At 41.4% G+C, this 110,523-nt stretch overlaps 7 protein-coding genes across 8 annotated transcripts; 1 reads left to right on the top strand and 6 right to left on the bottom strand.

Annotated features, from left to right (window-relative positions):
- Positions 1-6,466: 6,466 nt before the first annotated feature.
- On the top strand, positions 6,467-9,127 carry LOC129410056 (cystatin-A-like). The gene is made up of 3 exons (XM_055157172.1): positions 6,467-6,711; positions 8,142-8,242; positions 8,909-9,127. The coding sequence occupies exons 1-3, from the start codon at positions 6,637-6,639 to the stop codon at positions 9,000-9,002; spliced, it is 270 nt and encodes an 89-aa protein (XP_055013147.1). The 5' UTR covers positions 6,467-6,636; the 3' UTR covers positions 9,003-9,127.
- A 10,519-nt stretch (positions 9,128-19,646) lies between these two features.
- On the bottom strand, positions 19,647-23,201 carry LOC129410140 (cystatin-A1-like; the record flags this gene model as incomplete). The annotated part of the gene is made up of 3 exons (XM_055157584.1): positions 19,647-20,543; positions 21,396-21,497; positions 23,151-23,201. Coding segments are annotated over 3 exons (291 nt in total), but the record flags the coding sequence as incomplete, so codon positions are not given.
- A 10,025-nt stretch (positions 23,202-33,226) lies between these two features.
- Positions 33,227-54,420, bottom strand: LOC110159253 (uncharacterized). 2 transcript variants are annotated; one of them, XM_055157153.1, is made up of 13 exons: positions 54,202-54,420; positions 53,833-53,934; positions 52,104-52,322; positions 51,722-51,823; positions 47,730-48,194; positions 47,357-47,458; positions 45,447-45,665; positions 45,064-45,165; positions 41,111-41,497; positions 40,727-40,828; positions 39,573-39,749; positions 38,074-38,175; positions 33,227-36,744 (listed from the first exon to the last, which is right to left on the bottom strand). In XM_055157153.1, exons 1-13 carry the CDS (start codon positions 54,292-54,294, stop codon positions 36,640-36,642), a joined length of 2,277 nt encoding a protein of 758 aa, XP_055013128.1. In that variant the 5' UTR covers positions 54,295-54,420; the 3' UTR covers positions 33,227-36,639. The 2 variants fall into 2 exon arrangements, with proteins under 2 accessions (XP_055013128.1, XP_055013129.1); XM_055157154.1 differs by lacking the exons at positions 40,727-40,828; positions 41,111-41,497.
- On the bottom strand, positions 54,368-64,876 carry LOC129410139 (uncharacterized). Its single transcript, XM_055157583.1, has 11 exons — positions 64,866-64,876; positions 64,658-64,694; positions 61,210-61,434; positions 59,982-60,083; positions 58,790-58,853; positions 58,610-58,752; positions 58,246-58,347; positions 56,017-56,199; positions 54,796-54,897; positions 54,451-54,483; positions 54,368-54,418 (listed from the first exon to the last, which is right to left on the bottom strand). Exons 1-11 carry the CDS (start codon positions 64,874-64,876, stop codon positions 54,368-54,370), a joined length of 1,053 nt encoding a protein of 350 aa, XP_055013558.1.
- Positions 64,735-67,058, bottom strand: LOC129410138 (uncharacterized; the record flags this gene model as incomplete). Its single annotated transcript, XM_055157581.1, has 3 exons — positions 64,735-65,304; positions 65,659-65,760; positions 66,885-67,058. Coding segments are annotated over 3 exons (636 nt in total), but the record flags the coding sequence as incomplete, so codon positions are not given.
- On the bottom strand, positions 67,057-79,286 carry LOC129410137 (uncharacterized). The gene is made up of 9 exons (XM_055157580.1): positions 79,074-79,286; positions 76,419-76,517; positions 73,951-74,199; positions 71,494-71,595; positions 70,420-70,644; positions 69,895-69,996; positions 69,236-69,496; positions 68,851-68,952; positions 67,057-67,110 (listed from the first exon to the last, which is right to left on the bottom strand). The coding sequence occupies exons 1-9, from the start codon at positions 79,161-79,163 to the stop codon at positions 67,057-67,059; spliced, it is 1,284 nt and encodes a 427-aa protein (XP_055013555.1). The 5' UTR covers positions 79,164-79,286.
- Positions 79,287-88,487: 9,201 nt separating this feature from the next.
- On the bottom strand, positions 88,488-99,192 carry LOC129410136 (uncharacterized). The gene is made up of 11 exons (XM_055157579.1): positions 99,127-99,192; positions 98,765-98,866; positions 96,129-96,308; positions 95,473-95,574; positions 94,810-95,073; positions 94,433-94,534; positions 93,098-93,322; positions 92,636-92,737; positions 91,056-91,343; positions 88,568-88,574; positions 88,488-88,498 (listed from the first exon to the last, which is right to left on the bottom strand). Exons 1-11 carry the CDS (start codon positions 99,175-99,177, stop codon positions 88,488-88,490), a joined length of 1,434 nt encoding a protein of 477 aa, XP_055013554.1. The 5' UTR covers positions 99,178-99,192.
- Positions 99,193-110,523: the final 11,331 nt, after the last annotated feature.

Below are 110,523 nucleotides of genomic sequence, written 5' to 3'. Positions count from 1 at the left end.
ATGTGGAATACAGGAAGTGCTCCATTGTGTTTTTAAACTCCAGACACCTTGACTAGAATCATTTGGATACATTCAGCCCTGGAATGTAACTCTACTGAACTAAAGGTAAAAGGAGCTGATAACATGAAAATTACCATTTCATGACATCACAAGGTGAAACAGAGCATTTTGAGCTTTGGGGATGCAGACAGGCTGGACACTCAAACATGTGTGAATGAAACAATCCAAAAAGTCCACATCTGTTTATCAGGAGGTAACATTTTAACATGGTTTAAGGTCACAAGAGTTAATTTAGCGTAACACAGGACTTTTAAATCAAGAATATGAACATTAATAACAGACCAATCAGGTGTGTCATCACCATAGAATATTGAAGAATATTGATGTAACACTTATTACAAGAAGTAGATAAGAACAAATGAGACAAAACCACAGGAGATTAGTGAAGTGTGCACCATAACTGTTTATATGAAACATATGACATCATTGATTTGGTATCAGATTATAAACTTATATAGAATCAAGTTGGTGCATTATTTAGGGTTAGGTGGGACTTTTGTCTTAATGATCTCCCAAACTTTAGTGAGGACTGCTCCACTGTTGCCGTCAAGGCTTCAAAAACACTTCCACCTCCAGATATTTGTCCCCCCCAGTGAAGACCTAAAGAAACAGAAGATTGAAGGAGGATCAGAGAGTGTCACCATTATTCAACCCCAAAGACGTGACTCTTGTCATTTGAGAGGACTTTAAATCAGGAGATTAACCTGACAAGTTTGTGGAGCCAAATAACAAACAAATAATTTCAATTTATGGATCATAATTTGAGTCATATAGAGCTGTTAAGAGATTATGTCACTTCAGGGTCCAATCAGAAACTTCACAGCTGATTTCTAGCTTTGTTTTTGTTCCTTATTCATGGAACAAGAGAAAATGTTTTCACATTTTTAAACGGTCAAAGTGTCTAAAAGTTTGCTTTGTAAGATTTAGTCTAGCCCCTCTCTGAGCCCGCGCTGGCTCCACTCTAGCAGCTCTTGCTCTGATTGGTCAGAACTGGTCACACGGTGCATGTTTCTGACATCACACAGGTGGGAGGAGCTAGTCCGTGTTGAGGAAATAATGCAGAAAAAATATATATATTTTTGGGGGATTTGGCTCATCTTCCAATTCTTATTATACTTTCATGTTATAACCATAGATCTGTGCTTATAACATTTTGGCTTTAAACAACTGAAATGTGTTTTTAACGTGACACGTGCTGTCGCTTAAAAAAGAGAGGAAATTGTAAACATCATTGTTTTCAAACCAACTGATGAACCAGGAAGTGACATGACACTGAACAACTCTATAGGAGCTTAAAGTCTAATCATGACTTTGTTTGCTGGGGTAGTACCTGTGCTAATTACACATGAGGGTGATAGTTCTAATCTTTAGGAATTCTTATTGTCAAAACATCATCTGAATATTGTCTTTGGGTTCATAAAAAATAAAACTATTATAGGAACTGACCTCGATAAAGCTGGTTCCATTTACAACTTCTATCGTGTCTGATAAGGCTCTGAAAGTCTCATATTTCTCTCCTGTGAGCTTCTCCACTTCACTCTTCACCTGAACAACAACACAAGATTCACTCATAATACAGAAGGTCATTTTTTATGACACTTTGCTTGTCTCCATGGATAAGTTAGTTTGCCTGAAAATGTTCCACAGTATTGCATTAAACATCTATATGACACATTTTCTCTTTTATAATAATATTTCCTCATGAAAACATCCTCAGAGTTGTGTTTTCTTTTTTTTTTTTTTACACATGTTTAACAACAAATAAGACATATTTGTGTGAATTCTTCTCTCAAACAGAAAACTCTGTTCCACCTTGTGATGCCTCTGATAATACAGGAAGTGCTCCACTGTGTTTTCCACAACTTCACTAGAATCATTTGGATGATTTCAGTCGTGGAATTGTCGATCTCTAACTGAACTAAAAGTAAAAGGACTGTTCACTTGAAAACTACTACTTCATGACATCACAAGGTGGAACAGAGCATTTTGAGCTTTGGAGATGTAGACGATGAGGTAACATTATAACATGTGTAAAAACTCAAGAATCCATTTTCTGTAATACAGGAACCTTTTTATAGGCCCCTCTCCACAGATCTGACCTGGTGCTTTTCTGTTTAGAAGAGTTCAATTCTTGCCTCACTACAGACACATTGTATAAGCAACTCTTGAGGTCAAAATAATTCCACTGTGTACTGTCTGCATCCCATTATAAAGTGTTTTATTATCAGAGAATCAGGAAGTGTGCTGTTATATTGCTAGTCCTTGAGGTATTATTTATAATCACTTATAAAGTCATCATGGTGAATCATTAGGATGTTCAGAATGCATCAGGTCAGTGAGGAGTAACTTTGGACAGTTGGTAAAGTGTTTGTCCACTGTTCTGAACATTGGGAGTTTGAATCCTGCTCTCAGGAAGCTGCCGTTGTGTCCTTGGGCAAGACACTTAACCCACCTTGCCCACAGTGTCTATGTACACTGGTGTATGAATGGGTGAGTGGTTCCTTGTTGTAAAGCACTTTGAGAGCTTTGAAGGAGGAAAAGTGATGTATTATAAAAAAATATATAGTTCTGTTTTGGATTTGAAGACAATCAGGTACAGCGCCCTTTACTGTGAATGTTCCACAGTATGACATTACATGTATTTTTCTCCATGGAGGTGAGCGGGTCACGCCCAAGACCAAAGGTGTTTCTCAAAGCTTCGTGCCTAGTTTTGGTCGTGGGTTCTTTCTAATCCAAGCACACGACTCATGAAACACACTTCAGAGTGAACCAACAGCAACAGCAAAAAATAAAATAAAAAAAATCTCCTTGTGTGGACAACAAAAAATAATATATAATTGCAACTAAATATATTCATAATTTGAATATAATGTGAAGTAAATAAACGTACACAATATGATGTATTCTTAGTAAATACTAACCAAACAGAGGACATGACATTAGAACACAACTTGGATGAGCTGGATGCCCTGCCACACCCAGAATAGACCAAGGCAAGGCTTTGAGAAACACAAGTTACAAGCCACATCTGTGGAGAGGTGATCCCACTCAAGATAAGAATACATGTTTTTCATAAAAAAAAAAAAAAAAAAAAAAAAAAAAAAAAAACATTGCTCAGCAGAAAAGTTCCAGAGTGTAGCTTTAAGTGTGTGATACTTACAGAGTCACAGATGGTCTGCATCTCTGCGTCTGCAGGTTGGGGACCTTCGATGCCTCCACACTTTTTGTCAGACTCCATGTCTCTGATTTGTTCGCAGTATCAGGACTGTAGCTGCGTTCTGTCTGCACGCTGTTTTAAGGTGGTGGTGATCGATCAGTGGGGGCGTATCGACAGTGCACACCTTTTATCTGTAAGTCAGGTATCACATTTCAAGACTATTATAAAATGTCAAACTCTTGCCTAAACTTGCTCCAAAACTCTCAAATAATGTCGTATTGGTAAAGTTTCAAAGGTGTGGTTTGGAATTGGAAACCTCATTACTTTTCAAACTGTCACACTTGTTTTGTTTTGAGCATCAGCTGTTTGTTTACTGATAATGAACTTGTCACATGTCACCACTTGAGTGGCTTTCTACATTCCACATCTTCCATCCACTGGTCCATAATCTAATCAACAGGGAGTAGGGCCTATTGCATTCACTATGATGAGCACATGGGCGAGAGGACGTGGTGCAGCTTCGTCCTCTCGGTCGCCTCCAACATGAACAGCAGTATCCCAGTAACTCATGCCCAAGACCTGGGCCATATTTATCACTGCTAAAATGAAGGGAGGTCAGGGAGCGACCCCGACGAGAAGGTGCAGACCCGTCATTCACCAATGACCCCGCGGTGACGTGGAGAAGGTCGAAGGTCAAAAAACATATCATATGCTTTTCCCATGTGAACAGATATATTGTTTTTACTCAAATTATTAGCAGAATTAGAAAGGCAAGATGTCCCAGCGTGTACTGGCAGTCGTCTACCTGCTCTGCTAAATTTGTTGTTTGTTGTGGCATTAGTCTGTATTTTGTGCCAAGATATTGTAGGAAAGCTAAGTGTGGAATTGTATCAGGTGTGTGTGTTTCTAATGGTTTAACCATAGACTGTATATATGGACGTTCTATGGTGGACATAGCTAACGCTCTAGCCACCGTGTGTCAAATAGGAAGTTCTCCAGGAGGCTCTTCTGGCTCCTTCTGACTCTGGCTCCAACTGACTTACATTAGGATCTTGTGGCTCCTCTCTCTGTACCTGCTGCTGTGAGCCTTGTCAAATAAATCCTATTCATAACATAGAGCCTGACTCCAGATTCACTCTAGCAGTCTGAAGTAAAGAGGGACTTGATAATAACTTAAAAAACTTAAAAAAAAAAAAAAAACCACTGAAACCAGGAAATTCCTTTGTGTGGTTTATTTAGCAAAACAGGCAAAACTAGGCATTTAGTGTGTTTGTGATGAGGAAACTACATTAGAAAAGATCAGAAAATAGTGTACTGGGCCTTTAAATACAACTTTGTGTGGATTCTTTCGAAAATATCGGCCTGTGCAGGAGATTTAAGGCGAGTTGTGTTGTCATTTTGAACACATTATTCAAATGTTATACTATTATATTGTTTCAGAGCAAATTTATGTTTAACAAAATGTAAAATAATGAACAAAGTACCAAAAACTTATATTTTGTCTACCTCTCATTTTATATTTTAGCCTATAAAAATGTGGACAGTAGAAACACGTTATCTGCTGGTCATCCCGAAGTGCTCCTCTGTGTTTTTAAAGTCCATTCCTCTTCACCACACTTAATCATCTCATATTTCAACTTCAGCTTCAACTAATTCTTTTAAATTTATAGTTTGGCTGACATTAAACTGTGAAACACCCACGACAAAAAATGGTGGGAAAGAAAAATTAACATCAAATTACGCAGAATAATGAGTGATACTTATCTAGAAATCTGTTCTGACTTGAGTTTCCTTGGAATCATTTGTGAAAATATGTCAGCAATTTAGGAAAATCAGGTCAACATTAGGACAAAGGAAAACATAAGAAAACAAGAATAAAACTACAAATTAAAGCTTCGAATGGCCCTCGCCCAGCGCACGCATCTGTAAACCCCTACCACAAGTGTAAACCTCTAGCCCAAACTCTAACACTAGGCCTAACCTAATTTGAATGGTGGAGCGCAAAGACGCAGCGGCTTACAGCTCTCTGTATCTCTGCACCTTTTTTCTGTTGTTTTCTGTATGTTTTCGCGTCTTGCACGAAAAATGGACTTTAGTATTCACTACAACCGTATGGACTTACTGGACATCGGTTTCCAATAGAAGATGATCATCTGTAGTGACTTTCATCACCTTCACAACATATGGGACGAGACAGTGAGACCAGCGGGATCTCCGTGGATTGTGATTGGGTCTGGCAAGTGACGTAGACAGCGACACGAGAGGAAGCAGAAACGGGGCTGCAGGGCTAACTTGTTGTCTAAGCTAAAGAAACAACCCCTAAAACCTCCTCTGCCAAGCCTCTATCTGTCAAACACCAGACCCATGGTACACAAAACAGATGATGTGGAATTACAGCTGGCTGGTAACTGCTACATTTGAGACAGCTGCACTCTTATCATCACAGAAACACGGTTTCATGTACAAATCCCCGACGCTTTGGTGCAGCTAGCAGGACACACCCTACACAGATGAGACAGGAACAGAGACTGTTCAGAGACTGAGAAAAACAAGAGGAGGGGGGCTCTGAAGGTTGGAGTAACTTGGAGTAACAACAGCACTGTATTGGACAGACACTGTTCTCCTGACCTACAGTTCATGTCGGTGAGATGCAGACTCTTCTTTCTGCCTAGAAAACTAGCAGCTGTTATTATTACTGCAGTCTATATTTCACCGGACGCTAATGTTAAAACAGCTCTCTCTGTTCTACTAAACACCATTAACAATCATCAGCATGCCTATCCAAACGGTGTTCACATCATTGCAGGGGATGTTCATAATGCAAATCTCAAAACTGTTTTGCCAAAATTCCACCAACATGTTAAATGCCCAACAAGAGGGGAGAACTCTCTGGACCAGGTATATTCTAACATCAAGTGTGCATACAGAGCCATACCCCTCCCCGCCTGGGCCAGTCAGACCATCTCTCCCTGTTCCTCACCGCTGCATACACACCCTTCAGCCAACAAAAAAAACAGAAACCTGGCCAGACAACGCATTCTCCCGACTGCAGGTCTGCTTTGAACAAACACAGTAGGTCCTTGTAGAAAGCCACTCCTAAAGTGGTGACATGTGACAAGTTCATTATCAGTAAACAAACAGCTAATGCTCAAAACAAAACAAGTGTGACAGTTTGAAAAGTTATGAGGTTTCCAATTCCAAACCACACCTTTGAAACTTTACCAATATGACATTATTTGAGAGTTTGGCAAGTTTTGGCAAGAGTTTGACATTTTATAATAGTCTTGAAATGTGATACCTGACTTACAGATAAAAGGTGTGCACTGTCGATACGCCCCCACTGATCGATCACCACCACCTTAAAACAGCGTGCAGACAGAACGCAGCTACAGTCCTGATACTGCGAACAAATCAGAGACATGGAGTCTGACCAAACTGGAGAAATCGGAGATCCCCAACCTGCAGACGCAGAGATGCAGACCATCTGTGACTCTGTAAGTATCACACACTTAAAGCTACACTCTGGAACTTTTCTGGTGAGCAATGCTTGTTTATGTTTTTTTTTATTTTTTTTTTTTTTTTTAATGAAAAACATGTATTCTTATCTTGAGTGGGATCACCTCTCCACAGATGTGGCTTGTAACTTGTGTTTCTCAAAGCCTTGCCTTGGTCTATTCTGGGTGTGGCAGGGCATCCAGCTCATCCAAGTTGTGTTCTAATGTCATGTCCTCTGTTTGGTTAGTATTTTACTAAGAATACATCATATTGTGTACGTTTATTTACTTCACATTATATTTAAATTATATATATATTTTTAGTTGCATTTATTTCATTTTTTTGCTGTTGCTGTTGGTTCACTCTGAAGTGTGTTTCATGAGTCGTGTGCCTGATTGTCTTCAAATCCAAAACAGAACTATATTGTTTAATAATACATCACTTTTCCTCCTTCAAAGCTCTCATAGATCTTTACATCAAAGAACCACTCACACATTCATACACCAGTGTACATAGACACAGAGGGCAAGGTAGGTTAAGTGTCTTGCCCAAGGACACAACGACAGCTTCCTGAGAGCAGGATTCAAACTCCCAATGTTCAGAACAGTGGACAAACACTTTACCAACTGGTCCAAAGTTACTCCTCACTGACCTGATGCATTCTGAACATCCTAATGATTCACCATGATGACTTTATAAGCCTTATAAATAATGCCTGAAGGACTAGGCAAATAAACAGCACACTTCCTGATTCTCTGACAATAAAACACTTTATAATGGGATGCAGACAGTACACAGTGGAATTATTTTGACCTCAAGAGCTGCTTATACAATGTGTCTGTAGTGAGGCAAGAATTGAACTCTTCTAAACAGAAAAGCACCAGGTCAGATCTGTGGAGAGGGGCCTATAAAAAGGTCCTGTATTACAGAAAATGGATTCTTGAGTTTTTACACATGTTATAATGTTACCTCATCGTCTACATCTCCAAAGCTCAAAATGCTCTGTTCCACCTTGTGATGTCATGAAGTAGTAGTTTTCAAGTGAACAGCTCCTTTTACTTTTAGTTCAGTAGAGATCGACAATTCCACGACTGAAATCATCCAAATGATTCTAGTGAAGTTGTGGAAAACACAGTGGAGCACTTCCTGTATTATCAGAGGCATCACAAGGTGGAACAGAGTTTTCTGTTTGAGAAAAATTCACACAAATATGATTTGTGTTAAACATGTGTAAAAAAAAAAAAAAAGAAAACACAACTCTGAGGATGTTTTCATGAGGAAATATTATTATAACAGAGAAAATGTGTCATATAGATGTTTAATGCAATACTGTGGAACATTTCAGGTAAACTAACTTATCCATGGAGACAAGTAAGTGTCATAAAAAATGACCTTCTGTATTATGAGTGAATCTTGTGCTGTTGTTCAGGTGAAGAGTGAAGTGGAGAAGCTCACAGGAGAGAATTATAAGATTTTCAGAGCCTTATCCTACAAGAAACAAGTTGTACTGGATATAACTACTTCATCGAGGTCAGTTCCTACAATTGTTTTATTTTTTATTAACCCAAAGACAATATTCAGATGATGTTTTGACAATAAGAATCCTAAAGATTAGAACTATCACCCTCATGTGTAATTAGCACAGGTACTACCCCAGCAAACAAAGTCATGATTAGACTTTAAGCTCCTATAGAGTTGTTCAGTGTCATGTCACTTCCTGGTTCATCAGTTGGTTGAAAACAATGATGTGTGATGTCAGAAACATGCACCGTGTGACCAGTTCTGACCAATCAGAGTGAGAGCTGCTAGAGTGGAGCCAGTGTGGGCTCAGAGAGGGGCTAGACTAAATCTTACAAAGCAAACTTTTAGGCACTTTGGCCATTTAAAAATGTGAAAACATTTTTGATGACTAAGAAACAAAAACAAAGCTTGAAATCAGCTGTGAAGTTTCTTGGAAGTGACATCATCTCTTAACAGCTCTATATGACTCTATGGGAGATTCACTGACATTAGAATAAATATTCCAAATTATGATCCACAAATGTTGAACTTTGTCATTATTTGTTTGGACGTGGCTCCACAAACTTGTCATGTTAATCTCCTGATTTAAAGTCCTCTCAAATGACAAGAGTCACGTCTTTGGGGTTGAATAATGGTGACACTCTCTGATCCTCCTTCAATCTTCTGTTTCTTTAGGTCTTCATTGGGAACGGCAAATATCTGGAGGTGGATGTGTTTGTGGGGCTGCCTCACATCAGCACTGGACCAGTCGTCACCAAAGTCTGGCTGATCCTTAAGAAAAAAGTCCCACTTAACCCTAAATAATGCACCAACTTGATTCTATATAAGTTTATAATCTGATACCAAATCAATGATGTCATATGTTTCATATAAACAGTTATGGTGCACACTTCACTAATCTCCTGTGGTTTTGTCTCATTTGTTCTTATCTACTTCTTGTAATAAGTGTTACATCAATATTCTTCAATATTCTATGGTGATGACACACCTGATTGGTCTGTTATTAATGTTCATATCTTGATTTAAAAGTCCTGTGTTACGCTAAATTAACTCTTGTGATCTTAAACCATGTTAAAATGTTACCTCCTGATAAACAGATGTGGACTTTTTGGATTGTTTCATTCACACATGTTTGAGTGTCCAGCCTGTCTGCATCCCCAAAGCTCAAAATGCTCTGTTTCACCTTGTGATGTCATGAAATGGTAGTTTTCATGTTTATCAGCTCCTTTTACCTTTAGTTCAGTAGAGATTGACAGTTCCAGGGCTGAATGTATCCAAATGATTCTAGTCAAGGTGTCTGGAGTTTAAAAACACAATGGAGCACTTCCTGTATTCCACATGACATCACAGGGTGGAACAGAGTGTTTTCTGTCACAGGTTCAGACAGAAGTGAGAAGAAGCAGTCCAAAAAAAATAAAAAGAAGTATTTAGAGCAGAAGTCACACAGTAAGCCAGCACCCACAGTCAGACCAAGGACAGACAACAGAACGAGAAGAGCTCCCCCTTACCCCTTAGCCCCTCCTCCTGGCCTAATCAATTCACTTTACTTGGAGTTTTTAAGGTTTAACACTGTACTCATGAACATAAAGCAAACTGTAAACCACCATAATAAAAAATACTTAAATAACCTCCCATATGTTTATATCAGTGGTCCAGGTCCTGCGAAGTCCTTCTCTGCTGGCCTAAACAAATATCTGAATCACAGACTGATGTTAATTATATTATTATTAAATAATTCCAAATGATCTGTCTTCTTCCTTTCATTGCTTTGCTGCTTCCCACACATGTATTTTCATATTAAAGACCAATCACATTTCAGCCGTCACTTGTTGCCAGGCAGAGTCAAAGTCAAAGACGTCAGAGCCCTTCATAATCTGTTCTGCAGGAACTTGAACACAAAATAAATGTCCATGAAACTGTTGCTTCAGCCAATCAGATTTGGAGTTGGTGTCACCAGGGCCTTAAGCAGTCAACGTTCAGACCCGTGATTGGACAAACAGAGACTGAACCAGCCAAAACAGTAAACTGCATCTGTAGCAGCTCCACCGATCCAAATGATCTATGTCTGTTATTAATGAGCCAGGACTTGAAACAGGACTAAACTGAAACAGGACTAAACCAGGACTAAACCAGGACTAAACCAGGACTAAACCAGCACTACACCAGAACTAAACCAGGACTACACCAGGACTACACCAGGTCTATACCAGGACTAAATCAGGACTAATCTTTGACTTGAGAGAGACAGAGAACCCCGGGCCCGACCAGGAAGTGCTCCAGTTTGGCCCCTGAACCAGAGAGCAGCGTGGAGACAGCAGAAGGTAAGGAGCATGTGGTGTGTGTGGTGAGTGTGCACCCTGAAAAGCACCAGTGGGAAACAGTTTGAGGGGTTACAGGACCACAGGGACACATAAGAAGTCCTGCGGGGAAACGATCTACCAGAGAAGTGGCGGTTCTAGGATTTTTCTGAAACAGGGGCCATTAAGGGGCCACATGTTACATTCAGGGGCCAAGTACAGGGAACAACCAACACACAAATGATTCATTCAGTACAGTGCAAATACAAGCAGAGACAGTTAAAAAAAAAAAAAAAAAAAAAACACCTTTTTTCACTGGCTTTTAACAAGTGACATGTACATTTGTTGTTGTTGAATATCTTATTGTTGTCTGTTTTTTAGTAATTGTATTGTGTTTGTATTGTGTGTTGTGTTGTACTGTGATTGTCCTTGTCTCTTCTGTGTTTGTGTACAGCACGTTGACCAGCTGTAAAGTTTTTAAAGTGCTTTATAAAAAGTTGGTATGGTATGGTAACAGGGACAAACAAACAAACAAACAAACAAACAGGGCCTTTATCCCTGTTTATTCACATTTAATTTCATTTTACATCTGTTTATCGTAGGGTGACCAAATGTCCGTTTTTCCCCAGACATGTCCATTTTTTGTGTCCTGTCCTGGGCGTCCGAGTTTTTTTTTAAAGTGACGGAAATATCCGGGTTTTCAGTACTGTTCATTGGGTCCATTAAACTGAGCCGTTCTCGTAGCGTCTGTGACTCAGAAGGAGCGAGCAGACACAAACAGTCGGTCAGTCTGCAACATGCCGAAGCACAAATGCACATTTAACGATGACTTGTATAAGAAATTCCCTGTTTTCCGGCCCGGTCGGGACAAGTGGGAGGCCATGTGCACAGGTTGCGAGGTGAGAGTAGCTCAATGTCGAGGCCCCACCCCCCACCCCCAGTAAGGTGTCCGGGTTTTCATAAACGGGAATATGGTCACTCTAGTTTATCCATATTCAAGTAAACAGCTCAATATTACTGTCCCGGGTTTGTTTTATTTAGTCTTTGTTTAGTTAAGTTAATCACAATACACAACAGTTACTTTAAAATATATTTGATTTGGTTCTATCTATTCATTTGGTTATCATCACTTACCAGTTACTCCACATGGTCTGGAGACAAAAGAGGGAGCGTGCCCTTGGTCCGCCATATTTGTAGTCTCTAGTGGGGGGTTTTGGGCCAGACCATGTGGAGGGGAGAATCTGTTTCAGTTCTTTTCTGTTGTATGGATTTAGTTTGATTGATTTTCATATTTCAGTGTTTATAGTTTATTTTGAGCACGGTTATTTAAAGGGGACTTAGGCCCTTGTAAGAAATGAAGTAGTACATGTTAGAGATGTGGCCAGGCTACTGGAACACGGAGGAAATGGGCGAGATGCGAGAACAAGGCTCTGTTGGAATGCTACTTCTACAGTAACCTGAGTCAGAGGGGTTACTTGAACAAGATGTGAGAGAAATGTTTTTTACGATACCCACAGTCCAAGCTAACGGCCAAACAACTAGTAGCTCAGTGTTCCAACATCCACAAACTGCAACTGCTATCACAACTCAAGATTGATGAGGTACAACACAAATGCTACTGCAAGAGGGAGCCAGGACGGTCAGAAGGGAGTTAACACCAACTCCCCAACCAGAGATTGGGTACGGAGCCCCAATAAGTATCACGCTGAGCGAGGCAGCGACTGACCTGAAAGATAAGATCATGGCCCGAATGAACACAAGGCAACCCTGATGCCAGTTACAGAGGCTAAGTGAAGTACCATCTGAAAGTCTCCTAGAAGATGTGAATGCAGCACTGAGAGCGATCCCTACCACAACAATCACTGAAAACAAATGAGCAGACATACACTTCAGCAGCAGTGATCCTAGAGGTGCTGGGCTACAACAGCAACCATGGGAGCCATGAGATACAATACCCACCATGGAAAAGACGGTTAGAGGCTAAAATGAAGGAGACACAGAGAGAAGTGAGCCAACTGTCAGAGGCCCAGAAAGGTGCAATGAAAAAGCAAGTACCCAAGAGGTATAGCCAAATCCCCATACCTGGAGCACTCAAAACTGCCAAACAAAGGCTCCAAGCCTTGGCCAACCATCTAAAGAGGTACACACGAGATAACGAGGCCAGACAAAACAACCGCCAAAAGTGTACGCTCAGTGACAGGGTAATAACACACAGAGCAGACCCACCAAGGCTGGAGACTGAGAGGTACTGGAAAGGCATATGGGAGAGGGAGGCATCACATAACACTGATGCACAGTGGCAGGTGGATCAGAGAGAAGACCACAGCAACCTCCCTGAACAGAATCCAGTCACCATCACAGTGTCAGACATCCAGGGAAGAGTCTCAGGTATGAAGTGTGTGTGTGTGTGTGTGTGTGTGCATAATATCATCAGTAAGATCATCAGTCTCTGTTTGAGGCTAAACGTCAATGAAATTGGAAACTCTGGGTCTCAGTTCATGTATATTTACACACTGAATACTTTAATGCAGTGTAATGGGGGTGTAATGAAACAATATACTATCGAAAGCAGACAGTGTCGGCGGCAAGGTGAGGCATTTGAGGGCCGTGCCCGCCCTAGCGTCCACTGGTGCCCCACCCTCCAGCACAGGCCGTTATTATTGCTATTTTAAAATGATTTTGATTGACGCATTTCGGGCTGAGGGCACAAACTTTAGCGTCCAGACCAATGATATCACAGTCTCTGTTTATTTAGTGTAGTGTGATTGGACAACTGTTCTGTCACTCACATCACGTCAACCTGCTGCGTCAACTCGTAACAGCTTCATGATTAGCGGCAGCTGCTACTTTAGCATAAACCTCCACACAGGACCCGGGGCTGTCGCTACCACTGCTAGTGCTAATATGAACTGGTGTAACATTCAGATTTAAGTAGCAAGCGGGATTAAGTTTTAGTTTTACAACCAGCTCGTGCATTTGGCTCCCGGACCTCGCGTCACGGATCTGACTGGGCCAGGATTTGGACCAGTTTCATTTCTTCATATTGGACAATAGACTTTTGGAGACAGAACCAGTGGGACAGTGGATCGAGGAAACACTTTGCTTCAGTCTCTGGAGAAGGTAAGATGCTTGTTTTCATTAGTTTGGGGCAAATCTGAACATGGAGCCTCACAGGTAAATAGTGTTAATAGTTAAATGAGCTGGTTGGTGTGATGGACCTGCTCTGGTTGTTCTGTCGTGTGCTGTAGGAGCGGCTTCTGTGTTCATGTTGTGACCAGAGCCTCTTATCTTATTGTAGTTTTATTGACATTGTTGGTCTGGGTGTGAGCGGCGTGTTACGTTGTGTTGTTGCGTAAAGTTTTCGCGTGGCTGTTCATTGTGCTCTGATATAGTTCAGCCACTAGTAACCAAAATATTCATAATATATATTTATAATTTTGACCTTGGTGCCCCCCCAAATAATACCACAATGTTTTAATTTTTAATTTTTTTATATCTCACATCAGGAGAAGTGTGTGGACGGCGAGCCCTCGCATACCACGCCCACTACAGCCCTGGTGCTGCCCGATGTACAGGGTGTTTTTGACGAGAGGCTGTTGTTTAATGTTTACAACCAGTGGCAGGACTTATTGCAGCTACCCCTCAACCCCTATTGCAGCTAATAATAATAATATTCATAATAATGATAATAATAACAACAACACATAATTAGCCTTATACTGTTAAAGAAAAACGTGTTTGAGAGTTGATTTCTGCTGTGTATGACTCCACCACGTTAAAATATTTCTCAAATGGCAGTGCCCCCCCGATGGTGACCCACGCCCCTCCAGTAGACGTGCTCTGACGCCGACTCTGTGTGTGTGTGTGTGTGTGTGTGTAATATCATCAGTAAGAAATCTCTGTTTGAGGCTAAACTTCAATGAAATTAGAAAAACATTGGGTCTCAGTTCTTGTATATTTACACACTGAATACTGCACATTATTTCACTGTTGTAATGAATATATTGATTTTCAGATGGTGTAATGCAACAATATACTATTGAAAGCAGACAACATGCAAAGAAACAACAAAATGATGAAGACTGGACAGCTGGTCAGAGTTCTTCAACGAAGAAACCTCCACCTCAGCATCTCTGCAAAACTACAGCCTGCATGGTTACAAAAGGACAGTAAATGATAAGTTCATACTTTTGTCTTCTAAGGCTGATCCACTGAGTGCATTTACTGCGATCCATGATATGAAAAACAAACTTCACACACAAACATTTGATGGTGCTGGTTAGCAAGATGTTGTTGAATCAGTTCCTGATGAATTGTCTTTGGATTGTGGCTACCATAAAAGCTGCCAACGCATGTTTTTCCAAAATGCTAACCATGCTTTTAGCAAGTGGTTGGTTCAGTTCTCGGCCCCCTCCTCTTCATAATGTACATCAGGGGACTCCAACCTGTAGCTCAGGAGCTACATGACAGTACTAAAATTACTCTGTAGTATGATAACAACATTTGATGACAATAATACTAATACTCTTTCACAGAAAAGTCATGAATGTGGAAATGAAGTTGATAAATGAAGATAATACTTACATGTAGTATGTTTCTGTGTAAAAATGAGCTCCTGGGTGGTGAGACTGCTGCCATCAGACGTGTAAGTGCCACAGTAAATGTAAACTGACACTCACAGTTGATAAGAATCAAACGTTTTTAGGTCTAACCCTTGAGATTCCTTAGGAAATGTCTGTAGTCATTTTGACCCCACTTATGGAAGAGTGGGGTAGTGATACAAAAGCTACAGTTCCTTAAAAAGTATGAAAAATAAAAAAAAATTAAAATGCTATGTCCTCAGGTCACAAACGTGTTTTATGAGGAATACCCAGAATATGAAAATAAAAATACTTTTAATTTCCAAGATACTGAAGAATAACAACCCTTGGGCTCATTTTTGACCCCACTTATGCATCTAAGGGTTAAACTGGTTAGCAGTAGTTTTCTGTGTGGACTCCAAATAGCCTCTGCAGAATTCTACAGTAGAAATGATCAGAAATACTTTCACAACCTTATTCATCATGACTTTGAACTGAAATGAAATCTTGACACAGGATTTCCAAGTATGTTTATAGGGGTGTGTTCTGTAGAAATGAACCTGGGGCACTTCCTGTGAAAGAATCTGTTTGTGGAGACATGAACACTCTAGAAATCCAGATCTACTAGACTAAAGACAAATGAGAGGAAATGGACGATATGTTTGAAAATATCATAAAACACAAAGCAGGACAATAGACAAACAAAACGATGAAGAGTGTAGGTCCTGAACCTTTTCAAACCAGGAGTGAGGAAGATGTTTTAGTCCTGCACACTTCGTCCTTTCTGCCACTGTGATACTGCACGTTGATACGAGTGTATATACAGATGGACATAGTAAACCTGCAAGTCATCGTGTTCCAAAAGGGAGGTGAGCATGGACATACTGCAGCTCCATCGACTCCAATTCACTCTCTGTTGAAAACCCGTCGCCTCTCTCTCTCTCTAACTGTTGTCAGGTTTGCCATTCTAACCTTCTGATGTTTGTATTAACCTGCGCTACATGATCCTGGTGTTTTATTTAGCTTTTCTTGTCCTCAAAGAGTCCATATTATGCTGTTGCCACAAACAGACCTGGAGTTGTGTTTTGTTTCATTCACATGTTTATGCAGGTTTAGACTGTTCTCCTCTGTGACGTCATCCCCGACCGGAGGGTCTTTCTCCTTCTTCTCCGTCTTCTCCTTAGAGTGTGCACAGTGCTCCCCCGCCAGGCTCCAGGGGCGGTTCTAGGGGAGGGGCCACATGGGTCCTGGCCCCACCTCTAATCTGATTGGCCCCTGAAGTGCCCCTGTTACCATACCAGACCAACTTTAGTTATAAAGCACTTTAAAAAACTTTACAGCTGGTCAAAGTGCTGCACACAAACACAGAATAAACAAGGACAACACAAAACACAAACACAAACACAATACAACTGCTAAAAACATAGAAAACAACAAGCTACTCAACAACAACAAATGTACATGTCACTTGTTAAAAGCCAGTGAAAAAAGGTGTTTTTAGGAGTGATTTAAAAACAGGTACAGACTCGGCCTGTTGAATCTCTAATGGAGACTGGTTCCAGAACCGAGGAGCAGCAACAGGAAACACACAGGCCTCATGAAGCTCAAGTTTAGTCTTTGGGACAGTGAGCTGGAGCTGGTCTGCTGACCTGAGAGTGCGAGACGAGGCATAAGGGAGGATCAGGTCTGTGAGGTAGGAGGACGCTGGGCCGTGCAAACACTTAAAAGTAAATCAAAGAATTCTAAAATTGACTCTAAAGCTACGTTCAACTGCAGCCTGAAGTGACTCAAATCCAATTTTTTGGCCCCTATGTGACCTGTATCTGATCTTTTAATGACAGATCAGATTTTTTCAAATGTGACCCAGGACACTTGGATATGTGCTCCTAAAACTGAAACATATCTGATCTTTTGACATGTGACTTCAGTCTGAACAGTCAAAGTGCATTCATCCACCTACACGTTATCAACAAGTGACAAATGTACACAAACCTTCTTCTCCTCATATGAAAATTGTTAATGAAGTGAAGCACATCACCACTCACCACTCTTGGCTCCATCTCCACATCCACACGTTCCTTTCAACGAACTGTCCCACAAAACACCACGACCAAAAACCTCGTCCTTCTCCTTCTCAATCTCCTCCTTAAAACAAGTAAGTTGTTCATGTTCTGGCTCTGGTACGAGAGGAACTTTAACAATCTCCAGGTGCTCAATGCTCACATCCATGTTTGGACAACTTCTGTAAACACAGAGACGCTCGCTGTGGTTGACGTCATCGTGTCCAGTGCACATGTGGGACACTTTCGGGCCGTTTAATGTTCACACTGGAGATACAAGTCACATTTAATTGAAAATGTGAACGACCTCGCAAAAACATCGGATTTCACAAAAACAATCTGAATTGAGCGTTAGAGGGATAGTTTGGGTTTTTTTGACATAATTCTCTATGTCATCCCGTCAGCAGTGTCGTGCATCCACACTGACTTACCCCCGACAGCGTCCGGTGAGCCGAGATCCTGGCCGGTTTTGGTGCTGACGAAAGTAGTCTGACAAGTTGACTGGGGACTGTATAATAAAGCACTTTTCTTCTCAAAACAATCTGTGTTCAAAAGAGTGATACATTTGCATCACAAAACATTCGTCCTCAAAAAAGTCAGACCTCATAATCGCTTGACACTATTTTCTCTCCTTTTGTATCACTGCACACTGCCGCCAGGTGACAGCCGGTTACTTTCTTCAGTTGTTTGGCAGTGTTTATGTGCTCAGACCGCCGCAATGTGAGAGAGCTAACGTGAGAGCTAGAGCCATAAATATATAAGCTTGTATAATCTATTTAAGAATTTATCTAGCAAATGGTGTGAACTTGTGATTACACATTTCACTGTTTTTCTGTCACGGACATTGCTCTGAGGCGACATTGGCTTCTTGCCTTAGGCTTCAGTGTAGAAACCAAAGAAAAAAAAGCTTCATGTGTGCAGTGCGCAATTCAACGGCGAAGATATGTTCCTTCATGCCCAGGACAAAGGAAGTAATCTGTTTAGAAGAGCACTGCTGTACCTGCACCCAGGTAAGAACAAAGAGAATGTTTACAAGAGCTGTGTTTACAAGAGAACAGAGTCAAGAATCAGCTGTAACTCTGTGTGCAGTAAATCACTCAGTGTCATATCACCAGTGAAGCTTCTACAAAACATAACTTTATAAGTCGACTGTTATTACTATTGTAAATGTCTCGTACACTATTGGCAGCAGCTACGTGGACGTGTGGATGATTCATGTTTCTATTAGTCGTCCATGCTTCAGTCACAGTGTCGGCTCTATGTTCACTGTATACGAGTTTATAAATGACGTGATGGTGATTGTCGCTCACTCGGTCTCTCACGGCTCCAGCTTCGAACTTGTACCACTTCTCTGTCTCTCTTCTCTCTCTGCTCGTTCTAACTCCATCTGGTGAATTTCAGCATCAGTATATTCGGGTTCATAAAGATCTCCCCTTGACTTTGTGCTAAAGGCAAAGTCTTCATAGTCTGTGTCATAATCAGACATGTTCTTGTCGCCAACTTTCCGAGCAGTAAACAAAGTGAACCAGCAGTGATACGAACGGAGAGAAAATAGTGCCAAGCGATTATGAGGTCTGACTTTTTTGAGGACAATGGTTTTGTGATGCAAACATATCACTCTTTTGATCACATATTGTTTTGAGAAGAAAAACGCTTTATTTTCATGTCCCCAGCCAACTTGTCAGACTACTTTCATCAGCACCGAAAACGGGCAGTATCTCGGCTCACCGGACGCTGTCGGGGGTAAGTCAGTGTGGACGCACAACACTGCTGACGGGGATGACATACAGATTCATGTCAAAAAAACTTGAACTATCCCTTTAAGCCCTGCTGTCTGAACGTAGCCTAAAAGACGGAGAGAGGCTAAAATAGGTGAGATGCTCTCGTGTTTATAGGTTCTAGTTAAAAGTTGAGCTGCTGAGTTTTGGACCCGACTTTTAACTGTTCTGTCAATCAACTGACGAGAAGAACCGAAGAATTCAATGATCAGTGATGTAATTCCACCCCCAAACTCTTGGCGGCAGTCGACCTATTGTCAATACAACTTAATGGGAGAAGAAACAGACTTGTAGAGGGTGTTTTTTTACTGTCTCTGCTTGTATTTGCACTGTACTGAATGAATCATTTGTGTGTTGGTTGTTCCCTGTACTTGGCCCCTGAATGTAACATGTGGCCCCTTAATGGCCCCTGTTTCAGAAAAATCCTAGAACCGCCACTTCTCTGGTAGATCATTTCCCTGCAGGACTTCTTATGTGTCCTGTGGTCCTGTAACCCCTCAAACTGTTTCCCACTGGTGCTTTTCAGGGTGCACACTCACCACACACACCACATGCTCCTTACCTTCTGCTGTCTCCATGCTGCTCTCTGGTTCAGGGGCCAAACCGGAGCACTTCCTGATCGTGCCATAAATACTTCTTGGCATTTGTGTGTTTATTCTGTTTTCTTAAGTTCATCATTAATAAATGATAGACACATGGGAGGTTATTACAGTATTTTTATTATGGTGGTTTACAGTTTGCTTTATGTTCATGAGTACAGTGTTAAACCTGAAAAACCCAGAGTGAAGTGAACTGATTAGATCAGGGGGAGGGGCTAAGGGGTAAGGGGGAGCTCCTTCTGTTGTCTGTCCTTGACCTTTTTTTTTTCTGGACTGCTTCTTCTCACTTCTGTCTGAACCTGTGACAGAAAACACTCTGTTCCACCCTGTGATGTCATGTGGAATACAGGAAGTGCTCCATTGTGTTTTTAAACTCCAGACACCTTGACTAGAATCATTTGGATACATTCAGCCCTGGAACTGTCAATCTCTACTGAACTAAAGGTAAAAGGAGCTGATAACATGAAAACTACCACTTCATGACATCACAAGGTGAAACAGAGCATTTTGAGCTTTGGGGATGCAGACAGGCTGGACACTCAAACATGTGTGAATGAAACAATCCAAAAAGTCCACATCTGTTTATCAGGAGGTAACATTTTAACATGGTTTAAGGTCACAAGAGTTAATTTAGTGTAACACAGGACTTTTAAATCAAGATATGAACATTAATAACAGACCAATCAGGTGTGTCATCACCATAGAATATTGAAGAATATTGATGTAACACTTATTACAAGAAGTAGATAAGAACAAATGAGACAAAACCACAGGAGATTAGTGAAGTGTGCACCATAACTGTTTATATGAAACATATGACATCATTGATTTGGTATCAGATTATAAACTTATATAGAATCAAGTTGGTGCAGTATTTAGATGCTCAGACTCTTTCTTTCTTGATCTCCCTACACCGGTGACGACTGGTCCAGTGCTGATGTGAGGCAGCCCCACAAACACATCCACCTCCAGATATTTGTCCCCCCCAATGAAGACCTAAAGAAACAGAAGATTGAAGGAGGGTCAGAGAGTGTCACCATTATTCAACCCCAAAGACGTGACTCTTGTCATTTGAGAGGACTTTAAATCAGGAGATTAACATGACAAGTTTGTGGAGCCAAATAACAAACAAATAATGACAAAGTTCAACATTTGTGGATCATAATTTGGAATATTTATTCTAATGTCAGTGAATCTCCCATAGAGTCATATAGAGCTGTTAAAAGAGGATGTCACTTCCAAGTCCAACAAGAAACTTCACAGCTGATTTCTAGCTTTGGTTTTGTTCCTTATTCATCAAACAAGAGAAAATGTTTTCACATTTTTAAACGGTCAAAGTGCCTAAAAGTTTGCTTTGTAAGATTTAGTGTAGCCCCTCTCTAAGCTCTCACTCTGATTGGTCAGAACTGGTCACACGGTGCATGTTTCTGACATCACACAGGTGGGAGGAGCTAGTAGGAAATGAAGAAGAAAATATATATTTTGGGAGATTTGGCTCATCTTCCAATTCTTATTAAACTTTCATGTTATAACCGTAGATCTGTGCTTATAAACTTGTTGGCTTCAAACAACTGAAATATGTTTTTAACGTGACACGTGCTGTCGCTTAAAAAAGAGAGGAAATTGTAAACATCATTGTTTTCAATCAACTGATGAACCAGGAAGTGACATGACACTGAACAACTCTATAGGAGCTTAAAGTCTAATCATGACTTTGTTTGCTGGGGTAGTACCTGTGCTAATTACACATGAGGGTGATAGTTCTAATCTTTAGGATTCTTATTGTCAAAACATCATCTGAATATTGTCTTTGGGTTAATAAAAAATAAAACAATTATAGGAACTGACCTCGATGAAGTAGTTCATTCCAGCTACAAGTTGTTTCTTGTAGGATAAGGCTCTGAAAATCTTATAATTCTCTCCTGTGAGCTTCTCCACTTCACTCTTCACCTGAACAACAGCACAAGATTCACTCATAATACAGAAGGTCATTTTTTATGACACTTACTTGTCTCCATGGATAAGTTAGTTTGCCTGAAATGTTCCACAGTATTGCATTAAACATCTATATGACACAATTTTTCTGTTATAATAATATTTCCTCATGAAAACATCCTCAGAGTTGTGTTTTCTTTTTTTTTTTTTTACACATGTTTAACACAAATCAGACATATTTGTGTGAATTTTTCTCAAACAGAAAACTCTGTTCCACCTTGTGATGCCTCTGATAATACAGGAAGTGCTCCACTGTGTTTTCCACAACTTCACTAGAATCATTTGGATGATTTCAGTCGTGGAATTGTCGATCTCTACTGAACTAAAAGTAAAAGGAGCTGTTCACTTGAAAACTACTACTTCATGACATCACAAGGTGGAACAGAGCATTTTGAGCTTTGGAGATGTAGACGATGAGGTAACATTATAACATGTGTAAAAACTCAAGAATCCATTTTCTGTAATACAGGACCTTTTTATAGGCCCCTCTCCACAGATCTGACCTGGTGCTTTTCTGTTTAGAAGAGTTCAATTCTTGCCTCACTACAGACACATTGTGTATAAGCAGCTCTTGAGGTCAAAATAATTCCACTGTGTACTGTCTGCATCCCATTATAAAGTGTTTTATTGTCAGAGAATCAGGAAGTGTGCTGTTATATTGCTAGTCCTTCAGGCATTATTTATAATGGCTTATAAAGTCATCATGGTGAATCATTAGGATGTTCAGAATGCATCAGGTCAGTGAGGAGTAACTTTGGACCAGTTGGTAAAGTGTTTGTCCACTGTTCTGAACATTGGGAGTTTGAATCCTGCTCTCAGGAAGCTGTCGTTGTGTCCTTGGGCAAGACACTTAACCTACCTTGCCCACAGTGTCTATGTACACTGGTGTATGAATGTGTGAGTGGTTCCTTGTTGTAAAGCACTTTGAGAGCTTTGAAGGAGGAAAAGTGATGTATTATAAAAAAATATATAGTTCTGTTTTGGATTTGAAGACAATCAGGTACAGCGCCCTTTACTGTGAATGTTCCACAGTATGACATTACATGTATTTTTCTCCATGGAGGTGAGCGGGTCACGCCCAAGACCAAAGGTGTTTCTCAAAGCTTCGTGCCCAGTTTTGGTCGTGGGTTCTTTCTAATCCAAGCACACGACTCATGAAACACACTTCAGAGTGAACCAACAGCAACAGCAAAAAAATGAAAATAAAAAAATCTCCTTGTGTGGACAACAAAAAAAATATATAATTGCAACTAAATATATTCATAATTTGAATATAATGTGAAGTAAATAAACGTACACAATATGATGTATTCTTAGTAAAATACTAACCAAACAGAGGACATGACATTAGAACACAACTTGGATGAGCTGGATGCCCTGCCACACCCAGAATAGACCAAGGCAAGGCTTTGAGAAACACAAGTTACAAGCCACATCTGTGGAGAGGTGATCCCACTCAAGATAAGAATACATGCTTTTCAAGGCTTTTTTTTTAAGCAATAAAAAACAAAACCATAAAAAAAAAAAAAAAAAAAAAAAAAAAACATAAACAAGCATTGCTCACCAGAAAAGTTCCAGAGTGTAGCTTTAAGTGTGTGTGATACTTACAGAGTCACAGATGGTCCTGCACCTCTTGCGTCTGCAGGTTGGGGATCCTTCGATGCCTCCACACTTTTTGTCAGACTCCATGTCTCTGATTTGTTCGCAGTATCAGGACTGTAGCTGCGTTCTGTCTGCACGCTGTTTTAAGGTGGTGGTGATCGATCAGCGGGGGCGTATCGACAGTGCACACCTTTTATCTGTAAGTCAGGTATCACATTTCAAGACTATTATAAAATGTCAAACTCTCAAATAATGTCGTATTGGTAAGGTGAGTTATTCAAAGGTGTGGTTTGGAATTGGACACCTCATAACTTTTCAAACTGTCACACTTGTTTTGTTTTGAGCATTAGCTATTTGTTTATTGATAATGAACTTGTCACATGCCACCACTTAAGGAGTGGCTTTCTACATTCCACATCTTCCATCCACTGGTAAAATAATCTAATCAACAGGGAGTAGGGCCTATTGCATTCACTGTGATGAGCGCATGGGCGAGAGGACGTGGTGCAGCTTTGAACAGCAGTATCCCAGTAACTCACGCCACGAGATTCACCAATGAATGAATGGGGAAGGTTGAGAGCTTTAAAAACATATCATATGCTGTTCCCATGTGAACAGATATATTGTTTTTGCTCAAATTATTAGCAAAATTAGAAAGGCAAGATGTGCCCAGCGTGTACTGGCAGTCGTCTACCTGCTCTGTTAAATTTGTTCTTTGTTGTGGCATTAGTCTGTATTATGTGCCAAGATATCTCTGGACTGCTGGTCTACGATCGCCAGCCACTTATTGATCTGAAGCGTCTCATGAACTGTTTCTTAATCACAATTTTGAGGATCAAGCATCCTGTTTCCTTCCTCACTTGGCGTCAGTCCTGGTCTACCTGCTGCTCTCACCTGTCTCCGTGGCCCAGAGAGCGCTGAAAACGCAGCAGCATCTTAGTGAGAGTGAAGGCTTACTGGAGAGCCAATTCTGGAATTATTTCTCTCCTTACCACTCCTGGAAACCCAGCACTTCAAAGATCACACGGACTAGGGTGGATCCAGTCTGTGACTCCTGCGTGCCTAGACACTGGCCTGCATCACCTGCCACTAGTAGTGCCTCTCCACAAGCATCTAGCCAAACGCCGCGGTGTGGAATTGAGCTGCCTTTGGTTGCTGCGAAGTAGTTCTACACGGAGTCCTGAGGATGTGACTCTCCTCTTGGGCCTTTTGAATGCGAGATTGCTAGTTAATAAAACATTTCTCCTGAATGATCTCTTCACTTTGCAGAATCTGGATTTTATGTTGTACCATCCAACTGTTTCTATCTGAACTCTCCTTGGATTTCTGGCAGAGGTGGGGGGCTAGCAACAGCGCGCAAATCCAGCTACGTCTGTCGGCAGATTCCAGTTGATCCGTTTTTGAGCTTTGAGCTTTAGATTTGCATATAAAGCCTTGACACCCTGGTTCTGTGCCTTTTGGTGTATCGCCCTCCAAAGTTCAATAAAGATTTGATTCAGGACTTCACAGATCTCTTGACTGGCCTATTACTGCGCTATGACCAGTTTTTGATTGTTGGGGATTTTAATATTCACGTTTGTTGTGAATCCAGACCTCTGGAGAAAAACTTTTTAAATATGATTGATTCATTTATCTTAACCCAGTCTGTGTCGGGCTCAACACACGTAAAAGGACACACACTGAACTTGGTATTGTCATTTGGTCTTAATGTAAATCTAATGGAAATTTGTAAAAGGCATTTTTTGAACCACTTTGCCGTGTTCTTCTCTATAACACTGCCCCAAAGTGTGGTTACTCTGTGCACCCCAGTGCGCCGAGTGCACACAATGAACTCTATGACTGCTTCTTTGTTTTCTGACCTGTTCAATGCATCGGGAATTATGAACCGAGGTGACTCGCAAAACACCATGCCGGATGATACTTATACTGTCCAAGTGGGACATTAAAAGTTGGTAAAAGCTTTTTCAAAGGTTGCCATCTTGGGTTAGGGTTGGGGCTAGAGTTAGGAATAGAGTTGGGGCTAGGACTATATTAGGATTTAGGGTTAGGGCTACAGTAAGGGCTAGAGTTAGGAATTCAGGTAGGATTAGGGGTTAGTGTTAGGGGTTATGGTTAATTCAGGAGTTAGTGCTAGGGGCATGGTGCGTTTGTGGGGCACGGTGCGTGTGTGCAGGGCACAGCGTGGCCCGGGTGCGGCATAGGCATAAGCGAGGGTCGATCATTGTTGCCTGTGGTTATATTTGTTGTTATAATTGCTGTAGTTGTGGTTGGGGCAGCTGTAATTCTCATTTTTGTGAAGATCCAGAAGTGACGGCTTTTGAAATTACAAGGCTTCTTTTCTTCTGTGCTCTGAGAGGGACAGGGGGCGGGATTAATGTAGAGTTCAGAAGAGCCAGTATCTAAACTTTCATTTATGTTAACTGAGATTAAGGAAACAGAAAGGAAGTATCACTAAACAATACTTTATCTGGTACTCTGACATTGTAGATTTAAGCCTTTATGGAGCCTTTATGGGGTCTAAATTTTTGCACAAATACAATGATAATTATACATCTGGCAACACTGCCCCAGTCGCATTCAGTGAGAGTCCTTGAACCTATATGAAAGGGACATTAGTCAGTTCTTGTCCATAGATAGCACTCACAGTTCAGGGCAAAAAGGTTTTCAGCTCCTGTGTGGAACCTGTCTGCTTCTGTCTCTCAGCATGGGGTTTATACAAAGATATCAATCACACGTCACCAGAAGGTACTGATGTGACCAAGTCTAATTCAAAACCTGCAGATGGGTCATTTTACCAACTTCCACTAACCTGGAAAAATCTTTAATTTCATTTTAGGAAAGTTTGTAGTTTTTCATTTGACTTTTTCAAGTGAATTGTGTTGGACAATTGTGTGAATAAATAAAATCATGCTTTTGGGTCTGGGAATTGCTGTACACACTGTTTTGTTTTTTGTTTTTTTACGGTGTACATGTTGAGCTGTTGGCTCACATTTCACTAACTGTATAAACAATGAAATCTGCTTCCTCCTCCTCACAAAAGCTATTTACTTTTGGTTATAAACTGGCTGTTCTGGCTTCTAGATGAACCTGCATGTTGTTTTTCCTCCTTCAAGGTGAGTCATACCCTAATGCATAACTATTTTAATCTTTTTTGTATTCTTCCTTGTTCCTTGATTGTATCAAACCAGCAAAAACTTATTATGATTGTGAAGTCAGTTCTTGTATTGATTTTAACATTCCTTCTTATATGACCCTGTAGAAAAAGACAGTAAAAGCAAACAAACCTTCCAAGTAAAGCTGGACTTACACTGGACCCTGTGACTCACCCTTATCAAACATGTCTGACCTCCCTATAACTGCACAAGCAGCTGTCTTGTGTTCATGATGAGCTGGTGACTGCAGCTCATGACCCCTTGGATACGACACTGACGCACAGAAGAGCTGAAATTGAAATTGAATTTTTTTTCCCCCAAACCTGCACATACAATTGTCATGACAATATAACAGTACAGACACAAATACAAACATGTTTGAAAAGGGGATGGATGAAGCAAAACTTTCCAATTTCCAATCTCCTCCCACACTTCACAAAACAACACTTCAACTATTCAAATTGTTGACCCCTCAACTGCCACAGTATTGTAATACAGGTGCTCCACGGTGTTTTTAAAAGTTGTGAGGTTAGTTTTTGTATTGATTTTAATACTCCTTGTTCAGGCCGAATTTGACACAAATTTTAGCCCCACAACAATTTTATAATTGGGCTGAATTTCAGCTCCTCTTTGCGTGAGTGTCGTACAGTATCCAATGGGTCACAAGCTGCAGTCACCTGCTCACGATGAACACACGACAGCTGATGGTACAGTTATAGGGAGGTCAGACTTGTTTGTTATTGTGGTGAGTCACAGGGTCCAGGGTCCCAAAGCCACTGAGAGCAGCGTGTGGAGGCTCTCAGGAAGGGACAATAACGTGCCAGGGTGGTCGTGTGGGAGAGGCATTTGTGGCGTTCGACGTCGCTTGCGGCTTTAGGCCCGATCATCAAGGGTGGCATAGGACCAGTGTTGTGCAAGTTCACAATTTTAATTTCGAACTAGTTCAAAGTTCAGTTCATTTTATATTTAGATGAGCTCTGTAAATGAAAGGCTGCTTTTATTTTTCAAACTGACTTCTAGTTTACAACAACTTTACAAGATCCACTGTTGGACAAGTGACTTTAAAACTGTAATGTTTTATTTATGACTTGTTACTGTCATTTCTAAGTCATTTGTTAATTTACTCTCACCAAAAGAACTGTTAAGATGCTGAACTTTTGCACCATATATGGACTGAACCAGGACTGAACCAGGACTAAACCAGGTCTAAACCAGGTCTAAACCAGGACTAAACCAGGTCTAAACCAGGTCTAAACCAGGACTAAACCAGAACTGAACCAGGTCTAAACCAGGACTGAACCAGAACTGAACCAGGTCCAAACCAGGACTAAACCAGGTCTAAACCAAGACTAAACCAGGTGTATACCAGAACTGAACCAGGACTAAACCAGAACTGAATCAGGACTAAACCAGAACTGAACCAGGACTAAACCAGAACTGAACCAGGACTAAACCAGGAATAAACCAAGACTAAACCAGGACTGAACCAGAATTGAACCAGGACTAAACCAGGACTAAACCAGAACTGAACCAGGACTAAACCAGGACTAAACCAGAACTGAACCAGGACTAAACCAGGACTGAACCAGGACTAAACCAGGACTAAACCAGGTCTAAACCAGGACTAAACCAGGACTAAACCAGGTCTAAACCAGGTCTAAACCAGGACTAAACCAGAACTGAACCAGGACTAAACCAGGACTGAACCAGGACTAAACCAGGACTAAACCAGGTCTAAACCAGGTCTAAACCAGAACTAAACCAGGACTAAACCAGGTCTAAACCAGGACTAAACCAGAACTGAACCAGGACTAAACCAGGACTGAACCAGGACTAAACCAGGTCTAAACCAGGTCTAAACCAGGTCTAAACCAGGACTGAACCAGGTCTAAACCAAGACTAAACCAGGTGTATACCAGAACTGAACCAGGACTAAACCAGAACTGAACCAGGACTAAACCAGAACTGAACCAGAACTGAACCAGGACTAAACCAGGACTAAACCAGAACTGAACCAGGACTAAACCAGGAATAAACCAAGACTAAACCAGGACTAAACCAGAACTGAACCAGGACTAAACCAGAACTGAACCAGGACTAAACCAGGACTAAACCAGAACTGAACCAGGACTAAACCAGGACTGAACCAGGACTAAACCAGGACCAAACCAGGACTAATCCTGGACTAGAACTTGGAATCTAGGACCGCCCCTGAGAGAACCCCGAGTGCGATCGGGCGTCAGCTGCGTTTATCTCGGTGGAGCGCGGACTTCTGCGTCGGTCCTTTTCGCTCAGGATCACGGTTTACGCGGGCGAACCTCCGGCGTTTCACCGCTGCTGATATCGCGGTGATTTTAGCAAATTTGTATGAAGAAAAACGAAAAACCCACCATTTCAATCCAGGTTAAAAAAGCACTGTGACGCACGGTACTGACATATGTACCGAGTAAAATAATACGCGCGCGGAGCAGCACGTCCTGTGCGTGTAGATTTCAGAAAATAGGATCCATCCTATTTTTTGATGCTCTACACGAGCGTAGGCGCGTATCCCCGTCAAAATACACAGAGAGCATGTATTTATTGTTGTATTTGTGCATTTACCATCAGCACATTGTGCTCCCTGGGCAGTTGTGTATCATGTGAAAGAGCCCAGATCCACATACACTGTTAATTAGTGCTTTGAAATTTACTTTTGAAATCCTTGCGTTTGCCGTGGTCAGCCTGTACAGAAGGTAAATACAAGCAGCTAAACGCGCCCAGTCAAGTTTGATTGACTTTCCCATTGAGAGACACAAGAGCCCGTACGTTCCGCTAAAGCTGCCGGTGGAGTCGCCTTCATGTTGACGCGGCTGTGGTTTCGCGAGGTTAAGCGCGAGCAGATCGTCACTCGTCAGGTGAAAACAAATTCTGATGTTTAATTGAACCCAACAGTGACGTACGTCGTTCATCTCACATCATTTAAACAAATTCACGTTCAAGTTCTTGATTTACAAAAGTGTTGTGTTCAGTTCAAAGTTCACTGAAAAATGAACATGTTTCTTTTGAACTCGTTCATGCACAACACTGCATAAGACCTATTGTAATTGTTCAGCAATGTGAAGCAGTGCCGCGCAGGCAAACAGAACGTGAAGTGCTCTCCCCTTTCCAAACAGTGGCACTCATTTCATCGATTGGTGCCCGCTGACATGGCACGATGGCATCGCCCATGGACTCGATCGCAGTCTAATTGTAATTGTTCATCCCAAAAACAGTCCCCTTATCTGCCCAATCCCCTTATATCAAACACTCAGTTCTACACAATAGTGACACTCATGGCATCCAGTAGTACAGACTGGCATTGCCCATAATTGTAATGGTTAACTCTCGTAAACTCCAAAAATGTGCATTGGGTATGTGAGTAATCAAAGAGGTCAACAATGGAGCCCACGGGTGCGTTCCTGGACGTGAGCACTTTCCAGTGACATGTATATGTGCCACCATAGGTGTGTGCTGTCTTGCCTAAAAGATACAATGACACAGTAAGACAGTAAATGACGCTTCCATCTGATGATTAAAAAAAAAAAAAAAACATTTTTAAAAATGTCAGAGTAACAGCTCTGTGCTCTCCCTTCTTCATGATTAAATTAGTGGATCAAAGGAGCGTCTCAGATCATGTGAAACCTGGACCTGGTTCAGTTCTGGTTCAGACCCTGTTTAGACCTGGTTCAGTCCTGGTTCAGACCTTGTTTAGACCTGTTTTAGTCCTGGTTGACTTCTGTGTGAGTTTGTAGTTTTTTGTGATGAAAACAGAATGGAGAGACTCACCTGGATGTGCAGAGTGGTGGAGTGGGTTTGACTTTGATATGAGTCTCCCTCCTGCTTCAGCCTCTTCAGGAGCAGAGTCGTGTCGTGTCCTGAAACATGATTAAACATTTCTGTAAATCATCTGCTCAAAGGCTCAGATCAGATCATGTAACACTGAAAAACATAGAGCAAAGTCCATTTATTCAGGCTAGATTAACTTAGATTACCTCAGTCATCATGGAAAAAAAAAAAAAGTTGTGAACTTAATCAATTTAGTTTAGAAAGTTTTCTGGGCGACTCAGTTAAAGATAGATGAATACTTTATTGATCCCAAAGGAAATACAATTTTTGGTTGCAATAATGAAATGTTATTATTATTAAGCCCAAGCGCCAGAAGCTGGCAAAGGGCCTTTTAAGTATCACAAAGTGATGCTTCTATGTTAAAAATATTATTATTATTAATAGGCCCGAGCGCTATGGGTGGCGTAGGGCCTATTGTGATTGTTCAGCAGTGCAAAGCATTAATTGTAATTGTTCACCCCAAAACATAGGGCGTACTTGACATCGTGCAACAAAGTTGTTGATCATTGTTGATCATTGTGTTTTAGGTTTTACAAAATGTAAAATGAAAGTTAGGACTTGGATATTTTTCGTGTCGACAGGAACTGGAGTGTACAGAATTATTGGTACCCTTCTGGTAAGGAAATAACTTGAAACTGAGAAAAGCAATAATAAATACACATTTCCTGACAAATAACCAATGAAAATCAGACACTGTTTTTGAATTGTTGTTCAACACAGTTATTTAAAAAAACAAACTAATGAAACTGGCCTGGACAAAAATGATGGTTCCCCTAGAAAAGACTGTAAGTAATTGGACAATGTGGACATGTTAAACTTCGGTGTGTCTCTAATCTGCATCACAGGTTCTTCAGACTTGTCCTTAGTCAGTCTGTCTGTTTAAAGTGGGACATGTGTCATTGTGCTGTTTGGAGACATGATGGACACAACACTGAACATGGACCAGAGAAAGAGAAGAAGAGTCCTTATTATGCTGTTTTCTGATCTATATTATAATGTTTCTTCATCACAAACAGACCTGGAGTTGTGTTTTGTTTCATTCACATGTTTAACACACAAATCCTGCAGATTTAGACTGTTCTCCTCTGTGACGGAGCACCCATAGTTGCCCCATCATCCCCCGACCAGAGCGTCTTTCTCCTTCTTCTCCGTCTCCTTATATTAGAGTGTGGAGAGCTCTTCCCCTGCCAGGCTCCAGGGGCGGGTCTAGAGGAGGAGCCGCAGGGGTCCTGGCCCCACCTCTAATCTGATTGGCCCCTGAAGTGCCCCTGTTACCATACCAGACCAACTTTAGTTATAAAGCACTTTAAAAAACTTTACAGCTGGTCAAAGTGCTGCACACAAACACAGAATAAACAAGGACAACACAACACAAACACAACACACAATACAACTGCTAAAAACATAGAAAACAACAAGATACTCAACAACAACAAATGTACATGTCACTTGTTAAAATACAGTGGAAAAAAAGATGTTTTTAGGAGTGATTTAAAAACAGGTACAGACTCGGCCTGTTGAATCTCTAATGGAGACTGGTTCCAGAACCGAGGAGCAGCAACAGAAAACACACAGGCCCCACAAAGCTCAAGTTTAGCTGGAGCTGGTCTGCTGACCTGAGAGTGCGAGACGAGGCATAAGGGAGGATCAGGTCTGTGAGGTAGGAGGACGCTGGGCCGTGCAAACACTTAAAAGTAAATCAAAGAATTCTAAAATTGACTCTAAAGCTACGTTCAACTGCAGCCTGAAGTGACTCAAATCCGATTTTTTGTGATTTTATGTGACCTGTATCTGATCTTTTAATGACAGTCTGAACGACACAGATCCGATTTTTTCAAATGTGACCCAGGACACTTGGATATGTGCTCCTGAAACTGATACATATCTGATCTTTTGACATGTGACTTCAGTCTGAACAGTCAAAGTGCATTCATCCACCTACACGTTATCAACAAGTGACAGATGTACACAAACCTTCTTCTCCTCATATGAAAATTGTTAATGAAGTGAAGCACATCACCACTCACCACTCTTGGCTCCATCTCCACATCCACACGTTCCTTTCAACAAAGTGTCCCACAAAACACCACGACCAAAAACCTCGTCCTTCTCCTTCTCAATCTCCTTCTTAAAACAAGTAAGTTGTTCATGTTCTGGCTCCGGTACGAGAGGAACTTTAAAATCTCCAGGTGCTCAATGCTGCGTCCATGTTTGGACAACTTCTGTAAACACAGAGACGCTCGCTGTGGTTGACGCCATCGTGTCTCCAGTGCACATGTGGGACACTTTCGGACCGTTTACTGTTCACACTGGAGTCACATACAAGTCACATTTAATTGGAAATGTGAACGACCTCGCAAAAACATTGGATTTCACAAAAAAATCTGAATTGAGCCCTGCTGTCTGAACGTAGACGAAAAGACACTGGGAACAAATGGAGAGAGGCTAAAATAGGTGAGATGCTCTCGTGTTTATAGGTTCTAGTTAAAAGTCGAGCCGCTGAGTTTTGGACCCGACTTTTAACTGTTCTGTCAATCAACTGACGAGAAGAACCGAAGAATTCAATGATCAGTGATGTAATTCCACCCCCAAACTCTTGGCGGCAGTCGACCTATTGTCAATACAACTTAATGGGAGAAGAAACAGACTTGTAGAGGGTGTTTTTTTTTACTGTCTCTGCTTGTATTTGCACTGTACTGAATGAATCATTTGTGTGTTGGTTGTTCCCTGTACTTGGCCCCTGAATGTAACATGTGGCCCCTTAATGGCCCCTGTTTCAGAAAAATCCTAGAACCGCCACTTCTCTGGTAGATCATTTCCCTGCAGGACTTCTTATGTGTCCTGTGGTCCTGTAACCCCTCAAACTGTTTCCCACTGGTGCTTTTCAGGGTGCACACTCACCACACACACCACATGCTCCTTACCTTCTGCTGTCTCCACGCTGCTCTCTGGTTCAGGGGCCAAACCGGAGCACTTCCTGATCGTGCCATAAATACTTCTTGGCATTTGTGTGTTTATTCTGTTTTCTTAAGTTCATCATTAATAAATGATAGACACATGGGAGGTTATTACAGTATTTTTATTATGGTGGTTTACAGTTTGCTTTATGTTCATGAGTACAGTGTTAAACCTGAAAAACCCAGAGTGAAGTGAACTGATTAGATCAGGGGGAGGGGCTAAGGGGTAAGGGGGAGCTGGTCTGTTGTCTGTCCTTGACCTTTTTTTTCTGGACTGCTTCTTCTCACTTCTGTCTGAACCTGTGACAGAAAACACTCTGTTCCACCCTGTGATGTCATGTGGAATACAGGAAGTGCTCCATTGTGTTTTTAAACTCCAGACACCTTGACTAGAATCATTTGGATACATTCAGCCCTGGAACTGTCAATCTCTACTGAACTAAAGGTAAAAGGAGCTGATAACATGAAAACTACCACTTCATGACATCACAAGGTGAAATAGAGCATTTTGAGCTTTGGGGATGCAGACAGGCTGGACACTCAAACATGTGTGAATGAAACAATCCAAAAAGTCCACATCTGTTTATCAGGAGGTAACATTTTAACATGGTTTAAGGTCACAAGAGTTAATTTAGTGTAACACAGGACTTTTAAATCAAGATATGAACATTAATAACAGACCAATCAGGTGTGTCATCACCATAGAATATTGAAGAATATTGATGTAACACTTATTACAAGAAGTAGATAAGAACAAATGAGACAAAACCACAGGAGATTAGTGAAGTGTGCACCATAACTGTTTATATGAAACATATGACATCATTGATTTGGTATCAGATTATAATCTTACACACTCCTGATCAAAACTTTAAGACCAGTTAAAAATTTGCAGAAATTCATATGTTGCACTGTTGGATCTTAAGAAGGTTCTAAGTAGAGCCAGTAAGGTTGGAAGCCATCAGGACCAGAAAATAAAATTTTCTTCCACCTTTCAGTGTCCCATTTGGTGCTCTCGTACAAACTCCAAACGGCCAATTTTGTGCCGTTGAAGGAGACGAGGTCTTGAAGAAGACGTCTCTCCCTCTCCCTACCAAAGAGTCCGAATGTCAAAAGGCTCGTATCGCTCTCTGACTCCTCTCGTCTCCTCAGCGCAATGATGCTTGAACCAACGTGTCAGTATAGACCATAGGGCATCGACTGTAGAGACAGATTATTTGTCTTTCAACACAGCGGATGCCTGTGCAGCCCGAGTGCAGAAAGCGCCGCTCTGTGTGATTAACACGAAGCCACAAAGCCAGCGCCACCGCCAGAACCAAAACAGTTCATCTCCGTGTGTCAAAATATGTCATGATGCCAAATCTACAGTAGTTAGTGAGAGCGTCGAATGCAGGTGAGTGCACAAACGACGAGAAGAAATGGTTCAAACCCCAGCAGCTGAAATACACTTATACCCGATCAACACAACTATCCCCGCCCCCGAGAGAGCGTGAAATCCACTGAAATCCCACAAGACTCCGACATGACACCAGACAGAACAGCGGCTCTGTCTGCAGGAGACATGTGCAGCACATAACAATAATCCCTGTATAAAAAAGTGGACTAAGCGAGGAGGCAGGCTCTATATTATGAATATGATTTTCTGACAGACAAAATAGTGAACTAGGATCCTGTGTCACGGGTTAATACGAACACTTGACGAGAACATTTGACGACCAAAATGACGAGGCTCAGAGCAGCAGCCACAGAGAGAGAGACACAATATTCCAATGGAAGTCAATGACTAAAATCACTTTTAAGGGCAATTTTGTTACAGAGATTTAATAATCCATTTATGTATCGTTTTGGTTGTGTTTGGTTCAACAATGGTTTATTCAAGTCTATTTTTGTTAACAAGGGCAGACAGCATTAGGCTATTCTTATGTGAACAAGTCTGTATTATTTTAGACCTGTTGTTTCTGGTTCTTGTGCAGTTCTTGTGTTAAATGTTTTTTAGAAAGTAAAGTTTATTCGTCTTTGAGAGGGTGTATTTGCATTTTTAATCCATTGTCATTATATTAGTTGAAAATGGTCTCCAAATGTCAAGATTATCATTTATCACAATCATTTTTTGGTCAATTAATCGTCCAGCTAAATCTGTTATCGTTACAGGCCTACTTAAAACCCTTCTCTCGCAGATGCTGTGTAATGGTTATGGGACTGCAGTTGGCACCATTGACAAGCGTAATTTGGGCTGAGGATTGTCCCGTGTCTTGATGGACCAACTAGATCATCCGTCTCAGGGCTTGTGAAATTTTTTTGGGTCTACCACTTGACTTTTTTTCCTTTAACCCTCAGGATCTTTTAAGAAGTTTAAAATGACTGTCTTACTGCGTCCAACCTCAGCAGCAATGTCGCGCTGCACGAGGCCTTGCTGATGGAGTTAAAGGTTGTATGGAGGATTTTTTTTCAGTTTCAAATTGTCAATGAAAGTTTAAAATACCACTACAGAGACGCAGTAGCCTTGTAATTATCATGACCAAAAAAAAAAAAAGAATGAAAATCTATCAACTGTGGACGTAGTGAAGCCAGATAAACACCAGCCAATAGACAACCAGGCTCCCTCATTTTCTATTGGCTGTTAGGTCGTCAATCAAACTCCCTACATTTCTAGAGTAATTGACTCGCGGCGTGCTGGGATTACGTGGATTATGCAGCGATTCTTAGAGGCTTTTTCAAACAGCAGCTTCCTCGCAATTCGCACAAACTCTGTTGCGACGGCGGACGAGAATCCACGACCAGTTCGCCGCAAAAGAAAGTAAGTTTTTGAGGTCACTGAAAGAAGAAGAGAAGGGGAAAAGGAGCAAAACCAAACTGAGGTGATTCTTGGAGATTCCTTCCAGAGATGGTGCGACTGAAGCAGACGAAGGGTCTAAAGACTGAAGACGCGTCGATCGCAAAATTATTTCTAGACAGGTCACTTCAACAGTAATTCTGAATGCGCACTGGCTGTAAACAAACGTGATTTCTAGAGTATGGAGGCGGGAGGAGATGTTTCTACTGAGGGAGTTGTGGAGGAGGAAGGTGGTGTCACGCATGCACGTTTGAAAAAGGACTGTCGCTGTATTTCTCTTCCCTTAAAAAATCCTCTATACAACCTTTAATCTGACCGCGTTCAAAGAGAGAAATCTTTTTTGTCTTTGCTATCAGGAGGTGGTGACAGTGTGGATACTTGACAGAAAATGACACTGAATCCACATTTTAATGAAGATTTGAGCTTTAAAAGGATGTGGTCTTAAACTTTTGATCACCTTGATGAACAGCCTATTTCAGTTTAATAGTTGTTTGCAGTAAATTGCTTACTCAGTTTTTTCTTCTCCCATTTCTTCTTTTTGCTTTTTGAAGCACTACTTAGAACCTTCATAAGATCCAACAGTGCAAAATGTGAATTCTTGCAGATTTTCAACTGGTCTTAAAATTTTGATCAGGAGTGTATAAAATAAAGTTGGTGCATTATTTAGAAGCTCAGACTTTTTTCGATCTTTATTTCGCCAACTCCAGAACACGGCGGAGGACTGGTCCACTGTTGGTGTGAGGCAGCCCCACAAACACAACCAGCTCCAGATGTTTGTTCTGCCCAATGTGGACCTAAAGAAGAAGAAGATTGAAGGAGGATCAGAGAGTGTCACCGTTATTCAGCCCCAAAGACATGACTCTTGTCATTTGAGAGGACTTTAAATCAGGAGATTAACATGACAAGTTTGTGGAGCCACGTCCAAACAAATAATGACAAGGTTCAACATTTGTGGATCATAATTTGGAATATTTATTCTAATGTCAGTGAATCTCCCATAGAGTCATATAGAGCTGTTAAGAGATGATGTCACTTTCAAGTCCAACCAGAAACTTCACAGCTGATTTCTAGCTTTGGTTTTGTTCCTTATTCATGGAACAAGAGACAATGACCTTTGAACTGTATCAAATATGTAAATGATGTAGTAATAATCTGTCGTAACATGGGATGACCAGTGTGTATATCTCACTAACTGTCAGTCACTGCTTATGCTGGTTAAACCTACTCTAGCTTCATAGCTCAACCTCCCTCATAAACTTTAAGTCACAGTTATAATCCATGGAACTACAACAGGAACTGGATAAGACATTCCTCTCCATCCCAGAGTGACAGACTAGTGGCCACTCCAGGTACTGCAGCTCCCAGGAGATTGGGCTCAGAAAGAATTCTTCCAAAGAACACAATGCATTTTTTTGGAATTCAAACTGCCCATGTTCAGCTGACAGGACATCCACAGCTTTCACTAAGGTCAGGTTTTATAGGGATTCTTCTCTATTTTCACAACATGAATGTTTTCACAGTTTTAAATGGTCAAAGTGCCTAAAAGTTTGCTTTGTAAGATTTAGTCTAGCCCCTCTCTGAGCCCACACTGGCTCCACTCTAGCAGCTCTCACTCTGATTGGTCAGAACTGGTCACACGGTGCATGTTTCTGACATCACATAGGTGGGAGGAGCTAGTCTGTGCAGAGGAAATAATGCAGAAGAAAAAAATATTTGGGGGGATTTTACACCAATGAGCACAGATCACTGAAAACAGCTCAACACTTCAACTCATCTTCCAATTCTTATTAAACTTTCATGTTATAACCATAGATCTGTGCTTATAAACTTGTTGGCTTCAAACAACTGAAATATGTTTTTAACGTGACACGTGCTGTCGCTTAAAAAAGAGAGGAAATTGTAAACATCATTGTTTTCAATCAACTGATGAACCAGGAAGTGACATGACACTGAACAACTCTATAGGAGCTTAAAGTCTAATCATGACTTTGTTTGCTGGGGTAGTACCTGTGGTAACTACACATGAGGGTGATAGTTCTAATCTTTAGGATTCTTATTGTCAAAACATCATCAGAATATTGTCTTTGGGTTAATTAAAAAATAAAACAATTGTAGGAACTGACCTTGACAGTGTAGTTGGTTCCAGCTACAACTTGTGTCCTGTAGGATATGGCTTCAAAAGTCTCATATTTCTCTCCTCTCTTCTTCTCCACATCTCTCTTCACCTGAACAACAGCACAAGATTCACTCATAATACAGAGGGTCATTTTTTACGCCACTTATTTGTCTCCATGGATAAGTTAGTTTGCCTAAAATGTTATACAGTATTGCATTAAACATCTATCTTGTATTTATTAAAGGGCCCAGAGTACACTATTTTCTGATTTATGTTATAATGATGTTGATAACATGAATCAGGAAAAAAAAAAAAACACCAAAAAAGAACCACCTTAACGTGGTGGAGGGGTTTGAGTGCCCAAATGATCCCGGGAAGCAGATAGTGAGTGTCTGTTGGGGAGGTCTAGCAGAGCCCTCTGTCAGTGGCACCTGCAACTCACACCTCCACGAGAGCTTCTCCTATATTCACTGAGGTGGTCGGCAAGTTCCTTGGTGGCAAGGCTCCGGGGATGGACGAGATCCATCCAGAGTATCTTAAGTCTCTGGATGTTGAGGGTCTTGGCTGACACGCCTCTGCAACATCACGTGGCGGTCGGGGACAGTACCTGTGGACTGGCAGACTGGGGTAGTGGGCCCTATCCTTAAGAAGGGTGACCGAAGGGTGTGTTCCAACTACAGGGGAATCACACTCCTCAGCCTCCCCGGTAAGGTCTATTCCAGGGTACTGGAGAGGAGAATCTGACTGACAGTCGAGCTTCAGATTCAGGGGGAGCAGTGTTTTTTTCATCCTGGTCGTGGAACACTGGACCAGCTCTACACTCTCCATCGGGTGATTGAGGGGTCATGGGAGTTTGCCCAACCAGTCCACATGTGCTTTGTGGATCTAGAGAATGCATTTGACCGTGTCCCTCGTGGTGTCCTGTGAGGGGTGCTCCAGAAGTATGGGGTCTGTCCCACTGGAAGGAGGCCCAGGGAAGACCCAGGACATGCTGAAGGGTCTATGTCTAACGCCTCAGCCTCCCCCCAGAGGAGCTGGAGAAAGTGTCCAGGGTGACCAAAGTCTGAGAGTCCCTGCTTAGACTGCTGCCCCCGCGACCCGGCTCCGGATAAGTGGAAGAAAAGGGATGGATGGATGTTATAATGTTTCCTCATCACAAACATCAAAATCAGAATAAGTCTCCTGTGTACTGTCTGCATCGGATTATAAAATGCTTTATTATCAGAGAATTAGGAAGTGTGCTGTTATTCTCCTTTGGTGTCTAAAAGTTGTGAAAATCACTTATAAATTCATCGTGGTGAATAATGAGGCTCAGAATGCTTAAGGTAAGTGAGGAGTAACTTTGGATCACTTTAAAATGAACTGGTTCTGTTTTGGTTTTGAGGACAATCAGCGGCCTTAATGCCATACTGGGGAACTTTTTAGTCAAGCAATGTAGACAGAAGATGTGGGGGGCATGCTCTCAACAGAAAAGTTCCAGTGTGGCTTTAAGTTCCTGATACTTACAGAGTTACAGATGGCCTGCACCTCTGGGTCTGCAGGCTGGGACTCTCCAATGCCTCCTACGATGAGCTGTGGACGGATAGGCTCCAGATCCTGAACCCAGCGGAGTTTGGGTTTACTGTTGGGGGGAGGCTCTACATGCACTTTGAGCTCCAGATGTTTGTTGTGTCCAACATGGACCTAAAAAAGCAGAAGATTCAAGGTGGAACAAAAAGTGGTGACATTATTCACAATTGATGAAACAAATTTAAGACATAAAATTAATATGACAACTTTGTGGAGCCAGTCCCAAACAAATAATGAAAAGGCTGACTATTTGTAGATCATATGTCAGTATTCTCCCATAGAGTCACACAGAGTTGTTAAGTGTGACGTCACTTCTGGGTCCTTACAATTAAATTAAATTAATTACAATTTCATTTTTTTTTGCAACAACACATCTCATGATAAAACGAGATAGCTTGTGCTGCTCTTTCGGCTTGGCTCAGTGGTCAGTAGAGCTTTGTACAGCGGCTTAAGGGACCGACAGCACTTTACAAGGTGGCAGCCTTGACAACGAGTGGCCCCTGCCTTGACTATGTCCATCCCGACCACGTGAATCCTCGCAAAACCACTGGTACCCCTCCCCCCTACTTTCGCCAGCAAAATGAAAACGGTTGATGCATGTGCGCGTGCATGGGTTTACAGGGGTGTGTTCAGAACACAAATGCAGCCAGTTCTGTCACAGCCCATTCCAAATTCTATATTACTGGTGCCTTTACTAGTTCGTACTTGCATTGTGGGGCTAATGAGGCAAAGGCTGCAGATATTACCCACACTGGCAGTGCTTTAAACTGCTACAGCGCTGAAAAATTGGTTCAGATGCCATCACCATATATGTACTTGTACTGTTCCACTTCAGCCTCCAGCAGAAAAATACAGCCCCAGTCCTTAACACTAGTGCTAGTGCTAAAATCAAGAGATCAGGCCCTATGAGTCCAACAAAGCCTCATACAGAGCAGAGCCTACAGTTAGCATCACACCCTCAGGGAATGTTGATGACATTAGCTGCAGAGTATCAATAGAAGCTCAAAGTGCATGTGACAGGTTTTCATGTTTTTCTAATCATGACTTTGTTTGCTGCTTAATTCAAAAATAAATCAATTGTAGAAACTGACCTTGACAAAGTAGTTGTATCCATATACAGTTTGTTTCTTGTAGGATATGGCTCTGAAAGTCTCATATTTCTCTCCTCTCCGCGCCTCCACTTCACTCTTCACCTGAACAACAGCACAAGATTCACTCCCACTCAAACACTTAAAGTTGCTTCATGGAACTTTTCTAGTTTTTTAACTTAATGATTAAGTTAATGATTTTGCTGTGCCTGATTTTCGTTTTAAACAGTTTGCAGTGATCCAGAGTTATTCCTCACTTACCTTCTGCATTCAGAGCACCCTAATTATTCACCATGATGAGTTTATACGAGGTTGCCTCGCCACAGATCTGACCTGATGTGTCACCAGAAAAGTTCCACAGTGTAGCTTTAAGTTCATGATACTTACAGAGTCACACAGGGCCTGCACCTCTGGGTCTGCAGGTTGGGACTCTCCAATGCCTCCACACATGAACTCTCTTGGAATTTCAGGCATTTGTGGTTGTCGGGGTCTATGACATATGAACGGCTCTGGAGCTCGAAATCTCATGCCTTGAGGCCCTCTGACGCCTCCACACCGGAACACTCTTGGATTTTCAGGCATCATCATTTCCTGTTGTCGGGGTCTGTGACATATGAACGGCTCTGGAGGTATAACTCTCATGCCTTCCCGGTCCAAGTCAGAGATCTGGTCGTCTGTGGACTCGTGAACACTGCGGAGGACTGGTCCACTGTTGGTGTGAGGCAGCCCCACAAACACAACCAGCTCCAGATGTTTGTTCTGCCCAACGTGGACCTAAAGAAGCAGAAGTTTCAAGGAGGATCAGAGAGTGTCACCGTTATTCAGCCCCAAAGACGTGACTCTTGTCATTTGAGAGGACTTTAAATCAGGAGATTAACATGACAACTTTGTGGAGCCACGTCCAAACTAATAATGACAAGGTTCAACATTTGCGGATCATAATTTGGAATATTTATTCTAATGTCAGTGAATCTCCCATAGAGTCATATAGAGCTGTTAAGAGATGATGTCACTTCCAAGTCCAACAAGAAACTTCACAGTTGATTTCTATCTTTGGTTTTGTTCATTATTCATTGAACAAGAGACAATGACCTTTGAACTGTATCAAATATGTGAATGATGTAGTAATAATCTGTCGTAACATGGGATTACCAGTGTGTATATCTCACTAACTTGTCAGTCACTGCTTATGCTGGTTAAACCTACTCTAGTTGATGTTGCTCTGTCTGATCATGTCTGTGTCTTCTTTGACCTGTGTGTTATTCTCTAACCACCGTCTGGTCCTACAGTTGCTCGAAGGAGACACGTCAATGATAACATAGGTGCACTGCTCATGGAAATGATACATTTTGAAATTGCCTCATGTTCTAATGTTGATGATGTGTTGAACTCTGTGACTTCGAGTGTTTGAATGTTCTGGACACTATTGCCCCGCTGAAGGTTAAAATGGTTAAAGACGGGCAAAAAGCTCCGTGGGGGAATGATACCTCAGTCAGGGCACAGAAAAGAGAGTGCCGAAAGGCCGACCAGAAATGACGAAAGTCAAACCTCCATGTCCATTATGAGATTTACAGAGAAAAGATGCACATGTACAATGTACAGTTTGGGTAGAACAAGAGAGATACTTTTTGTACATTACTGAAAATTGCAGTAACAACTCTCATGTCCTGTTTAAAATAGTGAACAGATTAACAAACCTTCCAGCTCCACTGCCGTTAGAACTACTTTCCACATCTAAGTGTAATGAGTTTGCAGAATTCTTTAATGACAAGGTTCAGGGCATCAAAAATGCAATAAATTCCACAACACAAATAACAAGTATACAGCCACAGAGACACTTAGAGCTGAATCACTTTGCACCTGTAACTGACAAAACTGTTTTAGAGATCGTCACCAGTCTGAGTTCATCTTCATGCTGCTTCAACGTGTTACCCACTAGATTTCTGAAGTTCTTCCTCAACAGTTTGCTTTCATCACTTGCTCACATAGTTAACATGTCACTTCAATCTGGAACATTCCCAAGAGCGTTGAAAACTGCACTCATCAGCCTCTCCTAATGAAGAGCCGTCTTGACGTCACAATTTCCGACCCAACTCAAACCTGCCTTTTTTTTTTGGCGAAGTCTGTTTACCAACAGCTTATGAACTTTCTCCAAATGAACAACTCCTTTCTCCTTTAATGTTTTCCAGTCAGGTTTTAGAGCCCTCCACAGCACTGAGACTGCTCTGATCAAGGTGACAAATGACACCCGCCTGAACACTGACGCCGGCAAAGTCTCAGCGTTGATCCTGTTAGATCTGAGTGCTGCTTTTGACACTGTCGATCATGGGATCCTCTTACAGAGATTGGAGGACTGGGTGGGCATCTCTGGTACTGTACTAAACTGGTTCAAGTCTTATTTAGAAGACAGGAAGTATTTTGTTAAAATTGGAAACTGTGTCTCAGATCACATGGCCCTGACCTGTGGGGTGCCCCAGGGGTCAATCCTGGCCCCCCTTTTGTTCAGTCTCTACATGCTGCCCCCTGCAGGCCAGTTAATATGCAGCAAAAATGTGTCCTTCCACAACTCTGTAGAAGACACTCAGATCTATGTCTCAATGCACCAGGAGACTGTGGACCAGTGGACTCACTTTGTCACTGCATCCAACAGATCAGTGTGTGGATGCAAAACAACTTTCTCCAGCTAAACTCAGACAAGACTGAAGTCATAGTGTTTGGTCCACAGAAACAAAGAGACAGTGTCAGCAGTCACCTCCAGTCTCTCTCTCTGAAACATTCAACTCTAGAAATGTAAAGGGTAATAATGGACTCCGACTTGAACTTTAACAGCCACATCAAATCAATAACATCTGCAGCCTTTTTACCATCTAAAAAAACTGCAAAAATCAAACGTATTCTGTCTAAATCAGACTTGGACAGGCTTATCCATGCATTTGTCTCCAGTAGGACAGACTACTGTAACGTCCTCTCACTGGCCTCTCCAAACGAGCTGTGAGACGCTGCAGAACATCCAGAACATCCAGAACATTCAGAATGCTGAAGCTCGGGTCTTGACTCGAATCAGGAAGTACGAGCACATGAGTCCTGTGCTCAGGTCTCTGCACTGGCCCCTGTGGCTCAGAGACTTTAAAGCAGCTCTGTTTGTGTACAAGTGTCTCCGTGACCAGGCACCAAAGAATCTGTGACATGTTAGTGCAACATGAACCATCTACACTCTGAGGAGCTCAGGGACCGGCCTCCTGCTGGTGCCCAGAGTCAGGACTAAACACAGGGAGTCAGCATTTCAGATTCATGCAGCTAAAACTTGGAACAGTCTTCCTGAAGATGTAAGACAGGCCTCTACTCTGACTCTGTTTAAATCCAGGCTCAAAGTGATTCTGTTTAGCTGCACATGATTATTTATGTTTTGATTTGTCTGTATTGTGATTTTAATGTATTTCTTATTTTGTAAAGCACTTTGAATTACTTTGAGTACAGATTGTGCTGTACAAATAAACTTGACTTGCCTTACTCTAGCTTTGTAGCTTAACCTCCCTCGTACAGTTTCTGTCACAGTGTCACAGTTATAATCCATGGAACTACAACAGGAACTGGATAAGACATTCCTCTCCATCCCAGAGTGAGACGGACTAGTGGCCACTCCAGGTACTGCAGCTCCCCATGTTCAGCTGACAGGACATCCACAACTTTTCACTAAAGTCAGGTTTCTCTATTTTCACAACATGAATGTTTTCACAGTTTTAAATGGTCAAAGTGTCTAAAAGTTTGCTTTGTAAGATTTAGTCTAGCCCCTCTCTGAGCCCACACTGGCTCCACTCTAGCAGCTCTCACTCTGATTGGTCAGAACTGGTCACACGGTGCATGTTTCTGACATCACACAGGTGGGAGGAGCTAGTCTGTGCAGAGGAAATAATGCAGAAGAAAAAAATATTTGGGGGGATTTTACACCAATGAGCACAGATCACTGAAAACAGCTCAACACTTCAACTCATCTTCCAATTCTTATTAAACTTTCATGTTATAACCATGGATCTGTGCTTATAAACTTGTTGGCTTCAAACAACTGAAATGTGTTTTTAACGTGACACGTGCTGTCGCTTAAAAAGAGAGGAAATTGTAAACATCATTGTTTTCAACCAACTGATGAACCAGGAAGTGACATGACACTGAACAACTCTATAGGAGCTTAAAGTCTAATCATGACTTTGTTTGCTGGGGTAGTACCTGTGCTAATTACACATGAGGGTGATAGTTCTAATCTTTAGGATTCTTATTGTCAAAACATCATCAGAATATTGTCTTTGGGTTAATTAAAAAATAAAACAATTGTAGGAACTGACCTTGACAAAGTAGTTGCATCCAGCTACAGTTTGTGTCCTGTAGGATATGGCTTCAAAAGTCTCATATTTCTCTCCTCTCTTCTCCTCCACATCTCTCTTCACCTGAACAACAGCACAAGATTCACTCATAACACAGAGGGTCATTTTTTACGCCATTTGTTTGTCTCTATGGATAAGTTAGTTTGTCGGAAATGTTCCACAGTATTGCATTAAATATCTATCAATCTAAAAATGAACTAGTTCTATTTTGGGTTTGAGGACAATCAGTGCCCTTATTGCAATGCTGTGGAACTTTCCAGGAAAGCAATGTAGGCAGAAGATGTGTGGGGGTGTGCCTTCAACAGAAAAGTTCCACAGTGTGGTTTTATGTGTGTGACACTTACAGAGTCACAGATGGCCTGCACCCCTGGGTCTGCACGTTGGGGCCTTCCGATGCCTCCTAAAACAGGCCCACGTGGACGAACAGGCCGTCTGATTTCCTGCCGCAAGTCAGAGATCTGGTCATCTGTGAAATCCTTAACCCCGCGGAGGTCGGGCCGACTGTTGGGGAAAGGCATTACATACAAAAAGAGCTCCAGATGTTTGTTGCCACCAACATGGACCTAAAGAAGCAAAAGATTCCAGGATAAACAAAAAGTGGTGACATTATTCACAACTGCTGAAAGGAACTGAAGACATAAGATTAATATGACAATTTTGTGTAGCCAATCCCAAACAAATAATGAAAAAGTTGACTATTGACTATCCTCAATCCAAGGTTTGACTACTGATTGGATTTGTCTCTCCAGTACCCTGGAATAGACCTTACTGGGGAGGCTGAGGAGTGTGATTCCCCTGCAGTTGGAACACACCCTCCCATCGCCCTTCTTAAACAGACAGAACACCACCCTGCTCTGTCAGCCCAGAGGTACTGTCCCCAACTGCCACGTGATGTTGCAGAGGCGTGTCAGTCAAGACAGCCCCACAACATCCACGGATTTAAGATACTCAGGACAGATCTCATCCATCCCCAGTGACTTGCCACCAAGGAGCTTGTCATCTTCAGCCAGGGTGATGGACGAGTCCACCTCCAAGTCTCCAGCCTCTTCTTTCTCCTTGAAATTGATTGAGGAGATCCTCAATGTATTCCTTCCATCACCCAGTGACATCCCCAGTCGAGGTCAACAGCTCTCCCCCCGCACTGTAAACAGTGTTGGTGAAGTACTCTCCTGAGGTGTTGGACGGTTTGCCAGAATTTCTTTGAGGCTGACTGATAGTCCTCCTCCATGGCTTCCCCGAACTCCTCCCAGCCCCGGGTTTTTGCCTCTGTGACTGCACTGGCAGCAGCTCACTTGGCTTACAAGTGCCACTGACAGAGGGTCTGCCAGACCTTCCCAACACACACTGACTATATGCTTGGGTCTGCCAGGCCTTTCCGGCTTCCTCCTCAAACAGTGGACCCAAGTCACAACCAGGTGGTGATCGGTGGACAGCTCTGCCCCTCTCTTCACCCGAGTGTCCAAGACACGCGGCCGAAAATCAGATGAAACGACGACAAAGTCGATCATCGATCTCCGGCCTAGGGCGTCCTATTGTCTCGTGAACTGGTGGACACCCTTGTGCTTGAACATGGTGTTTGTTATGGACAAACTGTGACTAGCACAGAAGTCCAGTAACAGAACACCGATTGGGTTCAGATCAGGGAGGCCGTGCTTCCCGATCACCCCTCTCCAGGTGTTACTGGTGTTGCCCACGTGGGTGTTGAAGACTCCCAGTCTAACAACGAAGTCCCCAGTCGGTACAATTTCTAGTACCCCTTCCAGGGACTCTAAGAAGACCGGGTACTCTGCACTGTTGTTCGGCCCATAGGTCCCCACCCAAAGGGGCAGGGACATGAACCTTTCTTTCACTGGGGTGAACTCCAACACGTGGCGGCTCAGCTCTAGGGCTGTAAGTAAGCCCACACAAGGTTGCCACCGCTCCACGTGGGCAACACAAGCCCAACTATATTTAGGCGGTACCTCTCAACCTCTTGCACAAGCTCAGGCCACCACCCCCCTTCATTTGACCGGAGCTGAATGTTTTGGGTCACATGACACTCTTTAAGTTCACTTCTTTCTACAGTCTATGAGTCTAACAAAGCCTCATACAGAGCAGAGCCTACAGTTAGCATCACACCCTCAGGGAATGTTGACGACATCAGCTGCAGAGTATCAATAGAAGCTCAAAGTGCATGTGACAGGTTTTCATGTTTTTCTATTCGTGACTTTGTTTGCTGCTTAATTAAAAAAATAAAACAATTGTAGAAACTGACCTTGACAAAGTAGTTGTATCCTTTTACAGTTTGTTGTTTGTAGGATATGGCTTTGAAAGTCTCATATTTCTCTCCTCTCCGCGCCTCCACTTCACTCTTCACCTGAACAACAGCACAAGATTCACTCCCACTCAAACACTTAAAGTTGCTTCATGGAACTTTTCTAGTTTTTTAACTTAACTTAATGCTTTTGCTGTACCTTTTCATTTTAAACAGTTTGCAGTGATCCAGAGTTATTCCTCACTTACCTTCTGCATTCAGAGCACCCTAATTATTCAACATGATGAGCTTATATAAGGTTGCCTCTCTACAAATCTGACCTAATGTGTCACCAGAAAGTTCCATAGTGTAGCTTTAAATTCATGATACTTACAGAGTCACACAGTGCCTGAACCTCTGGGTCTGCAGGTTGGGACTCTCCGATGCCTCCACATCCATATTGTCGGGGTCTGAATGGCTCTAGAGTTCTAAATCTCATGCTTTGGGGCTCTCTGACGCCTCCACATATGAGCTCTTTTGGAGATTCAGGCATCATCATTTGTGGTTGTCGGGGTCTATGACATATGAACGGCTCTGGACCTCGAAATCTCATGCCTTGAGGCCCTCCGACGCCTCCACACCGGAACACTCTTGGATTTTCAGGCATCATCATTTCCTGTCGTCGGGGTCTGTGACATATGAACGGCTCTGGAGGTATAACTCTCATGCCTTCCCGGTCCAAGTCAGAGATCTGGTCATCTGTGGACTCGTGAACACTGCGGAGGACTGGTCCACTGTTGGTGTGAGGCAGCCCCACAAACACAACCAGCTCCAGATGTTTGTTCTGCCCAACGTGGACCTAAAGATGCAGAAGATTCAAGGAGGATCAGAGAGTGTCACCGTTATTCAGCCCCAAAGACGTGACTCTTGTCATTTGAGAGGACTTTAAATCAGGAGATTAACATGACAAGTTTGTGGAGCCACGTCCAAACTAATAATGACAAGGTTCAACATTTGCGGATCATAATTTGGAATATTTATTCTAATGTCAGTGAATCTCCCATAGAGTCATATAGAGCTGTTAAGAGATGATGTCACTTCCAAGTCCAACAAGAAACTTCACAGTTGATTTCTAGCTTTGGTTTTGTTCCTTATTCATGGAGCAAGAGACGTTTACCTTTCAATTGTATCAAATATGTGAATGATGTAGTAATAATCTGTCGTAACATGGGATTACCAGTGTGTATATCTCACTAACTGTCAGTCACTGCTTATGCTGGTTAACCTACTCTAGTTGATGTTGCTCTGTCTGATCATTTCTGTGTCTTCTTTGACCTGTGTGTTATTCTCTAACCACCGTCTGGTCCTACAGTTGCTCGAAGGAGACACGTCAATGATAACATAGGTGCACTGCTCATGGAAATGATACATTTTGAAATTGCCTCATGTTCTAATGTTGATGATGTGTTGAACTCTGTGACTTCGAGTGTTTTGAATGTTCTGGACACTATTGCCCCGCTGAAGGTTAAAATGGTTAAAGACGGGCAAAAAGCTCCGTGGGGGAATGATACCTCAGTCAGGGCACAGAAAAGAGAGTGCCGAAAGGCCGACCAGAAATGACGAAAGTCAAACCTCCATGTCCATTATGAGATTTACAGAGAAAAGATGCACATGTACAATGTACAGTTTGGGTAGAACAAGAGAGATACTTTTTGTACATTACTGAAAATTGCAGTAACAACTCTCATGTCCTGTTTAAAATAGTGAACAGATTAACAAATCTTCCAGCTCCACTGCCGTTAGAACTACTTTCCACATCTAAGTGTAATGAGTTTGCAGAATTCTTTAATGACAAGGTTCAGGGCATCAAAAATGCAATAAATTCCACAACACAAATAACAAGTATACAGCCACAGAGACACTTAGAGCTGAATCACTTTGCACCTGTAACTGACAAAACTGTTTTAGAGATCGTCACCAGTCTGAGTTCATCTTCATGCTGCTTCAACGTGTTACCCACTAGATTTCTGAAGTTCTTCCTCAACAGTTTGCTTTCATCACTTGCTCACATAGTTAACATGTCACTTCAATCTGGAACATTCCCAAGAGCGTTGAAAACTGCACTCATCAGCCTCTCCTAATGAAGAGCCGTCTTGACGTCACAATTTCCGACCCAACTCAAATCTGCCTTTTTTTTTTGGCGAAGTCTGTTTACCAACAGCTTATGAACTTTCTCCAAATGAACAACTCCTTTCTCCTTTAATGTTTTCCAGTCAGGTTTTAGAGCCTCCACAGCACTGAGACTGCTCTGATCAAGGTGACAAATGACACCCGCCTGAACACTGACGCCGGCAAAGTCTCAGTCTTGATCCTGTTAGATCTGAGTGCTGCTTTTGACACTGTCGATCATGGGATCCTCTTACAGAGACTGGAGGACTGGGTGGGCATCTCTGGTACTGTACTAAACTGGTTCAAGTCTTATTTAAAAGACAGGAAGTATTTTGTTAAAATTGGAAACTGTGTCTCAGATCACATGGCCCTGACCTGTGGGGTGCCCCAGGGGTCAATCCTGGCCCCCCTTTTGTTCAGTCTCTACATGCTGCCCCCTGCAGGCCAGTTAATATGCAGCAAAAATGTGTCCTTCCACAACTCTGTAGAAGACACTCAGATCTATGTCTCAATGCACCAGGAGACTGTGGACCAGTGGACTCACTTTGTCACTGCATCCAACAGATCAGTGTGTGGATGCAAAACAACTTTCTCCAGCTAAACTCAGACAAGACTGAAGTCATAGTGTTTGGTCCACAGAAACAAAGAGACACTGTCAGCAGTCACCTCCAGTCTCTCTCTCTGAAACATTCAACTCTAGAAAATAAAGGGTAATAATGGACTCCGACTTGAACTTTAACAGCCACATCAAATCAATAACATCTGCAGCCTTTTACCATCTAAAAAACTGCAAAAATCAAACGTATTCTGTCTAAATCAGACTTGGACAGGCTTATCCATGCATTTGTCTCCAGTAGGACAGACTACTGTAACGTCCTCTCACTGGCCTCTCCAAACGAGCTGTGAGACGCTGCAGAACATCCAGAACATCCAGAACATTCAGAATGCTGAAGCTCGGGTCTTGACTCGAATCAGGAAGTACGAGCACATGAGTCCTGTGCTCAGGTCTCTGCACTGCCCCCTGTGGCTCAGAGACTTTAAAGCAGCTCTGTTTGTGTACAAGTGTCTCCGTGACCAGGCACCAAAGAATCTGTGACATGTTAGTGCAACATGAACCATCTACACTCTGAGGAGCTCAGGGACCGGCCTCCTGCTGGTGCCCAGAGTCAGGACTAAACACAGGGAGTCAGCATTTCAGATTCATGCAGCTAAAACTTGGAACAGTCTTCCTGAAGATGTAAGACAGGCCTCTACTCTGACTCTGTTTAAATCCAGGCTCAAAGTGATTCTGTTTAGCTGCACATGATTATTTATGTTTTGATTTGTCTGTATTGTGATTTTAATGTATTTCTTATTTTGTAAAGCACTTTGAATTACTTTGAGTACAGATTGTGCTGTACAAATAAACTTGACTTGCCTTACTCTAGCTTTGTAGCTTAACCTCCCTCGTACAGTTTCTGTCACAGTGTCGCAGTTATAATCCATGGAACTACAACAGGAACTGGATAAGACATTCCTCTCCATCCCAGAGTGAGACGGACTAGTGGCCACTCCAGGTACTGCAGCTCCCCATGTTCAGCTGACAGGACATCCACAACTTTCACTAAAGTCAGGTTTTATAGGGATTTTTCTCTATTTTCACAACATGAATGTTTTCACAGTTTTAAATGGTCAAAGTGTCTAAAAGTTTGCTTTGTAAGATTTAGTCTAGCCCCTCTCTGAGCCCACACTGGCTCCACTCTAGCAGCTCTCACTCTGATTGGTCAGAACTGGTCACACGGTGCATGTTTCTGACATCACACAGGTGGGAGGAGCTAGTCTGTGCAGAGGAAATAATGCAGAAGAAAACAGCTCAACACTTCAACTCATCTTCCAATTCTTATTAAACTTTCATGTTATAACCGTAGATCTGTGCTTATAAACTTGTTGGCTTCAAAGAACTGAAATATGTTTTTAACGTGACATGTGCTGTCGCTTAAAAAAGAGAGGAAATTGTAAACATCATTGTTTTCAATCAACTGATGAACCAGGAAGTGACATGACACTGAACAACTCTATAGGAGCTTAAAGTCTAATCATGACTTTGTTTGCTGGGGTAGTACCTGTGCTAATTACACATGAGGGTGATAGTTCTAATCTTTAGGATTCTTATTGTCAAAACATCATCAGAAATTGTCTTTGGGTTAATTAAAAAATAAAACAATTGTAGGAACTGACCTTGACAAAGTAGTTGCATCCAGCTACAGTTTGTGTCCTGTAGGATATGGCTTCAAAAGTCTCATATTTCTCTCCTCTCTTCTCCTCCACATCTCTCTTCACCTGAACAACAGCACAAGATTCACTCATAACACAGAGGGTCATTTTTTACGCCATTTGCTTGTCTCTATGGATAAGTTAGTTTGTCGGAAATGTTCCACAGTATTGCATTAAATATCTATCAATCTAAAAATGAACTAGTTCTATTTTGGGTTTGAGGACAATCAGTGCCCTTATTGCAATGCTGGGGAACTTTCCAGGAAAGCAATGTAGGCAGAAGATGTGTGAGGTGTGCCTTCAACAGAAAAGTTCCACAGTGTGGTTTTATGTGTGTGACACTTACAGAGTCACAGATGGCCTGCACCCCTGGGTCTGCACGTTGGGGCCTTCCGATGCCTCCTAAAACAGGCCCACGTGGACGAACAGGCCGTCTGATTTCCTGCCGCAAGTCAGAGATCTGGTCATCTGTGAAATCCTTAACCCCGCGGAGGTCGGGCCGACTGTTGGGGGAAGGCATTACATACAAAAAGAGCTCCAGATGTTTGTTGCCACCAACATGGACCTAAAGAAGCAAAAGATTCCAGGATAAACAAAAAGTGGTGACATTATTCACAACTGCTGAAAGGAACTGAAGACATAAGATTAATATGACAATTTTGTGTAGCCAATCCCAAACAAATAATGAAAAAGTTGACTATTGACTATCCTCAATCCAAGGTTTGACTACTGATTGGATTTGTCTCTCCAGTACCCTGGAATAGACCTTACTGGGGAGGCTGAGGAGTGTGATTCCCCTGCAGTTGGAACACACCCTCCCGTTGCCCTTCTTAAACAGACAGAACACCACCCTGCTCTGTCAGCCCAGAGGTACTGTCCCCAACTGCCACGTGATGTTGCAGAGGCATGTCAGTCAAGACAGCCCCACAACATCCACGGATTTAAGATACTCAGGACAGATCTCATCCATCCCCAGTGACTTGCCACCAAGGAGCTTGTCATCTTCAGCCAGGGTGATGGACGAGTCCACCTCCAAGTCTCCAGCCTCTTCTTTCTCCTTGAAATTGATTGAGGAGATCCTCAATGTATTCCTTCCATCACCCAGTGACATCCCCAGTCGAGGTCAACAGCTCTCCCCCCGCACTGTAAACAGTGTTGGTGAAGTACTCTCCTGAGGTGTTGGACGGTTTGCCAGAATTTCTTTGAGGCTGACTGATAGTCCTCCTCCATGGCTTCCCCGAACTCCTCCCAGCCCCGGGTTTTTGCCTCTGTGACTGCACTGGCAGCAGCTCACTTGGCTTACAAGTGCCACTGACAGAGGGTCTGCCAGACCTTCCCAACACACACTGACTATATGCTTGGGTCTGCCAGGCCTTTCCGGCTTCCTCCTCAAACAGTGGACCCAAGTCACAACCAGGCGGTGATCGGTGGACAGCTCTGCCCCTCTCTTCATCCGATTGTCCAAGACACGCAGCATGAGGTCAGATGACACGACAACAAAGTTGATCATCGACCTCCGGCCTAGGGCGTCCCCCCCCGTCAAGTCACCACAGCCAGATGCTGTGTCTGTGGACTGGGTCAATGACAAACCCGTCTATGACTGCCACCAAGTCCTCTGTGCACTTGACCCTTATGAATCCCTCTGCAGGTGGTGAGCCCACAGGAGGGTGGAGCAATGTTGTCCTTTCAGACTGAGCCCGGCCGGGCCCCAATTTTTTTTGTTATTTCATATTCCTAATATCATATCATATTTCATATTGCTAATTTCATATTCTTAATATGAAATTATTCAAGATTGGCTCCTATAACCTCAAGCTTTGGTGAGCTTCATTTGACTGTAGCCGAATGTTTTGGGTGACACTCTCTTAGTTCACTTCTTTCTACAGTCTATGAGTCTGACAAAGCCTCATACAGAGCAGAGCCTACAGTTAGCATCACACCCTCAGGGAATGTTGATGACATCAGCTGCAGAGTATCAATAGAAGCTCAAAGTGCATGTGACAGGTTTTCATGTTTTTTTAATCATGACTTTGTTTGCTGCTTAATTCAAAAATAAAACAATTGTAAAAACTGACCTTGACAAAGTAGTTGTATCCATATACAGTTTGTTTCTTGTAGGATATGGCTTTGAAAGTCTCATATTTCTCTCCTCTCTGCGCCTCCACTTCACTCTTCACCTGAACAACAGCACAAGATTCACTCCCACTCAAACACTTAAAGGTGCTTCATGGAACTTTTCTAGTTTTTTAACTTAAGTTAATGCTTTTGCTGTTTCATTGGAAACAGTTTGCAGTGATCCAAAGTTATTCCTCACTTACCTTCTGCATTCAGAGCACCCTAATTATTCACCATGATGAGTTTATACGAGGTTGCCTCTCCACAGATCTGACCTGATGTGTCACGAGAAAAGTACCACAGTGTAGCTTTAAGTTCATGATACTTACAGAGTCACACAGGGCCTGCACCTCTGGGTCTGCAGGTTGGGACTTTCCGATGCCTCCAGGCATGAGCTCAGGCTCAGGATATTCAGGCATCATCCTTTCCCGTCGTTCGGGTAAGTAACATACAACTGGTTGGTGGTGTATAAATCTCACACCTAACTGCTCCAGGTCAGAGATCTGGTCGTCTGTGGACTCCTGAACACTTTGGAGGACTGGCCCACTGTTGGTGTGAGGCAGCCCCACAACACAAACCAGCTCCAGATGTTTGTTCTCCCCAACGTGGACCTAAAGAAGCAGAAGATTCAAGGAGGATCAGAGAGTGTCACCGTTATTCAGTCCCAAAGATGTGACTGTTGTCATTTGAGAGGACTTTAAATCAGGAGATAAACTTGGCAAGATTGTGGAGCCACGTCCAAACAAATAATGTCAACTCTATATAGGAGCTTAAAGTCTAATCATGACTTTGTTTGCTGGGGTAGTACCTGTGGTAATTACACATGAGGGTGATAGTTCGAATCTTTACGATTCTTATTGCCAAAACATCATCTGAATATTGTCTTTGGGTTAATAAAAAATAAAACAATTGTAGGAACTGACCTTGACAGTGTAGTTGGTTCCAGCTACAACTTGTGTCCTGTAGGATATGGCTTCAAAAGTCTCATATTTCTCTCCTCTCTTCTCCTCCACATCTCTCTTCACCTGAACAACAGCACATGATTCACTCATAATACAGAAGGTCGTTTTTTACACCACTTACTTACTGTCTCCATGGATAAGTTAGTTTGCCTGAAATGTTCCACGGTATTGCATTAAACACTATCTCTTTTTTATTAAAAGTCTCATAGAACATTATTTTCTGATTTATGTTATAATAATATTTCCTCATGAAAACATCCTCAGAGTTGTGTTTTCTTTAATTTACACATGTTTAACACAAATCAAGACATATTTGTGTGAATTTTTCTCTCAAACAGAAAACTCTGTTCCACCTTGTGATGCCTCTGATAATACAGGAAGTGCTCCACTGTGTTTTCCACAACTTCACTAGAATCATTTGGATGATTTCAGTCGTGGAATTGTCGATCTCTACTGAACTAAAAGTAAAAGGAGCTGTTCACTTGAAAACTACTACTTCATGACATCACAAGGTGGAACAGAGCATTTTGAGCTTTGGAGATGTAGACGATGAGGTAACATTATAACATGTGTAAAAACTCAAGAATCCATTTTCTGTAATACAGGACCTTTTTATAGGCCCCTCTCCACAGATCTGACCTGGTGCTTTTCTGTTTAGAAGAGTTCAATTCTTGCCTCACTACAGACACATTGTATAAGCAGCTCTTGAGGTCAAAATAATTCCACTGTGTACTGTCTGCATCCCATTATAAAAGTGTTTTATTGTCAGAGAATCAGGAAGTGTGCTGTTATATTACTAGTCCTTCAGCCATTACTTACTTGAGGAGTAACTTTGGACCAGTTTGTAGAGTGTTTGTCCACTGACCCAAAAGTTGGCAGTTTGAATCCTGCTCTCAACGTAAAACATCACTGGCTGAGCCTCAGTGTCTATGTACACTGGTGTATGAATGTGTGAGTGTTTTTTTTATGTAAAGATCTATGAGTGCTTTGAAGGAGGAAAAGTGATGTATACAAATGTGACGTTTACCAACTGGTTTTGTTTTGGTTTTGAGGACAATCCGGTACAGCGCCCTTAATGCCATACTGGAGAACTTTCCAGTCAAGCAGTGTAAGCAGAAGGTGTGAGGGGCGTGCTCTCAATAGATAAGTTCCACAGTGTGGCTTTCAGTGTGTGATACTTACAGAGTTACAGATGGCCTGCACCTCTGGGTTTGCAGGTTGGGACTCTCCGATGCCTCCGACGATGAACTCCTGTGGACGAACAGGCTCCAAGGGAGTCTGAACCCCGCGGAGGACGGGCCTACTGTTGGGGGAAGGCTCTACATGTAACCAGAGCTCCAGATGTTTGTTGCCATCAACATGGACCTAAAGAAGCAGAAGATTCAAGGAAGAACAAAAAGTGGTGACATTATTCACAATTGTTAAAAATAAATTGAAGACATGAAATCAATAGTGTGAAAAAGTGTGATGTCACTTCCGGGTCCATCAGCTGATTGACAATTAATTACAGTTTCCCCTTTTTTTAACAACAGCACATCTCATGCTAAAACCAGATATCAGTTGTTTAAAGTTAAAGAGGCTATAAGCATGGATCTATGGTTATAACTGTGACAGAAAGAGTACGAGGGAGGCTGAGGTAAGAAGCTAGACTAAACTAGTGTTAGTGGTGACTGTCAGTTAGTGAGATATACACACTGGTAATCCTATTATGATAGATTATTACTGCATCATTTACATATTTGAGAGAATTTGTGGTTGAACATGCGTTTTTGAAAGGTAACTGTCTCTGGTTTGAGGAATAAAGAACAAAACTAAAGCTAGAAATCTGCTGTGAAGTTTCTGTTTGGACCTGGACACTTAACAACTCTATAGCCCCATGGCCTCAGTCTGAAATAATGACATCATCACATCTAAAATATGAATGACACCTATTGATACCTTACGGTGACATCACACTGGGGGTGTTCTACATGTATCCCTAATGGGGGAATGTTTAGCAGTTACCATGGTGACACAATGCACACATTAGCAAACACTGCCAAAAAAAGTTTTAAGATCGTCTGAAAACTCCTGTGATCAATACAAGCGTTCATGGTCCTGTTTAGAAATTAGTTTGTTTTGTTTTTTTACGCCATTTTCCATCCATCCATTTTTTTCTGCTTATCTGGGGCCGAGTTGCAGGAGCAACAGTTTAAGCAGAAACTCTCAGACTTCCTTCACCTCAGACACTTTGTCAAGCTCCTCCCGGGGGACCCCGAGGTGTTCCCAGGCCAGTCCAGAGACATAGTCCCTCAAGCATGTCCTGGGTCTTCCCTGGAGCCTCCTCCCGGTGGGAGGATTCCAGGAGGCATCCGGAACAGGTGCCCGAGCCACCTCAGCTGCTCCTCTCGATGTGGAGGAGCAGCGGCTCTACTCCAAGCTCCATCCGTGTGACTGAGCTCCTCACCCTATCTCTAAGGGAGCGCCCAGTCACCCTGTGGAGGAAACTAATTTTGACTGTTTGTATCGGCGATCTCGTCCTTTTGGTCATTACCAAGAGCTCATGACCAGAGGTGAGGGGAGGAATGTAGACTGATATTAAATCGAGAGCTTTGCCTTTTGGCTCAGCTCCCTCTTCACCACAACAGTCAGATACAGCGATTGCATCACTGCCGGCGCTGCACCGATCCACCTGTCAATCTCATGCTCCATTTTCCCCTGTGGGGCAATGAGCCCACACCAGCCTGCCGTCACTCCCCGTGGGCATGCAAGAGAAATGGCTCTGTGATCTGGTTGTCGAGGCCCCCGCCTTCGACTGTCACCCAGATCTCTTTGCAAGGGCCCCTTCTGGTTCCTCCTACGGGTAGTGGGTCCATGGGAGGAGGCCCCACATCATTCCCTCTGGCTGTGCCCGGCTGTGACCTTTTGGGGAAGATCCGGCCACCAGACACCCACCCCAGGACTGGCTCTAGAGTGGGGCCCCGGTGAGGCCACTCCTGGCCTTGTTCTTTTACTTGTCAAAAGGGTTTCTGAACCATCCCCTGGGACCTGTTTGCCTTGGGTGACCCTACCAGGTGCATGAAGCCCCCCACAACATAGCTCCCAGGATCCCTCCACCACGTTAATGTGGCCGTTCAAGAAGGTGCCATTTTGTAATTCCATATTCTTAATATGGAATTTGGCTCCAGATTTTCCCCTATAACTACAAGCCTTGGTGACCTTCATTTGACTGGCGCTGAATGTTTTGGGTCACATCACACTCCCTTAGTTCACTTTTTTCTACAGTCTATGAGTCTAACAAAGCCTCATAAAGAGCAGAGCCTACAGTTGGCATCACACCCTCAGGGAATGCTGACAACATCAGTGCATATGACAGGTTTTCACGTTTTTTGAATCATGATTTTGTTTGCTAAAGCAATTGTAGGAACTGACCGTGACATAGTAGTTGAATCCATATACAGCTTGTTTCTTGTAGGAAATGACTTCGAAAATCTCATACTTCTCTCTTCTCTTCGCCTCCACTTCACTCTTCACCTGAACAACAGCACAAGATTCACTCCCACTCAAACACTTAAAGGTGCTTCATGGAACTTTTCTACTTTTTTTTCTTAAGTTAATGCTTTTTGCTGTTTACACAGTTTGCAGTGATCCAAAGTTATTCCTCACTTACCTTCTGCATTCAGAGCACCCTAATTATTCACCATGATGAGTTTATACGAGGTTGCCTCTCCACAGATCTAACCTGATGTGTCACCAGAAAAGTTCCACACTGTAGCATTAAGTTCATGATACTTACAGAGTCACACAGGGCCTGCACCTCTGGGTCTGCAGGTTGGGACTCTCCGACGGACAAAAATCTACTCTCCTCTCTGTAGCACATGACTGGCTCTGGAAGTATAAGTCTCACAGGTTCCTGCCCCAAGTCAGAGATCTGGTCGTCTGTTGGACTCATGAACACTTTGGAGGACAGGTCCACTGTTGGTGTGAGGCAGCCCCACAAACACAACCAGCTCCAGATGTTTGTTCTCCCCAATGTGGACCTAAAGAAGCAGAAGATTCAAGAGGATCAGAGAGTGTCACCGTTATTCAGCCCCAAAGACGTGACTCTTGTCATTTGAGAGGACTTTAAATCAGGAGATTAACATGACAAGATTGTGGAACCACGTCCAAACAAATAATGACAAGGTTCAACATTTGTGGATCATAATTTGGAATATTTATTCTAATGTGAGTGAATCTCCCATAGAGTCATATAGAGCTGTTAAGAGATGATGTCACTTCCGAGTCCAACAAGAAACTTCACAGCTGATTTCTATCTTTGTTTTTGTTCCTTATTCATTGAACAATGACCTTTGAACTGTATCAAATATGTAAATGATGTAGTAATAATCTGTCGTAACATGGGATGACCAGTGTGTATATATCTCACTAACTGTCAGTCACTGCTTATGCTGGTTAAACCTACTCTAGCTTCGTAGCTCAACCTCCCTCATAAACTTAAGTCACAGTTATAATCCACGGAACTACAACAGGAACTGGATAAGACATTCCTCTCCATCCCAGAGTGACAGACTAGTGGCCACTCCAGCTTCCAAAGACACAATGCATTGTTTTGTAATGTAATGTTAAAACATGAATGTTTTCACATTTTTAAATGGTCAAAGTGCCTAAAAGTTTGCTTTGTAAAATTTAGCCTAACTCCTCTCTGATTGGTCAGAGCTGGTCACACGGTGCATGTTTCTGACATCACACAGGTGGGAGGAGCTAGTCTGTGTTGAGGAAATAATGCAAAAGAAAAAAATATTTGAGGGGATTTTACACCAATGAGCACAGATCACTGAAAACAGCTCAACACTTCAACTCATCTTCCAATTCTTATTAAACTTTCATGTTATAACCGTAGATCTGTGCTTATAAACTTGTTGGCTTCAAACAACTGAAATATGTTTTTAACGTGACACGTGCTGTCGCTTAAAAAAGAGAGGAAATTGTAAACATCATTGTTTTCAATCAACTGATGAACCAGGAAGTGACATGACACTGAACAATATAGATGAACTTTATAGCTGAACTTTAAGCTCTATAGGAGCTTAAGATTCTTATTGTCAAAATATCATCAGAATATTGTCTTTGGGTTAATAAAAAATAAAACAATTGTAAGAACTGACCTTGACAGTGTAGTTGGTTCCAGCTACAACTTGTGTCCTGTAGGATATGGCTTCAAAAGTCTCATATTTCTCTCCTCTCTTCTCCTCCACATCTCTCTTCACCTGAACAACAGCACAAGATTCACTCATAATACAGAAGGTCATTTTTTATGACACTTACTTGTCTCCATGGATAAGTTAGTTTGCCTGAAATGTTCCACAGTATTGCATTAAACATCTATCTATCTTGTATTTATTAAAAGTCCCATTGTACACTATGTTCTGATTTATGTTATAATAATATTTCCTCGTGAAAACATCCTCAGAGTTTTTTTTGTTTGTTTTTAATTTACACATGTTTAACACAAATCAGACATATTTGTGTGAATTTTTCTCTCAAACAGAAAAACTCTGTTCCACCTTGTGATGCCTCTGATAATACAGGAAGTGCTCCACTGTGTTTTCCACAACTTCACTAGAATCATTTGGATGATTTCAGTCGTGGAATTGTCGATCTCTACTGAACTAAAAGTAAAAGGAGCTGTTCACTTGAAAACTACTACTTCATGACATCACAAGGTGGAACAGAGCATTTTGAGCTTTGGAGATGTAGACGATGAGGTAACATTATAACATGTGTAAAAACTCAAGAATCCATTTTCTGTAATACAGGACCTTTTTATAGGCCCCTCTCCACAGATCTGACCTGGTGCTTTTCTGTTTAGAAGAGTTCAATTCTTGCCTCACTACAGACACATTGTATAAGCAACTCTTGAGGTCAAAATAATTCCACTGTGTACTGTCTGCATCCCATTATAAAGTGTTTTATTGTCAGAGAATCAGGAAGTGTGCTGTTATATTACTAGTCCTTCAGCCATTACTTACTTGAGGAGTAACTTTGGACCAGTTTGTAGAGTGTTTGTCCACTGACCCAAAAGTTGGCAGTTTGAATCCTGCTCTCAACGTAAAACATCACTGGCTGAGCCTCAGTGTCTATGTACACTGGTGTATGAATGTGTGAGTGTTTTTTTTTATGTAAAGATCTATGAGTGCTTTGAAGGAGGAAAAGTGATGTATACAAATGTGACGTTTACCAACTGGTTTTGTTTTGGTTTTGAGGACAATCAGGTACAGCGCCCTTAATGCCATACTGGAGAACTTTCCAGTCAAGCAGTGTAAGCAGAAGGTGTGGGGAGAGTGCCCTCAACAGAAAAATTCCACACTGTGTCTTTAAGTTCATGATACTTACAGAGTCACAAATGGCCTGCACCTCTGGATCTGCAGGTTGGGACTCTCCAATGCCTCCGACGATGAGCTCCTGTGGAGGAAAACGCTCTATGTCTCTGATTTCCTGCTGCAAGTCGGAGATCTGGTCATCTGTGAAATCCTTAACCCCACGGAGGTCGGGCCGACTGTTGGGGTCAGGCTCTACATACAAAAACAGCTCCAGATGTTTGTTGCCACCAACATGGACCTAAAGAAGCAGAAGATTCAACGAGGAACAAAAAGTGGTGACATTATTCACAGTTGAATTTGAAATCATCTATGGTTATAACTGTGACAGAAAGAGTACGAGGGAGGCTGAGGTAAGAAGCTAGACTAAACTAGTGTTAGTGGTGACTGTCAGTTAGATAAGACACTGGTAATTCTATTTATGATTGATTTTTACTACATCATTTATATATCTGATAAAATATGTAGTTGAACATGTGTTTTTGAAAGGTAATTGTATCTTGTGTGATGAATAAGGAACAATAAAAAAGCGAGAAAGTTTCTGGTTGGACTCAGAAGTGACACCAAATTCTAGAATATGAACGCACCTTATTGATACTTCACAGCAACATCACACTGGGGGTGGTCTACATGTATCTCTAATGGGGGAATGTTTAGGAGTCACCATGGTGACACAATGCACACATTAACAAACACAGCCAAAAAACATTTTTAAATCATCTGAAAACTCCTGTGATCAATACGAGCGTTCATGGTCCTGTTTAGGAGTTTTATTATTTATTTTTTTGCCATTTTGTAATTTCATATTCCTAATATGGAACTCGGCTCCAGATTCGCTCCTATGACTGCGAGCCTCAGTGAGCTTCATTTGACTGTAACCGAATGTTTTGTGTGACGTCACACTCTCTTAGTTCACTTCTTTCTACAGTCTGAGTCTGACGAAGCCTCATACAGAGCAGAGCCTACAGTTAGCATCACACCCTCAGGGAATGTTGACGACATCAGTGCATATGACAGGTTTTCATGTTTTTCTAATCATGACTTTGTTTGCTGCTTAAGTCAAAAATAAAACAACTGTAAAAAAGATGACTTTTTTAGGTATCTCCAGCTGAGGCATCATTTTAATGCAAATGTCAGACCCCAAAACCAAAAGAGCGATGCCTTGATTGGGCTTTTTTATAGACGTGTGTAAAGGAAAACTTACTAAAAAACATATCTCCTCCACATACCTTGTCCTACAGTCAAGAAAAACAAACTCTACCATATACATTGGTTAAATTATATGTGTTAAAAATTGACCCGTTTTAAGTTTAGTATGTAAAACTGCCATTTGCTTTTTTGTACCTGAGGCATCTAATCCTCAGCACAACTATTTTAACCAACAAAATAAATTTTCACCATTTTAGTAAATTGTAAAGGTCTGAAAAAAAAAAGTGACATCTGTGGTGTTACGGGTCAAAAATGACCCGGCAGAGATTAGTGGCTGTTTTATGCATCACTTACAACTGAGGCTGCTTGTGGATCAAATATGGCTCAGTGTGTCCCACAACACACACACATGCACGCACGCACGCACACACACACACACACACACACACGCACACACACACACACATACACACACACACACACACACACACACACAAAAAGGTCGTCTTCACCCACGTGAACTCTTCTCTTTCTTGAAGCACATTGATACATTTTGAGTCTAAAATAAACATTGTCATATATAAACAGAGTGAGATTATCAGCTGTATCTGTTGCAGCATCAGTCATGAGCAGGTTCACTGTTTATGAGCGCTGGATCAGATTTTTGGTCATGACAGTGATTCTGAAGACAGAGGGAAAGTGAAGCTGAGGAAGATGTTCTGAGGATGAGGATGAGGGCACAGACTGAATAAAAGAAGTGGACTAAGTGAGTGTGACACCCACAGCGTTTGGCGCCGCTCAAATGAAGCTCACGGTTACAGGAGCGAATTAGAGTCAGGTTATATGTTATGAATAGGATTTTTTGGACGGACAAAACAGCAAAAAAAAAAAAAAAAAATAGGATCATGTGTCGATTAATACGTATATTTTAGACCAATGACGAGTTCCAGCAGCAGGTACAGAGAGAAGGACGACAAGATCCTAACTAAGTCAATTGGAGCCAGAGTCAGAAGGAGCCGGAAGAGCCTCCTGGAGAACTTTCTATTTGGAACGCGGTGGCTACAGCGTTAGTTATGTCATTCATATATACGTCTGTGATGAGGATGACAGTATGACCCTGAACAAGAGCACACATGTGATGAGGAGAACCCAGATGTCACAAAGACTGAAAGAGACGTCTTCAAGTCAAGAAAAAGTGACAGTTCATGGTCACCAAGCCTCTTGACACCCAATATAATTATACTTATATAAATTAGATTTATATTATATGTATTATGTATAACTTATTATGATTATAGTATAATTATATAATATAATTACAATTTTATCACTATAGGAAATATAATTAGTGAATTTAAGCGTTTTTGTTAATCAAAACGAGTGGTATTTTTAAGATAAAAAGGTCTGTGTAGCCAAAAAAATAAAAATAAAATAAAATGTTTCCATGGACGAACACATACTAAGTTAGTTATGAGGGGAAAACAATATTGGATGATATCTAGTGTTTTAAGTATTTTAAGGCTGAGTTAAATCACGGGTCAAATTTGACCGGTAACACTAAAGACGCGTGTAGCTTTCTAACACAATACAAGAAATATATGTAAAACCATTTTAACAACCTCAAGCTCTGACTTATGGAGAGAGTTTATGTGGAAAAACACCGTGAGATACTTCATTACCCCTAGAATTAAAGAACCAAGACTAAGAATGCAGAACAAGGTAAATGTTGGAGAAATTGTGGACAATCATCAGTTGGACATTTTCATATATTCTGGCAATGTCCCAAGATCGCCCCCTATTGGACAGAAATTATTAAAACCATCAAGCTTATTACAGGATTGCAGCTAGAAGAAAGTTTTAACGTGTTTATTTGGGAAACTTACCACCCGGGCTGAAAAAAGATACTACAAGCAGCCAGCAAGAAAGTGATCACACGAAAATGGCTCCAGGACAAACCTCCTACTGTTTCAGAATGACTTATATAATCAACGTAATTCAGATTATGGAACGAACAACATTTTCTTTAAGACACTCCTCAGACAAAGGAGAACTATATTGGAAAATGTGGAAATCTTACAGTCAAAACAAAAACTTAATGTAAAAATGTTTTATACATCTTAGCAGATGTCACTAGCTATGTTATTTATATATATATATATTTTTTTTTTTGTTTCCTTTTTTGGTCGGTCTTTTGATTTATTTTTGTTTCACAATACTAATAATTTGTTTATGTAAATATGTGATATGTGATATACATAACTAAAATGACCTAATAAAACAAAGTTTAAAAAAATAAAACAATTGTAGAAACTGACCTTGACAAAGTAGTTGTATCCATATACAGTTTGTTGTCTTGTAGGATATGGCTCTTGAAAGTCTCATATTTCTCTCCTCTCTGCGCCTCCACTTCACTCTTCACCTAAACAACAGCACAAGATTCACTCCCACTCAAACACTTAAAGGTGTTTCATGGAACTTTACTAGTTTTTTTTTTTTTTACTTAAGTTAATGCTTTTGCTGTGCCTGATTTTCATTTGAAACAGTTTGCAGTGATCCAAAGTTATTCCTCACTTACCTTCTGCATTCAGAGCACCCTAATTATTCACCATGATGAGTTTATACGAGGTTGCCTCTCTACAGATCTGACCTGATGTGTCAACAGAAAAGTTCCACAGTGTAGCTTTAAGTTCATGATACTTACAGAGTCACACAGGGCCTGCACCTCTGGGTCTGCAGGTTGGGACTTTCCGATGCCTCCAGTCATGAGCTCAGGCTCAGGATATTCAGGCATCATTATTTCCTGTCTTGGGGGAAAGTAACATATGAACGGCTCTATAAATCCGCCTTCCTGCTCCAAGTCGTCTTTGGACTCATGAACACTTTGGAGGACTGGCCCACTGTTGGTGTGAGGCAGCCCCACAAACACAACCAGCTCCAGATGTTTGTTCTGCCCAATGTGGACCTAAAGAAGCAGAAGATTCAAGGAGGATCAGAGAGTGGCAGTTCAGCTCATCTTCCAATTCTTATTAAACTTTCATGTTATAACCATAGATCTGTGCTTATAAACTTGTTGGCTTTAAACAACTGCAATCTGTTTTTAACATGACACATGCTGTCGCTTAAAAAAGAGAGGAAATTGTAAACATCATTGTTTTCAACCAACTGATGAACCAGGAAGTGACATGACACTGAACAATATAGATGAACTTTATAGCTGAACTTTAAGCTCTATAGGAGCTTAAGATTCTTATTGTCAAAATATCATCAGAATATTGTCTTTGGGTTAATAAAAAATAAAACAATTGTAGGAACTGACCTTGACAGTGTAGTTGGTTCCAGCTACAACTTGTGTCCTGTAGGATATGGCTTCAAAAGTCTCATATTTCTCTCCTCTCTTCTCCTCCACATCTCTCTTCACCTGAACAACAGCACAAGATTCACTCATAATACAGAAGGTCATTTTTTATGACACTTACTTGTCTCCATGGATAAGTTAGTTTGCCTGAAATGTTCCACAGTATTGCATTAAACATCTATCTATCTTGTATTTATTAAAAGTCCCATTGTACACTATGTTCTGATTTATGTTATAATAATATTTCCTCGTGAAAACATCCTCAGAGTTTTTTTTGTTTGTTTTTAATTTACACATGTTTAACACAAATCAGACATATTTGTGTGAATTTTTCTCTCAAACAGAAAACTCTGTTCCACCTTGTGATGCCTCTGATAATACAGGAAGTGCTCCACTGTGTTTTCCACACTTCACTAGAATCATTTGGATGATTTCAGTCGTGGAATTGTCGATCTCTACTGAACTAAAAGTAAAAGGAGCTGTTCACTTGAAAACTACTACTTCATGACATCACAAGGTGGAACAGAGCATTTTGAGCTTTGGAGATGTAGACGATGAGGTAACATTATAACATGTGTAAAAACTCAAGAATCCATTTTCTGTAATACAGGACCTTTTTATAGGCCCTCTCCACAGATCTGACCTGGTGCTTTTCTGTTTAGAAGAGTTCAATTCTTGCCTCACTACAGACACATTGTATAAGCAGCTCTTGAGGTCAAAAATAATCCACTGTGTACTGTCTGCATCCATTATAAAAGTGTTTTATTGTCAGAGAATCAGGAAGTGTGCTGTTATATTACTAGTCCTTCAGCCATTACTTACTTGAGGAGTAACTTTGGACCAGTTTGTAGAGTGTTTGTCCACTGACCCAAAAGTTGGCAGTTTGAATCCTGCTCTCAACGTAAAACATCACTGGCTGAGCCTCAGTGTCTATGTACACTGGTGTATGAATGTGTGAGTGTTTTTTTTATATGTAAAGATCTATGAGTGCTTTGAAGAGGAAAAGTGATGTATACAAAATGTGACGTTTACCAACTGGTTTTGTTTTGGTTTTGAGGACAATCAGGTACAGCGCCCTTAATGCCATACTGGAGAACTTTCCAGTCAAGCAGTGTAAGCAGAAGGTGTGGGGAGAGTGCCCTCAACAGAAAAATTCCACACTGTGTCTTTAAGTTCATGATACTTACAGAGTCACAAATGGCCTGCACCTCTGGATCTGCAGGTTGGGACTCTCCAATGCCTCCGACGATGAGCTCCTGTGGAGGAAAACGCTCTATGTCTCTGATTTCCTGCTGCAAGTCGGAGATCTGGTCATCTGTGAAATCCTTAACCCCACGGAGGTCGGGCCGACTGTTGGGGTCAGGCTCTACATACAAAAAACAGCTCCAGATGTTTGTTGCCACCAACATGGACCTAAAGAAGCAGAAGATTCAACGAGGAACAAAAAAGTGGTGACATTATTCACAGTTGAATTTGAAATCATCTATGGTTATAACTGTGACAGAAAGAGTACGAGGGAGGCTGAGGTAAGAAGCTAGACTAAACTAGTGTTAGTGGTGACTGTCAGTTAGATAAGACACTGGTAATTCTATTTATGATTGATTTTTACTACATCATTTATATATCTGATAAAATATGTAGTTGAACATGTGTTTTTGAAAGGTAATTGTATCTTGTGTGATGAATAAGGAACAATAAAAAAGCGAGAAAGTTTCTGGTTGGACTCAGAAGTGACACCAAATTCTAGAATATGAACGCACCTTATTGATACTTCACAGCAACATCACACTGGGGGTGGTCTACATGTATCTCTAATGGGGGGAATGTTTAGGAGTCACCATGGTGACACAATGCACACACACATTAACAAACACAGCCAAAAAATTTTTTAAATCATCTGAAAACTCCTGTGTGATCAATACGAGCGTTCATGGTCCTGTTTAGGAGTTTTATTATTTATTTTTTGCCATTTTGTAATTTCATATTCCTAATATGGAACTCGGCTCCAGATTCGCTCCTATGACTGCGAGCCTCAGTGAGCTTCATTTGACTGTAACCGAATGTTTTGTGTGACGTCACACTCTCTTAGTTCACTTCTTTCTACAGTCTGAGTCTGACGAAGCCTCATACAGAGCAGAGCCTACAGTTAGCATCACACCCTCAGGGAATGTTGACGACATCAGTGCATATGACAGGTTTTTCATGTTTTTCTAACATGGTTTTCTTTTTTTTCTGCTAACTTTGTTTTGCAAAAAAAACAACTGTAAAAAAGATTTTACTTTTAGGTATCTCCAGCTGAGGCATCATTTTAATGCAAATGTCAGACCCCAAAACCCAAAAAAAGAGCGATGCCTTGATTGGGCTTTTTTATAGACGTGTGTAAAGGAAAACTTACTAAAAAACATATCTCTCCTCCACATACCTTGTCCTACAGTCAAGAAAAACAAACTCTACCATATACATTGGTTAAATATATGTAAAACCATTTTAACAACCTCAAGCTCTGACTTATGGAGAGAGAGTTATGTGGAAAAACACCGTACTTCATTACCCCTTAGAATTAAAGAACCAAGACTAAGAATGCAGAACAAGGTAAATGTTGGAGAAATTGTGGACAATCATCAGTTGGACATTTTCATATATTCTGGCAATGTCCCAAGATCGCCCCCTATTGGACAGAAATTATTAAAACCATCAAGCTTATTACAGGATTGCAGCTAGAAGAAAGTTTTAACGTGTTTTATTTGGGAAACTTACCACCCGGGCTGAAAAAAGATACTACAAGCAGCCAGCAAGAAAGTGATCACACGAAAATGGCTCCAGGACAAACCTCCTACTGTTTCAGAATGGACTTATATAATCAACGTAATTCAGATTATGGAACGAACAACATTTTCTTTAAGACACTCCTCAGACAAAGGAGAACTATATTGGAAAATGTGGAAATCTTACAGTCAAAACAAAACTTAATGTAAAAAATGTTTTATACATCTTAGCAGATGTCACTAGCTATGTTATTTATATATATATATTTTTTTTTTTGTTTCCTTTTTTTCGGTCTTTGATTTATTTTGTTTCACAATACTATATATATAACATAAAATGACCTAATAAAACAAAGTTTAAAAAAATAAAACAATTGTAGAAACTGACCTTGACAAAGTAGTTGTATCCATATACAGTTTGTTTCTTGTAGGATATGGCTCTGAAAGTCTCATATTTCTCTCCTCTCTGCGCCTCCACTTCACTCTTCACCTAAACAACAGCACAAGATTCACTCCCACTCAAACACTTAAAGGTGTTTCATGGAACTTTACTAGTTTTTTTTTTTTTTTACTTAAGTTAATGCTTTTGCTGTGCCTGATTTTCATTTGAAACAGTTTGCAGTGATCCAAAGTTATTCCTCACTTACCTTCTGCATTCAGAGCACCCTAATTATTCATCATGATGAGTTTATACGAGGTTGCCTCTCTACAGATCTGACCTGATGTGTCAACAGAAAAGTTCCACAGTGTAGCTTTAAGTTCATGATACTTACAGAGTCACACAGGGCCTGCACCTCTGGGTCTGCAGGTTGGGACTTTCCGATGCCTCCAGTCATGAGCTCAGGCTCAGGATATTCAGGCATCATTATTTCCTGTCTTGGGGGAAAGTAACATATGAACGGCTCTATAAATCCGCCTTCCTGCTCCAAGTCGTCTTTGGACTCATGAACACTTTGGAGGACTGGCCCACTGTTGGTGTGAGGCAGCCCCACAAACACAACCAGCTCCAGATGTTTGTTCTGCCCAATGTGGACCTAAAGAAGCAGAAAAATCAAGGAGGATCAGAGAGTGGCAGTTCAGCTCATCTTCCAATTCTTATTAAACTTTCATGTTATAACCATAGATCTGTGCTTATAAACTTGTTGGCTTTAAACAACTGCAATCTGTTTTTAACATGACACATGCTGTCGCTTAAAAAAGAGAGGAAATTGTAAACATCATTGTTTTCAACCAACTGATGAACCAGGAAGTGACATGACACTGAACAACTCTATAGGAGCTTAAAGTCTAATCATGACTTTGTTTGCTGGGGTAGTACCTGTGCTAATTACACATGAGGGTGATAGTTCTAATCTTTAGGATTCTTATTGTCAAACATCATCAGAATATTGTCTTTGGGTTAATAAAAAATAAAATAATTGTAGGAACTGACCTTGACAAAGTAGTTATATCCAGCTACAGTTTGTGTCCTGTAGGATATGGCTTCAAAAGTCTCATATTTCTCTCCTCTCTTCTCCTCCACATCTCTCTTCACCTGAACAACAGCACAAGATTCACTCATAACACAGAGGGTCATTTTTATGACATTTGCTTGTCTCCATGGATGGTCTGCATCGGATTATAAAGTGCTTCACTGTCAGAGAATCAGGAAGTGTGCCGTTATATTGCTAGTGCTTGAGGCATTACTGTGGTGGCAAAATTCTCCTTTGGTGTCTAAAAGTTGTGAAAATCACTTATAAATTCATCGTGGTGAATAATGAGGCTCAGAATACTTAAGATAAGTGATGAGTAACTTTGGACCACTTTAAAATAAACTGGTTCTGTTTTGGTTTTGAGGACAATCAGCGCCTTTAATGAAATACTGGGAACTTTCCAGTCAAGCAATGTAGACAGAAGATGTGGGGAGCGTGCCTTCAGCAGAAAAGTTCCAGGGTGGCTTTAAGTGTGTGATACTTACAGAGTCACAGATGGCCTGCACTCCTGGATCTGCAGGTTGGGACTCTCCGATGCCTCCGACGATGAGCTCCTGTGGAGGAAAAGACTCCATGTCCCTGATTTCCTGCTGCAAGTCGGAGATCTGGTCATCTGTGAAATCCTTAACCCCACGGAGGACGGGCCGACTGTTGGGGTCAGGCTCTACATACAAAAACAGCTCCAGATGTTTGTCCTCTCCAACATGGACCTAAAGAAGCAGAAGATTCAAGGAGGAACAAAAAGTGGTGACATTATTCACAGTTGAATTTGAAATCATCTATGGTTATAACTGTGAGAGAAAGAGTACGAGGGAGGCTGAGGTAAAAATCTAGACTAAGATAGAGTTGGTGACTGTCAGTTAGATATGGCCTACACACTGGTAATTCTATTTATGATTGATTATTACTACATCATTTATATATCTGATAAAATTTGTAGTTGAACATGTGTTTTTGAAAGGTAATTGTATCTTGTGTGATGAATAAGGAACAATAATAAAGCTAGAAAGTTTCTGGTTGGACTCAGAAGTGACACCAAATTCTAGAATATGAACGCACCTTATTGATACTTCACAGCAACATCACACTGGGGGTGTTCTACATGTATCTCTAATGGGGGAGTGTTTAGGAGTCACCATGGTGACACAATGCACACATTAACAAACACAGCCAAAAAACATTTTTAAATCATCTGAAAACTCCTGTGATCAATACGAGCGTTCATGGTCCTGTTTAGGAGTTTTATTATTTATTTTTTGCCATTTTGTAATTTCATATTCCTAATATTGAACTCGGCTCCAGATTCGCTCCTATGACTGCGAGCCTCAGTGAGCTTCATTTGACTGTAACCGAATGTTTTGGGTGACGTCACACTCTCTTAGTTCACTTCTTTCTACAGTCTGAGTCTGACGAAGCCTCATACAGAGCAGAGCCTACAGTTAGCATCACACCCTCAGGGAATGTTGACGACATCAGTGCATATGACAGGTTTTCATGTTTTTCTAATCATGACTTTGTTTGCTGCTTAAGTCAAAAATAAAACAATTGTAGAAACTGACCTTGACAAAGTAGTTGTATCCATATACAGTTTGTTTCTTGTAGGATATGGCTTTGAAAGTCTCATATTTCTCTCCTCTCTGCGCCTCCACTTCACTCTTCACCTGAACAACAGCACAAGATTCACTCCCACTCAAACACTTAAAGGTGCTTCATGGAATGATTTTTAAAAATGTTTTAAAGTTAAGTTAAGTTAATGCTTTTTGTGGTGCCTGATTTTCATTTTAAACACAGTTAATGTGTAACATGACAATTCAGGCTGATAAACAACTAAGGAATATGTGTCTTTACTAAACTCTTCTGAAATTTCAGAATCACTGTCCAGATAAACAGAAGAACTACTGCCAGCTGCAGATTCATCATCTACTGAAGGATCGTCCAAGGTCTCAGGAAGAATGGCATGAGAACTTAACAAAGAACTCTTCAAAGGTTGATCAGGATGTTGCTCATGGAAGGAGAACGTCCAGAATAAAGCTAGCAGGCACCCACGACCACTCCTCTGGACCATACTCTTCCCAATCATCCAAGTACTAGAGCCCCTCACCAAACTGCCTGAAACGCAGTAGTTGTCTCACAGTGTATGCTGGTTCCCCATTGACCAGACAAGTAGGCGGAGGTAGAGGTATGTGAGGGGCAAGAGGGCTGTTTCGGACTGGTTTCTGCTTGGAGAAATGAAAGGTGGGATTGATTTGCATGGCTCTTCGCAACCTGAGATGTACAGCCACTGGATCTTCTCAATTTCAAAAGGGTTGATAAACTTCGGCGCTCGAGCTAGAATCCATCCTCAATAGAAGATCTTTAGTGGAGAGCCAAACCATGTGACCAGCCTGATATGCAGGAGCCTCAGAATGGTGATGGTTTGCTGAAACAACATTGAAAGTAACATTGTGGAGAGCTGAGCAGGGTGGTCTGGGCCTATTTCCAGGCTCTGTAGCAGTGTTTATTAAAAGGCTGATGGACAAAAAATGTCCCATACTCGTAATGATGGGGGCATGTTAAAGGCATTCTTCCATTCTTCCCCTTCATGGATCCTGACAAGATGGCAAGTGTTGCATACATCAAGTTTAGTGAAATGACCACATCCTGCAGGAGTTCAAAAGTTGATAAGATAAGTGGCAAAGGGTATTGGTTCTCACTAGTAAGACAAATGTCAAAGCCTGAAGGCATAGAAGATAGAGTCATCAGTATTCCCCTTCCAAATGATGAGCCTGTCCCTTTCATTAGGCATTTGGAAACAAAATGACCATGTTTTACACAGTACAAACAAAGATTACCCTGTCAGCACCATTCTTTCTCTTCAGGAGAAAGACTGGTTCTGCCTAACTGCATGGGGTCAGGGCCTTCATCATAAGGAGCTGGGGTGTGACTGACTGACCCAACGGTGTGGACCAGGATAGAACCAGTAAGTTTCAGCTTTATCTCTTTTGCAAAGCTTGGATCCAGCAATCCAGGTTGGTAGGCAGCTCAATCAAACTATCAAGATCAGAGGGGAGATCATATGAGACCAGCTCACCCAAGAGACAGGCATCAGTTTCAGCTGCAACTTTCCACTGACTTGGAAGGGCCTGAGAACGAAATTCAATCACAACCCCATTAGACCACCAGCTGCATCGGGTCTACATGATGTGGCTCTGAACACCTTGCGAAGAAAGTGTAGTGTGCGTGAGTGTTGGTGGTGGTTGGAGGGGCTGATGGCGCAGATTCCTTCAGTCTGCCCCAGTGCAGCTGTGGCTACAGTAGTAGCTTGCCACTTCTGAGTGTGGAGTTAATGAATAATGGACTGCAAAACACTTTGTGTGTCATGAAAGTCATGTAAAAGTGTCATGTAAATGCAATGACTAATTAAGTAATTAAACTCCCAAAAGTGTCAAAAGAGGCACAAGCCGGCAACTGCCACCTTGGCTTTCTCTGGAGAATGTGTGTGGTTGTAAGGCAAAGAGAATAGAGCAGTTCATCAAAAAATGGATTGCACTAATCAGGGTATCCCCCATTGCATTCTGGTATGCCCACTTGGGGTCTTCTAAAAAACAGGCCCAGGTCCAAGCATTTCAACAGAAGCTGGTGGTGCAGGATTGGTTGAAGTGGGAGTAACAGCAGTGACTAGCTGGATCTGAGCTGTTAAAGTAGTAATGTCTTGTTCAGTAGCCGCAGTTGAGTGCTGAGCTGCTATAGCAGCAGATGCTAGCTTGACTTATGTTCTAATCTGGAAAGCCACTCCATTAAGCTCTCAATGTGTGCTGAGTCCATACTGGCTGATAAACAACTAAGGAACTTATGGATTTATTATTTTAACTTAAATATCCTCCCAAACTGTGGAAATCTCTAACAGTAAATTACAGGTTTTTCTCTTGCTAAAACAATACCTCATTCTTACTGTGAATGAGGTTGCTTCTCCACAGATCTGACCTGATGTGTCACCAGAAAAGTTTACAGTGTAGCTTTAAATTCATGACACTTACAGAGTCACACAGGGCCTGCACCTCTGGGTCTGCAGGTTGAGACTCTCCGATGCCTCCTGTATGTTGAGGAGCCATAATTTCCGATCGGAATCCGTAAGAATATATGTCCGGCTCAGACATATATGTATATCTCATATATTCCTGGTCCAAGTGATAGATCTGGTCATCTGTGGACTCGTAAACACTACGGAGGACAGGGGGCCCCACAAACACAATCAGCTCCAGATGTTTGTTCTCCCCAATGTGGACCTAAAGAAGCAGAAGTTTAAGGAGGAGCAACAGCTGAAAATGGGTAATATCATAGTTAGTTTCATTCTAATGTTATTCAGGAAATGTCCATTTCTGATTTGATACATTGTGAGGAATCTACAGCTTTCACGAGCCATGCAGATCAGGTGACTACTTCGAGGCCAGGTCATGAGGATAAGAGCATGCCAAGCCTTAAAGGTCGTCATGACCTCTGTCTCATGTAGAAATAACTTTCAGATTCTCACAATCATGCCAAGCCTTAAAGGGCCCGTCTCATCTGCTTCTGACATAAACAAGCACTATTTGGGTTTTGGAACATCCATTACACAATAGTTCTGAAATCTTACTGATTTCTTGGAGTCAGTCACAGACCATCAACTATGAAAGTCCTGTTGTGGCAAAAAATTATATATCTGTCTTGAAGATAAATAATGAATCCATTTGCGAAGCCCGATGAGTTTTTGGAATATAGACCAAGGTTTATTCTTGTTACAGCAGATATGGACAGGGCCTAGGCCTGTTTCGGCCAAAGCCCAACAGCCTCTCACCCCTGTCTCCTCCCGTCTCTTCCCATCTCCCTCTCCAGAGCATTTGAGCTCTCAGTATTTATACAGAAATACATCCACAATCTAAATTTTCTATCACAGTCCGACTATTGCTCCTCCCCCACCCGTCCTGAGAAAGCACAGGCTCCGCCCTCCAAACGTGACATAGGCTCTGAGTGAGCCGCCCTTCCTCTGCCCATCTCAGGGAGGGAGGGGGAGACAGACGTGCACCCTGTGTACAGCCCTGCAGTCACGCCCCGTTTAGCGGTCTGATAGCGGTAGGAATAAACTTTTATTCATCATGGAGATACAAGGCGTTCAACCTTATGTTTTGGACCTGGAATCGGACGAGGACTTTGAGGCACAAGCACAACGTCGACATCAGCTGAACATTACTGATTGGTAAAGTATTAAAAAACACTAGTAGATAAACTATATTATATCGTGTACACTGCAGTGTAGAACAATGAGCTTATGCTCTCGCTTTTGTTTAAGTGTTCATCTTTATGACAGTTTAATTAATTGCTAATATGTTGAAATATTCTACTTATAAAGTTTTTTAAAACGAGTAAAAATTTTTCTTTAATGTATAGAAGGTATAATTGGGCAAACTTGAATCCTATAATCAAATGAGGAGGTCATAATGTGTACAGGCGACACTAAACATCAGTGGTCATAATGACTGGGGTGTGAGGTGTAATCACTATTTTGTTATCATGCAGAAGCGGTGAAGACAACTCACTAGAATAAGAAGTAGGCTATGTTGTTAGCATCAATGTAATATCGTAGGACGACGTAAAGTTTGTCAAACTAAAACAGGTAGAACAAGGGAGATGACATGCAGACTGAAATTATATGTCAGATCATCTTAAAAAAATAAACGCTGTTTTTAGTTCTCTTCAGCGGTTTACTAGCGGTAAACTTACAACTCTAGGATCGCCATCACAGGACCCTGGTATCGTGGGAACAGCATCCTTTTCCAAAGTGTCGCTTCTGCTTCGTTGTAAGTCCAGTTTTAAAATAACTGTAGTTCTGGAAGCAGTCTTAGGTGAAGTGTCGCCCGCAAACAAAAATATTCTTGGGGACCTTTTTGTCTGTGTTCCCAGAAATAAACTCCAGCCACGCCTTGCTTCTTCTGTCGGCATGACAAATAATTTTGACTTGCAATCGCAGCCAAATGCGCACGTTCTCCAAGTGGACATGGTTACAAAAAGCGTGTTTGAAGCGAAAAATAAAGATAAATAACGCAGAACAGCAGACCTGTACGGTGCAGACGCAGGACAGTGTGTGAGTGGGTGAAGGCGTGGTGAAGGCGTGGTGAAGGCGTGGTGAAGGCGTGGTGAAGGCGTGGTGAAGGCGTGGTGAAGGCGTGGTGAAGGCGTGGTGAAGGTGGTGAAGGCAGTGGAGCGGGGGAGAGGGGGCGGGTGTGAAGCGCTCTCTGCTACATCAAACGCGAGATAGCTGTAGCTGCCTACGCCATCACTGTAGTAGACTCATGTTAGTTGATATGTGGGAGGGTGACAGAAATATGATACAATTTGTAAAAAAAAAAGCTGAACCAATCTAAAAACCACTTTGGCAACATATACAAGCCCACACATCACTCTTAGAAGGTAGAAAGCTCTGAAAAGTTGATTTTGCATGACATGGGCCCTTTAATCGAAGCCGACTCACCTTGATATAGTAGTTATATCCTACAACTTGCTTCTTGTAGGTTTTTGCCTCGAAAATCTCATATTTCTCTCCTCTCTGCTCCTCCACATCACTCTTCACCTGAAAAAGAAAAAAAACAAGCAATAGCATTAAAGCTACAGTATGGAATTTTCTGGACGTGGCACGTCACCTGCATGCTTCCATGGAAATAGAAAGTTTGAGTTAGAGTTAATAACTATACGTTTTATGCCATATTGTGGAGGATTACAGACAGAGCAACAATATTTCCATGGAAATAGGAAGGAGGAAGTGCCAGGTTTGTGAAGGTGCAAGTCCACTCATAGACGCATGTTTTCTGTTTTTCAGTGCAATAAACACATAAAAAAAATAAAACTTTCATCGGTTTATTTTTTAATAATACTGTGGCTTTAAGATTCTTTTCACCGATACTACAGGCCGGTAAAAGTTCCATTTACAGGCCTCTGTAAATGGAACTTTTCTACCACCTGCTTTTCTCCACAGAGATGCTAATGATTTACCTTTAATGTTCCACACTATGATATTACACTTATTTTTCTCCTAGTCAGTATCCTGGGAGTATTTTTTTGCAATAAAACTTAAAGAAAACATAGATGAGCATTTGGTGGAGTCTCCCTTAAAGCCAATTTACGGTCCAGCGTCAAATCATCTGCTGCTCTACATACATTCCGTCTACTTCGCTTTCCTTTCTTTCAGTATACATTGAGAAATAATGTGTTTAATGCAGCTTTGTGCAAACAAACTAATGAGGCTGGCCTGGACAAAAATGATGGTACTCCTAGAAAAGACTGTAAGTAATTGGACAATAGGGACATGTTAAACTTAGGTGTGTCTCTAATCTGCATCACAGGTTCTTCAAACCTGTTTTTAGTCAGTCTGTCTGTTTAAAGTGGGACATGTGTCATTGTGCTGTTTGGAGATGATGGAGACAACACTGAACATGGACCAGAGAAAGAGAAGAAGAGAACTGTGTCAGGAGACTGGAAAGAAAATGACAGACAAGCAGGTTAAAGATAAAGACAATAAGACCATCTCCAAGCAGCGTGATGTTCCTGTGATTACAGTTACACATGTTCTTCAGAAGTTTAAGGTCCACAGGACTGAAGCCAACCTCCCTGGATGTGGCTGCAAGAGGAAAACTGATGACAAATTGAAGAGATGGATCATATGAATGGAACAAAAGAGCCCAGAACAACCTCCAAACAAATTAAATGTGAACTCGACGGGCAAAGTACATCAGTGTCAGATCTCAACATCCACCACGGTTTGAGCTAAAGTGGACTTCATGTGAGGACGCCACTGCTGAGAGAAAATCATAAAAAAGTGAGACTGGAATTTTCCATGATGCATATTGATAGCCATAAAGCTTCTGGGAAAATGTCCTTTGGATAGAAGAGACAAAACTGGAGCTCTTTGGCAAGACACATCAGCTCTATGTTCACAGACGCAAAAATGAAGCAGACCAAGAAAAGAAGATTGACCCTACTGTAAAGCACGGAGGAGACTTGGTTTTTATCCGGGGCTGTTTTGCTGCATCTGGCACAGGGTGTCTTGAATCTGTGCAAAATACAACTAAATCTCAAAAATATCAATATGTTTTGGAATGAAATGTGTTGCCTAGTGTCAGAAAGCTTGGTCTCAGTCATAGGTCATGGGACTTCCAACAGGACAATGACCCAAAACACACAGCTACAAACACCCAAGACTGACTAAGAACAGAACATTGGAATGTTCTGGAGTGTTCTTCTGTGAGCCCAGATCTCAGTCCTATTGAACATCTGTGAAATGAGCTGAAACATGCGTCTGGAGAAGGAACCCTTCAAACCTGAGACAACTCAAGCAGTTTGCTCGTGAGAAAAGGGTCAAAATACCACTTTACCAGTGCAGAAGTGTCACTGACAGTTGTCCAGGCCAGTTTCATTATTTATTTATTTATTTTAAATTCTGTTTAACCACAGGTGAAAAACAATGTTTGATTTTCATTGGGCAATTTTCAGTAAATTATTATTTTTTTTTTAACTTTATTTATTTCAGACAGGGACAGCACACAATTCTTGCATTTTACCTTAACAGGAGAGATGCACTGTACATCAGGTTGTAGCGTCAGTGCTAATTTCCACCTGTAGTGGTTCACTGATTGATTGTATTTAACTGACCTTGACTATCAACTGTTCATGGAGACCTGTAGCATGTTTTGGGTTGATGGGGGAAACTGGAATGCCCGGAGGAAACCCATCCAGACACGGGGAGAAACATGCAAACTCCACACAGAAAGGCCCGGGTGACCCGGGGATCAAACCCAGAACCTTCTTGCTGTGAGGCATCAGTGCTAGCCACTCAGCCACCGTGCCGCCATTATTGCTTTTATCAGTTTCAAGTTATTTCAGTGATGATGATTGTCGATTTTTCTTTCATTGCCAGAGGGGTACCAACAATTTTGCCCATGACTGTATATCCTAGCCCCCTAGCGTTTTGGCAGTGAAAAGCTTGGCAGTGCATAGACCTCAATGTAGATCCATAAATCAAAAACGACGGCGACAAGGTGACGGCGGCAGTGTGCATTGAGTCAAAGCAGAACTATACTTTGCCCTTTATCAGAAAAGTTCCACAGTGTAGCATTAATTTCATGATACTTACAGAGTCACAGATGGCCTGCACCTCTGGGTTTGCAGGTTGGGAAGCTCCGATGCCTCCAGACAATATCACTGGTTTATCCTCAGGTGACATAATTTCTGGTGATTGGAATCCGTAATCACATATGAATGGCTTCTTTCTAAATCTCACACCTCCACTTTCCTGCTCCAAGTGATAGATCTGGTCATCTGTGGACTCGTGAACACTTTGGAGGACTGGTCCACTGTTAGTGTCAGGCGGCCCCAACAAACACAATCAGCTCCAGATGTTTGTTCTCCCCAATGTGGACCTAAAGAAGCAGAAGTTTAAGGAGGAGCAACAGCTGAAAATGGGTAATATCATAGTTAGTTTCATTCTAATGTTATTCAGGAAATGTCCATTTCTGATTTGTGAAGGTACATTCTCATATTTGTGAGTTCACAACCTCACAAGAATCTACCTTAGAGTGGGCCCAAGTACGATTAATTGGATAGGCGACCAATTACGTCGCAGCATTGATGGCTATGCAGAAGCCAAGCAAATCAAAACAAACATGGTGACGCCCACAGACATACTTCAGACTGTTTTAGCATCAGTACAGAATATTTAGCATATAACGTGCAGAAGGTAAGAGCTTTGTGCATTTGAGGATAGGGAAGATGTCTGTGCTTTTCTCTCAGATGGATTTAAATAAAGTTTGTTTTTTTGGCTTGTTCCACTGCTGTGACTCTTCGACCAATCAGATTCAAACAGTCGTCATGACGCTCTGTGTTTCCTGAGCTCTTACAGTGAGAGTCGTTCAGACTGATCATGTGGAGACTCACTTCAGACACAGATCAGTCTGGGCCAGGTCAATCATGCCAAGGCTTAAAGGGCCCGTCTCATGTAAAATAACTTTTTTCACATTGTATCTTCTGCACATAAACAAGCACTATTTGGGTTTTGGAACATCCATTACACAATAGTTCTGAAATCTTACTGATTTCTTGGAGTCAGTCACAGACCATCAACTATGAAAGTCCTGTTGTGGCAAAAAATTATATATCTGTCTTGAAGATAAATAATGAATCCATTTGCGAAGCCCGATGAGTTTTTGGAATATAGACCAAGGTTTATTCTTGTTACAGCAGATATGGACAGGGCCTAGGCCTGTTTCGGCCAAAGCCCAACAGCCTCTCACCCCTGTCTCCTCCCGTCTCTTCCCATCTCCCTCTCCAGAGCATTTGAGCTCTCAGTATTTATACAGAAATACATCCACAATCTAAATTTCTATCACAGTCCGACTATTGCTCCTCCCCCCACCCGTCCTGAGAAAGCACAGGCTCCGCCCTCCAAACGTGACATAGGCTCTGAGTGAGCCGCCCTTCCTCTGCCCACCTCAGGGAGGGAGGGGGAGACAGACGTGCACCCTGTGTACAGCCCTGCAGTCACGCCCCGTTTAGCGGTCTGATAGCGGTAGGAATAAACTTTTATTCATCATGGCGATACAACGGCGTTCAACCTTATGTTTTGGACCTGGAATCGGACGAGGACTTTGAGGCACAAGCACAACGTCGACATCAGCTGAACATTACTGATTGGTAAAGTATTAAAAAACACTAGTAGATAAACTTATTATATCGTGTACACTGCAGTGTAGAACAATGAGCTTATGCTCTCGCTTTTGTTTAAGTGTTCATCTTTATGACAGTTTAATTAATTGCTAATATGTTGAAATATTCTACTTATAAAGTTTTTTAAACGAGTAAAAATTTTTCTTTAATGTATAGAAGGTATAATTGGGCAAACTTGAATCCTATAATCAAATGAGGAGGTCATAATGTGTACAGGCGACACTAAACATCAGTGGTCATAATGACTGGGGTGTGAGGTGTAATCACTATTTTGTTATCATGCAGAAGCGGTGAAGACAACTCACTAGAATAAGAAGTAGGCTATGTTGTTAGCATCAATGTAATATCGTAGGACGACGTAAAGTTTGTCAAACTAAAACAGGTAGAACAAGGGAGATGACATGCAGACTGAAATTATATGTCAGATCATCTTAAAAAAAATAAACGCTGTTTTTAGTTCTCTTCAGCGGTTTACTAGCGGTAAACTTACAACTCTAGGATCGCCATCACAGGACCCTGGTATCGTGGGAACAGCATCCTTTTCCAAAGTGTCGCTTCTGCTTCGTTGTAAGTCCAGTTTTAAAATAACTGTAGTTCTGGAAGCAGTCTTAGGTGAAGTGTCGCCCGCAAACAAAAATATTCTTGGGGACCTTTTTGTCTGTGTTCCCAGAAATAAACTCCAGCCACGCCTTGCTTCTTCTGTCGGCATGACAAATAATTTTGACTTGCAATCGCAGCCAAATACGCACGTTCTCCAAGCGGACATGGTTACAAAAAGCGCGTTTGAAGCGAAAAATAAAGATAAATAACGCAGAACAGCAGACCTGTACGGTGCAGACGCAGGACAGTGTGTGAGTGGGTGAAGGCGTGGTGAAGGCGTGGTGAAGGCGTGGTGAAGGCGTGAAGGCGTGAAGGCGTGGTGAAGGCGTGGTGAAGGCGTGGTGAAGGCGTGGTGAAGGTGGTGAAGGCAGTGGAGCGGGGGAGAGGGGGCGGGTGTGAAGCGCTCTCTGCTACATCAAACGCGAGATAGCTGTAGCTGCCTACGCCATCACTGTAGTAGACTCATGTTAGTTGTTATGTGGGAGGGTGACAGAAATATGCTACAATTTGTAAAAAAAAAAGCTGAACCAATCTAAAAACCACTTTGGCAACATATACAAGCCCACACATCACTCTTAGAAGGTAGAAAGCTCTGAAAAGTTGATTTTGCATGACATGGGCCCTTTAATCGAAGCCGACTCACCTTGATATAGTAGTTATATCCTACAACTTGCTTCTTGTAGGTTTTTGCCTCGAAAATCTCATATTTCTCTCCTCTCTGCTCCTCCACATCACTCTTCACCTGAAAAAGAAAAAAACAAGCAATAGCATTAAAGCTACAGTATGGAATTTTCTGGACGTGGCACGTCACCTGCATGCTTCCATGGAAATAGAAAGTTTGAGTTAGAGTTAATAACTATACGTTTTATGCCATATTGTGGAGGATTACAGACAGAGCAACAATATTTCCATGGAAATAGGAAGGAGGAAGTGCCAGGTTTGTGAAGGTGCAAGTCCACTCATAGACGCATGTTTTCTGTTTTTCAGTGCAATAAACACATAAAAAAAAAACTTTCATCGGTTTATTTTTTAATAATAATGTGGCTTTAAGATTCTTTTCACCGATACTACAGGCCGGTAAAAGTTCCATTTACAGGCCTCTGTAAATGGAACTTTTCTACCACCTGCTTTTCTCCACAGAGATGCTAATGATTTACCTTTAATGTTCCACACTATGATATTACACTTATTTTTCTCCTAGTCAGTATCCTGGGAGTATTTTTTTGCAATAAAACTTAAAGAAAACATAGATGAGCATTTGGTGGAGTCTCCCTTAAAGCCAATTTACGGTCCAGCGTCAAATCATCTGCTGCTCTACATACATTCCGTCTACTTCGCTTTCCTTTCTTTCAGTATACATTGAGAAATAATGTGTTTAATGCAGCTTTGTGCAAACAAACTAATGAGGCTGGCCTGGACAAAAATGATGGTACTCCTAGAAAAGACTGTAAGTAATTGGACAATAGGGACATGTTAAACTTAGGTGTGTCTCTAATCTGCATCACAGGTTCTTCAAACCTGTTTTTAGTCAGTCTGTCTGTTTAAAGTGGGACATGTGTCATTGTGCTGTTTGGAGATGATGGAGACAACACTGAACATGGACCAGAGAAAGAGAAGAAGAGAACTGTGTCAGGAGACTGGAAAGAAAATGACAGACAAGCAGGTTAAAGATAAAGACAATAAGACCATCTCCAAGCAGCGTGATGTTCCTGTGATTACAGTTACACATGTTCTTCAGAAGTTTAAGGTCCACAGGACTGAAGCCAACCTCCCTGGATGTGGCTGCAAGAGGAAAACTGATGACAAATTGAAGAGATGGATCATATGAATGGAACAAAAGAGCCCAGAACAACCTCCAAACAAATTAAATGTGAACTCGACGGGCAAAGTACATCAGTGTCAGATCTCAACATCCACCACGGTTTGAGCTAAAGTGGACTTCATGTGAGGACGCCACTGCTGAGAGAAAATCATAAAAAAGTGAGACTGGAATTTTCCATGATGCATATTGATAGCCATAAAGCTTCTGGGAAAATGTCCTTTGGATAGAAGAGACAAAACTGGAGCTCTTTGGCAAGACACATCAGCTCTATGTTCACAGACGCAAAATGAAGCAGACCAAGAAAAGAAGATTGACCCTACTGTAAAGCACGGAGGAGACTTGGTTTTTATCCGGGGCTGTTTTGCTGCATCTGACACAGGGTGTCTTGAATCTGTGCAAAATACAACTAAATCTCAAAAATATCAATATGTTTTGGAATGAAATGTGTTGCCTAGTGTCAGAAAGCTTGGTCTCAGTCATAGGTCATGGGACTTCCAACAGGACAATGACCCAAAACACACAGCTACAAACACCCAAGACTGACTAAGAACAGAACATTGGAATGTTCTGGAGTGTTCTTCTGTGAGCCCAGATCTCAGTCCTATTGAACATCTGTGAAATGAGCTGAAACATGCGTCTGGAGAAGGAACCCTTCAAACCTGAGACAACTCAAGCAGTTTGCTCGTGAGAAAAGGGTCAAAATATCACTTTACCAGTGCAGAAGTGTCACTGACAGTTGTCCAGGCCAGTTTCATTATTTATTTATTTATTTTAAATTCTGTTTAACCACAGGTGAAAAACAATGTTTGATTTTCATTGGGCAATTTTCAGTAAATTATTATTATTTTTTTTTAACTTTATTTATTTCAGACAGGGACAGCACACAATTCTTGCATTTTACCTTAACAGGAGAGATGCACTGTACATCAGGTTGTAGCGTCAGTGCTAATTTCCACCTGTAGTGGTTCATTGATTGATTGTATTTAACTGACCTTGACGATCAACTGTTCATGGAGACCTGTAGCATGTTTTGGGTTGATGGGGGAAACTGGAATGCCCGGAGGAAACCCATCCAGACACGGGGAGAAACATGCAAACTCCACACAGAAAGGCCCGGGTGACCCGGGGATCAAACCCAGAACCTTCTTGCTGTGAGGCATCAGTGCTAGCCACTCAGCCACCGTGCCGCCATTATTGCTTTTATCAGTTTCAAGTTATTTCAGTGATGATTGTCGATTTTTCTTTCATTGCCAGAGGGTACCAACAATTTTGCCCATGACTGTACATCCTAGCCCCCTAGCGTTTTGGCAGTGAAAAGCTTGGCAGTGCATAGACCTCAATGTAGATCCATAAATCAAAAACGACGGCGACAAGGTGACGGCGGCAGTGTGCATTGAGTCAAAGCAGAACTATACTTTGCCCTTTATCAGAAAAGTTCCACAGTGTAGCATTAATTTCATGATACTTACAGAGTCACAGATGGCCTGCACCTCTGGGTTTGCAGGTTGGGAAGCTCCGATGCCTCCAGACAATATCACTGGTTTATCCTCAGGTGACATAATTTCTGGTGATTGGAATCCGTAATCACATATGAATGGCTGTTGGTTTCTAAATCTCACACCTCCACTTTCCTGCTCCAAGTCAGAGATCTGGTCATCTGTGGACTCGTGAACACTTTGGAGGACTGGTCCACTGTTAGGTGTGAGGCAGCCCCACAAACACAATCCAGCTCCAGATGTTTTGTTCTCCCCAACGTGGACCTAAAGAAGCAGAAATTAAGAGGANTATTTATTTATTTATTTTAAATTCTGTTTAACCACAGGTGAAAAACAATGTTTGATTTTCATTGGGCAATTTTCAGTAAATTATTATTTTTATTTATTTTTAACTTTATTTATTTCAGACAGGGACAGCACACAATTCTTGCATTTTACCTTAACAGGAGAGATGCACTGTACATCAGGTTGTAGCGTCAGTGCTAATTTCCACCTGTAGTGGTTCATTGATTGATTGTATTTAACTGACCTTGACGATCAACTGTTCATGGAGACCTGTAGCATGTTTTGGGTTGATGGGGGAAACTGGAATGCCCGGAGGAAACCCATCCAGACACGGGGAGAAACATGCAAACTCCACACAGAAAGGCCCGGGTGACCCGGGGATCAAACCCAGAACCTTCTTGCTGTGAGGCATCAGTGCTAGCCACTCAGCCACCGTGCCGCCATTATTGCTTTTATCAGTTTCAAGTTATTTCAGTGATGATTGTCGATTTTTCTTTCATTGCCAGAGGGGTACCAACAATTTTGCCCATGACTGTACATCCTAGCCCCCTAGCGTTTTGGCAGTGAAAAGCTTGGCAGTGCATAGACCTCAATGTAGATCCATAAATCAAAAACGACGGCGACAAGGTGACGGCGGCAGTGTGCATTGAGTCAAAGCAGAACTATACTTTGCCCTTTATCAGAAAAGTTCCACAGTGTAGCATTAATTTCATGATACTTACAGAGTCACAGATGGCCTGCACCTCTGGGTTTGCAGGTTGGGAAGCTCCGATGCCTCCAGACAATATCACTGGTTTATCCTCAGGTGACATAATTTCTGGTGATTGGAATCCGTAATCACATATGAATGGCTTGTTTCTAAATCTCACACCTCCACTTTCCTGCTCCAAGTGATAGATCTGGTCATCTGTGGACTCGTGAACACTTTGGAGGACTGGTCCACTGTTAGTGTCAGGCGGCCCCACAAACACAATCAGCTCCAGATGTTTGTTCTCCCCAATGTGGACCTAAAGAAGCAGAAGTTTAAGGAGGAGCAACAGCTGAAAATGGGTAATATCATAGTTAGTTTCATTCTAATGTTATTCAGGAAATGTCCATTTCTGATTTGTGAAGGTACATTCTCATATTTGTGAGTTCACAACCTCACAAGAATCTACCTTAGAGTGGGCCCAAGTACGATTAATTGGATAGGCGACCAATCACGTCGCAGCATTGATGGCTATGCAGAAGCCAAGCAAATCAAAACAAACATGGTGACGCCCACAGACATACTTCAGACTGTTTTAGCATCAGTACAGAATATTTAGCATATAACGTGCAGAAGGTAAGAGCTTTGTGCATTTGAGGACAGAGAAGATGTCTGTGCTTTTCTCTCAGATGGATTTAAATAAAGTTTGTTTTTTGGCTTGTTCCACTGCTGTGACTCTTCGACCAATCAGATTCAAACAGTCGTCATGACGCTCTGTGTTTCCTGAGCTCTTACAGTGAGAGTCGTTCAGACTGATCATGTGGAGACTCACTTCAGACACAGATCAGTCTGGGCCAGGTCAATCATGCCAAGCCTTAAAGGGCCCGTCTCATGTAAAATAACTTTTTTCACATTGTATCTTCTGCACATAAACAAGCACTATTTGGGTTTTGGAACATCCATTACACAATAGTTCTGAAATCTTACTGATTTCTTGGAGTCAGTCACAGACCATCAACTATGAAAGTCCTGTTGTGGCAAAAAATTATATATCTGTCTTGAAGATAAATAATGAATCCATTTGCGAAGCCCGATGAGTTTTTGGAATATAGACCAAGGTTTATTCTTGTTACAGCAGATATGGACAGGGCCTAGGCCTGTTTCGGCCAAAGCCCAACAGCCTCTCACCCCTGTCTCCTCCCGTCTCTTCCCATCTCCCTCTCCAGAGCATTTGAGCTCTCAGTATTTATACAGAAATACATCCACAATCTAAATTTCTATCACAGTCCGACTATTGCTCCTCCCCCCACCCGTCCTGAGAAAGCACAGGCTCCGCCCTCCAAACGTGACATAGGCTCTGAGTGAGCCGCCCTTCCTCTGCCCACCTCAGGGAGGGAGGGGGAGACAGACGTGCACCCTGTGTACAGCCCTGCAGTCACGCCCCGTTTAGCGGTCTGATAGCGGTAGGAATAAACTTTTATTCATCATGGCGATACAACGCGTTCAACCTTATGTTTTGGACCTGGAATCGGACGAGGACTTTGAGGCACAAGCACAACGTCGACATCAGCTGAACATTACTGATTGGTAAAGTATTAAAAAACACTAGTAGATAAACTTATTATATCGTGTACACTGCAGTGTAGAACAATGAGCTTATGCTCTCGCTTTTGTTTAAGTGTTCATCTTTATGACAGTTTAATTAATTGCTAATATGTTGAAATATTCTACTTATAAAGTTTTTTAAACGAGTAAAAATTTTTCTTTAATGTATAGAAGGTATAATTGGGCAAACTTGAATCCTATAATCAAATGAGGAGGTCATAATGTGTACAGGCGACACTAAACATCAGTGGTCATAATGACTGGGGTGTGAGGTGTAATCACTATTTTGTTATCATGCAGAAGCAGTGAAGACAACTCACTAGAATAAGAAGTAGGCTATGTTGTTAGCATCAATGTAATATCGTAGGACGACGTAAAGTTTGTCAAACTAAAACAGGTAGAACAAGGGAGATGACATGCAGACTGAAATTATATGTCAGATCATCTTAAAAAATAAACGCTGTTTTTAGTTCTCTTCAGCGGTTTACTAGCGGTAAACTTACAACTCTAGGATCGCCATCACAGGACCCTGGTATCGTGGGAACAGCATCCTTTTCCAAAGTGTCGCTTCTGCTTCGTTGTAAGTCCAGTTTTAAAATAACTGTAGTTCTGGAAGCAGTCTTAGGTGAAGTGTCGCCCGCAAACAAAAATATTCTTGGGGACCTTTTTGTCTGTGTTCCCAGAAATAAACTCCAGCCACGCCTTGCTTCTTCTGTCGGCATGACAAATAATTTTGACTTGCAATCGCAGCCAAATACGCACGTTCTCCAAGCGGACATGGTTACAAAAAGCGCGTTTGAAGCGAAAAATAAAGATAAATAACGCAGAACAGCAGACCTGTACGGTGCAGACGCAGGACAGTGTGTGAGTGGGTGAAGGCGTGGTGAAGGCGTGGTGAAGGCGTGGTGAAGGCGTGGTGAAGGCGTGGTGAAGGCGTGGTGAAGGCGTGGTGAAGGTGGTGAAGGCAGTGGAGCGGGGGAGAGGGGGCGGGTGTGAAGCGCTCTCTGCTACATCAAACGCGAGATAGCTGTAGCTGCCTACGCCATCACTGTAGTAGACTCATGTTAGTTGTTATGTGGGAGGGTGACAGAAATATGCTACAATTTGTAAAAAAAAAAGCTGAACCAATCTAAAAACCACTTTGGCAACATATACAAGCCCACACATCACTCTTAGAAGGTAGAAAGCTCTGAAAAGTTGATTTTGCATGACATGGGCCCTTTAATCGAAGCCGACTCACCTTGATATAGTAGTTATATCCTACAACTTGCTTCTTGTAGGTTTTTGCCTCGAAAATCTCATATTTTCTCTCCTCTCTGCTCCTCCACATCACTCTTCACCTGAAAAAGAAAAAAACAAGCAATAGCATTAAAGCTACAGTATGGAATTTTCTGGACGTGGCACGTCACCTGCATGCTTCCATGGAAATAGAAAGTTTGAGTTAGAGTTAATAACTATACGTTTTATGCCATATTGTGGAGGATTACAGACAGAGCAACAATATTTCCATGGAAATAGGAAGGAGGAAGTGCCAGGTTTGTGAAGGTGCAAGTCCACTCATAGACGCATGTTTTCTGTTTTTCAGTGCAATAAACACATTAAAAAAAAAACTTTCATCGGTTTATTTTTTAATAATAATGTGGCTTTAAGATTCTTTTCACCGATACTACAGGCCGGTAAAAGTTCCATTTACAGGCCTCTGTAAATGGAACTTTTCTACCACCTGCTTTTCTCCACAGAGATGCTAATGATTTACCTTTAATGTTCCACACTATGATATTACACTTATTTTTCTCCTAGTCAGTATCCTGGGAGTATTTTTTTGCAATAAAACTTAAAGAAAACATAGATGAGCATTTGGTGGAGTCTCCCTTAAAGCCAATTTACGGTCCAGCGTCAAATCATCTGCTGCTCTACATACATTCCGTCTACTTCGCTTTCCTTTCTTTCAGTATACATTGAGAAATAATGTGTTTAATGCAGCTTTGTGCAAACAAACTAATGAGGCTGGCCTGGACAAAAATGATGGTACTCCTAGAAAAGACTGTAAGTAATTGGACAATAGGGACATGTTAAACTTAGGTGTGTCTCTAATCTGCATCACAGGTTCTTCAAACCTGTTTTTAGTCAGTCTGTCTGTTTAAAGTGGGACATGTGTCATTGTGCTGTTTGGAGATGATGGAGACAACACTGAACATGGACCAGAGAAAGAGAAGAAGAGAACTGTGTCAGGAGACTGGAAAGAAAATGACAGACAAGCAGGTTAAAGATAAAGACAATAAGACCATCTCCAAGCAGCGTGATGTTCCTGTGATTACAGTTACACATGTTCTTCAGAAGTTTAAGGTCCACAGGACTGAAGCCAACCTCCCTGGATGTGGCTGCAAGAGGAAAACTGATGACAAATTGAAGAGATGGATCATATGAATGGAACAAAAGAGCCCAGAACAACCTCCAAACAAATTAAATGTGAACTCGACGGGCAAAGTACATCAGTGTCAGATCTCAACATCCACCACGGTTTGAGCTAAAGTGGACTTCATGTGAGGACGCCACTGCTGAGAGAAAATCATAAAAAAGTGAGACTGGAATTTTCCATGATGCATATTGATAGCCATAAAGCTTCTGGGAAAATGTCCTTTGGATAGAAGAGACAAAACTGGAGCTCTTTGGCAAGACACATCAGCTCTATGTTCACAGACGCAAAAATGAAGCAGACCAAGAAAAGAAGATTGACCCTACTGTAAAGCACGGAGGAGACTTGGTTTTTTTATCCGGGGCTGTTTTGCTGCATCTGGCACAGGGTGTCTTGAATCTGTGCAAAATACAACTAAATCTCAAAAATATCAATATGTTTTGGAATGAAATGTGTTGCCTAGTGTCAGAAAGCTTGGTCTCAGTCATAGGTCATGGGACTTCCAACAGGACAATGACCCAAAACACACAGCTACAAACACCCAAGACTGACTAAGAACAGAACATTGGAATGTTCTGGAGTGTTCTTCTGTGAGCCCAGATCTCAGTCCTATTGAACATCTGTGAAATGAGCTGAAACATGCGTCTGGAGAAGGAACCCTTCAAACCTGAGACAACTCAAGCAGTTTGCTCGTGAGAAAAGGGTCAAAATACCACTTTACCAGTGCAGAAGTGTCACTGACAGTTGTCCAGGCCAGTTTCATTATTTATTTATTTATTTTAAATTCTGTTTAACCACAGGTGAAAAACAATGTTTGATTTTCATTGGGCAATTTTCAGTAAATTATTATTATTTTTTTTTTTTAACTTTATTTATTTCAGACAGGGACAGCACACAATTCTTGCATTTTACCTTAACAGGAGAGATGCACTGTACATCAGGTTGTAGCGTCAGTGCTAATTTCCACCTGTAGTGGTTCACTGATTGATTGTATTTAACTGACCTTGACGATCAACTGTTCATGGAGACCTGTAGCATGTTTTGGGTTGATGGGGGAAACTGGAATGCCCGGAGGAAACCCATCCAGACACGGGGAGAAACATGCAAACTCCACACAGAAAGGCCCGGGTGACCCGGGGATCAAACCCAGAACCTTCTTGCTGTGAGGCATCAGTGCTAGCCACTCAGCCACCGTGCCGCCATTATTGCTTTTATCAGTTTCAAGTTATTTCAGTGATGATTGTCGATTTTTCTTTCATTGCCAGAGGGGTACCAACAATTTTGCCCATGACTGTACATCCTAGCCCCCTAGCGTTTTGGCAGTGAAAAGCTTGGCAGTGCATAGACCTCAATGTAGATCCATAAATCAAAAACGACGGCGACAAGGTGACGGCGGCAGTGTGCATTGAGTCAAAGCAGAACTATACTTTGCCCTTTATCAGAAAAGTTCCACAGTGTAGCATTAATTTCATGATACTTACAGAGTCACAGATGGCCTGCACCTCTGGGTTTGCAGGTTGGGAAGCTCCGATGCCTCCAGACAATATCACTGGTTTATCCTCAGGTGACATAATTTCTGGTGATTGGAATCCGTAATCACATATGAATGGCTGTTGGTTTCTAAATCTCACACCTCCACTTTCCTGCTCCAAGTCAGAGATCTGGTCATCTGTGGACTCGTGAACACTTTGGAGGACTGGTCCACTGTTGGTGTGAGGCAGCCCCACAAACACAACCAGCTCCAGATGTTTGTTCTGCCCAACGTGGACCTAAAGAAGCAGAAGATTCAAAGAGGATCAGAGAGTGTCACCGTTATTCAGCCCCAAAGATGTGACTCTTGTCATTTGAGAGGACTTTAACTCAGGAGATTAACATGACAAGTTTGTGGAGCCACGTCCAAACAAATAATGACAAGGTTCAACATTTGTGGATCATAATTTGGAATATTTATTCTAATGTCAGTGAATCTCCCATAGAGTCATATAGAGCTGTTAAGAGATGATGTCACTTCCGAGTCCAACAAGAAACTTCACAGCTGATTTCTATCTTTGGTTTTGTTCCTTATTCATGGAGCAAGAGACAATGACCTTTGAACTGTATCAAATATGTAAATGATGTAGTAATAATCTGTCGTAACATGGGATGACCAGTGTGTATATCTCACTAACTGTCAGTCACTGCTTATGCTGGTTAAACCTACTCTAGCTTCGTAGCTCAACCTCCCTCATAAACTTTAAGTCACAGTTATAATCCATGGAACTACAACAGGAACTGGATAAGACATTCCTCTCCATCCCAGAGTGACAGACTAGTGGCCACTCCAGGTACTGCAGCTCCCAGGAGATTGGGCTCAGAAAGAATTCTTCCAAAGAACACAATGCATTTTTTTGGAATTCAAACTGCCCATGTTCAGCTGACAGGACATCCACAGCTTTCACTAAAGTCAGGTTTTATAGGGATTCTTCTCTATTTTCACAACATGAATGTTTTCACATTTTTAAATGGTCAAAGTGCCTAAAAGTTTGCTTTGTAAGATTTAGTCTAGCCCCTCTCTGATTGGTCAGAACTGGTCACACGGTGCATGTTTCTGACATCACACAGGTGGGAGGAGCTAGTCTGTGCTGAGGAAATAATGCAGAAGAAAAAAAATATTTGGGGGGATTTTACACCAATGAGCACAGATCACTGAAAACAGCTCAACACTTCAACTCATCTTCCAATTCTTATTAAACTTTCATGTTATAACCGTAGATCTGTGCTTATAAACTTGTTGGCTTCAAACAACTGAAATATGTTTTTAACGTGACACGTGCTGTCGCTTAAAAAAGAGAGGAAATTGTAAACATCATTGTTTTCAATCAACTGATGAACCAGGAAGTGACATGACACTGAACAACTCTATAGGAGCTTAAAGTCTAATCATGACTTTGTTTGCTGGGGTAGTACCTGTGGTAATTACACATGAGGGTGATAGTTCTAATCTTTAGGATTCTTATTGTCAAAACATCATCAGAATATTGTCTTTGGGTTAATAAAAAATAAAATAATTGTAGGAACTGACCTTGACAAAGTAGTTATATCCAGCTACAGTTTGTGTCCTGTAGGATATGGCTTCAAAAGTCTCATATTTCTCTCCTCTCTTCTCCTCCACATCTCTCTTCACCTGAACAACAGCACAAGATTCACTCATAACACAGAGGGTCATTTTTATGACATTTGCTTGTCTCCATGGATGGTCTGCATCGGATTATAAAGTGCTTCACTGTCAGAGAATCAGGAAGTGTGCTGTTATATTGCTAGTGCTTGAGGCATTACTGTGGCGGCAAAATTCTCCTTTGGTGTCTAAAAGTTGTGAAAATCACTTATAAATTCATCGTGGTGAATAATGAGGCTCAGAATGCTTAAGGTAAGCGCCTTTAATGAAATACTGGGAACTTTCCAGTCAAGCAATGTAGACAGAAGATGTGGGGAGCGTGCCTTCAGCAGAAAAGTTCCAGGGTGGCTTTAAGTGTGTGATACTTACAGAGTCACAGATGGCCTGCACTCCTGGATCTGCAGGTTGGGACTCTCCGATGCCTCCGACGATGAGCTCCTGTGGAGGAAAAGACTCCATGTCCCTGATTTCCTGCTGCAAGTCGGAGATCTGGTCATCTGTGAAATCCTTAACCCCACGGAGGTCGGGCCGACTGTTGGGGTCAGGCTCTACATACAAAAACAGCTCCAGATGTTTGTCCTCTCCAACATGGACCTAAAGAAGCAGAAGATTCAACGAGGAACAAAAAGTGGTGACATTATTCACAATTGTTGAAATGAATTTAAGACATAATTTTGTGGAGTCAATTCCGAACAAATAATGAAAAGGTTGACTATTGGTAGATCATAGTCGATATTCTCCCATAGAGTCATATAGAGCTGTTAAGTGTGATGTCACTTCCGGGTCAATTCATTGAAGACAATTGTTTACAATTTCTCCACTTCTTTTTTTAGAGACAACAAATGTTAAAATGAGATATCAGTTGGTTAAACCTAAAGATGCTATAAACATGGATCTATGGTTATAACTGTGAGAGAAAGAGTACGAGGGAGGCTGAGGTAAAAATCTAGACTAAGATAGAGTTGGTGACTGTCAGTTAGATATGGCCTACACACTGGTAATTCTATTTATGATTGATTATTACTACATCATTTATATATCTGATAAAATTTGTAGTTGAACATGTGTTTTTGAAAGGTAATTGTATCTTGTGTGATGAATAAGGAACAATAATAAAGCTAGAAAGTTTCTGGTTGGACTCAGAAGTGACATCAAATTCTAGAATATGAACGCCCCTTATTGATACTTCACAGCAACATCACACTGGGGGTGTTCTACATGTATCTCTAATGGGGGAGTGTTTAGGAGTCACCATGGTGACACAATGCACACATTAACAAACACAGCCAAAAAACATTTTAAAATCATCTGAAAACTCCTGTGATCAATACGAGCGTTCATGGTCCTGTTTAGGAGTTTCATTCTTTATTTTTTGCCATTTTGTAATTTCATATTCCTAATATAGAACTCGGCTCCAGATTCGCTCCTATGACTGCGAGCCTCAGTGAGCTTCATTTGACTGTAGCCGAATGTTTTGGGTGACGTCACACTCTCTTAGTTCACTTCTTTCTACAGTCTATGAGTCTGACAAAGCCTCATACAGAGCAGAGCCTACAGTTAGCATCACACCCTCAGGGAATGTTGACGACATCAGCTGCAGAGTATCAATAGAAGCTCAAAGTGCATGTGACAGGTTTTCATGTTTTTCTAATCATGACTTTGTTTGCTGCTTAATTCAAAAATAAATCAATTGTAGAAACTGACCTTGACAAAGTAGTTGTATCCATATACAGTTTGTTTCTTGTAGGATATGGCTTTGAAAGTCTCATATTTCTCTCCTCTCTGCGCCTCCACTTCACTCTTCACCTGAACAACAGCACAAGATTCACTCCCACTCAAACACTTAAAGGTGCTTCATGGAACTTTTCTAGTTTTTTAACTTAAGTTAATGCTTTTGCTGTGCCTGATTTTCATTTGAAACAGTTTGCAGTGATCCAAAGTTATTCCTCACTTACCTTCTGCATTCAGAGCACCCTAATTATTCACCATGATGAGTTTATACGAGGTTGCCTCTCCACAGATCTGACCTGATGTGTCAACAGAAAAGTTCCACACTGTAGCATTAAGTTCATGATACTTACAGAGTCACACAGGGCCTGCACCTCTGGGTCTGCAGGTTGGGACTTTCCGATGCCTCCAGTCATGAGCTCAGGCTCAGGATATTCAGGCATCATCCTTTCGAACTGTCTTGGGGGAAAGTAACATATGAACGGCTCTATAAATCCGCCTTCCTGCTCCAAGTCGTCTTTGGACTCATGAACACTTTGGAGGACTGGTCCACTGTTGGTGTGAGGCAGCCCCACAAACACAACCAGCTCCAGATGTTTGTTCTGCCCAATGTGGACCTAAAGAAGCAGAAGATTCAAGGAGGATCAGAGAGTGGCAGTTCAGCTCATCTTCCAATTCTTATTAAATTTTCATGTTATAACCATAGGTCTGGCTTATATAACTTGTTGGCTTCAAACAACTGATATCTGTTTTTAACGTGACACGTGCTGTCGCTTAAAAAAGAGAGGAAATTGTAAACATCATTGTTTTCAACCAACTGATGAACCAGGAAGTGACATGACACTGAACAACTCTATAGGAGCTTAAAGTCTAATCATGACTTTGTTTGCTGGGGTAGTACCTGTGGTAACTACACATGAGGGTGATAGTTCTAATCTTTAGGATTCTTATTGTCAAAACATCATCAGAATATTGTCTTTGGGTTAATAAAAAATAAAACAATTGTAGGAACTGACCTTGACAGTGTAGTTGGTTCCAGCTACAGTTTGTGTCCTGTAGGATATGGCTTCAAAAGTCTCATATTTCTCTCCTCTCCGCTCCTCCACATCTCTCTTCACCTGAACAACAGCACAAGATTCACTCATAACACAGAAGGTTGTTTTTTTTACGCCACTTACTCCATGGATAAGTTAGTCTGTCGGAAATATTCCACAGTATTGCATTAAACATCTATTTTGTATTTATTAAAAGTCCCATAGTACATTATTTTCTGATTTATGTTATAATGATGTTTCCTCATCACAAACATCAAAATCAAAATCAATATCCTTGTCTGCATCAGATTATAAAGTTCTTTATTGTCAGAGAATTCAGAAGGGTGCTGTTATATTGCTCCTTGCTCTTTGGTGTCTAAAAGTTGTGAAAATCACTTATAAATTCATCGTGGTGAATAATGAGGATGCTCAGAATGCTTAAGGTAAGTGAGGAGTAACTTTGGATCACTTTAAAATGAACTAGTTCTGTTTTGGGTTCAGGTGTTCAGGTGTTCAGGTACAGCACCCTTAATGCCATACTGGGGAACTTTCCAGTCAAACAATGTAAGCAGAAGGTGTGAGGGGCGTGCTCTCAATAGATAAGTTCCACAGTGTGGCTTTCAGTGTGTGATACTTACAGAGTTACAGATGGCCTGCACCTCTGGGTTTGCAGGTTGGGACTCTCCGATGCCTCCGACGATGAACTCCTGTGGACGAACAGGCGAGGGAGTCTGAACCCCGCGGAGGACGGGCCTACTGTTGGGGGAAGGCTCTACATCTAACCATAGCTCCAGATATTTGTTGCCACCAACATGGACCTAAAGAAGCAGAAGATTCAAGGAAGAACAAAAAGTGGTGACATTATTCACAATTGTTGAAAGAAATTGAAGACATCAAATCAATATGACAACTTTGTGGAGCCAGTCCCAAACAAATAATGAAAAGGTCGACTATTTGTAGATCATAGTCGATGTTCTCCCATCGAGTCATATAGAGCTGTTAAGTGTGATGTCACTTCCGGGTCCATCAGCTGATTGACAATTAATTACAGTTTCCCCTTTTTTTAACAACAGCACATCTCATGCTAAAACCAGATATCAGTTGTTTAAAGTTAAAGAGGCTATAAGCATGGATCTATGTTTATAACTGTGACAGAAAGAGTACGAGGGAGGCTGAGGTAAGAAGCTAGACTAAACTAGTGTTAGTGGTGACTGTCACTTAGTGAGATATACACACTGGTAATCCTATTATGATAGATTATTACTGCATCATTTACATATTTGAGAGAATTTGTGATTGAACATGCGTTTTTGAAAGGTAACTGTCTCTGGTTTGAGGAATAAAGAACAAAACTAAAGCTAGAAATCTGCTGTGAAGTTTCTGTTTGGACCTGGACACTTAACAACTCTATAGCCCCATGGCCTCAGTCTGAAATAATGACATCATCACATCTAAAATATGAATGACACCTATTGATACCTTACGGTGACATCACACTGGGGGTGTTCTACATGTATCTCTAGTGGGGGAATGTTTAGCAGTTACCATGGTGACACAATGCACACATTAGCAAACACTGTCAAATGCCAAATGTTTTAATATCATCTGAAAACTCCTGTGATCAATACAAGCGTTCATGGTCCTGTTTAGAAATTAGTTTGTTTTGTTTTTTTACGCCATTTTCCATCCATCCATTTTTTTCTGCTTATCTGGAGCCGAGTTGCAGGAGCAACAGTTTAAGCAGAGACTCCCAGACTTCCTTCACCTCAGACACTTTGTCAAGCTCCTCCCGGGGGACCCCGAGGTGTTCCCAGGCCAGTCCAGAGACATAGTCCCTCAAGCATGTCCTGGGTCTTCCCTGGAGCCTCCTCCCGGTGGGACATGCCCAGAACACATCCCCAAGGAGGCTTCCAGGAGGCATCCGAAACAGATGCTCGAGCCACCTCAGCTGCTCCTCTCGATGTGGAGGAGCAGCAGCTCTATGCCAAGCTCCACCCGTGTGACTGAGCTCCTCACCCTATCTCTAACGGACTGCCCAGCCATCCTGTGGAGGAAACTAATTTCGACTGCTTGTATCGGCGATCTCGTCCTTTTGGTCATTACCCAGAGCTCATGACCAGAGGTGAGGGGAGGAATGTAGACTGACGTTAAATCGAGAGCTTTGCCTTTTGGCTCAGCTCCCTCTTCACCACAACAGTCAGATACAGCGATTGCATCACTGCACCGATTCACCTGTCAATCTCATGCTCCATCTTCCCCTCACCCGTGAACAAGACCCCGAGATACATGAACTCCTCCACTTGAGGCAGGGACCCTCCACCCACCCGGAGAGAGCAAGACACCTTTTTGCGGTCGAGAACCATGGACACGAATTTGAAGGAGCTGATCTTCATCTCAGCCGCTTTGGCTGCAAACTGCCCCAGTGCTGTAGGTCCTGGTTTGATGAAGCCATCAGGACAACATCATCTGTAAACAGCAGAGATGAGATCCTGTGGTCCCCAAACTGGACCCCCTCTGGCCCTTGGCTGTGCCTAGAAATTCTGTCCATAAATACAAGGAACACAACTGGTGTCAAAGAGCAGCCCTGGCAGAGTCCAGCATGCACCGGGAACAGGTCTGGTTTACTGCCGGCTATAAACACAGCTCCTGCTCCGGTCATACAGGGACCGGACAGCCTTAGCAAAGGGCCCAGAACCCCATCACTCGTTCTGGCTGTGCCCTGTGGGGGAAGATCCGGCCACCAGACACCCACCCCAGACTGGCACTAGGGTGGGGTCCCAGTGAGGCCACTCCTGGCCTTGTTCTTCTACTTGTCATAAGGAGCTTCTGAACTGCTCCTAGTCTGACCCATCCCCTGGGACCTGTTTGCTTTGGGTGACCCTACTAGGGGCATGAAGCCCCCCACAACATAGCTCCTGGGTTCATTCGGGCACTCAAACCCCTTCACCACGTTAAGGTGGCGGTTCAAGGAGGGGCCATTTTATATTTTCATATTCCTAATAAGGAATTTGGCTCCAGATTTTCCCCTATAACTACTAGCATCGGTGATCTTCATTTGAGTAGAGCCGCTTTGTGTGACGTCACACTCTCTTAGTTCACTTCTTTCCTACAGTCTATGAGTCTAACAAAGCCTCATACAGAGCAGAGCCTCCAGTTAGCATCACACCCTCAGGGAATGCGGACAACATCAGTGCATATGACAGGTTTTCATGTTTTTCTAATCATGATTTTGTTTGCTGGTTAATTCAAAAATAAAACAATTGTAGGAACTGACCGTGACATAGTAGGTGAATCCATGTACACCTTGTTTCTTGTAGAAAATGACTTTGAAAATCTCATACTTCTCTCTTCTCTTCGCCTCCACTTCACTCTTCACCTGAACAACAGCACAAGATTCACTCCCACTCAAACACTTAAAGGTGCTTCATGGAACATTTCTACTTTTTTTTCTTAAGTTAATGCTTTTTGCTGTTTACACAGTTTGCAGTGATCCAAAGTTATACCTCACTTACCTTCTGCATTCAGAGCACCCTAATTATTCACCATGATGAGTTTATACGAGGTTGCCTCTCCACAGATCTGACCTGATGTGTCACTAGAAAAGTTCCAGTGTAGATTTATGTTCATGATACTTACAGAGTCACACAGGGCCTGCACTTCTGGATCTGCAGGTTGGGACTCTCCCATCGTCGGAAACAAGAATCTCGGACTCTCAGATCTGTAGCACATGACTGGCTCTAAAGGTATAAATCTCACACGTTCCTGTTCCAAATCAGAGATCTGGTCGTCTGTGGACTTGTGAACAGTGCGGAGGACTGGTCCACTGTTGGTGTGAGGCAGCCCCACAAACACAACCAGCTCCAGATGTTTGTTCTGCCCAACGTGGACCTAAAGAAGCAGAAGATTCAAGGAAGAATAACAGCTGAAAATGGGTAATATCATAGTTAGTTTCATTCTAAAGCAATTCAGAAAATGTCCATTTCTGTCTTGTGAACATGTATTTTTAAATAGTAAATAGTGTGAGATTTTTTATTTTTTCCCTATTCACAATTCTTTTTTGTAAAATCAGAATATCAAGAAAAACTAATCAAAACAGCTGCAATGAATGCACAGCATTTGATTTTTTGCACATTCTGCATTTTGCACATTTTTTGTTTTGTTTCCTTGACCTCAAGCTTGGTTTGATTAAGTAATATTGATAATATTGCAGATTTTTGTCTTTGTCATCATCCCCTAACTTTATTTTTCAAGGTGGTAAGGTTTACCACATGCTTGTCTCCATGGACATGCTATTGCTTTAACTGTGAATGTTCCACAGTATGACATTACACTTATGTTTCTCCATGGAGGCGAGCGGGTCACGCCCAAGACCAAAGGTGTTTCTCAAAGCTTTGTGCCCAATTTTGTTTGTGGGTTCTTTCTAATCCAAGCACACGACTCATGAAACACACTTCAGAGTGAACCAACAGCAACAGCAAAAAACTATCTCCTTATGTGGACAGCAAAAAAAAAAAAATTATAAATGCAACTAAAAAAATATATAATTTGAATATAATGTGAAGTAAATAAACGTACACAGTATTATGTATTCTTAGTGAACTGCTAACCAAACAGAGGACATTTATTTGAGTCACAGGTTTATTGTGACATTATTCCACAGACAGATTAAGCTTGAGCTTATTCTGCCTTTACCCTTTTTTCTTTGTCATAGCTTCATCTTGACAGCAGCTCATCTTCATAAATACAGCAAGAGGAAACTAACAAATCAGTAAGAGTACAGCAAAGTACTACAACACAAACTAACTATCATAATTAATCTATCTGCCCAGAGTTAAACATTTAAACTTCTTTATAAAATGGAACAGAGTGATGCACAGTTTTAGGTCTTCTGTTCAATTGTTCCAGAGCTCCACCGCTTAAACAAATAGACAAAATTTCATGTTTGTTCAGATTTTCTTTTTGATAAACATGGCTGTACCTCTGAGCTCATATTGGCTATTTTGGATTTTGAACATGTTCTGTAATGATTTTGACAAGACATTGTTGTTTACTTTGAACATGATTTTCAAAGTGTAAAGGTCAACTAAATCATACAATTTCAGAGTTTGAAGGTTTATAAATAATGCATTGGTTGTTTCATTATAAGTTGATAATGTGATGCTCTTATTGCCTTTTTTTGCAAGGTAAAGATTGGGTTTGTATTAGTCTTATAAGTATTGCCCCGAATCTCAATACAGTAGGTTATGTAGGGCAGTGTTTTTTGTGTGATTTTTTTGGGTGGTCGCTTTGTCACAATCTCCAATATACAGGACTACATTTAATGTCCAAATAGGCGACTTATGGATCCTTTTATTGCTGCTTTAATGACTGTTTTTCATTGTTTCAAACTTGAGTGCTGTAATACTAATTGTTCAGAGACACAATCACTCAGTCAACAATAAAATATCCTCATTTAGTGTTACATAATTTTCAAATCCACCTTTATTTTGCGATTTACGAACTGACTTGGGTCGCGAAGGTTTGTGACTTTTAAAATATGGGTCCCCAGAAAAAAAAGTTTGTGAAACACTGATAAAGGGCATTACCAGCAACTAAATATGTAATAAAAATACTGTTTTTATTTAGGATATATCTATATTTATATATAATTGTGATTACTTTGGATAATTTAATTCCAGTTTAAATTATGGTCTATAAGTTACTCCTAAAAACTTGTTTTCAAAGACTCTTTCTAATGCTGTATTGTTGAGCATAGTTTGTACATGATCATTAGAACACAATTTAGATGACCTGGATGCCCTGCCACACCCAGAAAAAACCAAGGCAAGGCTTTGAGAAACAAGTTACACGCCAGATCTGTAGAGAGGTGATCGCACTCAAGATAAGAATGCATGTTTTTCAAGGCTTTTTAAAAACAGTAATAATAAAAAATAATAAATAAATAAAACAAACAAGCAGCGTAGCTTTAAATGCATGATACTTACACAGTCACAGATGGCCTGCACCTCTCGGTCTGCAAGTTGAGACTCTCTGATGCCTCTGCACACGAACTGAATCCTGCGCAGTATCAGGACTGCAGCTGCGTTTCGTCTGAGCGGTGTTTTAAGGTGAGACTTCCCTGAGGCGAAGGTGACGATCAGCTGGGGCGTATCAACAATGCACACCTTTAATGAGCAAGTCAGGTATCACATTTCAAGACATTATAAAATGCCAAACTGTCAAATGCACTTTAATGTCTTTTTGGTAAAGTGGTTCATTCAAAGGTGTGGTTTGGAATTGGAGGCCGTATAACTTTTCAAACTGTCAGACTTGTTTTGTTTTGAGCATAAGCCGTTTGTTTATTGATAATGAACTTGTTGTCACATGTCACCACTGCTTGCTATCTACATTCCACATCTTTCATCCACTGGTAAAATAAACTAATAAACCTGCAGATAGTAGTTTTAATAACATATTATACATTCAAGTTCTTCTGGGGGCAGCTGTCTAAGCAGGGACTCCCAGACTTCCCTCTCCCCAGGTTCAGGTTCAGTGTTTGTCTACACATTAGTTGGTTAGTAGGTTACTTGGCTAGTAGTGAAACGTTGGCTACAAAAGTTTATTAAGTCCAGTTGTTTTGATTCAGTTTCATGAAGACATGGATTCCTGTGTACTTTTTTTTCTAATGACAGGTGGTTTTCTAGACATAGGTTTTCTAGGAATGTTGGTTCATCCGCTTGCCTGCTATTGACCAATGTTCTCACTGCTGGATTTTCTAACAAATCTGTCATCTTGTGAAGTCCTGAGACACGACTGCTGTTGAGACTGCACTTTAGAATAGAATAGAATGGAAGCATACTTCTGTAACCAGTATATAATCACTATATAATCAATGCTTCCATAGCCTTAATTATAGCACAGTTACTAGAAACATGATAGATCTTGTTGTTGCTTCACTGCTCCGATGCCAAAGGGTGTGTATGGTGGGCACTTCCTCAAAGTACAATTACTTTGTGCAGATACATGACAGACTCTTACTAACAGTGACAAGAAGGTTATTTCTGAAAAACAATTCCTCTGCCCTCCAAACATTTTTAAAGGAAACATCTTGTTTCCAGAGCTTTTAATGTTATAACTGTTGTATTAAAAGTTGTTTTTGCAGTGATTCATGCATGCTTGAGTGATCGTTAGTCTCCTGTATTTACAACATCAATACTGAGATATTTCCCCTTCCCACGCCTACTGCTCTAGTTTCTTCAATAGGCCTGAGGGCAAGAAGCTGGCCTATTAGTATCGTAAAATGCATTAAGGAATAGGAATGATGGCAAAAAAACATGCATGTAGAATCATGATATTTCAAACAGAAGTAGATCATGACAAGACAAGGAAAAATACTATTACATCAACGCCGTGCGCTCCACCAGGGAGCAGCAATACTGGCGTTCACCCGAACAAGCTCCGATTAAGTGCACATTATTTCAAGGGGTGGGGCATCAAAATCTATCCAAAATTTCCACACGTCTTATTGTCTCTGAGCAGTGAAGCGACAAAAATGCACAACATTTTAGAAATTTTTTATTTTTACAAATTGCTCCTGTTTGGACAAACGAACTCAGATTTCAGTGAAATTTGAAGTAGTTGTTAAACTCCCTGCCCAAAATTCCATTTTGCCACCCTGATCCAAAAAGTCAAAGACACCCATGCCATATTTTTTATGGCATTGCCATAGCGATGACATAATCATTAGATAACCATAACCATTAGATTTTACCATTAGAATAACATGGAGAGTCCATGTTATTCTAATGGTAAAATCTTTAGAATAACTTTGGTTGATTTCACTCAAATTTGAATCATAGTGCACACCCTGACACTGAACTGACTGATGTAAGAAAATACAAAAATGGGTGCATAAAATTGTATTTGTTGTAGATACACATAATTTGGTATGCACATTTGTGACATGGTCTTGATGGAAAAAGTCTGTGATATCCACACCCCATCTCAAACACCAAACTTTGACTTGGCCAAACTAAAGTTGATAACCAGATGCAGCATGGCAACAGGAAATAAAAAAAATTACATTGTGACCATGCCCCTTTACAGACCAGAAGTCTGCCATCTTGGATTTTTAAAAATTTTTTTTGATCAATGCATAAATAAATTGAGAAAATGTGCAGGGTTAGGTTAGGGTTAGGGTAAAAGCAAGGTTATGGGTTAGGGTCATGTAACCCACTTCACGTCTTGTACACGTCTCGACCTCTAGGTTCGTAGGAGCTGAGAGTATAGCAATGACTAATGGACCCAGATAACTGTAGTTAAATGTAAACTTTTAGTTTGAAATTATAAAAGAAGTGTGCAATACAATTACAATTACAACCTGTGGTCCCAGCATAAACTAAAAAATTAAATGTCCCTTTAAGGATATCCCTCAGTGTTCAAGTCAAATAGTCAGGGTCACGTCATGGGATGTGTCTGAAGTAGGCTCTCGTTGGTGTCGGTCAGTGGAACTGACGCAATCTTACCACAGGATGTGTTGTATGGGGTGGTAGAGGCTCACAATTCAACAGGGACGCTCGCCACCAACGGATCATCTCATCAACCTCGTTGGACGTCAAGGCTGGGAGCATCACTTTTCCATAAAGTAAAAAAATCTGTCCTGTATTTGCAAATGCAAAGTCATGCTTGTTTATGTTTTATAATCCAAATTTATTAGATTCACATAAAGATCCTGATATAGGTGTTGTACAACATAAATGTATCTTATCAACTGGAAAAATAACTAAAGATAGTTAACAAGAAAGTAACCACAGTTATTTCCTAAATAAATGGCTGACTCCTGAAAAACACATTCACTTGTGAAGTGTAATGCGTTTACCGTATTTTCATATGTTTATCACTTTGCAATCGCTTCTTACATAGGATTTTAGATTGTAAATAAAAGAAATGAATTACATTGTTTTTAATTAACAAAAATCATAGCTTTGCTGGTTTTAAACATTTTAGATCATTTTAAATGATAATTTTATGTGAAAATGCTTTTTCCTTTCACCCACAGTCACATGTAGTGAGTGGGACTAGTTTGTTATACAGTGTAAAATACACACACTGCACCTTTAATGACACAGAGAAGCATCACTTTGTAAATAATCAAATAAATGCTTTTAACTTTTTTAACAAATTTAACTTGAAAAGAGCAAAATACCCCAAAAACGATTAGCTGGCATGCCCTGAAGGTCATAATACATGAGAACATGTGAGTGTAGTTTACCAACAACATCAACTCAAGGCTGATTCAGCAAAATAAAAGTACTTCAGTGACAGTTCTTCCACCTCTAGACAGTGAACTTTGTCTTTCATACCTTTTTCTTTGTTTTTCAACCAACATGTGAGAGAAAAGGCTCTGCTCTTTGTGTCAATTAGCAAGTTTAAGCTTAAATTATTTTAATAGATCCATGGCTTAAGCTAGCTGTGTATTTGCATACTACTTCCTGTCTCTTGTCAAAATAACTTCCGGTTTTCAAAATAAAACCAGCTATATATGAAAACATGAAATAAAACAGTATTTCAACATAAATTCAATATGATTTGATTTTAACCATGCGGGTTACAGTTAGATTAGGGGTTAGGGCGTAGGCAGGGCATAGTGTAGGCGAGAACGAGGGCCGATCAGTCGTCACCCCTCTCTGCCCTCTCTCACTCCTCTGCCTCTCTGCCCTCTCTCACTCCTCTGCCCTCTGCCCTCTCTCACTCCTCTGCCCTCTCTCACTCCTCTGCCCTCTCTGCCCTCTCTCACTCCTCTGCCCTCTCTGCCTCTCTCACTCCTCTGCCCTCTCTGCCCTCTCTCACTCCTCTGCCCTTTCTGCCCTTTCTGCCCTCTTTGCCTTCACCTCTCTGCCTCTGTCCTCTGTGCTCTCACTCCTCTTCCGTCTGGTTGGAGGTACAGGGTGCTCAGGTGCAGGAGGGCCCGCTGTGGCAGAAGCCTGATGCCCTCAGCCATCTCCTTCCTGAACAGCAGCAGTGTGCAGCAGAGTGTACTGTAGTGTCTATTGTCATGTGTTACGGATGAGACAAGATCTCACGAGACAAAATTGCCACAAGATCGTGCACAAATGCTGAAAATGATTTTTTCCCATGTTTTTACATACAGACTGGATAAAAAGTTAAGTACTGGTGAGATACATTTTTGAGAAGCTGTAGTCACAAAAAGCAATGCTACAGCAAACTATTAAATAAAGTACATCAAAAATGGTGAGAATAAAATTGATTGATGAACTCGATTGCACTATTTATAGTAAATAATTTAAAAATCTCGTCTTGTCTCGTGTCTCATCTCATCTTGTGAAAATTGTATCTCGTCCCACCCCCAGTGTCTGTGTTTGTTGTGTATATGTCCATGATTAAAAGATGCAACCCAAATGCTAAAGTTCTAGCATTTTTAAAGGAGACTTGTCTTGTTTTCAGAGCGTTTAATGTTATAATTGCTGTAATAAGAGTTGTATTTTAGAGTGATTCATGCATGCTTGAGTAATCGTTTTTCTTCTGTATTGAATATTGAGAAATTTCCCACACACACCTACTGCTCTTTAGTTTCTTCATTTCTTCAGAAGCTGACGAAGAGAGTATTAATTTTGCATTGTATTGCATTGTATTAGGATAAAGTGAACTGACGGAAAGTGAGTTGCCCGTAGTGACCAGGGATCCTCGCCATGATGGAGGACTGCACCAGAGCTTTCAGGAAATGTATAGTTTGTCAGCTAAAAAAAAAAAAATTGCTCTCATATCAGAATATTTTTCTTTCTTACTTTTTCCTAACCAGCTCACCCATTTTTCACCCACTGAAAAATGGCAAAAACTCACGAAACTTTGCCAACTGTTAAACCTCGTGCGTCTCTAACTTTTGGCTATTCCCTTTTTCTGAAAATAAATAATAAAATAACAAAAATGCATTAGGGTATATGACTGATTAATTGCACTTTTTTTTTTATAGTGAATAATGTCAACAAAGAGACACAATTTTCATGAGATGTGAAAATTATATCTCGTCCCACCCCCAGTGTCTGTGTTTGTTGTGTTAATGTCAAGTCCATGAATAAAAGATACAATCCTAATGGAGATAAGGACGTCAGGTGGATGACTTCCTCCTGTTTCTGCTGTTTCTGCCACTACTCTAAATGGTCCAAATAGGGACAACTGGGACATTTCTTGTATAAAACTGGGACAAATCAGTGGTTTTGTATAAATCTGCTGGGACAGGGGACACAGGCTCAAAACAGGGACGTCTGGTCACCCTAATCTAACTGTACTTTATCTAAGGTTCACTATGGCTCTTTTATATACTAAATTTAATGTTTGATAATCTTTCAATTGTGGATGTTTCATTGTGTTTTAATCTATGTTTCAATCAAAAGAATTTAATCCATGCTGTTTAAATGTCATTTTTCTGTGTATATACATTTTTATGCACAATGATAATGTTAAATTTTTTATGTATTCATAAGGTGGAGGCTTTAATATTTCGCCCTATTGGGTTTTTTGCCTCTTCTGGCACCTACTTTTTATCAAGTGTGTTTCTTTTTATTGTCATGTTATATGTGCAAAATAAATAAATAAATAAATAAATAATAAATGGGCGTCTGCAGTGATGCAGTCGCTGTATTGGACTGTTGTGGTGGAGAGGGAGCTGAGTCGAAAGGCGAAGCTCTCGATTTACCGGTCAGTCTACATTCCTCCCCTCAACTATGGTCATGAAGCTCTGGGTAGTGACCGAAAGGACGAGATCACGGATACAAGCGCTCGAAATGAGTTTCCTCCGCAGGGTGTCTGGGCGCTCCCTTAGAGACAGGGTGAGGAGCTCAGTCACAGGAGGAGCTCGGAGTAGAGCCGCTGCTCCTCCACGTCGAGAGGAGCCAGTTGAGGCTCGGGCATCTGTTCCGGATGCCTCCTGGGCGCCTCCCTCGGGAGGTGTTCTGGGCATGTCCCACCGGGAGGAGGCCCCGGGGAAGACCCAGGACACACTGGAGGGACTTTGGCTACGTTCAGACTGCAGGGTTTAACGCTCAATTCCGATTTTTTTGTGAAATCTGATGTTTTTGCGAGGTCGTTCACATTTCCAATTAAATGCGTCTTGTATGTGACTCCAGTGTGAACAGTAAATGGCCCGAAAGTGTCCCGCATGTGCACTGGAGACACGACGACGTCAACCGCAGCGAGTGTGCTCTGTGTTTACAGAAGTTGTCCAAACATGGACGCAGCATTGAGCACCTGGAGATTTTAAAGTTCCTCTCGTACCGGAGCCAGAACATGAACAACTTACTTGTTTTAAGGAGGAGATTGAGAAGGAGAAGGACGAGGTTTTTGGCCGTGGTGTTTTGTGGGACAGTCTGTTGAAAGGAACGTGTGGATGTGGAGACGGAGCCAAGAGTGGTGAGTGGTGATGTGCTTCACTTCAGTGACACGGAGTTCGTTAACAATTTTCGCCTGCTTCAGCGCAGAATAGTGACGTTTGTGGCTTGTTGATAACGTGTAGGTGGATGAATGCACTTTGACCGTTCAGACTGAAGTTGCATGTCAAAAGATCAGATATGTATCAGTTTCAGGACCACATAACCAAGTGGCCTGGGTCACATTTGAAAAAATCGGATCTGTGTGGTTCAGACTTTCATTAAAAGATCAGATACAGGTCACATAATAAGCCAAAAAATCGGATTTGGGTCACTTCAGGCTGCAGTCTGAACGCAGCCTATGTCTCTCGGCTGGCCTGGGAACGCCTTGGGGTCCCCCCAGAAGAGCTGGAGGAAGTGTGTGTGGAGAGGGAAGTCTGTGGGCCTTCTCAGACTGCTGCCCCCACGACCCGACCCTGGATAAGCAGAAGAAAATGGATGGATCGATGGATGGATAATAACTGAAGTTCGCAAACAGATTTCTCGAGCCATTTTCTGCTGTTAGAACATCCAACAACCACACAATTACAATGTCTGAATCCCAAAACTAAAATATGACAATATCAGAACCAGAAACAAAAGTGATATGGTTCAAAAGACTAGAAAAGATCGACTTTGACAATAGACGCATCTCACTGGGAAAACAAACATGGCGGTTTGATGCTCAATTTTTCGTAATGACCTGAAGTCCGAAATTCTTGATGCGTCTATTGTAACCGAGTGTACTGTCATGTCCATTGTAATGTCTGTGTATTTGTTGCGCTGTATTGCTGCTGTCTGTTTTTGTTTATGTCCAGGATTAAAAAATACAATTCTAATGCTAAAGTTCTATTTATTCATCAAATAAACGATGCACTCAAGAATAGTGGAGCGAAATATGGGACGGCTTATTTGGGAGACAAAGACGTCAGGTCGATGACTTCTAAAAGGTGTTTGTAGTTTTTTTTTCTGAAAGACCAGATACTCGTGGGTTTGATACTAAAATGTGTACTTATTTTACACACATTTTTCAGGCTCTGTTTCTCTTGCTCATCTATCCGCTCTTTATTGTTGTGTTTTTTAGAAAATTTAATTAAAGCTGCCGTTTATTTCTGTGTGTGAATAAAGAATGTAAATCCTACACTGCCCTCTTGTGTCTGCTCGTGCCACACACATCCTCGTCACACTTGTGCTCAGTTATATTTGCTTCAGGGACTTTTTAAATTTTCTTGCAGCATTTCACTCCTACTTGAGTTATAATTTTATTGAAATAACAGTACTTTTCCTTGGCTAAAAGTTGTTGATTTTGTGCATTATTTAATGTTTTGTCCTGAACTTGTCCTGACAGTTACTCTTTAAGTGACTCTTAATTGAGCAATAGTTTTCCCAAACACGTTTTTCTTGGAATATTAACAAAATGTAGTCCTCACTAAAAAATATTAAAATGGGCAAGGTACAAACCCAAGGCACATAGACTGAATATATTAAAACTCCTTTATCATATGAACGGGCACCATGTTTGGAGCAGTAAGATGGTCTCGGTCAGGGCATAAGGGTGAAACAGGACCCACGGGTGTCGTTAAACACCATTACACATCAATCACATGACAACATCACATGACTAAAAAGAAAAAGAAACAAAAAAAAGCTGGTCAACCGTGAGGAAAGTAAAGGTGATGGGCAGACCCACAAAACAGCCACAAGATAAACATGACATGTTGGAGACAGAGAGGTGTGTCCGTCACATGTGCAGAGCTCTCATCAGTGTTGGGAAGGTGACTTTTAAAATGTAATCCCCTACAGATTACAGATTACACACACCAAAATGTAGTTTGTAACGTAATCCATTAAACTACTTAAAGTGAGTAATGTAATCTGAATACTTTTGATTACTTGATTTGCTGTAGAGAAGCAAAGACTTGGAAAAAATTAGAAAATTAAAAAAACAGACTTTACGGAACCAGATTAAAAATATTATTGATACAAGATGAGGAGACACGTCCACACTGCATGATTTAGTCCTGTTAAATCCTGTTTGAGACTTGGTTTAGACCTGTTTTAGTCCCGGTTTAGTCTTGGTTTAGATCTGGTTTTAGACCTGATTTAGACCTGGTTTGGACCTGGTTTAAACCTGGTTTAGACCTGGTTTTAGACCTGGTTTAGTGTCTGGCAATGAGTGGAATTACTGAAAAAAAAAAAAAAAAAAAGAAAAAAGAAAAAGGGATATAGCCCAAAATGTGAAAACAGGATAATACATCTGTGTAATCCATTTATTTCAACAAAGTAACTGTAATCCAATTACCACTCACTTAAACAGTAACTGTAACTGAATACAGTTACTCATCATTTGTACTCTGACTACGTAATGCCGGTACATGTAATCTGTTACTCCCCAACACTGGCTCTCATATATATTAAAAATACAACAGGACACACTGGACACAGGTCAAAACATCACATACACTGTTGTCAAGAAAGTTTTAAAAGTTTTATAAATTTCAGAGGAACATGGAATAATCCAAATTGTCATTTAGGCCTGGACATTGTGTGGTCTTTAATGTTGCAATCCAAAAGATTTCTTTTTGAGACAGTTGGTGCCTCTGATGTTTGGTGGAACTACCTCAATTACTGT

This window comes from Boleophthalmus pectinirostris, unplaced genomic scaffold (assembly GCF_026225935.1).
Source record: "Boleophthalmus pectinirostris isolate CB_2022bp ecotype Guang Dong unplaced genomic scaffold, ASM2622593v1 HiC_scaffold_21, whole genome shotgun sequence".
NCBI lineage: Eukaryota > Metazoa > Chordata > Actinopteri > Gobiiformes > Gobiidae > Boleophthalmus > Boleophthalmus pectinirostris.
This window is presented reverse-complemented; position numbering and strand designations above follow the sequence as displayed.

Bases quoted from the DNA above. Each gene is read 5' to 3' on its own strand.
- LOC129410056 (XM_055157172.1), top strand. From the start codon at position 6,637: ATGGAGTCTGACCAAACTGGAGAAATCGGAGATCCCCAACCTGCAGAC. The intron at 6,712-8,141 runs GTAAGTATCACA...GCTGTTGTTCAG, and splicing joins TGCAGACCATCTGTGACTCT to GTGAAGAGTGAAGTGGAGAA. The intron at 8,243-8,908 runs GTCAGTTCCTAC...CTGTTTCTTTAG, and splicing joins GATATAACTACTTCATCGAG to GTCTTCATTGGGAACGGCAA.
- LOC110159253 (XM_055157153.1), bottom strand. From the start codon at position 54,294: ATGATGCCTGAATATCCTGAGCCTGAGCTCATGCCTGGAGGCATCGGA. The intron at 51,824-52,103 runs GTAAGTGTCACA...GCTGTTGTTCAG, and splicing joins TGCAGGCCATCTGTGACTCT to GTGAAGAGAGATGTGGAGGA. The intron at 38,176-39,572 runs GTAAGTATCAGG...GCTGTTGTTCAG, and splicing joins TGCAGGCCATCTGTAACTCT to GTGAAGAGAGATGTGGAGAA.
- LOC129410139 (XM_055157583.1), bottom strand. The intron at 61,435-64,657 runs GTCAGTTTCTAC...CTGCTTCTTTAG, and splicing joins GATACAACTACTTTGTCAAG to GTCCATGTTGGTGGCAACAA. The intron at 54,898-56,016 runs GTAAGTATCACA...GCTGTTGTTCAG, and splicing joins TGCAGGCCATCTGTAACTCT to GTGAAGAGAGATGTGGAGGA.
- LOC129410137 (XM_055157580.1), bottom strand. From the start codon at position 79,163: ATGTCACCTGAGGATAAACCAGTGATATTGTCTGGAGGCATCGGAGCT. The intron at 70,645-71,493 runs GTCAGTTTCTAC...CTGCTTCTTTAG, and splicing joins GATACAACTACTTTGTCAAG to GTCCATGTTGGAGAGGACAA. The intron at 68,953-69,235 runs GTAAGTATCATG...GCTGTTGTTTAG, and splicing joins TGCAGGCCCTGTGTGACTCT to GTGAAGAGTGAAGTGGAGGC.
- LOC129410136 (XM_055157579.1), bottom strand. From the start codon at position 99,177: ATGGGAGAGTCCCAACCTGCAGATCCAGAAGTGCAGGCCCTGTGTGAC. The intron at 98,867-99,126 runs GTAAGTATCATG...GCTGTTGTTCAG, and splicing joins TGCAGGCCCTGTGTGACTCT to GTGAAGAGTGAAGTGGAGGC. The intron at 96,309-98,764 runs GTCAGTTCCTAC...CTGCTTCTTTAG, and splicing joins GATTCACCTACTATGTCACG to GTCCATGTTGGTGGCAACAA.